Source organism: Bacillus rossius, chromosome 10 (assembly GCF_032445375.1).
Source record: "Bacillus rossius redtenbacheri isolate Brsri chromosome 10, Brsri_v3, whole genome shotgun sequence".
NCBI lineage: Eukaryota > Metazoa > Arthropoda > Insecta > Phasmatodea > Bacillidae > Bacillus > Bacillus rossius.
The window spans coordinates 32,879,026-32,998,730 of NC_086337.1; the positions used below are offsets into that span (position 1 = coordinate 32,879,026).

The 119,705-nt window shown below is 37.5% G+C and overlaps 2 protein-coding genes across 2 annotated transcripts in view; one reads left to right on the forward strand and one right to left on the reverse strand.

The window, feature by feature from the left end:
- Positions 1-9,444: 9,444 nt before the first annotated feature.
- On the reverse strand, positions 9,445-68,678 carry LOC134535931 (oxytocin receptor-like). Its single transcript, XM_063375325.1, has 7 exons — positions 68,040-68,678; positions 49,369-49,960; positions 48,747-48,954; positions 43,072-43,166; positions 37,741-38,018; positions 26,966-27,203; positions 9,445-10,138 (listed from the first exon to the last, which is right to left on the reverse strand). Exons 2-7 carry the CDS (start codon positions 49,725-49,727, stop codon positions 10,048-10,050), a joined length of 1,269 nt encoding a protein of 422 aa, XP_063231395.1. The 5' UTR covers positions 49,728-49,960; positions 68,040-68,678; the 3' UTR covers positions 9,445-10,047.
- A 10,460-nt stretch (positions 68,679-79,138) lies between these two features.
- The window catches only part of LOC134535932 (RNA helicase aquarius), a 143,110-nt gene continuing 102,543 nt past the window's right edge, over positions 79,139-119,705 (forward strand). The window contains exons 1-6 of the mRNA XM_063375326.1: positions 79,139-79,342; positions 79,432-79,532; positions 84,635-84,791; positions 85,313-85,519; positions 87,186-87,354; positions 90,988-91,166. Of these exons, the coding sequence (XP_063231396.1) occupies positions 79,259-79,342; positions 79,432-79,532; positions 84,635-84,791; positions 85,313-85,519; positions 87,186-87,354; positions 90,988-91,166 (897 nt within the window). The 5' untranslated portion in view covers positions 79,139-79,258. The remainder of the gene's footprint in view (positions 79,343-79,431; positions 79,533-84,634; positions 84,792-85,312; positions 85,520-87,185; positions 87,355-90,987; positions 91,167-119,705) is intronic.

Consider the following 119,705-nt stretch of genomic DNA (forward strand, 5'->3'; position numbering starts at 1 on the left):
TAAACTTAATAATTTATATTCATCTAACGTGCGCGATAACTATATACTATCAACTTTTTAATGTATTTTAATAAGGTGGGCAGTATTTTAACAAAATTCCTAGTCAAAAATCAGGTCCAAGGCGGGGTTTAGTATTTTTTTCAAGTCTTTTTTCGTTTTTATCGGAGACGTTTCATTATTTAGTTGAACCTCTCTCTGTGCAAATAGAATTATTCGATAGTCGACGTAGTTGTTCCGGTAGAAAATTCTAGTGGCTGGTGTGGAACTGCGTGTGAGTCGCATTCAGAAATTAATGATTGATATTGAATACTGATTCATATAATTTTAAAAACATTTATTTATTGTGAATATTAGTGATATAAATTTATGTTTATAAACTTTTTCAAGTATTTATATAAATGTATCTTGAGACTATAATAAGAGTAAAACATGCTTAGTTAGATGGTCGATATTCTTGTAATAGGTTATATCTATACGGTAGGTCGGGAAGTTCGGAAACTAATACCTTTTTGCTTGAAATAGGTCATGTCTTGTTTAAAAGGTATGACAAGCATCAATTAAGAAAGCCTCTGGGTTGGGATACACTTGAATTATATACCTGACACTATACGTGACTTGGTTGAATGTTATGTCATGTATCGAAAAAGAAGGCCCGTGGTTCGGAGACGCTTGGTCTATATGCTTGTGTTTGGTGGTCTAGTAGTCATAACGTGCACGGAATACGGGTGCCAAAGTAGGTATCGTGATATTGCGTAACATATTGTTACGATTTATGGGGGTTAGTAAAGGATAGCCCTTTTATATATTTTTATTACACACACAGTTTTATTGATGGCCACTTCTTATGTAACTTACAATTAATCTTATAAAATTGCCAAATAATCAATTGCACTTAAAAATGTTGCTTCACCAGTCACTCGTTTCTTACAATCCACACGCCTCGCTGGGCCGCACCTCTGGCGCAACTCTCACCGCAGCGCCCCTCGTGGATCTCAGCCGCGGGAACTCCGTCGCCGCACTCCGCCGCCGCCGACGCACTTGCCTTCGCCGAGGATCCGTTCGACGCCTCGCTCGGAGCTTCGCTTGGAACTCCGCCGCGCGAAAGCTCCCGACTTCACTCTGAACTGCCCCTCTGAGGCCGACGTCCTCTTTTTATATATCAGCCGTAAGTTCTGGAACTCACGAGCGCGGCTGGGGCCAGTCGCGTCATTTCGCGCCGACCCGACAGCAGAAATATCTCGAAACACGTGTCGGCGGCTGCCAGCTGCGAGGTGTCAGATGTCTAGCTATCAGCGCCGCGCGGTGAGTGGAGGGCTGGAGGGAGGGGAAGCGGCGACCCAGGTGCGCACGGCACATCTCATGTTGCAGCGGCAGCCTGTCAGCCAGCTAGCGCTGCACCTGCGCGTGTCGCGGCTTTGCTCACGTTCGTAACAATATTTTTCCAGCCAGGCAGTTTTATTGCATATAATCATTGTTTTTAGTAATAAATAAACACGGGCTAAGGTAATGGGAAAAATAATTTAAATAGTGATTTTAAGCTTAAATAACTCTTAGCATTGACAAAGGATCGAACGAAGGACGGAATTCGATCGTATTAACCAATATATCCATAGGTAACATTTTAAATAATTTTTTTAAGTAAATAATTACAGATTTTCAAGACGGCTGTTAATATAACATCAGCAGCTTAATGGTGGCTGGTAGATGGGTAATTTGAGCAGCTTTTAGGACTTTTCACCATATTTAATTAAATAAGTAGTTAACTTTTTTTTGCATCAGCCAAAAGCAAGGACAGGTATAGAGAATTTAATTCACATTATTAAAAAGTTCATATTTTAAATATTTATTGAAATTATTTCCAAATTTTCCTGTTAAAAATTACGGGATTTTATTATGGCGTCAAAAATGTCCAACAAGATGGAGGATGCTATGTCAGTCTGGTGATTGACACTACTGCATTCTAGCAGGTATAAATTAAACCAATATGACGGCAGCGCATTCTAGCAGACGACTGTGCAATATGTGACACTAGTGCTCCAGGTAACAAGCATTGAAAACAAAGATTTCTTCAGGGCACTCTAGTAAACAACATATACAATACGCGACACTAGAGCTTCTAATAGCAAGTATCTATAACAAGACTGGCGGCTCGGCATTCAGCAGGTGCTGCTACTATTCTTACATATTAAAAAGGTACAAGTCCATATATTTATATATATACTATACTGAAGTCTTAGTTTGGCTGAGTGAACAAAGGCATATGTTTTCCATACTAAAGGTTCGACCTGACATGGTATGAATCACCTCGCTTACAATGTGTTTCATATAAAAAAATTAAATTGAATATATCTGTAAATGTCATAACAATACTGATAGGTAATGGAACATCGACCTTACGCGCTTCAAACAGAGCGATGCTGGCACACACAATGAATAAACAACAGAAACAAAGATGGTGAACATTACATCATCCATGATGGCGATCTCTAGCATACAAAAACAATACGGCGTTTGTGACATAATAATCCAAGATGGTGGCCTCCAGCAGACGAAAACAAAATGGTTGCCTCCAGCAGATAAACACAATTTGGCGGACTTCGTAAATACACTAGAAATCTTAAGTTATATATATATATATACTCTAGCTAAAAAAAACGTACTTCGCTACAGCAATTTACATGCAGAACACAAAACGAAACAATGCAACAGGCGTTGCCAGGAGACGAAGAGAAAGACTTGCTTTAAATTTGCGCGGCATTACAACACTTAACAAACACAGTAACTAAACAAAGTCGAAATTCAGTAGAAATATTAACTAATCGTCAAAGTGTAGTGTTTGTACATAATGTAAATATATTGTTATTTAATTAAATGTTCTCGTGTAACAACCAGTGAAAGTGTGTAATATACAACAAACAAATACAAAGAGCAAAGGTGCCTAACCAAGACTGGAGGTTTTTAAATTTTTTCCTTCTGTAAATAAATTCAAACATATGCATAATGTAAATGACATGTAAACCTTTAAATAATTTTATAACTAGACAAAAGAGCACAGTGTGCTGGAGTGTCTTCTTCACCATGTACCAAACGATGTAAAGTGCAAATATTGTGACCAATAAAAAGTTTTAAATTGTAAAAAATTGTCGAATCCAAACCTAACTACAAGCAACCGATGCAATGACTTGCCACGGAGACGAAGAAGTTATCAACAACGCTAAAGCCCGTTCCCATACGAACAAAGCCTTTTTTTTTTTCGGAATGAAACGTAGTCTATGCCACCATCCGGCCCATAAACTATCACTGTGCAAAAAAAACATGCCGATATGTTGCTCCGTTACTACGTGAAAGAAGGACAAAACAATCGACACAATTTCACGTTTATAGTATTAGTATGGCTTTGCATCCTATATCTGATTTGACTACGCTTATAACGATTAAAAATATTATAGGTATTTGTTAAACATTTTAGTTTATTATCTGACAATTTATACAGTCATTTACGATGTAACGTATGTTATTTATAGCCCATCAGACTCATTGTAACTGCGATACTGGGATAAGGGTGGGTGATTAATTCGGAAGTTCGCTCTGATCCTTTGGAACCTGCGTCTGTGCGATTACTATCAGCGAGTTATTTGCATTTATATTGATAATTAGACAGTAAATTAGTAATGGAAGAAGGAATTACAGGCCTCTACTATCTTTGTGTATAAATGATGATTGGTTGCTGTAAAATTGGACAGTTTGTTCCAGTCCATAGCATTTGTTTCGATGCTGATTGTTATCGACGGATGAAGCTCGTTCCGCGCATCCTGTGATTACGTTTCAGCGAGAAGTTCCAGTGCACTGAAAAAACTACCTTTGTCATAAACATGTTTCGTGTTAAATCATTATATACGGGATGTTTCAAAACAAAACTGACGAAGCCCGCCAGGTGATTTATAAGAGTAACTGAATAAGACGGAAAATTACCTACAACTTTCAGTCCTAACGTTTACCTTAAAAAATAATATTTTAGAAACTTTTTTTTCTAATATATGAACTATACCTCTTTTAGCAAAATTCAAAAAACCTACAAATAGTGTTCATCATAACAGAAATCATACGCGAGTGAAAAAAATTCGTTAATATTATTCATATTCTAAAAAAAGTGTAATTTTAAAGCACTACGCCTTGCCATCTATTTTTAAAAAAGTTAAATTGTAGTGCCGGTTTTCGCAGGTGTGAGATCTATCTAATTAATAAAACTCTAACACTGACCGACAGACAGCTTAAACCGGCGAGTCTAGAAGCATTAAATTTCTCATAGGGATTCCATGAGTAACGTAGGTGAGCACTAAGAAAGAATTTTTTGAAATCCCATCCTTAAAGGGGTGGTAAAGTTTGTAAGAAAAAACAAATTCTATTTAATTTACGGTGATGATATTTTGTAAATACACTCTTCAAAAGAAATAAAATAACACGTGTTTCATTATTTTTGAAAATTCGTCTTCTAAAGGAGTGCTTCAGGAGCGTTAAAGATCAAAAATTGTCGTTTTCGGTCAAAACCCCCATGGCACGAATGTTGACTTGTTTATGCTTCCTTCGTCTCCATGGCAACGGCTATTGCATTGTTGATGCATTCTTCGTCTCTGTTAAAATTTTGTGGAGGTGTCAAAGATTAAAATTTCCCAATTTTCAAGTAAATGTCATTCAAACTGTAAACTCGGCAGTGTTTGTTTCTCATATTAGAAAGACCTCAACCAAGAGGAAAAGGTTTAACTATGTAGTGAAATGGCTCCGATAAAAGCGAAAAATACTTGAAAAAACCCTTGTTTTGGACCTTATTTTCATCAAGAAATACTATCAAAATATTTACCATTTTGTTAAAACTCATTAAACAGTTAATGCTACAATTTTTCCGTTTGGCTTTGTGAAATTTGGTTCACTCCATCCACCATAGATGACAGCACCGTGGTTACACATTTCCGTTCCATGCGAATTCCGGTCCATTCCCAAAATTACTCCTATTAAATGTCATTTACCGAAAGCTAAGATGTTACACATCAAAAACATACTGTCTGAACCTATACCAGTGTATTTTCCTCTGAATGGGTAATTATTTTATTCTACGCCCCGTTACGAGCTGCTCACAAATGTGGTGGTCTTGTAAGCATACGAATATACAAGATGTGAATAGACGTTGGTGCAATGCAACATGGACTCTGGCCAAGTTGTCCGAAAGCTAACTGCGCAGGGTGTGTGCAAGAACCAGAGAGATCCAGATGCGCACAATCACCAATGCTGACCGTGAGGCCCAAGTGCCTGACCTCAGCATGGTTGAAAACTTTCTGCCCCTACCAACGTTTCTTCTGGATCCTCCTGCTTGTCCTGTTCTGAACCTGCCTCCTTAATGCTTGTGATAATTTACTGCCCCATGAATGAGCCCAGGCTTTTACCAGGGTCCAACTTAACTATTTACAGTCTGGAATTTAATACAGGGGAGTCAGTGATGGCATCAATCGCTGCTGTGGCTAGCCAATCCCCGAACAAAGCACACGATGACAAGACGTAAAGGCTTTGGCATGGGACGTACCTAGAGTCTCCCCTAACACAGACCCCTCCCAAGAGAAAATACACTTCACTTTAGGTTAGGGGAAAATAGCAAGGAAGAGTCAACCTTCGGACGTGTCGAGCTCTGAAGCAAGTATGCCAGTGAACGACGGGTCGCCGTCGTCAGCAAGTGCCGAGGCAGCGGCTACAAAGGCAATGGATTGGCGTCGAGGCCTCGAGCGAGTGCATATCTATTCGCTGCCTCTGACTAGACAGGCCGCCAAAGGACTTGGAGATCCGCGTGTTGACGAGCTATTTAAAAACCATTCAAGATGTGTTTATGGAGTCTGTTTACGAAAATAAATTTAGAGCATTGCACTTACCTATGGTATGGTTTCATTATAAATGTGTATTTTATGGGCAGCGGAAACTGCCAAAACGGGTGTTTTGACGGCATTTATAGGTATGGGTATAGGTATATAGGTATAGGTATATTTTTTTTCACAGTATTGTAAATCTTCAAGGTCGTGTTGAGTGTCTTGGCCTTTTATATCCTGCTATAAAATTACAGGGTCAAATCTTCAAGTCTCACAGACGCGAAGACTTCGTGCCAGGCCCACTGATGCGAAGAGACGAGTCAATCTCACCCTTAGCAGCCCCCCCCCCCCCGGGTCATTCAACAAACTATTAACTTTAAGACCTATCGCGTACATCAACGTAAAATATTATTATTTTTTTTTTACCTTCGCATAGCAGCAGTAACCAAGCCAAGGCAATCCAGGTAAGAGAGAACCCCCGACGGATCCGCTCCCACAAGTTTCGCATGTGTAAAGCATGGCTGACATCGCCATAAGCCGGTTAGTTTCCCCGATGTACGCCCGTTAATCACACCCCTTGCGTTTCGTCGCTTCCCCGCCAGTCTAAAGCTCTAAATTACATTACAATTGTATCGTTTTCAATGGTATGACTGACATGTGAAATCATCTAAAACCTCGTAACTGTTTTGGTATTTAAGGAATTAAGACCTCCATTCACTTAACGATTTTCTTTTCAGGCTTGTTATATGTATTTTTTCTCTCAATAGAATACTCTGTACATTATTTACAATGTCTCAAACGCTTAGCCGGCAGCCAAATGTTTTCCGAAAATGTGAAACTAATATTTTTGAAATTATTTTAATTAATACTCGGTGAGATAAAATTATAATTTAATCGTATGTTGCCAAAAAAAAATTAAAATTCTTTTAAAAAAAATTTTAAGTGCAGTTTTATCCTTAGTAAACAAGAAAAAAGAAAAGAATTCTGAAAGAAAATAACTGTTAAATTAATGTAAACTAGCATGCTTTGAATACTTGCATAGTTTTAATTTAATACAATATGTTTAATGCATTCACTTGTTTCTGGAACTCAGACTGAGCTCTATTTATCGAACTCATTAAATAATTTAATGACGCCTCGTTCAGGTACTTACGAGTTCAGAGACTTCTGTGCACTCACTGGTTCCAATATTCTTACCGTTGCATCGTTGATGGATACTTCTGTCCAAATTTTGCACTCCCGAACTGTACTGTCATTTTTACATCGGTGTAGACAATAATTGTGTAGACTATAATTGTTACTGTCGTAGTTCCCAAAAATGAAAGACAGTGCATACATTCAAGTATGTTACACGTAAGTTCCCATAAATTATAATTAAAATAATTCAATTTATGTTCTGAAGCTATGCATCAAGCCAGTATTTCCCAATGGGGCTTTCTGAATTTTTCCCCCAGACAGTCATGTGGTAATAACAGTACCTGCAAATAAACTGAGGTTTCTCATTTTCAGTCGCGGACACGAGAACTCTGCGCCATTTTGCAAACCGGTTACAGTTTTTCTTCGCCAGTATTTTAGACAATAAAAGAAAGCAATAGCTGGGTCTCGCAAGTTGAATCAAGGCCAACCACATGCGGAATATTTTCAAGGTTCGTGGTAGTAGCTGAAGTTTTTCTGTAACGTCACGTGTTCGGTCGAATTATACCTCCTCTAATCTCTGCGGTAAACTAAAATAATTTGAAACTAATGCAAAACTCAACTGTACGTACGTAAATAATATGCATTTCAGTCTCTTAACTCAGTACCTACTGGATACGTCATTGCTGATATTTCGTGGCCGCAGTGGATCTACGTACGAGGGTGTATCAATAAGCAGCGCACATGTCAATTTTTTAAGTAGGAAAATAATGAGTAAAAAAAATATTTTCTGAAAAGGTAACTAGAGGGCACAATGCAAGACCTCGTGATTCGTCAGTCACCGGTTAAATGGGGCTAGTGATTGTATCGTCAACTGCGGAGGAGCGACGAGCTGTGATAATATTTCGTTGTGCAAAAGGCAAAAAAAAAAAAAAAGTTGGATTGCTCCATTTGGAGATGGTGGAAGTTTACGAGAAATACTGTATTGACCGTTCGCCCAGGTCGTGAAAAAGTGCAGGGTCACAGTTGGGAAGTTTTGTAGCTAGCACCCACCCTACAGTACAGACCTGGCACTCTCCGATTTACATCTCTTTTGGACCACGAAGAAGTTCCTCGGCGGTGAGAAGTGTGACTCTGATGAAGAATTCAAACGGGCCGAGCGAATGTGTCTCTTCTCGCAGCAGACGGAGTTCCATCGTACCGAGGATTTTCAAACTGATCCATCGTCGGGACAAAAGCTTCAACATGCATGGAAGTTAAGCGGTAAAGTAATAAATGGGCAATACTTTAATTCCTGTTTCATATTGTCATTAATCGCTTTATTCTTTTTTTTACATTATGCGCGTTACTTATTAATATGCCCTCGTATTTACCCGGCTGCTTCAACTGGACAGCCACGAATCTTTCTCATTGCGAACTGTGACTATCCTTTGAGGAATTTAGATTTAGAACTGTGGGATTTTAGATCCGATTATTGCATACGAATTGAAATGTACTTTTATTTTGTTTTTACGAGGTGTGTTTTTATTTCACCCCCGAATCAGTTAATATTTTAATCAAAAAATGTATCTTTGAAGCTTTGTGGTCATATTTATTTACATAAATGCGTTTTTTTCAATGTGTAACTTGAAAATTTGGGAGTCTATTTTTACATATTTATACAAACAGACAGATTCTAGGTATCGTATTCCCTTCAGACTATAGTGATCTCTGATTATTAAGAATTATCTAATATTATATTTTTTTTCTCATTTAAATAGGTAGAAATTACTTACTGCATTTCCCACAGTTACCTATTATGATGGGTAATATATTCAGAAAAAAACATTTTCCATGGGCGAAAATCTTCGTTCAGTCCCGCCGGGCATCGAATCCTAACCAACATCGTGTGATGTGAGTGGCTCCAGATTGTTTAATTTAAAAATAAACGTCAGTTAACTGTGTGCATTTATGTGATTAAGTACAACTACTGGTGATCGTGTTAGCAAAATAACAATAACTTACATAGTCAAGTTTATCATAATTATATCAAAATTTGGTAATTCACTCAAATGAAACCATAAACACAAGGAAAAAAAACTTTCTTACGTAAAATCATATCTGACATTAAAAACAAAACAATGTCTCGTTTTAGTAACATAGTTTTGATACATGCGATCAATAACGTTAATTGTTAACCAGAAGCTACCAATGAACTGCGACCTTGTTTGCAATGGTAAATATTCTAAACATTATGTGTAGGTGATCAATATAATCTTACATAAATTTGGCGGATGACTGAAGGATTAATTTTTAAGTAATTTGCCATTTTGTAAGTTTAGTTACAGGAAACTACGATAAATAAACTAAAAACTAGTACAATTTTTACTTTTAAAAATATTAGACAACGTGACAATTTATGCAAAAAAAACACCAATTAAAACACGGCCAAATTAAAAAAAAAAAGTTAAAATCCACTCAATATTATTTGGATATACATTTTATTTTGTTCCTCAAAACAATTCATACATCTAGACATAAAAACAATTACAGTATGTATGTTTCAAGCAAGTTTTATTAATTTTTACAAAATAATTGCCCAATTTTATAAATAAGAGCCGAAGTGTGGTTCACACTTGATAATTTTAATAGGTGGGTGTTGAACACATATTACATTCTAATGTTTTAAAAACTTAAAAGTTAAGCGTATTTCTCAGGCTCTAAGTATACGTGTTGAGTCTGATTTGCACCTGCCGAGGTTCTCCAAAGCGTATGGAAGAAAGACGCAAAATTGCACACACATACACACACAAACAAGCACACACAAACACACTCGCGTATCAAATATGTGTTATCACAGCCTAACTGTACATACTTATTTTTATATAAATAGGAAATAAGGCAGATTGTGTTTTGACTTCGTTTCAGCCACGCCGTCGAGTAAGTACCTATCGCAACCACTCAAGTCTCCTGCAGAAGGAAAGTTCCAGTCTTCAAGAACAGATGAAACATTTTTTCGTACGCAAATATTGTTCTGCTGTTTCTTGTCCTGTTTCACGATTCGTCCCGAACGGCAACTTCAGCGCTACGACGGCTCTTGGGACGTGGACGGCAGGTTCCTCCCCGCCATAAGCGCCGTTGCTATTGGGATCTTAGTAGGCATGGCCATCGCCCATCTGCACACAGCAAAAAAAACATATACATACATAATAATGTAAATTACTCTCAACATTAAAGTATTCAGAAATGTTATTTTTAAGGACATACAATACTTCATTTCCCTCTAAACTGTTTTAATGAAACATATATTATCATTTAACATCTATATATGTGCCGTCATAGTCAAATTTTTTTTTGTTAGGGACGTTAAGTAGACATTACGAAATTTTTTCAAGATAACAGAGTAGCTAATTAGAAACGTCATTAAAAAAAGACACTTTTCATTTAATATAAGGAAAAATTAAATAATTCACTATTATTAATCAAAGATTTACAACAAAATATAATCATATGTACCAATATTCTTTTGGATTATAATGGTCATGAAGTAGCAAGTGGATTTATTTTCAAACTGGGGATTTTCTATTCGGTAAACCATTATTTATGCCTACACTTCAGTCCCCAACGTGTTAAAAATGCGACTTCGAGGGTTAATTAGTAATACATAAATAACACTGATTAATTTAAAAATTTCATGAAAATCACATCACTTGAGAAAGTCTTCAAGTGGAATAAATGTTGACGTAAATATTATATAATGAGGTGATAATAATTACCAAAAACCTTTTAAGAATAAACGGCTCTCTCTTATAGTGCCTAACGAAAGTTTGATTTCAAAGGCTTATTAATATGAATTTACCATAGTTTTAGATTTATTAAAGTTATCATTTCATGAATACTTTGTGAACACTACAGACCATGAGACATCTTTCCCCCAAAAATCATTGGGATACGACATTTAGTTTTCAAGATACAATTATTTTAATAAGATGCTAATTATAAAAAACTACATTTTTAATTATCGAATATTTTGTAAATATTAAATATTTTGGTAAACATAAGTATCAATTTTTTCCTAGTATGGTGAGACGTGTAAAATAATTTTGAAAAATATAAACATTAAAAAAGTTGTTTACTTAAAGAATTACTTTTTACATTTAAAAAAATAGGAGAAAAATAATGAAACGTATTTTCATGTTTAAATAAAAATATAAATATTGTCGAATAAGCTAGCCAGACTGTATAGGCACCTTGAAATAGCCTATTGAAAGAGCTATTGTAGGTAAAACTGTATTAGTTTAAATAAACTGTGGAAATAACCATGATATTATACATTATAAATTTTGCCTCTTTTATATATAACAATTTACTTTTAAGTACCTATATAACACTTGAAATACTAATTTTTTCAACAAAAATATATTATCGATTTTGGAGATGATCGGGTTTGGAAATACAGGTTTTGTTTCCTCTTAATTTAAATTTAGAGTCTAAAGTTTAAATATTGTCAGCAAAAAGATACGTATAATATTGGAAATTGTTCTTTCAAAATTCATTTTATTTATCGGCATTCAATAAAATATTTATTTATAAATTACTGCTTATATTTAATTTCAGTTGAAAGAGAAAACAAATGTTTTATGTTGTTGCTGAGTAAATAAAAGATAAATAAAAGCGGTGCCACGTTAGCATTAAATTACTACAAGACACTTAAGCTGCGATTGAAATGTAGCAAAACTGTATTAAAACATTAACTATTTAATTTTTCACGTGTGTTACATCTGAACTCAACCACTGTTACAACCGACCCTGGGTTAGGAGGTCGGTCGTAACAGAGGCAGAACTTGTTTTTGAACTGCTCCTCTAAGGTAACTACTATTGCGCTTGGAATCAAAAGTGTGCTAACCAATTTGAAGATGAATAAAAAAAACATTTTTGATACGTATTTCCCTTTGAGCTCAGAATAATGCCTACGTGCGATAGAAGCAAAACAAAATTTATTAAAACCGTACCCATTCTACCCTTAACGACGGTAGCAAGAGAGTATACAGGGAAAAAGGGGCACTCCTTCCGGAGTGAAAATAATAATAATAGTTCTTTACTTTGAAATTGTGGACATGGTTAAGAAGCACTATTATTGAAAACTAGTTGTTTTTAACAAGATTGTTTTTTTTTGTTATTGCCGGAGGCAGGTGATTTTCGCGAGAAAAAAAAAAAAACCTCGTCTGAACGCTAATCATATTGTAATTATTATGTAGCCTCGCGCCGACGGTTACTGCATTCTAATTGGCAGCCGTCTGCGAGAGAAGCCACCGGGCCAATCGGGACGCGCGTTTTGCTTCCAGACGATCTTGCCTTGTTTAGCGCATCGACAGTACACACATGTCTGGGAGAAACTCAACTAGTTTAACGAGACCAGTCTCTAAATCATTTCACGAAAAATACGTGCCTCTGGTTATTGTTTGTTAATGCATGGCGACATAAACCCTTCTTCCCCCGAGAATGAGGTTGAATTCCGGGAAATGACCCTTCCTTCAGTTTAGAGGTAGATGCACCCTTTGAAAAAAGGGCAGGGCAAGACTTGATGTAAGTTTTTGGACATACGCCATTGTTAAAAACTTTTTCTGTTGAAGAAAAACTAAAAACTAAAAATAAAGAAATATATAAATAAAACCCAAAAAAAGGCAAAAAACACAAAATTAAGCAAAAAATTGCTGTTGTCAACAAGGATATAAACACCACAAAATATTCCGTGACAGGAATATGGTCAAGAAAACAAAGAAAAACAAAGAAAAATGTACTAAGAGAACGAAAAAAAACCACAAATGATGACGACACAGAAATATTGAACCCAAAAAATTCAGCACAACAGTTGAAACGAAACAAAACACGACAAAACGAAAAACACGAAACGAACACAATAGTTTTACCAAAACAGAAACAAGCGACGTTTCGGGAACTGCAATCTGCTCCCGTCCTTCGTCCGTCATTTTTTGGGTTTTATTTATATATTTCTTTATTTTTATTTTTTAGTTTTTCTTCAACAGAAAAAGTTTTTAGCAATGGCGTATGTCCAAAAACTTACATCAAGTCATGCACTCCCATTGCACAAATCTTTCAAAGATAATAAGGGCAGGGCAAGTTAAGCGAACGTCTAGAGCCACAGAAATAACAGTAAATTTACAGACATTTAAACGAGCAATTGGCCTAAAATAAATGAAGAGTTCTCCGTTAATTTCATATCGCCGGATCTTCATATAATGAAGTCTGTATTTAAGTTTTTGAGCTCATTTTATTTTCCTTGTAAAATACATACACGTGGAAGACATGAGAGTGTTCTTGCAAATAGTCTTTACAAGTTTTTGACGTTTTGCTGATGCATCAAGATATTTCTTGTGGTTTCATACTCTAAGTGAACTTAGCACCCGCAAATTTACGAAGATAACGATAAATTTACGAAGATCCTTGGATAATTTGTAACCAGCTTTCTTCGTAAAGTTAAGGTGGAAATTTTTAACAGTGAAGCTGGGCCCCGCGCCGTCCCTTTTATTGCCAATGAGTAGTATATAATAGGGGCGCCGAGGACTGGCTTCTGGCTGAGGATTGAAGATTGTTTACATTGTGACGTCACGGCGGCCATCTTGGAGGAGTGTAACGGGACATAGCGTAACGGGACATAACGTAACGGGACATAACGTAACGGGACAAGTAGATCACGGCAGCCATTTTGGATCCGCCATCTTGGATCCGCCATTTTGGATGACGTCATTGTGTTCTCGAAAATTCCGGCATTGTGTTATCCGCCATTTTGAATTATGACGTCACCGTTGCAACTTCCGTTACGGCCGCCATCTTTAACTTTTTTATTTATTATCCGATTTTAATGAAATTTTTTTTAAAATTTATTAAAAAATCCATTTAATAAAATTTTAATAAAATACTTATAAAAAATATACTTTTAGGACACGGAGTTTGGAGTCCTCGGTTCGAACCCGACGAGTGCAAAAAAAATAAAAATGGCGACCGATCCTTCCTCAATGGTGGTTGCAGGCAGACTGACTCCCACCACTTTTTCAAAGCATATATATCGTCACCTAGTATGATGTCATGTCCGCCATCTTGAAATTTGGACGCCATCTTGAAAATCTTTATTTACTATCCGATTTTAATGAAAAAAATTCCAAAATTTATCAAAAAATTAACGTATTTGAATTCCGTTTGATTATATCGTTGTACGTCCTCGGTTCGATTCCCGGCGAGAGTAAATTGTCGATCCTTCCTCCATGAAAGCTACCTAGACTGATCTACCACCACCAGTACAAGGTATATATCATCAACTGGTATGACATCATGTCCGCCATCTTGTCTTCATCCGCTGGAGAGCACCATCTTGTTTTCGTCTGCTAGAGTGTGTCGATACCATGTAGTATAATTATCTGGTTACCAAACCTTTGACCTTGACCTTGAACTTTGACTGTGACCTTGAACTTTGACCTTGACCTTGAAATTTGACCTTGACCTTGAAATTTGACCTTGACCTTGAAATTTGACCTTGACCTTGAAATTGGACTTTGTCCTTGAAATTTGACTTTGTCCTTGTCGACCATCATGGATCCGACATTTTATGTTCAGTACATGCTACCAGGAGCGACCACCTGCTGGAGTACACCATCTTGCGCGTGTACTCATATTATAGAGTACATTTCCATCTGGTTAATTTTATTCTAACCCGCTACAGTGCAGTAATCATTTATTACCGAGGTGCCCCCGCCATCTTGAAATTCGGCCGCCATCTTGAAATCATGTAATAATGTAGCTAGAAAAGCGGGAAAAAATCCAAAATTCATAAAAAAAATCACTCATTAACTTACATATCGATTCGATCCGCTCCAGTCCTTGGTTCGATCCGAGATCGATGCAATAATGTTTAATTTTATGTAAAAAAAATAATAATTTCCATAAACCATGTTCAAAATTCATTAAATAAATTTGTAATCCATATAATGATTGATTGGATCGACTTAGGTCCTTGGTTCGATCCCTGGCCGATACAAAACAACTTTAATTTAAAAAAAAATACTAAAAAAGTGCTAGGTGTGAGAAAATAAAAACACCACAAGTTCTTCTAAAAAAATTTTATTACATAAATTCAATACACTACTACAAGTACAAAAAAAAACACTGACAAATTAACAAAGCCTTTTGGATTCCTCGATTCAAACAGTCTTCTTATTGTACGGACTAAGCCGTTTACATGACTTTAAATGTCTATCCGATCCGGTCATCACCGCAGCCAGAGACGGACTGAAGTTCAAATCACTTATATAGTCTCATTAGCCGGTACAACACATGAGTCAAATCAATAACCATGTTCATTATACGTCTCGGAGCATTTTTTATAATGACGATGTAAGCTATCGATACGTGAAATTAGTTTATTGCACTTATTGCACTGAAATTGTATTCTTTGAACATTATTAGAACAACCGCTTCTTTCATGTCTGCGAGCATTTGAGGTGATAGTAAATGATGCACCACAGTATTTGCACTGATGCGAAGTACGCTCTTCATTAATTGAAGTATACAATGTTGATGAAACTTCAGCTGATGGTGGAACAGCACATATCGAAGTCTCCTCCAGTGTTGTCAGAGGCGTTGCCAACGGGATCTGCTCCAACATCGTCGGCGCTGACGTCATGGTTCCCGTAGTCGATGATACATCCTCCATCGAGTACGACGTTAAAGTCGGTAAAGATGCCATCGAAGTCTCAAGAACAGGCAATTACACGACTTATGCACCAGAAGAAACAAACTAGGTGATCCCTACACCACCGTCGTCAGTAACAAACTGAGCGTCCTGCTGTCTAGAACTCGCTTATATACATGCACCGTATGGAATAATACGCTAGTCAAATCAAGAACCATCTACAATAATACTAGAGTCAAAACAACGTTAAAAATAGAAGCACCGACTACGAAAAGGCAGCACATTTGGAAGCACCGACTACGAAAAGGCAGCACATTTGGAAGCACCGACAACGAAAAGGCAGCACATTTGGCAGCACCGACAACGAAAAGGCAGCACATTTGGAAGCACCGACTACGAAAAGGCAGCACATTTGGAAGCACCGACAACGAAAAGGCAGCACATTTGGAAGCACCGACAACGAAAAGGCAGCACATTTGGAAGCACCGACAACGAAAATGGCAGCACATTTGGAAGCACCGACAACGAAAAGGCAGCACATTCTGGAAGCACCGACAACGAAAAGGCAGCACATTCGGAAGCACCGACAACGAAAAGGCAGCACATTCGGAAGCACCGACAACGAAAAGGCAGCACATTCGGAAGCACCGACAACGAAAAGGCAGCACATTCCGAAGCACCGACAACGAAAAGGCAGCACATTCGGAAGCACCGACAACGAAAAGGCAGCACATTTGGAAGCACCGCCAACGAAAAGGCAATGCATTTTGGATGCACCATCATAAAGACAGCGCATTTTGGAAGCACCATCGAATAAGGAAGCACATTTTGGAAGCACCATCGAATAAGGAATCACACTTGGAAGCTCCATCGAATAAGGAAGCACACTTGGAAGCTCCATCAACAAAAAAAAAAGGCAAAAAGGAAGCACAAGTTACGAGATCTAAGTCTTAGTTAGAAATCAGAATACACGAAATAAAAACCTTAAATTTTTATAATTTAAATTATTTATTTCTTTACATTATACAAATGCAAGTAAAACAAGCCATTATTGTATGTAGCCAGCTTTCCTCAGTTCCTTGAGTATGAAGGATATTTCTTTGATGCACAAATAGTTTCCTGCACAAAGCGAACCATGTAGAAGTCTTAGCCGGTCAACCAATATGTTTGGATCTTTCCATGATGTGTAATCATTCTCTTCTACCACCATCTTCCTTGCACCTTTATAATAAATATTATGATCTCTGGTGTCTTCCGTTTTACCACCAACCTCAGGGTAACTTTCATGTTTGAGACGGTGATCATCACAAGCTTGATCAGATTTATTTAATATATCACGACGTTTCCACCGTTTCGGTCTCAGGACACCTCCACATTCTTCGATCTTGGCAGCTTTAGGTGTTTCATCATAGTCTATGTCTTTGTCAACAGCCTCAGAGTCACTGTAACAATCACTGTAGAAGGAATCGTCTTCACCCAATTTACCGTAATAATTCGATGTTGATGATGTCGAAGTGTCTTCATCGTCTTCATGCTTCCTTTTTAGGAGTCCATCATTTTTACAAAGTAGGAAAGATCTACTTGAATTCGGCTGGAATATATTCTCACTTTTCGCGTTAAGGATTCTTCCATTGTCTTCATTCTTCCGTAAATCATCAACCTCCTTCAATTTAAGTTCTTTGTCGAGATCGGAAGAGCCAAGAAGATTATTGTGATAATGCAGATCACTCTTCCTTAGGCTAGTAGATTCATCGTTGTCCTCTTGCTTGTACGCAGGCTTGGCGCTACAAGTTCTGCCATGTCTTTTTAGGCTCTCTCTCCGCGTAAACGACTTGCTACATCGAACACAACTTATCATATTGCGCAGAGGATTTTTAACACAGTCATTCTTCTCGTGTTGTCTTTTATTCTTTCTCAAGATAAACTCTTTACTGCAAAACTTACACCTATGTTCTTTCGATACAGCGTCAGATCCCAAATCGGAATTCATATTAGTTACTGAGACTAATGCCAGATACCAATTGAGTGTTTTAAATTAAATCCAATACTTAAATAGAAATTTTTTCATATTTCATCAGCGAGAATTAATATATCTCATGCAAAAGTACTTTATGCATGTAGTTCTGCTTTTCAACAACAGATGTCGCCACATGTTGCTTGCAGGTAAATAATATTTAGTTCTTTTATGCGGGATGCGGGATGCTCACTAACGATCGCAAAAGAAGGATGGCTTCGCTAGACTCCAAGGAAAAGGAAGTTCGTCTTGCATGTTGGTGCTCCACAGATGTCTCATGGTGTAATATTAATTTGACTGAGTAATGATATTTTTTTTAATTCCACCTGATAAAAATATTGCAAGTTTTGATTTAGTAGCAGAAATTATCGAATTAAATGTAACTCCAAATAAAATGACATGTCTCATTAGACAAAAAAAATCCATGCAGAGATAGATCTCTCACAAATAATCAGGAGCACTCGGTGAAAACCATCAGATGTATAGTCAGGAATAATCAGAAAAACTTGGAGAAAGCCATCAATATAATAACAAGAATAATCAGGAGCACACGGAGAAAACTACCATAATATTGTCAAGAATAATCAGGAGCACACGGATAAATCCACCATAATACTGTCAAGAATAAACGGGAGCACACGGAGAAAACCACCATAATATTGAAAAGAATAATCAGGAGCACACGGAGAAAACCGCCACAAGTTTTCTTTGATATCATAAAATTTCAGAAAAAAATAAATAATAAAAATAAATAAATAAAAAATTTAAAAAAATGAAATAAAAAAATACATAAAATTCTGGCTTGTACTAGAACTATATCTTTGCTCAACAATGAGAAGTTCACAAGCTAGCAGAATCTATTTATGTATTTTTTTATTTCATTTTTTTAAATTTTTTATTTATTTATTTTTATTATTTATTTTTTTCTGAAATTTTATGATATCAAAGAAAACTTGTGGCGGTTTTCTCCGTGTGCTCCTGATTATTCTTGTCAATATTATGGTGGTTTTCTCCGTGTGCTCCCGTTTATTCTTGACAGTATTATGGTGGATTTATCCGTGTGCTCCTGATTATTCTTGACAATATTATGGTAGTTTTCTCCGTGTGCTCCTGATTATTCTTGTTATTATATTGATGGCTTTCTCCAAGTTTTTCTGATTATTCCTGACTATACATCTGATGGTTTTCACCGAGTGCTCCTGATTATTTGTGAGAGATCTATCTCTGCATGGATTTTTTTTGTCTAATGAGACATGTCATTTTATTTGGAGTTACATTTAATTCGATAATTTCTGCTACTAAATCAAAACTTGCAATATTTTTATCAGGTGGAATTAAAAAAAATATCATTACTCAGTCAAATTAATATTACACCATGAGACATCTGTGGAGCACCAACATGCAAGACGAACTTCCTTTTCCTTGGAGTCTAGCGAAGCCATCCTTCTTTTGCGATCGTTAGTGAGCATCCCGCATCCCGCATAAAAGAACTAAATATTATTTACCTGCAAGCAACATGTGGCGACATCTGTTGTTGAAAAGCAGAACTACATGCATAAAGTACTTTTGCATGAGATATATTAATTCTCGCTGATGAAATATGAAAAAATTTCTATTTAAGTATTGGATTTAATTTAAAACACTCAATTGGTATCTGGCATTAGTCTCAGTAACTAATATGAATTCCGATTTGGGATCTGACGCTGTATCGAAAGAACATAGGTGTAAGTTTTGCAGTAAAGAGTTTATCTTGAGAAAGAATAAAAGACAACACGAGAAGAATGACTGTGTTAAAAATCCTCTGCGCAATATGATAAGTTGTGTTCGATGTAGCAAGTCGTTTACGCGGAGAGAGAGCCTAAAAAGACATGGCAGAACTTGTAGCGCCAAGCCTGCGTACAAGCAAGAGGACAACGATGAATCTACTAGCCTAAGGAAGAGTGATCTGCATTATCACAATAATCTTCTTGGCTCTTCCGATCTCGACAAAGAACTTAAATTGAAGGAGGTTGATGATTTACGGAAGAATGAAGACAATGGAAGAATCCTTAACGCGAAAAGTGAGAATATATTCCAGCCGAATTCAAGTAGATCTTTCCTACTTTGTAAAAATGATGGACTCCTAAAAAGGAAGCATGAAGACGATGAAGACACTTCGACATCATCAACATCGAATTATTACGGTAAATTGGGTGAAGACGATTCCTTCTACAGTGATTGTTACAGTGACTCTGAGGCTGTTGACAAAGACATAGACTATGATGAAACACCTAAAGCTGCCAAGATCGAAGAATGTGGAGGTGTCCTGAGACCGAAACGGTGGAAACGTCGTGATATATTAAATAAATCTGATCAAGCTTGTGATGATCACCGTCTCAAACATGAAAGTTACCCTGAGGTTGGTGGTAAAACGGAAGACACCAGAGATCATAATATTTATTATAAAGGTGCAAGGAAGATGGTGGTAGAAGAGAATGATTACACATCATGGAAAGATCCAAACATATTGGTTGACCGGCTAAGACTTCTACATGGTTCGCTTTGTGCAGGAAACTATTTGTGCATCAAAGAAATATCCTTCATACTCAAGGAACTGAGGAAAGCTGGCTACATACAATAATGGCTTGTTTTACTTGCATTTGTATAATGTAAAGAAATAAATAATTTAAATTATAAAAATTTAAGGTTTTTATTTCGTGTATTCTGATTTCTAACTAAGACTTAGATCTCGTAACTTGTGCTTCCTTTTTGCCTTTTTTTTTTGTTGATGGAGCTTCCAAGTGTGCTTCCTTATTCGATGGAGCTTCCAAGTGTGATTCCTTATTCGATGGTGCTTCCAAAATGTGCTTCCTTATTCGATGGTGCTTCCAAAATGCGCTGTCTTTATGATGGTGCATCCAAAATGCATTGCCTTTTCGTTGGCGGTGCTTCCAAATGTGCTGCCTTTTCGTTGTCGGTGCTTCCGAATGTGCTGCCTTTTCGTTGTCGGTGCTTCGGAATGTGCTGCCTTTTCGTTGTCGGTGCTTCCGAATGTGCTGCCTTTTCGTTGTCGGTGCTTCCGAATGTGCTGCCTTTTCGTTGTCGGTGCTTCCGAATGTGCTGCCTTTTCGTTGTCGGTGCTTCCAGAATGTGCTGCCTTTTCGTTGTCGGTGCTTCCAAATGTGCTGCCATTTTCGTTGTCGGTGCTTCCAAATGTGCTGCCTTTTCGTTGTCGGTGCTTCCAAATGTGCTGCCTTTTCGTTGTCGGTGCTTCCAAATGTGCTGCCTTTTCGTAGTCGGTGCTTCCAAATGTGCTGCCTTTTCGTTGTCGGTGCTGCCAAATGTGCTGCCTTTTCGTTGTCGGTGCTTCCAAATGTGCTGCCTTTTCGTAGTCGGTGCTTCCAAATGTGCTGCCTTTTCGTAGTCGGTGCTTCTATTTTTAACGTTGTTTTGACTCTAGTATTATTGTAGATGGTTCTTGATTTGACTAGCGTATTATTCCATACGGTGCATGTATATAAGCGAGTTCTAGACAGCAGGACGCTCAGTTTGTTACTGACGACGGTGGTGTAGGGATCACCTAGTTTGTTTCTTCTGGTGCATAAGTCGTGTAATTGCCTGTTCTTGAGACTTCGATGGCATCTTTACCGACTTTAACGTCGTACTCGATGGAGGATGTATCATCGACTACGGGAACCATGACGTCAGCGCCGACGATGTTGGAGCAGATCCCGTTGGCAACGCCTCTGACAACACTGGAGGAGACTTCGATATGTGCTGTTCCACCATCAGCTGAAGTTTCATCAACATTGTATACTTCAATTAATGAAGAGCGTACTTCGCATCAGTGCAAATACTGTGGTGCATCATTTACTATCACCTCAAATGCTCGCAGACATGAAAGAAGCGGTTGTTCTAATAATGTTCAAAGAATACAATTTCAGTGCAATAAGTGCAATAAACTAATTTCACGTATCGATAGCTTACATCGTCATTATAAAAAATGCTCCGAGACGTATAATGAACATTGTTATTGATTTGACTCATGTGTTGTACCGGCTAATGAGACTATATAAGTGATTTGAACTTCAGTCCGTCTCTGGCTGCGGTGATGACCGGATCGGATAGACATTTAAAGTCATGTAAACGGCTTAGTCCGTACAATAAGAAGACTGTTTGAATCGAGGAATCCAAAAGGCTTTGTTAATTTGTCAGTGTTTTTTTTGTACTTGTAGTAGTGTATTGAATTTATGTAATAAAATTTTTTTAAAAGAACTTGTGGTGTTTTTATTTTCTCACACCTAGCACTTTTTTAGTATTTTTTTTTAAATTAAAGTTGTTTTGTATCGGCCAGGGATCGAACCAAGGACCTAAGTCGATCCAATCAATCATTATATGGATTACAAATTTATTTAATGAATTTTGAACATGGTTTATGGAAATTATTATTTTTTTACATAAAATTAAACATTATTGCATCGATCTCGGATCGAACCAAGGACTGGAGCGGATCGAATCGATATGTAAGTTAATGAGTGATTTTTTTTATGAATTTTGGATTTTTTCCCGCTTTTCTAGCTACATTATTACATGATTTCAAGATGGCGGCCGAATTTCAAGATGGCGGGGGCACCTCGGTAATAAATTATTACTGCACTGTAGCGGGTTAGAATAAAATTAACCAGATGGAAATGTACTCTATAATATGAGTACACGCGCTAGATGGTGTACTCCAGCAGGTGGTCGCTCCTGGTAGCATGTACTGAACATAAAATGTCGGATCCATGATGGTCGACAAGGACAAAGTCAAATTTCAAGGACAAAGTCCAATTTCAAGGTCAAGGTCAAATTTCAAGGTCAAGGTCAAATTTCAAGGTCAAGGTCAAATTTCAAGGTCAATGTCAAATTTCAAGGTCAAGGTCAAATTTCAAGGTCAAGGTCAAATTTCAAGGTCAAGGTCAAAGTTCAAGGTCACAGTCAAAGTTCAAGGTCAAGGTCAAAGGTTTGGTAACCAGATAATTATACTACATGGTATCGACACACTCTAGCAGACGAAAACAAGATGGTGCTCTCCAGCGGATGAAGACAAGATGGCGGACATGATGTCATACCAGTTGATGATATATACCTTGTACTGGTGGTGGTAGATCAGTCTAGGTAGCTTTCATGGAGGAAGGATCGACAATTTACTCTCGCCGGGAATCGAACCGAGGACGTACAACGATATAATCAAACGGAATTCAAATACGTTAATTTTTTGATAAATTTTGGAATTTTTTTCATTAAAATCGGATAGTAAATAAAGATTTTCAAGATGGCGTCCAAATTTCAAGATGGCGGACATGACATCATACTAGGTGACGATATATATGCTTTGAAAAAGTGGTGGGAGTCAGTCTGCCTGCAACCACCATTGAGGAAGGATCGGTCGCCATTTTTATTTTTTTTGCACTCGTCGGGTTCGAACCGAGGACTCCAAACTCCGTGTCCTAAAAGTATATTTTTTATAAGTATTTTATTAAAATTTTATTAAATGGATTTTTTAATAAATTTTAAAAAAAATTTCATTAAAATCGGATAATAAATAAAAAAGTTAAAGATGGCGGCCGTAACGGAAGTTGCAACGGTGACGTCATAATTCAAAATGGCGGATAACACAATGCCGGAATTTTCGAGAACACAATGACGTCATCCAAAATGGCGGATCCAAGATGGCGGATCCAAAATGGCTGCCGTGATCTACCTGTCCCGTTACGTTATGTCCCGTTACGTTATGTCCCGTTACGCTATGTCCCGTTACACTCCTCCAAGATGGCCGCCGTGACGTCACAATGTAAACAATCTTCAATCCTCAGCCAGAAGCCAGTCCTCGGCGCCCCTATTATATACTACTCCAATGGACCTTAATTTCTGGCATTTTAAAGATAAATTAGCAAAACCATCTTTTAAACTGAAGTTCCAAGTCCCCTCTTCAAAATATTAGTTGCCCGAAAGGTCTATAGCGTGTTTCATCTTTGATTTGCAGTGGGCGTTCAACTATCTTTCTCCTATTCTCGATTTCTGCCACTTGCGCTGTTCTTTTTTCTGTGTGCTCTATTGCCAGGTATAGACTATAGATCACAAAATTTTTTTAGACACAACATTGTAACGATCCAGACAAATTACGTTTCTTCAAGGTCATAAAACATTTTTCGGGGGGAAATATCTGAATTATTGTGTGCTGTAAAGGAAAATTTTAAATGATAAATTGAAAAAAAAACGCATCTTCATGTTGTATATCAATATTTTGGGTCTTTTCGAGCTTAGGAAGCCTGAAGTTAATAGTGACAGACTGCTACAAATAGTTTTTCCGAGTATTAAATTAGTGTTTTCAGAATGACTACTACTGCAATGATACTACCAGTTGTTATTTCATAGTCTAAAAAATATCGAAGAAAAAATAATAATTTGAAAATACTTAACCTTTATATAATTTACCATGGCGTACAAACTAATTTTTTTAAGTGTAAATAAGCTCACGATTAATTAGTGGAATCTATGTCGCGGAGTATTATCCCTCTGGCAATAGTGTGCATAATTCACTCTGTTGCAAACTGAGCATGATACGCTCTGCAGGTCGAGTCTGCTTAAGTCTCTACTACAAAATAAGTTGAAAACATATAATACGACTTATGGTCTCAAGTGTTTGCCCGAGGCTGGTTTACGTCTTTAAAGTTGGTGCTAAACATTTTTAATGTAAATAATACAGAAATTATTTAAGATACTGCGTATAGGGATTATGTTCCACTGAATTAAGTTCTGAAACCACCATGAATTTATTGACCGTAGAAGAATTATTTCATTGAAATATTTCGGGGTGGTGCCACGTCACAAACATATGTGGAATAAAAAGCCTTTCTACCAATTAAGTCAATGAAATAAATTTGCCAGAGCCTCGAAATTCGCTGTGGTTGTAGAAATATGTTAAAACATAATCCAGTTTATCATTGCATCATCTTAAATGTGCATGTGTGTATGTTTGTTTCCACTCAGCTCCTTAACGGCTGAACGAATTTTCATGAAATTTGATATATAGTTACTTTAGGTCCTGGAATAGGACACATGGTACTTTTAATCCCGGAAAAAGTGTAAAATTCCTGCGGGAAAGTAACAAAACCTAACTCTGCAATTGCTGATTTCCGTTTTCTGTTGTCGAAAATCTCAATAACGACGGCTGTTGCATTGCTGAAGCATTCTTCGCCTCTGTTAAAATTTCGCAGGAGCATCAGAGATCAAAATTTCCCGCTTTTCAAGTACCTATGTGTCCTACAGACTTGAAACTCGGCAGTGATGTTATTTAATATTAAGATGTGTTCAGCCAGGACACGGCCGGGTACTTAAGCTAGTTCACGAATAAAATGTCGTTTGGCTGCCTGCGCAGCTGGGCTGGGCTGATGAGTGAAGTCGCCCGCCCCTGGGGGCGCATGTGCCCCTGGCTAATTATAACCCAGGAGTGCCCAACAATTAAATGCGGGCCGCAAGGCCCAAGCACCCAACTCCTGCATGGTTGATTTTTCAGCCCCGCCCAACTCTTCTTACCTGGACCCTCTTCCCTCTTGTCCAGTAGTTACCTGCTTGCTTAATGCATGTTATTTGATCCCCGCATGACCCGGCCCGTGGTTTTCCCTTTGTCTATGCAGGTTTTACCTGGGTCACATTAGTTAGCTTTTAAGCTAAACGTTCAATGGGGCGTCAGCCATGGCGCCAATCGCTACCATGGCTGGCCAGTAAACCCCAATTAGCACATGATGCACGCGCCCTTGTCCTGCATGGTTAAAAACCCGCATGGTAGGCTTCGGCCTGAGACACACTTAGGTCCTCCCCTAACCTGGACCCTCCCCTTACACACTTAGAATAATTTAGGCTAGGAAAAAAAATGTCGTTCAGCCGCAACTTCAAATGCCTTGGGAAGCACTTGAGACCGTAGGCGATAGATAGGTTTTCTACTGGTTTTGTGGTGAAGAAACCTACAGCCGAATGCTCGGACAGGACAGAAGGCAGGAGAGACTTCAAGACCGCGCAGGGCCCCACGGCGGCCATTTTTTTTATGATCCGTGTTTGTCTAATTTTTTTTGTTAAAAAATAACGGCATTTATTGGAAACAGGAGAAATTTAAATTGTATTAGAACTTAATTTAATGTGTTGCTTAGCACGTCCTTTAGATTTCAATCTGAGTTTACTTGATTTCATTTAGCAAAAACTGTTCAAAGATTTTATTGCCTCACATAAAGACGTGATTTCACCGGAACTTTATCGTTAGAATTAATAAAAATAACCCTAGTATGTATATATATAAATAACTTGTATATATATGTATATATAAAAGAAAGAACATCAAAATATCTTGAGATAAATAACAAAAATATTGGTCGAATTTTAAATTCCAGGTTGCATTAAAAACATTGTTTTCGAGAGTTTGTTTTAATAACTCCCCTCCCTTCTGTATCCTTAGGCCTCCATGTCCATAAAAGAATGTCCCAGTTATAAAACTTAATATTATCAACTCCAAGCGTTGTAGATGATTGGTTCAAGATCACAATTAAAGAGTAAGTAAAAACGTTTCATACAGGCGACGCGCGCGAGTACTGCTTTGTTGTTTTCTCGCTTGCAGCGCCACCCATCAAAAATGATTGGTAGAAGGGGAACATGTAAATTTTATTTGGCAAAAGGATGGAGCCCCTCCCCAATTTGAATCTCCTTGCACGAGAGATTGGTTTGAACGTTTAAGTCCCTGGACCGTCGGATTGGTCGCAATGATCGAGACGAGAAGCCTAAGATGTACATCAAGATCTGTCCCTGCCCGAACACGCCCGAATATTCACCTTCGGCCAACCTAGGTATTTGTTTCGTTTTTGCGCAGGAAAAATGAATTCAAATATTAAAAGTGGTCGGTTAGGTTAGCTACATTAAAACACTTTAAAACACTATGTACGGTTAGTTAGGTTAGTATAGCTACATTAAAATAAACAGAGAAATATAAAGGTGAATATTCGGGCGTGTTCGGGCAGGGACAGAACTTGATGTACATCTTAGGCTTCCCGATTGAGACGACCTAGTTCTTTTTTTTTCCTTTGGGGGCTTTACGAAAGATCGCGTCTACGTTCCACCGCTACTTAATGATTTGCCAGGGTTGAGACACGAGAGTTGAAGAGGCTGTTGCTTCCATTGCTCCGGACTTGCTGAGCCAAGTGTGCACGTATTGAGCTAGGTTAGATTGCCTTCAGTAAGCAGTCTGAACGGGAACTGAGACGTGGTTTGACGCACCTCCGCTCGCGCGACGACTCCCGGTGGCGGAAGGCGGAGCCGCTGACGAGGCGGTAGACGCGCGAGTTGCGCCAGCTGGTGGACGACGAGCCGCTGCCGCCCATGAGGTCGGCGTGCGTCCTGGGGTCGCCGCAGGACACCAGCAGCCTCGCCAGCTCCTTGTTGAAGGCCAGGTAGATCCACGGGTTGGCGCAGCTGTTCAGGCTCGACAGCAGCACCAGGATCGTGAACGCCGCTCCTGCAACCAAGAGGTCGGTCGAGCCCTCGGCTAGCACCCCGCGTGGTTTTTGAAGTTACACTTCTTCCAATGCGACTTCCAACAAGGTTGCGTTAAACGTTTAAACGTTTAAACGTACGTGGTGGGGGAACCGGCAGAGCAGGAGACGGCAGGGGAGACTTAGAAATGACACAGCATACTTGCATACTTGCATACTCGCACATTTGCACACTTGCACACTTGCATACTTGTACACTTGCATACCTGGGGAGGGGGAATAGAAAGAGAGAGAGAGCGAGAGTGAATGCTATTGTAAGGAACTAAGTAGAGAGTAAGAAAAAAAATAAAGATCCTGACAGTTTGTAGTGTCACCATATTTGTTTCAAATTTCAATACCCTTTTTGTATATTACAATTTCAATTGCAGAAGAAAAAAAATCATGTTTCATAGACACATAAATAGTGAGTGTGTGTGTCATTTCTCTATGTCCACGAGGTCTCGCCGCGTCAATTTTCTCCTTGGAGCGAACCCGTCCGATTAATTAAATAAACAGCTTTTATCGTTGAATGATTTCATGATTTATTTCATGAAAATCTGCTCTCATTAAAAAGGTAGTTTTATAGACATTCAATAGGTGTCTCTCTATCTCTCTCTCTCTCTCTCTCTCTCTGAAAATAAATCTATGAATCGTTACAGATTTATTTCCTTTATTTTTTTTTAGTTTGATTTGATACAATATGATTTCACTAAAAATCAATTTCTACCCCTTCCTATTTTCCATTTCCACATTTCGAAGTTTCACTTCTTCCGCGCGGAGGGACTCCACGCACTATTTTTGCATGCAATTAAAAACTATTTTTTAATGATGCCAAAGAAGTATAACTTCTCACACGCGTACCAAGTACACGCACACATTTTTTTTACAATGTTTTTAAAATGTTTAATGAATTTCAACAAATTCCTTGTCGAAAATTCTTGGTTGGTCAAGTAGTTTTCGCTTACATCGGAGTCGTTTCGGACTGCAAATATAATGATTCGACATCTGGGCGTTCCGTGGGAAAATGGATGAGAGTGAATTTTTACCTTGTGCGCGCACGTACGCAACGAAATATTCACAGAATTACAAAAAATGCTACATAAAATTAACAATTATAAATGTGCTTTAAATATTATATTTTAGTCATAACATATAATAAAAAAAATATTTATTTATTGTAAATATTAGAGATATGTTTATAAACTTTTTCAAGTGTATTTACATAAGTGGGGTTATGTTTCCGCATGTATAATATAAAATTATAAAATATTTAATAAATTATTAAAAACATTATAATTAGTATAAACATGCAGCATATTTATGGATTTTCGTTCTTTATTAAAATTGAGCTCAATTATTTAACTAAATATTAATAAATTTTTACACAAGTTTTTATATTAATAACGAATACTCATTATTTAATTTATTTTTTATTTTTTAAATTTATACTTTACCAAAGCGTTATTAAAAAAAATCACTCCAGTCTATTTCAAAATTACGTGAAAACAAAACAACTGTATCACTACAAAATACGTGCTTACAGTAATACTGGGATCGGATTCCTACCAGGGCATTTTTGCATTGTGTTGTCCCAGTACCTATAGTATTTAAAGCTATTTGTAAACCGTTCCCTGAATAGCTTACAATCATTAACTGCGCGCATAAATATATATATAGTGGGTGAACTGAATTCCCACATTTCCGAAATCCTGGCTACGGAGAAAGGTCTCAAAGGGCCCCGCCTACCTGGACACACAGTAGGTGTGCAGAGCTTCTGAAGAAACGAAGCGATTTGAAAACTGCTCCTGATATCAGAGTGGCGACTACGGAAAGCACTTAAGAATACGCTGAGTACGGGTGGGTAGTTCCGTCTCCGTGTTTTGTTTTTAAAATTGCTTTATTGAATAGCAGGTAAAATGGCTGAAATGCGTCTTTTCGGAGTAATTTCCAGGCATGAATGATCCGGTAGGGATTCTTGAAAGCGCACAAGGGAATTGCATTACACCTTTATCTTCATTTCTCCGCCGTGTAACCAAGCGCGGCTCCAGAAGGGGGGCGGTGGGGGGCGACAGCCCCTCCCGAGACCAAGTTTATTGATTAGTGTACATTTATGTTTACTTAAATACTTAATTTCATATGTTAAACTTTTATCTCATCAAAAGTTGCATGGAGCTACTAAGGTTCTGCATTAGAAACCTGTAATTTGTAAATAATATTCCAAGGCCAATATCTGACCACTTTCATTTTTTTGCAACTATGACCTTTTCTTTGTGCGATAGCCCCTCCCGAAAAGTCATCCTGTAGCCGCCGTGTGACGTTGCGGTTAACGCTCGGGTCTCACAGTTGCGCCCATGGGCGTCGCAACCGGAGGGGGGGGGGGGGGGGACACGTCCCCCCCAATAATAAAAGTCTTCAATTTCGTCCCCTCCAATAATATATTTAGTTTCGTAGTTATATTAAAAATATGATTTCTGTGATATAACCCCCCATATGTTGTGCATGGTGCATTTAGTCCAATCGTGGTAATGTGAGCACTTTTTTAATTCGATCTTCGTGTAAAATCAAAATCAGGTCCGATACCGAATACAGTTGTTAACTGTATTTTTACAAATTTGTTCTCTGAAAATATTTTTTTAGAAAAAAAAATCATATATTGCAACGAACAATAATTAGAGTATTTATGAAAGAAAAATGCTTAAAAACCACCTTTTTGCACCATCAAAACCCCAAATTTTCCCGCGGGGAGGACCCCCGGACCCCCCGCTTTTTTTTCTTCCAGGGGATGTATATTCCTCAACAACTAAATCAATTGAATTCCCCCCCCCCCAAAAAAAAATATATCCTTGCGACGCCCATGGATGCGCCAATGCTCGACGAGAAGACTGCGCGCCAGTCCAGAGGAGACACCGCGCTAGAAGCAACCGTCAGCCCGCCTCGCCGACACAGAAGACGCACCTCCGACCAGGCGGGTCCTGTGGTTCGGCACGTTATGCAACCTGGCTCCGGTCGGGCCGCTGGCCTTCAGTTGACCTTGGCCGCAAGGTAGTGTTCCTGCGCAGTCCGAGTCTCTTAGTTCGCTCAGGAGTTTATTGCTATTATCGGTTTTCATTTGTTTAGCGTTTCCTGTTTTTCTAGAGGGATTCATTTCATATTTCACGGTTACATTTCCATAATGAGTTTTTTGAGGTCAAGACAAGCGCTTATCTGTATTCTTTCTTTTTACAGAGCAGCTCATCTATATAAATAAAAATGTAAATGATCGTTCGTTCAAAATCTTATATCTCCGAAAGTTCTTCACCGATTGCTTTCAAATTTTGACACAACGGTGCATTCGAATACGCGCGTGTTTTTATATACCTAAGAAACAACTGTGACAAGTAAAAAAATATATATAGATAGGAAAAAAAAAGGAATGTTTGTATGTTCGTCTTCTGTTCTGTAAAGCAAAAGATATAGATATGAAGGTAAAGACATAGAGATATAGAGAGAGGTATAGAGAGTATGGAGAGATAGAGAGTATGGAGAAATAGAGAGCAGGGCCGGTGCAAGGTAAATTGGCGCCCTAGGCGAAAAAACCTTAATGCCCCCCTCCCCCCGGGTCGGACACCCCAAAAAATTTTCCCTTGCCTCAAAATACATCACGTAAGCCTAATATTTTGTCAACAATCAAATGTAAGCAGGCTTGTGTTTTTTTTTTTTTACTTTTTACTTATTATAAATCATAAGCAGGTCACCGTGAACTTTAAATAATTACTTATATCAATATAAACATTCCAAACTGTCACAAAAATCCATTTTCATCTAGTTTCAATAATCGTTAAAGGGGGGGGGGGGGGTATCCCAAATCAACTTACCAACATTTGAAAATGGCTCCAGCTTCACCCTCTTAGATTTTGTTTAAACTTTGACAAAAGTGTCTGAGATGTCGCAGAAGAAACTGCGCAAAATTTTAACGGCCCAACTCTAACGGTTACGGCACCAGAGTCCAGTGTTTTGGACGGCTGTTGAGTTAGGCCATTAGTATTTTTTTTACAGCTTTCTTTAAGACATCTGGAAGCGTTCTGTCGAAGTTTAAACAAAATTTGAGAGAGTTAAACTGGAGCCACTTAGTAAACTGACGTGGAATCACCCGTGGATTCTTGTCCTGCGCGTGATTTGTGTGTCCACCTCTTTTAGCTCGTGACTGAACCAGATCCAACGCCACCCGGTGTCGTAATGCATATCTTCTACAACGGTAAAAATATTTTTCAACTTTTCACAAGGAAAATCCTTGGGAATCCTGTTGCCAACGATATAACTTGTAATACTACAAGGCAGAGCTTTGTAAAATTTTATATCTTACAAAACCATGCTTTTCAGTTTTACAAGTGATATCGTTGCGAACAGGATTTCCAAGGTCTATCTTTTTTTTTTTAATTGAAAACAAAAATTTTAGGGTGTGTATGAGGTGATTTTATACATTTTTTATTTTTTATTTTTTCCGGGAACGTTGATTCTCTCATCGGCACAACAAGCTAACAAGTTGAACCAGTTTTTTTTTTTTTGTACGGTGCTGAAGTCGAGTAGTTCTGACGGCTGCGTGACTTCGGGCGAGAAGTCGACTGAAACCGTCAACGCTGCGGTTTCCAGATCGAATCCTCTTGACTCTACCTCGCTTTCTCGAGAGGACATTCTCCGTTTCAGTCACTCCGGAGTATTCTCGATCACTACTGACCAAAAACGGACGTAGTTCCTTTCCAGCACTATAACTCTAGTGCTCGACTTATAATGTTTTTTAAATTTTTAATTCACGCATGATATCGACAGCGATTTATACGGTGGCCATCACAAATTCACGGAAGTGTTCGTAAATTTACGAATTCCGAAGTTTATTGCTATAAGCTATAATTTACAACAAAAACAAAAATGTGTGTGTGTGTGTGAGCGAGTACTGGCCAGAGATTTGTAACATATAACCAAGATAACGAGCAGATTAAATGTGTTCTCTTGTTGCAAATTTGGACACGAAATTTAACGTAGAATTATTTAAAATAACGTCGAGTGTGATAAATAAATGCAAATTATATCTTCAACTACACTTCTGGTCGCGAATAACGCGTAGTTTCCGCACCCGCAGCTAGAATTCGCTTTGGATTCAATTTGAAAACAGACATTTATAACTATATAATTGAAACGATTCCGATAGAAGCGAGAAAGTCTTGGAAAAAAAAAAAAACTAAACCCCTGCTTTGGAAATGATAATCAACAAGAAATTTTATTTAAATACTGCCCATTTTTGTTTTAAATTACATTAAACAGTTAATACTATAAACATTCCCTTTGGCTTTATGAACTTTGGTTCGCGCCATCCGCCACAGATGGCAACACCTTGGTTACACATTTCCGTTACAAGCGACTTCCGTGCCATCCACGAAATTTCTCCTACCAAATTCCGTTTACCGGGAGCTAAGATGTTACACATTAAAAAAAAACATAACAGCACATTATGTATAATATATGATAAAATTTGCAACAAAACTTCGGACGAACGATGCTAGCGTAGTGATTCATTCTTGAATATGCCTTTAAATGAAATCTGTCTCGCCACCGTCTTCACTGTCAGCTCCTTCCTGTATCTGGAGAAAAAAATGGCAACCCGGTGTTGGCATTGTCTTCAGGTGCGTATAAGACCTCACCTCTGAAATGGGCCATCTCGAAAGTGATCGCCGGATAGTTCAATCACAATTACCTTCAGTTCCTCTGCAGATGTCGCAGCTACTCGCGAGTCGGTTACGGAACCTTAAAACTTCTACTTAGGGGAATATTTTCAGGCGATATAAATTGAATAAATATCATAAAAAATATAGTCGATAGTAACTGGTTTTATCTTTTCAATAAGTGGTTATTTAATGTTTCTGACTACCCTAAATACAAATTTATATTTCAATCCTGGCATGAATCGCGGCAACGAAATTATGGAACTGTAGGTAGTCTTTTCGCAAAAATCTTTATTTTTAATAATAAAAAATCTGTAAAACCTCCGGTTTATATGCGTTTAAAATAATATATTATTTGATTTACGAAGGATGTTCTTAAAATATTTGTTGCGACAAATGCCGCAAACAAATTTTTGATCAAAAACTGTGTACTACATGATTATGTGCTCTAATTTCATGAAAGTATTGAAATATAAACATAAATGTATATAATCATAATAATTTAAATAATTATCCCTTAATCAGGCAGTTACTATCAACCTGATGGAAAGTGCATGGATATTTCTAACTCGACCTTGAAACTAAAGAAGCTAGTGAGTTTCTTGAAGTTTATGAAAACCACGCACATTTCTAAAAAAATAGGACAGTTTTCAATAGTGGATTTAAAATCCCCGAGTGAGGTGTATTGTAGCAGTTCAGGTGTGGATTGATTTCGCTTATCTAATCCTTTCGATACTTGGCAAAATAGTCTTTCGCAATCGTGACAGCACATCTCGTAGCAAAGTTCGTTGTGTTCGCCGCTATCCTTTCGTCGCCCTCACCAATCACATATCACCAACGTCATTGTTTCGCATGATATAACACAATTATTTTATCGGATATCAGGATGCACGAAGCTAGGGGAGTATGGAAAAAAATCTCATTCATCAGCTAATAATGCAGTTCTTTTTTTACCTCTGTAAATTCATCTACATTAATGCGATTCATTGAATTCTCGAATACATCTGAGTGACACTTCATCAGGTTTTTATCTTATCAGCAATACCCCACTCTAAATTATTTTCAATAACAGAATCGTCACCAAAGCTTGAATAAATAACATATTTTTTAATATTATATAACACTTCCTGAAACAACTACTGTTTGCAAATTAAGGCCACTTTTCATATTGATAATCACTTATTTTTACCCGTTACAACGAAATTTCCATCCTGCATGGCATGTTCTCTGATGCATTTCTTTACGGTTAATTTTTTTAGCGAATTAATTTTTTTACTTTAAATTATTCCAAATATAAAAGTAACTTGTAACTGTGTTAGCTTTCACTAACAACTCTTCTTTTTTTTTAATTTGGATAATGATAACGTCTTGTAAATTTATAATAATCTAGAAATGTTAAGAGCATAGAAAAATAAAAGCGTAAGACTAAACATAGTTTCAAATTAATGCAAGTTAAGGGAGATTTTGCTGATGCTAGTTGTTCAAAAAAAGTACTAATACTAAAGAAGTAAACGTCTATAGCATTGATAACTAGAGCAGTATCCATTTTTCAACTATGGTTCACACAGGCTGTTCACAACTTTGAAAAAAAAAAAACACATTGATGAATAACCCTGAATAGTGTCCTGCATTTAGTTGTGTGACTACTTAATTCGTTACTTACTGATGCATCCGTGCTTCGCTACGGAAGCCCGCAGACATAACACTCTCGCATGCTCATTACACACAAAGAGTACGAAATAATTATTTTATCGCTGCTCTATAACCTACGATAAACACATGTACCTATGCTAGCTATACATCTTTTTTTGTGTTTAGATTACAAACTTTCTTTAAACGGAATAGTGAGAATCGAAAATGGCCAATTAATTAAATTTAAAAGAAAACTGAAGCGAATTTGAAAAATAATTTGTTTCGAAGTGCATTCGGACCTCGCCTGGGGAACTGACGTATCAGAATCCACGGCTCTATGCCTCAACGTCTGCATGCGAACTAATAGACAGAAATATAAACTCTCTTTTATTAATTTAGATGAACTGGCTAATGCCCGGCATGCGTTGCAATGCCTCAGAAACCTTGGAGGGCATGCGCGTAACAACTCACCAACTTTTCATCGCAATCGGATGAATGGTATAGGAACGCACATGGGACAAACAAACAATCATTCCTTGTTATATATATATATATATATATATATATATATATATATATATTATACAGCCACGATTTGTTTTGCTATCAAGTTGCTAACCAGTTGACTTCAATTTCAGAACAGACACCCACTCTATAGACTAATACTTCCATGGATACGACTCGCACGCCACCTTTATTTTTAAGTTCTTTGAAAGAATATTTACTGGTAAATTTCCGATACGACTCGCGCGCCATCTGTTGTACGTTATCACACGTGGATAGTAATCTTCCTCGCGTTTCAAAGGTCAAGTGTGCAAAATATCATAAGAGTTCGGATGAACGATGCGTTAACAATGAAGTGGCGAAACATCATCAAGAATAATTAAATTCTGCTTAAAGGGTTGGCTTTATCGAAATCTCACCTAGAAAGTGATCTTCCGCGTGTTTAATTTTCATATATATATATATATATATCTTAATATATATAAATCTCGTGTCACAATGTTTGTCCTCAATGGACTCCTAAACCACTTAACCGATTTCGATGAAAATTTGGCATTTAGGTGTAATATTTTCCAACTTGAGAGATAGGATAGTTTTTATTTCGATTAATGGTCTTAATCTTATAATTTTAGAGTTTTCTAATGTGATGTATGTATGAGTTGGCAGAAAATCTCCACGGCAACGGCTGTAGCATTGTTGATGCTTCATTCGTCTCCATGGCAACGACTATTTCATTGTTAGTGTAGTCCTCATCACTCATTAAATACAGACCACCAATTTTTAGATACATACAGGTAAATAACTATACACTGGTAGAACAAAGTCGGTCGGGATTTGAAAGTGATATAAATTATTCAAATTAAGAAGACAATTACTAACTACATCTGATTTCTAAAAAGGTCCCCTTCACCAAGTCAACTGATTTCGATGAAAATGGGCATTTATGTGTAATTTTTTCCAACTTGAGAGATAGGGTAGTTTTTATTTCGATCAATGGTCTTAAAAATTTATTATTAATAATAAACTGATCATCAATGTTGATTGGTGTTTAAGCCCGGGAAACAGTGGGCACTTCGTCTCCATGACAACGTTGCGTGCTCGAGAGTCGGGAAACCATCGGTGCTATTCGTTTTTTCTTCGGTACATTACAAAGCATTGTATTAAATTTTTGTCAAAATTAATTAATTTTCATTTTATTTCATTTATTATAACTGTAAATAAGAGATTTTGTCTCATTTCCCCCCCCCCCCCCCCAATTAATACAACCGTGCGAAGCCGGATCGGGCAGCTAGTATATATATATATAATTGGTCAACATTGAGGAGAGGGGGAAGGCTATATATATAGCCTTCCCCCTCTCCTCAATGTTGATCAATGCATTTCTAGTTAAGCTTTGGATGACACCATCGCCTTGACTTAAGCCGGGTGTACAATTTAAAAAAAAAAAAAACAAAAAAAAAACAGTAACAGTAGATCGTTCGCACCAGATTTGACCGCCATGTTTTCAAACCTACTGATTCACAATAGCGCATAGGACATTCGTGTGGATAGAAGGGAAATTAATCTATTTTATTTCTGTTACGGACACATGGCGCAACAACCAATGAGAGTAGAGTAGGACAGCCTTTTTTGTGGGACTAGGGAACTGTTTATATTTATCAATCACACTGTGGCAATAAACTGTTCGTGATATTATAATGATCAGGTGTAAATCCTGCTTTAAAAATTAATTAATGGTATTACTTAGAAGTCACTAGCAAACAATTTAAATAGATATAAAAATATATCGGGGTTAGAATGGTTAAATAAATTTTTTTATATAACTATTATTTATATTTGGAAAAACTGTGCTCACAAATTGCTGGTCAGATGTCACGGGATAATCATTTGGTAGTTAATATAGTTACTTACATGATGGATACATCGCGAAATTTCTTTGGCTGAAATCAACAGTAGGTACGATTTCGAATATAAACCGACTTCGCACAGGTCGTGTGCATGGCCTGCTGCTGTGCGCTCGCTTGTGTTTTTGAAGTGAAACTTTTGCTGAGGGGGCTACGAAAATTCCGATCGCACGAGGGGGAACAGTTGGGTACGTGGTGGGGTGAAACCCGGTAGAGCAGGAGAGTGCGTCAGCGGCGACGAAACTCCCAACGCATGCGCTAGCGGTCGAATGGGAAGACGGCAAGGGGGCTTAGCGTGGAATGCTGTAGGGAAGCCTTCTTTTCACAGACGAGAGAGCCAAACGCCCGATGGTGCATCTTCGGTTTTTTTTTTGTTCATTGTAAATAAATATGGCGGTGTTGATAAAAGGATAATAATGGTCAATTAGGTTAGGTTAGCTAAATTATAACTACTTTAAAACATTGTGGACGGTTGATTTGGTTAGGATATCTACATTAAAGACACGGAAAAAAAAAAAGCATGAACTTCGGGGAACTTCGGGTTTTGGCTCTCTCGTGTGCTGTATGCTAGTTGTAACGGCCGGAATGGGGAGACGGCAGAAGAGAGGTAGAAATGACGCAGCAGCGATGCTACGGAATTCTCGTATCGCTGCTTGTGTTTGTCTACACCTCAGTTTTTTTCCCTTTAATATGCCCGCATCAATTGTTATCTCTTGTTCAGTAAAATGAAATAAAAGTACTATGTAACTAATAAACAAGGAGTTTCACTTCTGTCCGCGACTCACCCTTGAAGAAGTCGTTCTCGTTGGCCTGCGGGTCCCACGCGTACCACAGCTGCGCGCCGATGAAGGGCAGCGAGCAGGCGATGTAGAGCAGGATGACGGCCACCGTCTGCTTGACGGTGTTGATCTTGGCGCGCGACACGCTGGGGTTCATCTTGAGCGGCGAGGAGCGCGCCGCGTGCGCCGCCCGGAACCCGGACCGCTCCCAGATCTCGCGGCAGATGCACGAGTACGTGTACACCAGCACGCACAGCGGCACGATGAACACCGACACGCTGTACCTGCTCGCCGCCACAGACAGACAACCCCAAACTGCTGCACCTCCGGCTCCTTTTCTTTTGCGTATCGTATCGGGAAATTACCAGTAAATGTTCTATGACAGTTCCCAGTTTCTATGAACTTAATAATAAAGGTGACGCGCGAGTCGTATCCATGGAAGTTATTAGTCTATGAAGTGGGTGTCTGTTCTGAAGTTGAAGTCATCTGGTTAGCAACTGGATAGCAAAAAAAAAAAAAAAAAATCGTGGCTGTATATAGGTGTATATATATATATATATATATATATATATATATATATATATATATATATATATATATATATATATATATATATATGCTTTTCTGAGGGGGCTACAATTTTCGAGCCGTTAACGGAAACTCAGATCGCACGAGGGGAATAGTCAGGTACGAGGTGAGGTGGGGGAACCGGCAGAGCAGGAGACGGCAGGGGAGAGGTAGAAATGACGCAGCATACTCGCACACTCGCACACTTGCATACTCGCACACTTGCATACTCGCACACTTGCATACTCGCTCACTTGCATACTCGCACGCTTGCATACTCGCACACTTGCATACTTGCATACTTGCACACTCTCACACTTGCATACTTGCATACTTGCACACTCTCACACTTGCATATTTGCACATTTGCATACTGCACAATAGGATAATTTATCGCTCACATACTACCCTATATATATTTTTTAATCTGCGATCTCAGCCAAAGATAATTATGTTTCCTATACCTAATAATATAACAAGCAAGAAGTTTCACTTTTGTCGTGAGTGCACTCCACGCACACTTTTTTTTTTTTTTTAATATATACTCTTTGTTTATTTACAGCCATGCTTTCTAGCAAAAAAAAAGCTAAAGAATGAATAAAACATGTTAAAACTTTATACATACGAGATGTGTTCAAAAAGGAACGGGAATTTTGTAATTTCGCGGATTTTACTGGTCACATTCCCGCAATTATTTCGTTGTTGTGTTGGTAAACATGTCTGGAAAGTATCTGCTACATTTTGTTTTAGCTATGTTGGATGTCAGAAAGGTCGAAAAGGTTAAATGTGTTTTAGTACAATCGATGATTTGTTATTATCATCATTTGTTTGAGAAAATTGATCAAAGAATTTGCTTTAAATGTTGTTACAAGAATGGAGTAAAGTGTAGCAAAGTTTTCGAAGTGTTAAATATGGTTTTTGTGACAGGAACACACAGCTTCAGACGAGGGATTGTGTAGTCCGAGAAGCAAACGCAGGTCACGTGAAAGCAAGTGTGGCTACCTGCATAATGCCAGCGTGCGGCGAGAAGTCACCAACCAGCAGTCTGGTCTCAGATTTAAAAAATATTATATTAATTTTTTAATTTTTAAATAAAAATAAGTAGTATTTTATACGACGAGTTTAAGCTACTGGATTCAACCCTGGAAAGGTTAATTTTTTGAACTAATTGTGAATTTTTTTCTTTTTATCTGGATTGTCGATAAAAAAAATGGCAGCCGTGACATCACAAATCAAAGATGGTGGTCGGTCATTGACGCGCAACATAGCACCCCAACCTGAACCATCTACCAACCTTCCCATATATACGCTACTTCCTTTCTCATGTAATAACTCTCAGATGAGCCCGAAGTCATTGAGACGTTAAGCCTTAATTAATTAATAATATCCACGCTACGTGTTTGTGCACAAAGGCGAGGCGAAGGGACCTGCAAAATTGTGAAGATTACGAAGATTTCGGTGCTCATGAATTTGTGTCCTATCTGTCACGGTATTCTAGGAACCTAATTTCAAATAGTGTGATTGCTTAGTGGATCACTTTATCATAACGACAGTATACTCTCTAATCTTATTTTGTTAATGTTCCTATACGTTTGAATGAAGTCATCGATTGCATGAAAGATTTACCATGTAAATTGGATAAATTTCATATGAATTTAATTTTAACTTAAACAGATGGAGGAGAAATACAATGGATCAATGGGATCCTTTATATTAGTAAATTTATGTTACGACAATATAGGTATAGTGTGATAAACCTTCGAACACATTCTTACGGTTTAGTACTCATATTTGTAGTCTATCTTAATAACATGTAGGCTGATTAAAAATTAATTTATATTTTGAAGTACCAGAGTGACTACAGCAATTGAACGGCGAGTGAACAGCGTCAAGTAAGGGCCACGATTTCAGTGTCGAGCTAAAAACGCAAGCGAAGGTGATCATTTTTAAAGGAGAACGTTTCGTGAGCAGTCCATCTGAGCAATTTGATCGCAACCATGGTGAGTAGCGTTCATAAGGACGCAATTTTTTTTACTAAATGCGCAGCTAGTGACTGAATGGTAATTTAGAGAGAGAAGAATCAAGTCACAATTGTAAGCCCGGTGACTCGATGGATCCTTTATCCCGGAAGCACATTTAAAGCGTGTTCATGTGTTTGTTTACGAACTGTTTAGAAACTGTGTAGCACAGGGGAACGAGTCGTCAGTTATAACTAACAATCATTCAACTGCGTTCTTTAAATGATTAATGAAATGGGGAATTTCAATTTAATACAATATTTTTACCTGCGCCATTTCAGTTTTGCACTGTTTGTCATAGAAAAAAATAACCCCTCAAGAATGCAAAACAAGAAATTAAAATGAAAACGTAAAGCCATTGACAACTAGTTGTGGCTATTAGTTCGCATTGGTCTTTATCCTGTCAAATTTCCGTTTCATGGTGCGCGCACATTTCCTTGCATATTAAAATTTTACTCTCAACGCACCTGAAGAGGCATAACTAGAACAAATAGTTCTAAACTTGCTAAGTTATAGCTATTATAAAATTGTTTTTGAAGTTATTGAAATTATATTTCTTTAAGCGCGTAATAAAAATAAGATAATATTTGTACGATGCGCGTGCACCATGTAACGAAATTTACAGCAGAATGAAAACAAGGCTACATAAAAAAAGGGCTAAACACAAATGAAAATAAGACATGTGCTTTTAAGTCTTATACTTTAGTGATTGATATTGAATACTGGTCCATATCATTAAGAACATTTTTTTTTGTGAATATTAGTGATTTGAATTGTGTTTATAAACTTTTTGAAGTGTACTTTCAAGTGTACTTATATCAGTGAGGTTATTTTAGCGCATGTATAATTTATTTGCATGATAAATTATACATTATTATTAAATAAATAATTAAAATTAATAAATAAGATTAAACATTGAGCATATATATTAATTTTCATTACTAAATAAAATTAACCTCGATTATTTTACTAAATTAAATAATTTACCTTATAAAAGTTCTTATATAAATATTGAATATTGAGTACTTATTTAAATGTTGATTGGATTGAATCTATATTTTACCAACTGTATTTATAATATCACTCCTGTCCTTTCATTATTTTATTTATATAAAAAAATTTAATGCAAAATTAAAGCAATTTTTTTTTCGTCAAGTAAGTATAACTTCTAATGGCCGTATTTAGTACACGCACCCATTATTTTGGCTCTTAAAAAATGAATTTAAAATTAGTTGAACGGTTACTTTACAAGATTGGCAACATGAGCTCATATGAAGTATATGTAACGAAACTTTCTGTGCTACGCATTGCAACCCTAGAAAATGTGATTTCAAAACTCTATTGAAGATACAATCGCACTGCGAAACGTTTTGTGACTAGCATTTCATAATAGGAGATTAAAACTGCTGCAAAGATGCAGTCACTTTGTTTAAATCCGTGGTAAACTATGTCATCGGCTGTTCCTCTTCAAGAGCTAACCGCAGGGAAAAAAGTTGTTAAATTATTTTAAAAGTGTTATTAGTCACTTGTAAGCAATTTGTCGCTCTTGCTGTTGTTTTTTTTTTCTGGAAGACGTTATCTTTCGAATAGCAGTTCGTAGGCTTAGCGTAATTATTTCTGGATGAATTTTATTATTACCTTTCTCTGTGCACCTTATATAAGTCTCGAGTACCTATATACTTATCAACCGAAGACCTTTAATCAGTATGTTGAAACATAATCAACAGAACACTCTACGACTTTGTTTTCTTTATTTATTAATAATTATTAACAGTTATAACTGTTACGTCTTTTCGCGTTGTTAGTAACATCAACCACAAGTCCATTAACAATTTTTTTCATCGTGCTTATTAAGCTATTTTCATATTATTTGGGCTTCACTCTGCCTCTCTTCATCACACACAACAATATTTTCTTAACAGGAATCGATAAGGGTTACGACACTATAAATACAGTTGTATCGCAAAATCTGTTTTTAGAATCTTTTTTATACATCCAATGGAAACCTCATAATACATAACATAACATTACATTTTAAATTCTGTATTATATGACAATTTAAACTGTAAAAATAAATTCATAGAGGGGGTGGGGGAATGAAATTGTGATCTGTTATAGGACGTTCCGAAAGTAAGTTTCGTAGCATTTTTTTTCACACGGAAACTTTATTGCCAAAACAAAACATGGCTCACCTTGCTCTATTTTTCGACATAGTCGCCACTGACATTGAGACATTTGTCGTAGCGTACAATCAGTTTGAAGAAACCACTCTGATATAACTAGGTGCCCTGCGATGCAAGGAATTTTGGCACAGCCTTCTCCACCTCAATATTGTTTTGGAAGTGACGTCTCGAGAATAGGGCTTTCAATTGCAGGGATGGCAGCACGCGATTACAATGACAACCACGTTGTCAGTACATGTATTTCTGCCATCGTGATTTGTACTCAAATAACCTCGGGAACGCTATCTGTTGCTAATCTTTCTTCTACGGCGCTTTGCGCATTCGTCATTCCTCCTCCGCTGACGCTACTACCGTCGTTGGACAGCAAAGGGTGTGGAGTCTTATGGCGGTTGTTTGTTTCACCTGGTGTACAATCTGCTCTTTCAAAAAAAAAATGTACGAAACTTACTTTAGGGAACGTCTCTCGCATTAACGAATATTGTAAACAACTATAATTTGCTTTATAATCCTCAAATAGACGTGCTACCCATCAGCAACGTGTGCTGTTAAGGGGAAGGCAGACAACTCACCAGGTGACATAAGCCCGCTCGCCCCAGCCTTCAGCAAAGGTGCCCCAGCAGTCGTATACTCCCGGTGAAACTTCCTGGTACGAGAATATTATTACCTGTTGGCAGAAAAGTTAGGCCTTCATCACTCCGGGCGAGCTAATTGAGATAAACCACATGTATCCAACTGGACACAGTGTTATATCTTCGAAAATACTCTAAAATACAGACAGAAATAAATACAAGAGCTAATACTACAAAAAAACCATGCTCATCAAAATAAATCCACACAAAGTTGAATGAAAAATATAAAATACAGTAAAAGTATATTCAATTAAAGGGATGAGTGGAGTGCATGAATGCAACTATTTTAAGAATTTCACATGTCATCAGGATAGCAATACTGAGAAGTGAGTACTAGCTTTTTGGCCTCCTCGAGTAGCTTCGTAATTTAGTACAATGTCCCGCTGATGTTTATATCATTAAAAACTTCACAGGTTCTCACGAAAATTTTGTTCAAAATTTCGTCGACAACGGAATTAAAGGACCTCGTACATGTTTACAATTCGCGCTTTATCTTATCAATAACGGGATGATATGAGTACAATTGTTCTGATTTTCTCTTATCGATATTAAAATGATAAAACGAACCGAGATAGCCGGGTTTAAATACTAAAACCCATTAAGGGGCCCACCTATTCGGGAGGAGAGGAGAGTTTTTGCGTTTTTGAGGCGGGATGGTAAGTGTGATGCTCATTGGTGCTGCTAGCGCTTTATGGCCTCTAAGAGCAGTGCTGTGAAATTGCGCGCAGTCTTCTCGAATTGCATAGGGAAATTATGAGATTTGAGTGGTGACCATCATATTATACGGAGGAGAAAAAAAAGTAAAGGTGTAATGCAAGTCCCTCGAATGATTAAAAGAATCTTTACTGGGTGTTTAATTTTTATAAATTATTCTGAGCACACACTTGCTAGCCATTTTCACACTTATAAGCATACAGTTAAAAGAAATACGGGGACAGAACTGCTCATCCGCCTCCAGAAACCACTCTGATGTCTTGAGAAATTAGTTTTCAAATCTGAATCTCTTCACACAATGTGTGTGTTCAGGTAGGCGGGGGCCTTAAATAATCTACCCGAGGATCATATTCTAGTCGTGCTGCTGTATGTGTAGAATCATATAGTCGACTAATACGTATGCGAGCTACTCCGTAAGAAGTAGCGAAGTTTGTGTATGACACATGTTTCTCGTGCGACTTGCTGCATGCATGTCTTCAGCAGCGCTCTTGAAGTTGGTATTTTTGGAAATGCGCGCCAGCAATTACTGTCCGCATTGCTAATTATTCTGCAGTTTATGTAGCGTCAGTACGTTAACGGCTTACCTAGATTTCCGAATCTACCGTTTAATTATAAAAATAAAATAAAATAAAACACTGCTGACTTTGGTATCGTCAGATACCTATCTGTCTATGTGTTCACTGTTCCTCTCCGGCATTTCCTAGGCCGTTCATCACTAGAGCTGGATGTTTCTCGGAGCTTCTCAGTGTCATACACAAGATGGACGCCGGTATGGGAAGGATTTCTTCCTTGTAGTCATTAGATATTTGGCATGTTGTATAAAGGTGTTTATTTCAGCCGAGCTAAATACGCAGCACGAAGTGGCATTTGCAGCGTGTAATAGTTGGTTGCGTACGAGTCTCGTCGTGTTGCTTGACTGGATCTGCTGGATTCAGGGGGGAAGGGAGTGGGGGTAACTCGTTCTTGACAGCCTTCTCGTCCAACCCACAACCACACACACAAGCACACATGAGCTGGCCGTTTCGCCTGCGGAACCGAGACACGGGTCATGTCGAGTTACGCCTTGTCACTCTCGATACGTGCTCTCAAGGCGAATAATAATAATAATAATAATAATAATAATATATTTTAAACAAATCTCTAGAACCTGAATTATTTATTTATTTCCATACTTTCCTTATTCGTCTGTACCGTCGTCGTTGTGGTGTCTAGATTATCTTTGGGTTCGTATGTTTGTCGCTGTTTTTTTTTTGTTCTGTTGCTGTTACAAATTTTTTCGTCGTTGTCAGCTCTCTGTGCTGTCTATTCATTAACAATCAGACGCTGTTGGTTTGTTTTTTTTTCTCTTCTTATTTCATGATTCTTGTTCATTTTTGTTGTTTCTCTATGACATACAGTGAAACCAAGCAATGGCGCATGTCCATAAAAACAATATTTTAAATCAATATTCCCCATTGCAAGACCATTTTAAAGAACGCAAAATAACATTTATAAATTATAGAAATATCACAAAAGCAGAGACGGACGTAATGGGAGTTATAAAAAGTTATGAAAAGTTATAAAAAATATGCGAGACATTGTTGAAGGCCGCGCGCTATTTTGGGCGACGCAAGGTGATCTGTTAAAACACCTGGAACCACAAACATCACAGGACGTAATGCATGTTGAGAATACTAAAGTAATTGTCAAGCTCCCTTTTTTTTTGTTGAAGACTGAAGTGTTTTGAATACACAAATTCATACTTAATTCTTACTTCTTCTGTGTTTTTTTTTTTTTTTAAGAAACTCGTAACTAAAGCTGGAGTAGCAGTGCCACGACGAACACGACACGACAAGCCCGACAAACCGGCACGACAGATTCAATATCACATACGATCACAAAACCACGACAATATTAACCCGACGATTTCAGATTTGGCTATCGGCAAAACGTTCCAAGCCAAATACTTCCAAAAAAATGCAGTACATTATACGCTATAATCAGTGTAGAAGAGAAAAAAATAAACATACTATCTCAGCCCATGCTTTTTCGTTATTTTGTGGCTGATTTCTGTAGTCCATGAGTGAACCCAATGTCATATAGAATACCATTAATTAAAGTTCTTAGCTGAACTCGTACATTCTTAAATTAAATCTCCACCAGTAACATTGACCATAAACACGATTACATTAACAGATAAAGGCGGGCTACACATATTATAGTGTACCCACACGTAAAACTAAGTTTCATTTTTCAGCATAAATATTTAAAAAGTAGGTAATTTTTGACTTGAATACGTCTTTAAAATTGCTTCCATAGTGGGAGGCAATTCAAAAAACGAATGTAAACAAAATCGGGGGATACACTTTGGTGTTGCAGCTACATATCTATAATCTCCATCCAAAATTTAATTACGCCACTGGATAGCTAAAGGATCAAAGAATTCGTTACGCTAAGTGAGGACTGTGACGCATCGCGCGTGGTGGAGGGGGAAGCAACGCCATTTTGAGGTCATTTTGCTGCATTTCGATATTTCCTTTTAGTAGGTAAAACTTTTGACTCGGATAAGCTACGACATTCGTTTGAGTTTCAATCATCATCTCTCGTCAAAATCTATCGATTTCATGTATAAAACATTAGTGTAAAATAGTTACAGTGATTATATATGGTGTTAAAATAAACATAGCGTATTTTATACTTTTGTATAGAAAATATCACCTGTTACGTACACGTATTCACGTTCTACTGCCGTGTCCATGACGCAGCCACACCCCATTATTTTTTTTCAAATTTAGTTCTGTAAGGTTTCCTTTCCGTTTACGTTTTTGTTTCTATCGTGCGGCACGACACGACAGAATTAGAAAATAGAATCTATTCCTTGCGGGCCGTCGCGTCGGGGCGCGTATTTTGTCTGGGTGACGTCACGGCTACTGGGCGTGTCGTACCCGTCCTGGCGTGGTGACGTCAGCTTAATGGTTCCCGAATCAACTCCACTGGGGTGTGCGCTATTTACACGAACCTGTGAGTACTACCTTGAATCAGAAGAATTTTTACTGTAAAACTGTTGAAATGTTCAATTTTTTTTTTATTCAGCAGTTTCAAATAAGTTTCTTTTTTCAATGAAATTCCACAGATTTGCAGAACTTTTAAAAGTTTAAGGCCCCCGTCTACCCGGGCACACACACACACACACACACACACCAACACACACACACACACCAACACACACACCAACACACACACACACACACACACACACGGAGCAGAGCTTCATAAAGAAAACACACGATTTAAAAACTGCTCATGTTATCAGACTGGCTTCTGTTACCGAAAAACATTCAATAATACAACGAGGTTTTATGAGAGTAGCCTATTTATATTTCCGTACTTCGTTTTTGAAATGCATTTTTCATAAGAGAGAAAATGGCTGAAATGTATGTTTTCAGAGTAATTTTCATGCATGAAACACCCAGTACAGATTCTTGAAAGCACTCGCCGTGACTTGCATTACATCTTTTTTCTTCATTTCTCCGCCATATAATGTTATGGCTACCACTCAAATCTCACAGTCGTCCTGTGCATGAACTGTTCGTCCGTTCAAAGCCTTGCGCTTAGAGGTGATACCACGCTATTTTTTATATTCTATATATTCTCAAAACAAATCTATAATAAATGCCAATTACTTCGCAAGGGAAACTATTTATTTCAGTTAGTTACTTGTATAGGCTATGCTAGAACAAAACCAAATTTTGAAAATCAAACAATAGAAAAACATTTATGGCCTAAAATCTGTTGATACCAAGATAGTGTCTTTCATTTTATGTATTTTCCGTTAAGCTTTGCACGGATAACATAATTTGAACTACAAGAAAAAGGTCGAGCTTTAAAGATATTTGGCAACCTCCTTGATCGCACCCCACTGATGTGTACGTAGGTATTCCCTTCTCCTGTTTGAGGTCACGTCTGTATAATTGTTGGTATACATAGTTATGATGCTAGCGCCCGTCCCTCCATCACCGATACACACCTAATTCGATTAGCAGTGGTGTCTCTCTACCTCTATCTCGAGTATTCGGCATAGTTCCAGAGCTCCGTCTGCGTGAAGTGGCGTAAGTAGGACGCCATTATTCTCGTAGCTTCAAGCGTTGAGTCGGGGATTCTGATGACGCGACACTTCGAAGGGCTTCGAGACCTTTCCAGAGCTGGGGCTGAGAGGTATATATATACGAGGAGGATGACCTGCGAGGGCAGCGAACTGAAGAGGGCGAGTGGCCCCTTGGTGAGCGATGGTGGGCGACGAGAGACAGGCCTCGCGGGCAAAGACTGGTACATCGGGTGTAAGGTGTCGCGGCGCAGCGAGTACTGCGAAGCAGTGTGTTGGGACCTAGGACCACGATATGAGACAAAAAGTAAAGAGAGACACTATCGAGCCGATTTCCGGTAGGAGTTGAAAGTGGACTTGCAAAGGTCCTGATCAAACATTTTAATAGTTATAAATTATATAATTATGTAAATATTAGCTATAAAATTTTTTTTGTATAATAAATTGGACTATCCTTTCCAGCCCATGCATTTCCCCAATCGTAACAATATAATGGTTTACCCGACGCCTAGACGTGGCTTATCGCAACCATTTTGAAAGACGACGACTGACAACTGTAATGGCAGAGCACTACAAAAAAGACATCATTTCAGAAGCCAGTCAATAAAATGAATATCTTTTTAGGCAACGTGAAAGACCAAAAAAAAAAAATGACTAAGAACCTTGACATGGTTCCGCAAAAAGACACTTGTAGGACAAAGTTGCAGCAACTACTGCTTGGTGTGTGACTCAGGCCACGAGGTTGTTGCTGGTGGTTCGCTCGACGCCCGAGCGTGGCGCCTGTAAACCAGAAGCCAGGAAGCGGTCCGCTGGTCATCACCTGCGGTATGCAGAAGAGGAGGGCGGCGCACCAGGCCGCCGCCACCATGAAGCGCGACCTCCTCGAGTCGGACGAGCAGTAGCTCATGGGCTGGCAGATGGCGCGGTAGCGGTCCAGCGCCGTGGCCAGCAGGATGTAGGAGCTGAGGTAGGTGCCCAGCGGCTGCAGGAACTTGACGAGCTTGCAGAGCACCTGCCCACCCTTGAACCTGCGCACCGGGCAACCCCTTGTAGGTGGCCACGACCATCCCACTCCCCACACGCAGAAGATAAACACAACTATTCCACTACTTCAAAAATAAACTTCACAAATCAATGCCACGTGAGAAGAGAACACACCAAATTTCATCAGTACCTGCGAATAATTTTCATGAAATTGCCGTATTCGGATAGGATGAGATGGTCTCTCTATTGGAACTTGGGTGAGCGTAAACACATGCGAGGGAGGACGACGATTTAGACGTCGGGTGCTCATGAATGACGCTCCGTGTAGGTCTAGATCGATGCAAATGTCATACCTGTAAGTGATGTCCCAGACGAGCTGCGGCATCACGTTTTCCATAAAAAAACGCCATAAATGTAGGTGATGTGACATGCAATTTGGGGCATCATGTTGTCCATACCTGTAGGTGATGTCCCAGGCGAGCTGCGGCATCACGTTCAACATCGCCACGATGAGGTCGGCGATGCTGAGGTGCAGGATGAAGAAGTACATGCGCGTGAACTTCTTGACCCTCCTGCGCGCGCACAGCGCGTACAGCAAGCACGCGTTGCCGACCACCGCGACGACGAACATGACGGCCAAGGTGGCGAACTCGCCGCGGGCCAGGGCCTCGTCCCGGTCGTAGCCGGCGGTGGAGTTGCCCGTGGAGTTGGTGAGGTTGGCGGGACCGGGCGCCAGCATGACGTCCAGCGGAGGGCGAAGGCGCCAGCTGGCGAGGTCGAAGGCGTCGGGCGAGTAGTCCGTCCCGACGACACCCATGACCCGGCGGCTGCGGCGTCGCTCGCGCTTCTCTACCTTCTGCTGCTGCTGCCGTTGGCCAGGAGACGCCCTTGCGGTCCGTTCCGCGTTCCTTCCTCAGCCGCACAGCCGCCGGCGAGCACACCACGGAACTGGACTTCCAGCACCTGCATGGTGCCCTTCTGCGGCCCAGTTGCAACTCTCGTATCTTCACGGTGTGCGCACTCAGACCTTCTATTGTAATTCTGACGAATCTGGAACAAAATTACCACGACGTTGCTCAAACGTATGTTTTCACAGCTTAAGAGGCCAATCCAGTGTTTCAGGGGCACTACGCAACCGCGTTAACCTCATAAGATTCAATGCTATTTTCATTTTGCTTATAACTTATTAACTGATATATATTTCGAAATGATGCTTGCTTGATATGTAAGACAACGATGCTCTTATCAAAGCCCCTTTCTTCAAAAACGTGCATAAATTATTGTTCAAACCTAGACAATACACTTATGCATATTAGTAAAGATAAGTATAAAACCATAATTTAATGTGTAAACTTCTAAACTTTGGTAACGAGCAAATGCATGAGCACTCACGTCGCAAATAAATCTTATCATTTTGAAACTCTGGACAAGAAATTCAACGGAGAATTCTATAAATTATGCCGAGCGTGGTTAATGTTAGAAAAAAATATTAATTATAGTGAAAAAATGGTAAATATCAGTTCTGTTTACACTAGATAGTTATATTGATTTCTCAGGGCTATCAGAACAACATGAGTACCAAAAACTCCGCATGTAAATGCCTCAACGCTGAACCTGTGACATTTCCCCCTAGACCGGAGTTATCATCGCCTGTGTTTTTGAGGTTATACTTCTTTAGGGGATTCAGGGTGAAATTTTAGAGTGCTCAAAAAATGAAATGAAATAAGCTCGCATTGTCCCACGGAAATTTAACAGTTTGAAAGTTTTTTTCTGTATATGACTATAAATTATAACATAACTTATTAAAAGGTAATTGTACTATTATAAAGTTTGGTTTGCCACGCCAGTACCCTTAGTACATCCCCGATGTTTGAGAAAGTTAATATATACGGATGAATGAGGCGTGTCTCCAATCTTCTTGATATTTCTGAGACTTCCACACATGGCAGCACCGTGTTTGCACATTTCCGTTCCAATAGACTTCCGTTTCATTCACAAAATACCTCCTACCAAATACCGTAAACCAAGATCTAAGATGTTTACACATAAAAAATATAACAAGCAATATCCTACTTTACACTATTGTAACAGCTGTATTGTAAATACGATCTTTGAAAATGTTAACGTTTTATTTAAAACATACTTTGCTAAAAATACGTGATAGCAAAGATTGTTGGGTATGCATTCAGGTGGTCATGAGTCCACTTTTATCGTGGAGGAACCATCGTCTAGGGCATTTTTGTTCGTTAAATGCATTTAACATACTCTTGTGCTATTCGAGTTTATTACAGTTTACCATTTAAAAATAATCAAACTTTTTGAATTTCCACCGTATTTTGGACGAAGAAGCAACTCTCTCATTTGACCGGAATTTTTTTTTCTGATATCGTAATTACAACGATGTGTACTCAATGATATGTTCTGTCTTAGTACTTCTCATGATATTAACTGATCTAGAGATTGTGGCGTATTTGTGATAAAGATGCCCGCAAATTCTTTGAGCAAATGCTAATCGAAAATAGTAGTGTAACAAAATTATCTATCTTCTTTCACAACGTTGCACTAAAATTGGACATACAAATACTTTTCATATAACTAATAACATCATATGCATTGAAAATGTCTGCTAATAGGAATTTAATTTTATATATATATATATATATATATATATATATATATGCACAAACACATACTCATATCACTAAGGGAAAAAAGCCACTGATACAAACTCTACGAATCCAGAACTTAAACTGGATAATTTTCAGCTATTTCTCTAATTTAGAGTGTTCGTCATGACATCATTAAAAAAAGAAACCAATTCTGGCAGTTTACCTTCTGACGTCACGCGGCCGTCCAGCGAGTAAGTTTCCCCCTGCAAGTGCTACTACCCGCGGTACTCATCGCTCCGACTGGTAGACTGACTTTCCGGTAACACCGCAACCTACACCCATGTATCGCGTCCGGAGGGTGAATTGATGCAGATATGAAATTAAGTCAATATTATGCGCTCCGTGCCAACATGTATATCTCTGAATATGTGAAATTCCCTCCCCCTCCCCTCCAGCTGGTGATGGTAATAAACGAGCACACACACATAAATATCAAGGTATTTTCCAGGTTTGCAAGAATTGTTATGTTGATGTTGGATATTCACATACATAGTTCGTAGCGAAAAAATGAGAATAAAATTATTAAAAATTGAATTTCAAATCAGTTTCCTTTTTGGAAGGTATTTTTTTTTATGCTAATTGGTCAAGCGAGCCTGCCACGTGATTGTAGGCATGGGAGATGTTGGCCACGAAAAAATTCGCTACTGCGCTCTACCGCTATAGTTACGGAAAAAATATATATTCGGTAAAGCAACTAAAAAAATGTAACCCCATGAAAGAATTTTGTGTTGCATAATAAAGTAAATGTTATTCCTTAAGCATTTAATTTTTTCAAGCCTTTTTATATATTGCATAATTTTATATTCCGTTGTTTATAAAAATTGCTATTGTCTCAGTCTATAGTTGTATTTAGTGAGAAACAACTACATTTACACTTGCTAACGATACACGCGTCAAAGTTTCTTCTTGTCACCTGACAAATTTTGTGACATTTATTTTCACCAGACTAGCTTTTACGTACTTTCGTTCTACTGTAGTTTACATAAAGTGTTTTATCTACTACTTATCAACAACGCTTAAAGCAATTATCTTTACTTATAAACATTTTCATATTATTATAAAAATGTTTATTACTTTAGCCGAACTCCCAATTCATACCTTAGGTTACAATTTTATGTTAATTATTTCTTTACCCATACTTACTTAATTTTGGCACGATATTTTTCGTATACTCTTTTAAACAGCAAGTATTAAAAATATTTATGGTTTTATCGCAACTGATACAGCAACTTATTTTGGTCTTGACAAATGAATGCACCCCAAAATATCAGAATTTGAACGAATATTTTGGTAGAAGGAAACTGGCATAATGATGTATTAGTAAGCACTATTGCCCTAAAAATTTTGCAAGAGTATCTTGCCTAGGAAACACAATATTTTTTTTTTAACCTTACTTAAACTAAATGTATTTTTATGGGAGAAATCCGGGTTGGTAAAGACGTTAAGTGCAAGAATCGCTCGCACAACGGGCGCTATTTGTTCTGTACTGCAGTCTACAGGTGGCAGGGACTCGGTAAAAATAAAAACAGTCGGTATGGAGGCTCGCAGGTAAACGCCGCAAGAAGCTGACAGCCTTGTGCCGGCAACATTAAACGAGGAATGTCGTCCAACCACGACCGACAAGTGCCGCGGGAATGAAGCTAAGGAGCTGCGACCAGACCACGCTTCGAGTTGCCGTCCGAGGCCCTCGCTAAAAGAAGAGCCATATTATGTGCCTGCCCCCCGGCCGGGGCGAAAACATCGAGGCCCCGCGTCAATCAACAATTTAACGTTCTTTTAAATCATTCATCCGATCCGGGGATTTTGATCCAATACAATTTTCTCGGACACGCGCCGTTGCAGTTCGGCACTGATTTCCACTGTCTGTCTGTCTGTCTGTGCCCGATGACGGTAACATGTGCCCAGTTCCCGAGAAGTCGCAACCGTTCTGTCACAGGAAACCTATGTACTGTGTTCATCAGTTTTGTAGTCGTTGTCTTGGTCCTTGATATCTGCCTATCTCCATCGTCGTGTTCGTATATTTGCTGTGTCGTCCATGTTCTGATGTCTGCATTCATTCACGGTCATTGTTGAAACTGTTTACTAAAACAATACTTGACTGCCAGTGCAATCAAAGTTCTGAAAGTTGGCGTCAGTTATACTCACCAATACATGCGTAGGCAATGGTCACAGAAAGAACTTACTGCGTTATTTCTTAATTCTTCCAAAAGACATTGTCTTGACCAAATTACTTAGCCATATCATGTAGAAACGACCATCCAGTCTTGTGCGACGGATGTATTAAAATTCCTAAATAGTATATTGATTATTATTTGCACCAAATTCTGCATGCTTGCGTTATGATGGCGTCACTCGAGAATTCTTAATTTAAGCCGGTACCAATTTACATTGTTGTGATAAAAAAAACACATTACTCCTAGAGAGGTCTAAACAAATGTACTGTAAAAGAACTGCGCGTGGGCATAGAGTCAGTCGGGTCATAGACACATATACTACCTAGAACATACGAAAACAATAAAGAAATAATAGTTATCTGTCAATATTGATATGAATATAACAGTTTGTACTATGTAAACAGCTGTGTCGTTTCGGCACAGTGCCTGTGTAGAAGTTGCTGATTACAGATTCACTGAGAGTGTAATTTACTACTCCGGCGTTCATGCCTGGAAACAGCTTTCGTACTGTCTTATACATTAAACTAAGTCTAACCAGTTCGAAAGCCTGTTTCGCGAGAATTCCCTGCAGCCGCGAAGGGGATTGAACCCACGTATGTGTCGCCTCCGGTTTCGCATCGCTGCGCAGGTTGGCAAACCTGGGCGGTGTCTCAGCCTGCTGTGCTACTGAGCGGGGCTCTTCAGAAAATATCGATTCTTACATTTAAAACCATTTCTTGGACATACGCCATTGCTGGTTTATACTAAACGTTATAGAAAAATCTCGAAAATTGACAAGAAAGATGAATACATGAACACAAGTGGAACAAGCAAAAAAAAAAAAAAAAAAAAACAGCTGGAAGGAGTTGGCCAGAAAAAAATATCTTAACACAGGCGAACACAGTGAGGCGACAACGACGAGATAGCTGCAAGAACAACAATAAATACGAAGAAAAATTCTTGGACAACACATTGACGTGTAGGCAAAACCAGCCATGATATTAAACAGATATTCTCGTCAACACAATGCGGACGGCACAGGCGAACGCAGTAGGCTTGTTCAGATAAAACAGTCGCGATGTTTCGGGAACTGACATCCGTTCTCGTCGTCAGGCATAACAGACAGATAGCGGACACTCGCATGATTGGCCGCGCACCTAAGAACTCATGTTATTGGCTATTTTCTTGCAGCAAGGGTTTTTGGTTTGAAAATTTTTTGTAGTAAATTAGATTTTCTTTTAATTAAATGTACCAATGAGGTTTTTCTACGATATCCAATTAAATTAGCAGTGACTTATGTCCAAAAAAATTGTTTTAAATCAATAATTCCTATTGTAAGAATTAGTGATGAAACGTATAGCTGTTTGGCCGGACACCGGATACCCGGCCAACCTTGGAGCCGGATAGCCGGATGTCCGGCCGAACATTGCTGATTGGCGCATCGTAACGAGCGAGCTCGCGTAGGTGGCGCACGAACGATCGGGTGGACTCGGGTGAATTCGGGTCTTTTCGTTCATGAGCGAAGTTAGGGAAGTTAAACAGTGCTGACTGGCGGCGGAGTGAGTGGTCAGTGCAACCACTCACCACCAGGGGCGCTTGCGTCCCTGGTCACTAAATCCAGTCCTGGATAAAAAGCAAAGCGGACTACGAGTCCAAGTTCCCAACCCCCGCATGGTAGACTCTTTTCTACTCTGTCCAACACTTCATCCAGACCATCCACTGTCTCCTGTAAACTCCTACACGTAATGCATGCCAATTTGCATCCCGCATGAATGTGCCCAGGGTTTTCCCTGTGTCTATGCAGGTTTTACCGGGGCCCAACCTATCTCTAGTTATAGTCTAGATTTAAGAGTGAGGGGAGTTAGTCATGGCGCCAATCGCTGCCATGGCTGGCCAATCCCCTCCTAGCACATGATGCATGCGACCCTCTCCTTGCATGGCTAATCCCAGCATGACTAGGCGTATAGGCTTCGGCCTGAGACGCACCTAGGTCCCTCCCTAACCCGGACCCCTCCAAAATACACTTAGTTTTAGTTAGGTTAGAAAAAAAAATCGGAAGTTAAACAGGCTATCAGGCGTATGAAACCACGTAAGGCACCGGGAAACGATGGCATTCAGGCAGTAGTCCTTAAGAAACTGCCCGACGAAATTTTGGAATACCTAGCTCAATTAATAAATGGAATACTTAAACTACAGTATTTTCCATTGCAGTGGAAAGAAGCGAATGTGATAGTTTTTCATAAATCCAGAAAAGATAAGACACTGCCCCAAAATTATAGGCCCATTAGTCTGCTGAGTACATTGTCAAAAGTAGCCGTATGCATAATTCTGCAGCGACTAAATGCTCACATTAAAGAAAATAACGTACTGCCGGACGAACAATTTGGTTTTCGCAGCGCGCATTCAACAACGCATCAACTGGTCCGTTTGACAGAACAAATAATAACTGCGTTCAATCAGAATAGCTATAATCTCGCAGCGTTTTTGGACATAGAAAAAGCCTTTGATAGAGTACTTCATGAAGGCTTAATTTATAAATTATATAAAACTGGCTTCCCCGATTGTTATATTAAATTACTGGTCTCGTATTTAGAAAATCGATCGTTTAGAGTCACGACAGAAGGAGCACAGTCCGATTTAAAAATAATTAAAGCAGGAGTCCCACAAGGCAGCATTTTGGGGCCGGTTTTATTCAATATTTATATCCATGATATGCCTAAGCCCGCACACCGATCAGTTCAGTTTGGCTGCTACGCGGACGATACGGTATTGTTTAGCAGATCTAGTATTCTAGAACTCGCAGCAGACAGATTGCAAACCGCGTTAAATTCAATAGAACAGTGGTGCACAAAATGGCGAATTAAGGTAAACCCTACTAAATCAGAAGCTATAGTTTTTACGCGTAAACATCTCCCGCCACTCGAAGATAGACCACGACTAACACTTTTCAATGAGCAAATTCCTCACAAAAATGATGTTAAATATTTAGGCGTGCACATGGATAGGAAACTACTATGGCGCGATCACATAGAGGCGAAAAGAAAAACAGCTTTCACTAGGCTCATGGCCCTCTACCCCGTCATGAGCAGACGTTTAGGTAGCTCTGTTAAAAACGGAATAATAACTTATAACGCACTAATAAAACCAATAATCACGTATGCAGCGCCGGTGTGGGCAACAGCAGCGGAATCTCACTTAATCAAGCTACAGAGAATTCAGAATAAGAGTATTCGTATTGCGACAGATGCGCCTGTGTATTGCCCCGTAAGGGCTATGCACAGAGAGCTCAAACTCGAACTTTTAAAACATTATTATTTCCGAACTGCGCAAAAATTCTATGATAAATGTGCCATAAGCAGAAACCCATATATTTCATCACTGGGCGAACAAGATCCAGAGTTGCATGGAAAATATAAAATGCCAAATTCAATCTTGGCTCACAGACCTCCGTAGTGTGCTGTGGCTGGCTGAGCGATCGGCCAATCAGTCTCCCGCGAGTTGAAACTTAAATTATAGACATTAATGAAATAATTTGCTAATTCAAAATGGTCCGAAGCACGCAGGTGTAGGTTTGACTCCCGGGAGTTCCACTGCCTGTGCTGTTAGGGCTGACTCCCTATGCACGATGGGCATGGCCCGCCTGGCAGGCTTCACCTCCAGTGCCGGTTGTGTTTCTGAAATACATGAGATTTTGAATTACAAGCTTGCAACAAATGCCAGAATGCGAATAGGTCTTGACTTAATTCACCTGTAACTTTATACACCGACAGTTCCTCTATATTTAACTAGTAGTATAGTAGTAGATATTAGAGATTTGTAAATTAGTAATAAGTCCTAGATACTTAGTAATAGTCATCAAAAATATATATTTCTAAAATAATAATAAAAAATCTAAAAAAAAATTAAAAAAAAAAAATATATATATTTTTAGTTCTTATTTTAGTTTTATCTTAAGCACTGCACGTCCATCCCTGAGTTGGGTGTTTGCATATTTCGTAACGAAATGCCTAGTTTGTAAGTCATTTATCTTTTTTCTGTTTTAGTTTCTTAGTTTTTTAGGTGCTGACTGGCGGCGGAGTGAGTGGTCAGTGCAACCACTCACTACCAGGGGCGCTTGCGTCCCTGGTCACTAAATCCAGTACTGGACAACTGGAAAAGCGGACCACGAGTCCAAGTGCCCAACCCCCGCATGGTAGACTCTTTTCTACTCTGTCCAACACTTCATCCAGACCATCCTCTGTCTCCTGTAAATTCCTACACGTAATGCATGCCAATTTGCATCCCGCATGAATGTGCCCAGGGTTTTCCCTGTGTCTATGCAGGTTTTACCTGGGCCCAACCTATCTCTAGTTATAGTCTAGATTTAAGAGTGAGGGGAGTTAGTCATGGCGCCAATCGCTGCCATGGCTGGCCAATCCCCTCCTAGCACATGATGCATGTGACCCTCTCCTTGCATGGCTAATCCCAGCATGACTAGGCGTATAGGCTTCGGCCTGAGACGCACCTAGGTCCCTCCCTAACCCGGACCCCTCCAAAATACACTTAGTTTTAGTTAGGTTAGGAAAAAAAAAAAAAGAAGTGTTTCATGGACTTGTTGAATTGATTGCAAACACGATCATTTAAGGTTATTAAAAACGTGCTTTTGTAGTTAGAGATTATTATAAAAGTATTTTTGAATATAATTCTGAACAGATTTAGCGACGAAAGATAACATCGGTAAAGAAAAAGTCGTTTTTATGGGAATATTTTGATATAAACAGTGACTATCAAAAGTTTGCTGTTTGTTTGTTTTGCAATGTTAAAATTTCTCGTGGCGGTGTAGGAAAAGAAAAAGATATGTACCAAACAAAACGAGCTAATTGTTTTTAATTTGATTTTAATTACTTCAAAGTAGGTACCTACACAATATGAAAAAAATATGATTCAAATATATTTTCTTAACGTTATTGGTGTACATTTTATGTGTTTTTTTTTTTGGTCAAATGTGCTTCCAAATATTCTTCCTTTTTTATGTTCTTTGTTTTTTCGAATGTGCTTTCAAATTAGCATCCTTTTTTCATGTGTTTCCAAATGTGCTTCTTTGTAAGAATGTGCTCCAAAATGTGCTTTCTTTTCATGAATGTGCTTCAAAATGTGCTCCCTTTTTGTGAAATGTGCTTCCGTTTAGTCGAACGTTCTTCCGAATGTGCTTACGTTTAGTGAATGTACTTTCTTTTTATCGAATGTGCTTTTAAATGTGCTTCTCTTGTGAATAATTATTTTTTACTTGGGTATTAATGTAAATAGTTCTTGTTTTGACTCGAATATTATTCCAGTGGCCGCAAGTAAATAAGCGAGCCCCAAACGAGATGATCCCCAACCATCATCTGGCAGTGTGGATAGACTAGTTTGACTTATCCTACCTATTAGTCCAGTATCTGGGAATTCTTGAGACTCGATGGCATCATTACATTCATTCATATCGACCTGAATGGACGATATACGATCGATGGTGAAGACCTTCAGGGCAGTGACAACAACGACGATGCAAATACAATTGGCACTGTCGACGAAATCTGTGCAGACCTTGATGGAAGTTGTACCATCGACAATGGAGATCTCGTCAGTGACGAAGATTGGCGACGCAGATACTGTTGGCATTGTCTCGACGAAAACTACGCAGAACTCGATGGAATGTGTACCATCATCACCGACATCAGTAGAGGAGACTTCAACAGACGTGGTTCCAGCAGCAGAAGAGACTTACATTCCTGCAGTACCAATAGCAACCATGATGTCCACTGAAGGTGCATCGGCATCTTTCCAGCATCGATGTTGTTACTGTGACAAGATTTTTTTCGAACAGTAATTCTCGTCGACACAATAAGATATAATGCTCTAATAATATTCCTAGCAAAATATTTAGCTGTAAACATTGCCGCAAGAAATTTACAAGAAATGATAAGTGGAAAAAACTTGGAGATATGAAAAGGCCCTGCTGCTCGGCAGAAAGTAACGGTTTCGCTGCAACAGCAATGTATCGACGCGCAACGGGAACTGGTACTACGGCAGTTACATCAGCATGCAGTTCGAGCCTGAAATGTTAAACTTCATCAACTAGACATCCTTGCAGCTACTGTGATATGTAATTTTCATTTGCCCATGATGAACATAAATATGAAGCATCCTCATATGAAGCTACGCTGCAAAAACCGTCAATTTTGGTTTACATGTATTGATAATTTGAGACGACACGCGTAAAACTTTAAAGGTGAAGTTCGTGTGCCTACTGTGGAACTACCAGCAGCCATTTAGACTCTTGTATAGGTACAAAAGTATACAAGCAGATGTGCAGCAACCGATTGCAATGACGCCTGGGCATGAAACTAAACACAAGACTGTGCTCGGTGCATTACAGGTAAATTGTAATGGATTCCACTTGGCGAAATCTGCATTTCGTGGAATTTTGAAAGATTACTATTTTTTAAATATATGTCGAAAGTCAAGATACATTTGTACTTTTCTTGACGATATAGAGCAGAACATTATCTATCAGCTTACTGATGAAGTAGCAACGAACGAACCTTTAAATATAACTTGTGGCTGGACTGTGGATATGGTAAAACATATCCATTCGAGGACCAAGAGAAGAAGTGCACTTTTGAGACTATGAATACTCTCATTTACAGTTATGACGATGTAAAGCAGTCTGTTAAACATGGTATCGAGATACTCTGTCAGGAAGAGGAAGACTATATCAGTAAAGGATCTGGCTAGTCTCTGGCTTCAGTAAACCGATTATAGCTGAGAATTAGACAGTTCAAGCCAAGCAGAACTAAATATTTATTAGATTGTTAACGTTCACATGTGTTCCTGTAGTATAGTAGAAATTATAAAATATTTTATTTTAAATTTTGTGTTTTATTTCTTGAACCTGTCCTTTCTTATGTATTTTTAATTAAATTATATTTTTTATTGATCGAAGATCGAACCGAGGATAGGAATCGATATAATCAATCATTATTTTAACAAGTGATTTTTTGATAATTTTTGGAATATTTTCCGAATTTATAGCTTAAAAATTATAGATTTTCAAAATGAAAGACAAATTTCAAAATGGCGGTTATATCGACAGTTGACTGTCTGTTAATAAATAATTATTTCACTCTAAAACCTGTCACTTTTTTGGTAATTTTTTGTGTCACTCTAGGATCAAACCGAGGTCAGGAATAGATCGAATCAATCATTATTTTAATAAGCAATTTTTGATGATTTTTGAAAATCTTCTCAACATACTAGCTTAATAATTACAGAATTTCAAGATGGCGGACGCTCTGGCAATAAATAATACTGCATCTAGCAGGTAAAAATAAAAATAAAATATGAGGGCAGCGCCCTCTAGTAGACGAAAACAGTATGGCAGCAGCATCCTCCAGCAGATGAAAAAAAAATGAATGCCATGATGCCATACTGGCTGATGTAATATCTGGCTTGGCATTAATCAGGGAGTCGTCTGCCAGTGCCTTCTGTGGGGGAACGATCCATCGCCATTTTTAATTGAATGACCTCCACAGGTTTGAACCCAGTAACATTTTTATAAATTGTGTTGTCAAAATTTTAATTGAATTTATTTCTTAATGAATTTTAAAATGTTTCCTGAATTTATAGCTTAATAATTACAGTTTTTCAAGATGGCGGACAATTTCAAACCATCCAACAGTTATTTTGTTTATAATTTTATTAATTATTTTTGTATTAATTTTAAAAGGTGTTTCGTTGGAATCGGACGATAAATACGGATTTTCAAGATGGCCTACTAACGATACGTGAAATGGTGGCAGTTGAGGTCAAGATCAAGGTCAAATCTCCCCACCAGAGACTTATTGGTGGCTTGTAAATGGGGAATTTTAGTCTCAATTGGGACAGTTCAAGCCTCTGGCATTTTTGAGGAATAAAATGGGAAATTTTCCCTCAAACTGAAAATTTTTTCTTCAATACATACTGGGAATGTTTTTAGGAATTTTGAATAATTTTGCGTCATTTTAGAGGCATTTTGAAGAAATTTGACACCAAAAATTGACCGCCGTGACGTCACAATCCAAGATGGCCGTCCCCGACATGGAATCGCACCCTGCGTTCTGTAGCAGGACCTACCAATAAATATTACTTATGTATAATTTATTTGCATTATAAATTATTACTTAATAAATAATTAATATTAAACATTAAGAATAAAAATTCAGCATAATAATTTATTTTCATTTGAATTTAAATTTAACTCTATTGTTTTACTAAATTAACTGATTAATTTTATGCATGTGTTTATATTAATACTAGATGAACCGGTGAACTTCGTACCACCTAAAATTAATTTTATTGTAACTCTTCATAAGAATATTATCAATCCGAATCAACCTTCCAACTCTAATCCATTGAGATCGATAATTTTAGCCGCATCGTGTACGGTTTGGGTTTTGTTTGGTTATTAAATGAAACTCGTTTGTTATTAAAATGAATTCTATGTATTTTATTTACATAAAAGATAAATGCAGTTAACATTCATTGCAAAGCTTTCTGGTAAACTACATTTTTTTTTGTTTTGTTTTCCGGCGCATAAATAAACAAAGATGATGGCTTTCCGACACGCGAACACGCTACTACAGTTGTCCATGCGCGAAACACGGGAACTCCAAGTTAATTCCACAAACTTCAGTGGTCATCAGTGTGGTTCGCACGTAAAGTAGCTCGAGAAGCCTAAAATGTACATCAAGTTCGGTCCCTGCCGAACACGCCCGAATATTCACCTTCGGCCAACCTCGGGATTTGTTTTATTTTTGCGCAGGAAAATGAATTAAAATATTAAAAGTGGTCGGTTAGGTTAGCTACATTAAAACACTTTAAACCATATGGACGGTTAGTTAGGTTAGTATAGCTACATTAAAATAAACAGAGAAATATATATATATAAACCCGAGGTTGGCCGAAGGTGAATATTTGGGCGTGTTCGGGCAGGGACAGAACTTGATGTACATCTTAGGCTTCCCAAGTAGCTCACCGCGCATTTAAATGACTTCAACGATCTATGCCAGTTCGTTATCTTTTTGGCATTGTAATGAACACTGTAAAACAACACGGAATTGTTTTCATAATCACTGAAATCTGTCGAAATTACCTTGAGAACTTTACAACTTATTATTAACATAAAACTTATTCCTCGAGTTTTGCTAAAACACATTTGAATTAATTTGTGGTTATGTCTAAGCCTGCAAAGTCAATTTGCCTTAAATAGAATGGCTGATGAAAATGAATGTTCGCAAAATGTAATTAAATTCGCCTGAACCTAATCATTTCTCAAAATCCACTACCTTTCTTTAACGAAATGGAATGGATTTCACACAACTGCACGGAATGAAAAAATACATAGAGGAAAAACAGTTATGCATGGCGCAGCTGTCAAATTAAAGGTCCGCCACATACGCCATCTATTGAATGTAATCAGAAGTGGCAATTCCCATACAAAATTACCTAATTCGATTTTTTCATTATTTCGGCTGTTTCTTTGGGTTTTTCCTAATGTTCTTTTATCCTAAACCACGCCAGTATTGAGGCGAACAAAAAAATATATTATTCAAACTGGTTGAGCCATTTTCGAGTTTTTGCAAGACTAACACACTGCAATTGATTTTTATATATAGAGACTAACTAATGCCAGGCATGCGTTGCAATGTCCCTTTATTTATCTTTTCCAAATTTTTAAAAGTAGGTGTACATAAACACAGTGTGTGTGAGTGTGTCTCTATCCCGCTCTATCTCTAGACCTCTCTGTAACTCTCTATATCTCTCTATTCCTATCTGTATAGCTCTCTCTATACCTAACTCTATCTGTATATCCCTCTACTTTCCTCTCCCCCACTCCCACCCTCTGCACCTTTCTCACTCTCTCCCTCCATCTTCTTCTGTCCCACTTTCCCTCCCACCATTATTATTCGGACTATAGCAAAGAGAAAATACTATAACATACTTACATGTAACTATCCATACGACTGGAGCGCCACCTTAAATTCTGCTTTAAGGTTTAGTGTCATCATAATATCACCTATACAGTGACCTTCCTGGTGTTTCGAAGGTCAAGTGTGCAAAATTTCATCGAGATCGGATCAGTGGTTTAGGAACGCATGGAGGACAAACATTCAAAAGTAATTCCTATACAAAATTATCAAATTCAATTTTTTCAATTTTTCGGCTGTTCCTTTTGGTTTTTCCTAACGTTTTTTCCCCCTAAACCATCCCTGTAATAAGGCGAACAAAACAAAAAAAAATCATTCAAATAGGTCGAGCCGTTTTCTAGTTTTAGCTAGACTAACGCACGGCAATTAATTTTTTTATAGAGATAAAATACTGAGTATTTATTTAATTTTTTGTATAACTGAATTTTTACTTTACCAAACGTATTTATAGTATCACTCCAGTACTTTTATTATTTTATTTTTATTAATTATTTACATGCAACATTAAAGTTATTACTTTATCACGCCAAGTTAGAATAACTTCTAACACGCGTACATTATTAATTATGTATTTATTATGTATTTTTATTTATTGCCAATTGCTTAATCCTACGCTGGTGGAAATGAGAAACTGACAGAAGATATACGAGATCATTACATATTATTTATCAAGGCTCAAAACACGTTGACAACGACGTATCGAGAAAAAAATAACCACATCGGCTGAAAGGAGGAAAATTTGCAATGTAAATAAGTGAGTGGTTATCGCAAGAGAACTAAACAAGTTCCATTTATTGGATCAACTGACTAGACTCGTTAAGAAAAATAAAAACGAAATTTTATGAGGATAAATAATTAAATAAATAAATAAATAAATAAATAAAGGACACATTTTGAAAAAAAAAATGTCTTCTATGTATTAATGGTTAAATTAAGTTAATAAGTTAAATACTAAATCATACAGAGGTGGGATGCTATGTTTAACGCAGTATCTACATATTTACAATGTTCAGTTTTTTTACTGAAATTGAAATTTTTGGTTAGTTATAATTATCATGAAATAAAGTATTTTGGAGAAAAAAAATGTATATTTCGGTTTTCCTAAATGTTATTTTGTGCACAGCTAGAGTACATTGATATTTTTGCAAAAAATTATTGATCGCCAGCTTAGAGCATAACTTAAAATCTAAGGTAGGTACACTGTATTACAATAAGTGGCAAGGAAGCAGTTGTAGAAGTGTAGTTTGAGTTTAGACTACATTTTTCCTGCTAATTTATTGCAGGTGTTAGACGTGCCACAAAATTCTTGTTGGACTGATATTTTGACAGAATAGTTTACGTCCAAAGTACAGTATGTCCATAAAATAATGTCCCAGTTATAAATTTTAATAGTATCAACTGTAAGCGTTGTAGAGTTTTGATTCAAAGTCACAATTAAATAGCAACTCAAAAGTTTTAGATAAGCGCATGCGCGAGTACTGCTTTGATTTTTTCTCGCTCGCAGCGCCACCTACGAAAAATTGTGATTCCTGAGCGTCATTTCCATAATTATTAGAGGGTGAATCTGTAAACTTTATTTGATAACAGTATGGACCCCATCCTCGTGGTAATCTCTTTGTACGAGAGTGGTTGAATGTCCAAGTCCCTGACCGTTGGATTGGTCGTAAAGGTCGAGACGTCAGAGCTCTTTTTCGCTGGCCTCCAAGTTCACCTGATATAACGCCATGCGATTTTTTTTCCCTTTGGGGCTTTATAAAAGATCACGTCTACGTTCCGCCGCTACCTAATGACTTGCCAGAGTTGAGACACAGAATTGAAGAGGCCATTGCTTCCATTACTCCGGACGTGTTAACCAAAGTGTGAGAAGAACTGGTCTTAGGTTGGATGTGTGCCGTATAACTAACGGTGAACACTTTGAACATTTATAATTCAATTTGATGTACGGTTGGTTTTATATAGTATAAATAAAACTGTTATAATAGAACATAAAATCTGTTTGAACGTATTATAACTCGTAGGAGTAAAACCCAAAACTTTTGTCTAAATACATTTTTGATACGACCAACCATAACTGCAAGGGGGTGGAAAAATACAAGGGTTGGAGGGGAAAAAATTCATAACTCCCTTAGTAAGCACACTATCGAATCCGTTTGGATTATTTGTAAATGGTATAGTTTTTATCTAACACCTTTAGCTAAAAAAAAGTATTGATGAAACTAATTAATTACCGTAAAAACAGGCATTGAAATATTTAAAAAATTAAAAATTCCTTAGTATTAAATCCGTTTTAAATTAATTTAAACCATATAATTACTATCTTAAACCTTGATGCAAAATAAATTTTTATACGCCACGTTATTAGTGCAAGGGATAAAAATTAATTTTGGAAGGTCAAAAAAAATTAATAATTACTTTAATTGACATAATATGTAATTCGTTTTAAGTATTCAATGCTGGATGCATTGAGGTAAAAACATTCATAGTATTTTCACTGCATGGAAAATGAGAAAACATTTAATCGATCATTTTATCATATTGGAGAACATAAATATCTTATGTAGATTAAGTTCTTGAAATGTTACAGAATTTTATAGAAGTTTCCAAAATATTTACATAAGAAATAAGTAGGTAATTCTAAATCTACGCCACTGAAGTATACAAGCCCAGAAGTAATTTTTTTATAAAGTTCCAATATCTAGCGAATAAAAAAACGATATGGTAAGCCATATTTATGATAAAATAAAAAATATTTAATTTTTAATGGTGTAATGCAGTTTTAGCATGTTCCATTATTAAATTACATTATAGGAGATGACTTCAGACAAGTAATTCTACCGATTCCTTAAGATACACTTTTCAATAATTATTTTTATGATTTTGTCTTGCTAGCATGACTCAATGTAATTTAACCTTTTTTTCTTCCTTTTGACAGTTCACGTTTTTAGTTTGACTATAAATGTGAAATTAAGGATTACATTTATTACAAAAGTGTACAGTACTCAACGAAAAGGTTGTACTTTTACAAGGAATATCCTTGGAAACTCAGATGCCAAAGATAAAACTTTAGATCTGCAAGGCAGAGCTTTGTACTATTTAATTTGGGGCAGTTCCACAGGTGAATTCGTTAGCAACTGAGTTTCCAAGGATTTTCCTTGCAAAAATATTTCAAAAGTTTATTCAGTGAATAGTAATAATTATGAATTCCTGCTGATGAGATATCAGGATAAAACTGTATTTTTCTTTTTATCCGCACGTCAAGTCTATTACAAGTTGGTGCTCTGCCCAGGTCAGAAGCAAAATGACAATCATCAGTACTTACACGATATCACTTAAACAAGAGCCAACCAGAAAATCACCTCAAAAATTAAAACAACTAAAGTTTCCTTGAACAATTAGAAAGGAAACTAAACTTCATTTTTTTTTGGATGCCTTCTGTGACTTGAAAGTCTGAATCTCCGACGCACACAACTACTAGCACACAGTTTGGTGTCAACTACTTCACTGGAGTACGCAGCGCACTGATAACACAACTGAGTGATTACACTGAATTTGGACCAAGATTAGATCATTAAAATATACGGTCGATGCGGTACTTATGAATAACATTTCACGTATTCTAAATAGCGTTTGTTACATTCGGTTGTTCCTATCTTACACCAGGCGCTGGGAGAAAAATCTTTAAATGTGATGTTAAATACGTTTAAAACGTCGTAACACTGAGATAGATTCGATATCCCCATAAATCCGCTTGACGTAGTCCATCTAGCATATGGAAGGACTTTGGGTCCAGCGGCACACGTTCCTATATTTTCCCTAGCCCTCGCCTGTACGCTTTAAAACAAAACCTTATTCACCACCAGTATTTTAGTATCTGAAAATATATTTACTCATTTTTGATTTTGTAACAACGCCGTTTGCGCTTGTGCCCCAGGGGTTTATCGTTCATTTAATCGAGTTATTTTCAACTCGAAAGAAGTTTGAAATTCAAGATGGCGAAAGAAAAAAAATAATTAATTGAGCTGGAACTTGCATTGCTGATCACTGCGCACAAAGGTAGGATAATTTTGATGAGTGGTCAGTCAAAAACGAACATTATTGTACTGGAATTTATCTAGTGGCTGAGAAGGTGGGGGATGTATGGTAGTCGAGTGTTGTGAGTGCGGGCACAGACATGATTTCAGAAACGCCTTTACTGGTTGGCTTGTGGCTCACCGCCCGCGCCGCCCCGCGAACACACAACGCGCTGCAACTCACGACATCTCACCAACCACGCTCACGCTCTTACGAGCTCCCGACCTCGGCGGAGCGGACCACCACTCACCAGCAGCGGAGAACCTCCAGGAGTCCTCCGGTGGTCTGAAAGGCTTCTTCTGTAAGGACAGCGGCCGCGCTTCGGCCGCACGTCTCTGGCGCCTCTTCGCTTCCCGACTGGTCTGGTTTCTCGTTCACGCGAAGGAAGGAAAAAAAAAAAAAAAAAACACACGCACACACACGCACACACTCTGCACACGTTAAACTTGGGATCTTAAGTATATTCCGTTTTGAGAAAATATTTTGTTTCGTTCGGAACCGACTTAAATCAACAACGCACGCACGAGATCACTGGTTTCCGTGTCACCGAATCGAACACAGGCTTGGACCACACGTCTTCCGTTTGACGGAGAAATAATAATAATAAAACACCTTCGGAAGCACTTGAGTCGGTGAAATTATCCGTCACAAAATTATTATTTTTCAGCCAGGTGATGAAATTGGCGGATCAGTCTTCTTTTTTTTTTGTCGCCTAGTTTCAATACTACAGCTTGCGCAACGCTACGTCCGAACCGGTCGGAAGGGACTCGGCGGCCCTCCACGACCCTCTCCCATGTCGTCGGGGGGTGGGAGGCAGGGCAGACGCGCCGAACGCACTATGACGACGTCGAAGGCGGGTCGGTTATCGGCGCGCGACTGGACCATGAACACTGGACGTGTGCCGGTCCCGCCCCCCCCCCCCCCCCCCCCCTCCGCCAAGAGTACGGATCACCGCGACCTGACCCGAACCTGTATCTCCCAGGCGCGCGAGACGGTCTCTCTCCCCCCCACCCCCTTTTTTATCCCCTCCCCTTATCAACCCCTCCTTCTCCACCTTTACGCACCTCTAGCGTGATAGCGATCTGCGCTCCGCGGCGAAGGCGCCAGATAACTCTAGAGACCGGAAAAATTCGCGCTTTCGATGGCCTATAGGATAGAATCCACAATCACCTACACACTCAGGCAAATGCCGCCTGCACATTGGCTACTGACTCGTGACACCTGTCAACTGGGACGCTTGCGATTCGATACTTTTTTTTTTTTGGTTGAAGGGTTTTTCATTGGCTCAAAGTCCTTCAGATAAACAGTAAGCCAATCGCAGAAGCAATATAAAGGTACAGTTGTTTGGAGTCTAGCATATCGTGAAATGAATACGCGAAAATTTTCCGGTCTCTACAGATAACGAACTGCATGACATGGTATCTGTAAGTCTTTTGTTGAACGTTTCGTTTGTTCCTTTTCCAACCACAGAGCCGTTTTGTCGCTAGTTTATAACTCCTGAGTTTCTTTGTAAAATGGCCATTTTTGAGTGCGAGTATTTTTCAAACAATGTATTCCATTTTTAATATTCCTAACATCTCACAAGCTTTCGAAAATATCATTTTTAAAATGTGTGTCGTCTTGTGTTTGTTATTGTGAGAAGAATATTGGGTGCGATATAATGTCTCATTTAAAGAGTCTTGTGTTAATTTAAAAGGTAGATAAATTTTCAAGATGCAAGCAGATTATATTTATCGCAAAATTAATTCAACCACTACACTTAACTCATTATTCGGGGTGGTTATATATTAGGTTATTATCGGACGTCACGAATTTTTAGAACGGAAAGAAAAAAAATCAGAACATAATTATGGTTATCACACACTACACATGTCCCTAAAATTACGTAATTCCTACTAGTTTGTGAAAAAAAAAATTATATCTTAAATTACAATACCTGTGCATTTACGCTGCCGCCGACAGTCACTATTTAACTGCGATAAATAGGAATATATGTTTTCCAGATACTAGAGACGTTCCTGAATTAACCCTGCAAAGAAGGTTTCTTAATTCCTACTGGTTGAACATTCATTGTTTATGTTTACGAGTGTGAGTTTCTTAAAAAAATTTTTATTGGAGAACTAAAGTCAATGTAGGAGTTGTAATAATGAAATTCGTTTAAATAACAACTTTATTGCAGTTTTAAGGAATTTTTAATGTTTTTATTTATGTCTGTTGTTTTACTAGAATAAGTAATTGTATTACGAAATGTTTGTTTTGTTACGTTGCATTTAAAGTACGTACTATTTTGAGTCACGTTGTAATTGGAGCCTAAAATTTGAATTGAATTGTTAATATCGTTCATTTTCTGTAAAAAAAAAAAAAAATAGCCTACGTGCTGTGCACTGAAGTAGATGACACATTGAATTTTGCAGTAATTCCAGGGAATTCTTTAATTACAGACGTCGTATGTACTGTGTTCGTGTATGCAAATTTATCCCTGGATCCTGAAGGCTTGATCCTATGGTATATGATGCTTGCTGTTTAAATTCAGTACGTCGAAAGATCCTGATGGCATGATCCTCTTGGCTTGATCCTGTGGCACACGAAGCTTGCTGTTTTAGTTCAGTACGTCGGAAGATCCTACACATAAGAGAAATTGCGAAATAAGAAAGAAGTATGGTTGTAGTTTGAAAAAAAAAAATCCTTTTTAATTGACTTACGATCATAATTTATTATTATATGTCAATATTTTTTTTATGTACAGGATCGCTGGAAAAACGTCATTTATCGAGGTTTCCTCTGCAGTCAGCATTGCAGGAATTAAAAAGTCTCTTCTGCTGGTGGAACCTCGCCTGTTGAAGTCTCCTCTAGTGTTGTCGAGTTCTGAATCGCCATCGGCGTCACTACCATCTAGGTTCCCGCTACCATCAAGGTCTCCTCTTCCATAGGCAGCGCTACCACCGGGTTCCGACTGCTGATGGTAAACCGTCCATCAAGGTCTGCGTCGCCATCGTCGTCGCTGCCATAAAGATCTCCGACATCGATGGTACAACGTCTATTGAGTTTGGCGTCAATGATGCCATCAAATTCTCAAGAATATCAAGATACCTGTCTAATATGACATATGTGTCAAACTAGCTGATCTGCAATGTACCGCAACCAGAGATAGATTGAAAGTCCTGTCAAATTTTGTAGTAGAACAATATAGGAAACTTAAGTCTTTTCACATGGCTAATGTTGGTGCCACCTGACTGCAGCGATCCTTGTGACTTAACCTAAAGAACGCCCGCGAAATTCAAATTTCCATGTATTACCTATAATGGACGATCTCGGCACAGATTTTCTCTCGTCTCTTGAAAACTTGATGTCATCACAAAATAAATTTACTGTCCATTTATTTGTATTAAAACAGTGTATTCAAATCGAAAAAGTTTTTACAGTCTACAAAAATATATTGACTTAAAGATCAATGAACATACTTACCTTAAAACCTGAATTTTTGTAAAAACATAGTTTATTTCGTAAATACTTCTGTGAGTGGTGCTAAAAGAGTTAATTTCTTAAAATAGGTGCTCATATAAAAAAAATAGAAAACTCTAAAAATTGTATTTTTGAATACTTGTGCCCGAAAACACTTTAAGGTATTTTTAATGTCACTAACTTAAACTAACACACTATTTACAAGATTTTACAACATTTTTAATGTAGCTAATCTAACTGTATAAACTTTTAAAACAACGAACTACGTATTGGTAAACTTCTTGAAATATCGCAATGCTCTTTAGCAGTATCAAACAGAATGAGAGGAACTCATAAAGTACAAGTTTCAGAATTTTATATAATTTTTATTATAGCACTTACTATAGAAAATTACCTTTTTATATTTACAAAAATGCTTTTAAAACATTATTACATATATGTATATAAATAATAAACTTTAAAAGCATAAAATGTTACATACGCATTGAGATTTATTTCCATAAAGATTGTAGACACATTTTTTTTTTCACAGTTAGATGAAGACAGTAATATTCCTCTTATTTTAAACGGCAGTTGTACAAAATTTCAACAAGAAGTATCAAAATTACACTTTAAGGGGTGGGAAAGGGTAATGGGAGTGGTTTTTAGTAATATTATGTAGGCTGTGACATTTCATCAAGCTCGAAATAATATGTACAAAAAACACATAAACTTTGTTTATATTTATGTATATACACATATTTACGAACCCCAATAAAACATTTCGATTACGTTTATAAGATTTATTTTTATTGTAACTAAAATATTAATTATATATGCATATCTAGTGTAAAATAACCAAACCAAAGAACTGGGCTGTGTATAAAAAGTTATTATTATAACATTTACTTAAACAATAACAAGTCATAATATAATTTTCTTTAACAATTTGTAGTTAAAATACAATAATTAGTCATATAAGAAAATGTAAAAATTTATATAGAAATGGACGGGTTTCAATACATGTTGTATCGATCAACCACGCATAATACTACATTAGTAAACACATCCTCTGAAACTCATTGTAAAATATTGTGTTATTAACGCAGTAATACTATAATTATAACGCATTTTCACAGTTATTATTTCTATGTGCGACTATTAAATTTTATAAAATGTATTCCAGAACATCTTTTCTATCACAGAGATTTATTTGGCCCACAGATAAGCTTTATATGACCCCCGGTGTTCATGTAAGTGAATATGTATAGCTAGGTTAATGCCGCCACATGCAGACGACTTTGGCACCAACGGGCCTAAAGGATTTTAACCAATTTTGAACTTCAAAAACGACTTCGTGCAGTTAGCAACATCGTGATTGGTGCAACCAAACATTGAACGTACTTTTCCACCCATAATAAACAACTATAACTAGAGAAAACTTGGAAATAATATAAATTTAAAAAAAAATAACATTTTCTCAAATGCGCTTACGCTGTAGAATCAGGCCATGCCGCTAGAAAGCGCTGCACAACGTGTCTCCCGTTTTTTACGACTTTCCTACGTTGTTCAACTACAATATTTGGTCCTGATTTTTTTCCCCAACCTAACAAATAACTAAGTGTGTTTGGGAGGGGTCTGGGTTAGGGAGGGACCTAAGTGCGTCTCAGGCCGAAGCCTATACGCTCTAGTCTTGCAGGGTGTTAGCCACGCAGGAGAGGTAGCATGCATCATGTGCTAGGAGGGGATTGGCCAGCCATGACTAACTCCCCTCACTTTTTAACTCTATATTAAAAGTAGATAAGTTGGGCCCAGGTAAAACCTGCATAGACACAGGCCCTGTCGTCTGGGACTCGGTTTTGTACCCGCGACCGCTGAAATAATATGCATGTCAAAACAAGAACCATTTACATTAATACACGAGTCAAAACAACGTTTAAAAAAAGAAGCACATTTTGAAACACACTTCAAAAAAGGAAGCACATTTGGCAGCACATTCGACAAAGAGTAAGTACATTTGGAAGCACATTCGACAAAAAGGAAACACTATTGGAAAAACATTCGATAAAAAGGAAGCACATTTGGAAGCACACTCGATAAAAGAAAGCACATTTGGAGGCACATTCACAAGCAAATAACAAGTAGGCATACTGGTAGGTACTGGTATGCAGAAAGTGGATCATCTGAAGTTTACTTCAGTTTTTTTTACTATCGTTTATTCAAAGCTGTCATAATTGATTGTAAGTAATAATGGTCTAATATTTTAATAAGTAAAACTAACAAAATTTAGATTTTTTAATGACAATAAATTAAAATATGTATTAAATGAGGCTGTTTAGGGCAAAATAAAATATGGTGTTATGTTTCATTAGCTTGTGCGACAGAATTGTAAATTTTAAAGAGAGGGAAAAATAACCCATCTTTGGTGGTAATTTCAAACTTAAAATGTTTAATTTATGTATAATTCACACAACACAATATAAATGTGTAATAAAAATGCAGAAGTCCAGATTGTATACAAACCACAATTTGAGAATATATATACGCACACGTAAAACTTAACCCAAATTATATGATTGCAAAAAAAAGTCATAATTTTTTGGCACTGAAGAAAATGTTGGTTTGGGATTGTAAATTTTCTTGTGACATACATTTTGCTGCAACTGTAAACACAATCAATTCAAGTTGCAAGGAAATTATGAATGTTCTGGATTTTGTTTATATATCCACGTTTTTCTAGCAACTAGATGATAGTTCGTTGCTAAGAATGTGACGTCACGAGTATCCGGTCGCCATATTAAATTTAGTAGGCCTACATTTTTTTTCCAAGCACCGTAAGCGATGCGTTCGCTGTCAACACTTTCTTTATGGGAGATTCCGATCTTAATAAATTTTATCTATGACTAACTGCCTTGGTGCGGGGCTCTTAAGGGGGTAGTATTTTAAATTATTTTACTTCCTTGATTATTGTTTTAGATCATTATTTTTAATTAATTCATAATGTAACTATACTTTATTGTTTAAAATGTTTTAAAATTCAATACTTATTTATGAAACTTAAAAGTCCAATTTATGTCAACTCTAGTATGAACTAAAGGCATCTAATCGTGCCTTATACAGTTTAAATTTAATCGTTAGTGTGTAGACTTTTACATGTATTTCTTAATTTTTGAATATCATTCAAAAATAGATAAAATTTTGGATTACCTCAAACCCTGAAAAACTTAGGTTTTGAATTATTGTGGGAAAAAAACATTATTTTTTATTTATTTTCAAATGATGCGCAAAAAATTAAGTGATAAATGTCAAAAGCTACACAAAAACCATTAATTTAAAACTGTATACAATACGATTACAAGCTCTCAATTCATGCTAGGGTTGACATAAAAAATGCCTTTCAGTTTGTAAAAACTATAAAATAAATACATATTATATTTTGAAAACAATTTATAGGTAATTAACAAACATTTTATTATTAATTTATTTAAAATGATGAGAAAATACGAAATTATGGTAGGAAAATAATTTATGACACTTTACCCTTTTAAAATTAGGTCTCACACGCCATGTTATTTTTTTAGATTGCTTAATAGTTAAAATAATAACTTTTATTATTTTGGAAATGGAAATAGCACTTTTCTAACGGACACTCCTAAAATATTTATTTTGCTTTATCTTACATTACCTTAAATACCCGATTTGTTTTAGGTAGATTTCGATTTTAGCTTTTATCGTGGTTCGTCTCCCGAAAAAATTTATATAGTTTTTCGTTTCATGGTCCATAGACCTCAAAACCATCGCCAACTTATAAGTTTATATATATATATATATATATATATATATATATATATATAGACACACACACACACACACACAACGTTTTTAGGAACACGATAACTGCCATCATGTTTCATAAATCATTTCCAAATTGGTACATAAATTTTAAATAGTAAATAAATAAAAATACATAAATTATAAATAGCTAATCTTGGTCGAGTTCGTTATTAATGGGCAATATCCGATGAAAGGGGTATAAAAGGGGAAGTTGTTTTGAAAAACAGAAAAATATCTGTAACGCCCATAATATGATAAATATCACATCCGTTTGGAAGTATCATAACTCGTAGGGATTAATATCAACAATTATTAACTAAATACATTTTTGATACAACCAACCATAACTGCAATGGGTGTAAAAGAAGGGTTGAAGGACAAATAATTAACTCTCTTAGTAGGCACACTAATCCGTTCGAATTATTTGTAAATGGTTTAATTTTTTTTATCCAAAACATGTTACTAAAACAATTTTTGATAAAACGAACTATTGCAGAAACGGGATTTAAAAACCATGGGTGGAATAAAAAATATCATAATTTCCGTACCATGTACACAATCAAAACACAAGCAAAACCATGAATTATTACCAAAAACGTTTTACTGAAACAATTTCTGATAATACAAACAATTATTACAGGATGTAAGAAAAACCCGCGGTTGGAATAAGAAAATAAATAAAACTTTACCACCATATACGCTATCGAATCCATTATTATTTTTGTTTAACTTTCTAAATATCGTCTAAAACTTTTGTTAAAATAAATTTTTATCCAACCAAACATTACTGCAAGGAGTAGAAATAACAAGGTTTGAAAGCATACTTAAAAAATCCGTTACAATTATTGTATGAATCCGAAACTTTATCTAAAACCTTAGCTGAAACAATTATTGATGAAACTAATTATTACCGTAAAAACCGGGTTAAATTAAAAAAATATCATTACTTTATTAAAATTAAATCCGTTAGAATTTATTTTATACCATTTTATTATTATTATCTTAAACCTTGGTGCAAAACAAATTTTTATGCGACCACATTATTAAGGCAAGGGATGAAAAATAGTTTTGAAGGTCAAAAAACTTGAATAAATACCTTATTTGACATAATATATAATTCGTTCTAAGCTATCAATGCTGGATGCATTGAGTTAAAAACGTTCATAATATTTTCTTCTTGTGCTCCTGATGATTAATTTCAATATTTTGTTGGTTTCCTTCATGTTCCAATATTTGTTGGTTTCTCCAAGTTCTTCTGGTCATTCATGACGGCACTACTGTTGGTTTTCTCCGTGTGCTCCAGATTATTCCTGGCGAGACTTCTGCTGATGTTCTCCGAGGGCTTCTGGTTATTTCTGAGAAATCAATCTCTACATTAATATTTTTTAAAATTAATGATTCATGCAATTTTATTCACATTTACATTTAATTAGTGAATTTATGTTACTAAATCAGCACTTTCAATAATTTTATTAGGTTGAATAAAATAAAATATAATTACTCAGTCAAATAATGTCTTAAGACAGCTGAGAATCACGATCATGCAAGACGAACTTATTTAACCTTGGTGTCTAGCGAAGCCCTCCTCTTGCCATCATGAGTGAGCATCCCGCATTTAACATGAAAGAGCGAGTGTCTGTTCAACATGTCAAACGAAGAGATTCAATACTTAAACGATTACTATTACACGAGACAGCTGAGAAACATTGACATCTGGACCAATTTCCTTCTCTTTGATGTCTAACGAAACCTTCCTTCTCTTGGGATCGTGAGTGAGTATCCAGCATCCCACGTAAAGAGCGACTGCCTGTACAACACAGTATGTAGTGCCAACTGTTGCAAGAATCGGGACTACAAGTTATTTGCATGAGATAAATTAACTCCCGCTGCTGAATATAGCAATAGTAGCCAGTGGAAGCCTTGTAGTGTCGTAACCTTGAAACCTTGTAGGCAGTTGGAACTTTGTGCGCTTGTAGCCTTGCAGCCTAATAGTCTTTTAGTTTTGTAGTCCTGTAGCTTCGTAGTCTCATAGCTAGTTGGATACTCGTAGACTTGAAGTCTCATAGTCCTGTTGCGTCGTAGTCTTGTAAGTCATGTAGCCTTGCAGACTAGTAGTCTCATAGACTTGTAGTTCGTAGCCAAGAATCCTGTAGCCCTGTAGTCTTGTACCCAATTGTCATGTAGCCTCATAGTATCGTAGCTTCGTAGCCTCGTAGTTCGTAGTCTCGTAGCTTCATAACCTCGTAGCCTCGTAGCTAGTTGGAGCCTCGTAGACTCGTAGTCTCATAGTCCTGTTGCCAAATAGTCTTGTAGTCCTGTAGACGTGCAGTCTCATAGTCTTGTATCATGTCTTTTGTATCATGTGTGGGTTTTGTAGGGGCACTTCTTAGTGCTCTTTGCTATAATAAATTGCCAGTTAACTGTAGGTATTCCTTTACACCTGCCTCCAATTTTGCCTTGTAGTACACATATGTGTGCGGAAGGCATGCTTATGGGCATGTTCATGGCCCCCAACATGTAGACTAACTAGTAGTCCACGAAGTTTTCGCTGCAGAGTAAGTGTGTGAGGATACTTTTGTTTCCTTCAGTTAATCTTTGCACCATATTGGTTGAAGTGTAGCATGTGCAGTATAGAAACAGTTTTAAATTACTTTTTTGAAAGTGTGACGCCGACCGCCAATGCTCCTCTATGTCGCATAGACCGCTATGCCTCATCAAAGTCTCACAAAGGCGTGTGGACCGAACGCGCTCGTGCGCGCACCAGAGTGTAGGAAGTGCAACGGGGCGAACGCCAGGTAACAAGTGCTACGTCGATGGAAGGATCCGGCCGGGTGTGGCATATCCCTCCGCCGAACTACAACAAATGTAATGTATGCTTTTTTTTCCACAGAAGATTATTAGACATTATTTTCATTATTTAATATTTCATTTCTTTCAAAATTATGTTTCACTGTGCGCCTTGTCCCGAACCTGGTCGGTTCAGTTTCCCGCGAAAATCACACGTTTCCGCGGGAGGGCTGGCGGGGGAGGGGGGTGAGAGCGGGAGTATCCTTCCGGAGCTCACAGAGGCCGGCAGCCTCCGCGCAACACAGGACCAGCAATTTTTACTTTCACTGATATGTAGTTTCAATAGTTCTAATTTTTCGCAAACCTTTTTCTGTCTGTTCCGTGGTCGGCCTCAACTTATCGAGTGGTATTTAACTTAATTATTCAGTGCTCCAAGACGAGCATTCGTTGTGCTACGTAAGTACCTACTGTGTGTGAACTAAGAGATGTTACTTCGGCGCTTCACGCGATAATCTAGCCAACTGGCTAACTAGTTTCAGCCCGCACGGGGCAGCCAGCAGGCAACACGTACATTCAAACATACTAACGAGTCAATTTCTGGGACAGTCGTAAGATTCAGGTAGCGTCGCCGTAGTAACGGGCCTACGTGTTCATAGCCCAGTGTATTACGTAATTTGTAGTTGTGCAGTGTAATTTTTAATCAGGATTATAGTATGTCATGTTAGGGTTTGTTTTGTAATCACCGCATCGTGTCCAAGTGTATGACCTTACCGGGGAATAAAATCGTGAGCCGCCACTGAGAAAGTGGTCGCGCATGTGACAATTCAATTCGGGACAACCGTTACGGCCAGGACGGGCAGCACTATGTATAGGGATGTGCCGTAATAAATTAACCAGACATCAATTGGTCTTTTCTTGTTATTTTCAGGCGTCCCGAGTGGCCTAAACAGCTCGGGGGGGCCCTACTGTGTCTACCTACTACCTCTAGCCACAAGGCCGAACCTACCCTGAGATTTCGAACAATACTAAAATCATGTAACTTTTAATGGAGGTAGCGGGGACGGCGTCAAGTGATTGTTTTTAACGACGGAGCTTCTGATTCATACTTACTTACCATCATCAAACGTGGTCAAGTACCATTTCCGTAACGTATAGGGTGGACCATTACGGCCATGTTAAGGTTAAAAACTGACTTCAATAATGTCACAGCACGCAGTCTCCTGACAATTCCTAACTCTATGGTTTAGTTCTGGTACCTTCAGCTTGTATGTATCCTGTTTTCTACGATATTTACTTTTGCGGGATTCTTTGGGTCTAACCTTTATCTATGGGTTCGCGAATTCGCGTGTTGTAGGTTATGTTCGTAAAGCTGTTTATTTATCAAGTGAAATGATACAATTGTAGAAGATGGAATTAGCAGCGACTGATACTCCGAAATCTAAAGGACCAGCACCTACTGTTGAGCAGATCAATGCTGATAGAATCACGCAGGTATTTGAATCTTTTGTGCATTTTTTTCTTGTTCCAATCAACTTGTGTGATAGTTGTACTAAACTTACTAGTTGTTTATGTTATTACAGTTGGCAAACCAGTATTGGGCGCCGTATACGATTGACAAGCACCTACCGTATGATGAAAGAATTGTGGAAGATATTTATGCAACCGAAATATATGGCTCAAAGTAAGTAACAATTTAGTTGTAAGTTGACCTTAAGTTTAGAACTAACCAATACAACGCAAGGAAATTCCTAAAAGTTACAATTAGTAGGTAGTAATTTTGCGGAGGGCAGCTTCTAGGAAATACGGCCAATAATAACTCAAGTTTAGGTCATCTTAATTACTTAGTTCTGTAGGTAGCTTTTAGATTTTGGTTTGGATGTAATAAGGCAATTCTAAAGGACAGCCTCTTTTTCTGGGGAAAAAAAATTCTAAAATATTTTTTCACTTCCAAAATGTTTTCAAATTTTGTTTAATTATCTTGCGTCGCGGCTTTTCCGTAATAATTAAATTAAATTCGTTAGACTTTTTTCGAAGGTAAATATGTAGAGTAACGGTATATGCGAAAAAAAATTCTAAAAATCCGAAAATTCTTTTATTATATGCTCTTTCACTTCCTCTTTTCAAAACAACCGGCGGAGATAAGAAATTCCAAATACTTTAGGAGATATCAAATTTTTTAATTTTGCAATACAAGACCTGTGCAACCATTCGACCGTCGCTAATTTTTTTTATTTTGCCCTGTGTTCATGAATGCGTAATTAATAAAATGGTCGATTAGGTCAGGTCAGTTACATTATTAATACTTTCAAACTAAACCGACATTAAAATAATGTGAATTAATTTTAATGGCTGTTTAGTTTTAAAATATTTATAATGTAACTGACCTGACCAAACAAACCGGTGACAAAGGATGAACAGTAGGAACTAAAATGGTCGATTATGTCAGGTCAGTTACATTAAAAATACTTTCAAACTTAGCGGACATTAAAAATAATGTGAATTCATTTCAATGGTTGTTTAGTTTTGAAGTATTTATAATGTAACTGACCTGACCAAACAAACCGGGACAAAGGATGAACAGTAGGAACTCACGTATTTTTTTTTTTACTTATTACTTGCGCAACAAATCCAAATAACAAAAATAAAACATTAAAATTTGAACTCACCTAAGTTAGAGGCGGGTACAATTCCTTTGCCATTAGTAGAAAATGATGTAGTCGTTCACCTACGTCACGAAAAAAAAAAAATCGTAAACAAGAAACAATGGTGGCCGCATGAATGCACAGGTATTGTGATGAAAATTTAAAAATTCGATATCTCCTAAAGTATTTGGAATTTCTTATCTCCGCCGGGTTTAATGAAAAGAGGAAGTTAAAAAGCATAGAATAAAAGAATTTTCGGAATTTTTAAATTTTTTTAACAAATATTGCCGAACTATGAAAATTAAAAAAATTCAATATCTTCTAAAGTATTTGGAGTTTCTTATCTCCACCGATTGTTTTGAAAAGAGGAAGTGAAAGAGCATATAATAAAAGTATTTTCGGATTTTTAGCATTTTTTTTTCACATATACCGCTACTCTACATATTTACCTTTTTGAATTCTAGACGTTCCTTTATTTACCATGTAAACAGCATTCCATCATTACTACTGGTTTCTGATAAATTACTGTTTGTAGTTCACATATAATCCCCAATGCAGTGAAATTGCCGCTGCCATGTTGTGTGTTGATTGCATTGCCAATCCTGTGGTTTTCCATACATTAGAAAGTGTATATTTTTGATGTGGATATTGTAAAACAATGTAATGTAAATAATAACTTTAAAAAATTACGTGTATTCCTACTGTGCATCCAAACACAAGCATCAACCCTTTACAGGGATATTTTTTTTAGCAGTATGGTTGCACAAATCACCAACTTGTTACATGCGATAGCATGTAACCTGACGTATAAAGGAAATTATTATGATTGTTACACGCAATGACAATTCCTTTTATCCTACCTTTACATATCAGAGGCATGTCACAAGCGGTGAAGAAATTTACATTGTTTGCAAAAAGATATACATGCATGTGGTTTTCCAAGAAAGTTAAAAATGTTGATTTTTATGATGCTGCAAAATTATTTGCATATTTTTTTGAGCTGAAGATACTTCAGGTATTTTTCATTTCCTTGTGTTCCTATTTCGTAAATTATGAATACTTTTCATGTGAATTGAAATAATTTCCTATTATTTTTCTATGAATGCTAAAGATCTCTTCAGCGAAAGTTGTTTTTGTTGACCTAGATGATCATAACTAAATACATAGGGTATATAGTTTTGGTTAAATCAGGTCAATTATATTGTCAAAATATTAACATTTTTCAAAGTCTCCACTGTATTATCAAGGCTGGTTGGATGTTTCTGTACAATTCAAGAGTTATATTCCTTATACACTTGAAACCTATTGTTACCTATTAAGCTCATATATTTGGAAGTACGTAGAGATTTCTTCGAAAGAGAAAACAAATCCAAAAATGATATTTTTAAGTAACTAAGCTTATTCCACAATGACACAGGTTCGCACACATGGACACGAATAATAGAAGTGCATTATATTTACATTGTTTTCATATACCAGTTCCAAAATGCAGATTAACTAAAAAATGACAACCAATGATACTGTTTAAATATTTTGTGACCAGTACAAACATGCCTGAATGTGTTAAAATTAAAGTTAACTTAGGTACTTTCTTTTGTAAGGCCAGGTTTATAAACTACGCAAGAAATACAAGATAAAAAAGTTCAATAACATTTTCAAATACTTGTTTATACCTAAGCTACTTAACATGCAGAAAAGGGCAATGTAAGTATCACACAATTTTCTAAACCTTGCGTTTCAGCTTGCATTTCCGCACCCTTGTTTGTTGTTCTAAAAACATTTAAAGACACAGTCTTTATGTGTGTAGAGGCCACAATTTTATTTTTATGATATACATGACATTTTCACTGGTTAAACTTCCACACAGTGAGAGAAAATAACACTTTTATGAAAAATTATTTACAATTTCATATATTTTCATGATAAACATGAATTAACAAAAGAAGCAGGTGTAGAAATTTGTTTTCTACTGTTTTACAATTTCAAGTAATAGTGTTGGTGATGTCTTGCGACTTGCGTTGGTTTCATGTTGCATTATTGCATCGTAGCGTTCCTTGCACTGTTTATAAAACTGGCCTAATAAAAATGTGTGGACCTCTAAAGTTTAATGGCCAGAGGATTCCAGCCTTTGGTGCCATGTCGATTTACTATGCTGCAGGTATTTTAAGTTTGCTTAGAGCTTATCGCTACTGACAGTTTTAATTTCAGTGCAGTGCTCCCTGTTTTATAGCTGGTTACATTTCACATTATATGTATATTTCCATAAATAAAACTGGATTCAATGTGACATTAGAGACTTTTTCGAACAGTAATGCTAGTTTTTATTTTTTTCCTTTCTAGAGGACCACTTATTAAAACTTGTTTTACACACCAATGCACTGAATATTAATTTTTTTCTGTACTCCTGTTCAAACTTTACTTGTTTAAACTATACTGACATTTCAAAATCCTGTAAAGTCATAAAGTCAATAATCCGACAAAGCAGCGATCCTCCTGAGTGTGTGAGATTTAAGAACTTTTACTGCAAATGGCTCCTAGTGGGAGGAGAATTTTGGGTGAAAAGGGGGTTGGCGAGGGAAAACGGATGACCTTAGAGTTTTGGGTGGCAGGCATGGAATACTTCCCAGTTAAATGGGAAGTCAGAGATTTTGGAAAATAATAGCTTCTTAGGCTATTTTAAAGCATTTCTGGCATCTTAAAATTGCTTTTTCTTTATATCTACAGTAATTTTTATTTTGGGGAGGGGAAAGGACCCCATTGCCCCTCTCATTAGGATTGTCACTTGGGGGGGGCGGGGGGGGGACTTTTGACCATGTCCAAAACTTTTGGAAAAACTAACTTATGTTAGTACCAAAGGAACCTATGTGCCAGTGTTTTGATGTGTTGTCTAAGTTCCTTTGACACTGAATGCATTATTATTTAGCAAAATAGTTTTAAAATTTATACAGGAATACATAAAATGTTTGCAAATAATGAAAGCCAAAAGAAAGACAGTGGATACTTTAAAAGACCCAGCCAATAATGTAAAAGAATATTATTTGAATCTCCGAATACCTTACTAGCAGCTAACCAATTCTAAGAATGTACATCTTGGTATTTTTTTTCATCACAAGACTTGAATGACAATAATGTCAAATCCAGATGTGGAATATAAGTATGGAGAATGCATACTTTTTAAATAGGGAAGTACGTCCAAAATATAAAAGATCACAGGTAGATTACGTGCAATATCAAGCTGCTCCATAGGATAATAACAAGGTATAAAATTATGATGCAGAAAAATAATTATTTTGTTTGTTAATTTACATAACACACAACAATTCACGTAGCAGTTGCGTGTGATCCAGTGACATATTACAAATCAAAGCATCTACTAGTTGATAAAAAAAAGCCTTAATCTTTGTTTAGATGATCAACTGGCTACAGAAACATGATTACTAATTGACTTTATGTGTGCCGTATGCTGTTTTCCAGTGTTTGTGTGTGTGTGTGTGCTGTGCTTCCAAATATTTTGTAGTTTTCCACTATGAAAAAAATGTACTATCCACAATGTTATTAGCTAATTATTTCAGTGCTGACAAGCTCTGATGATTGCAGGCAGTCTTGTTATGTCAGCTGATGAACATTTCTTTCTGAGGCCAACTGTTTCGCTAGGAACGTAGAACTTACTGGAGCTGCAGACATAGATAATTTTGTTCCTTCCCCCCCCCCCCCCCCCCCCCCCCCCATCATCCCTTTACTGTTATTTAATGTATAACTTTAAAATCCAAACAGTTAAAAAAAAATCTGAAGTCTGTAAATGTTACAGTGACCATCACAGTAAACGTAACCTTAGCATATTGTGTAACTTGAGCATATTGTGTAACTTGTAAGGGTTCCTGTGAATTATATTAGCAATAGGTTTCTAATTCTTATGCTCCTAACAGGGCAAACCGAAGCATTAAAAAAAATCGTAACTCAACAGAGTTCCCCTGGTGCCTAGGACCTGGGGAATTTTCCCCCTCTGCTCCTCCCTCTCAATAGCAGTGGCTGAAAATTCTTGTACATAATGTGATAAAAATCCTCTTTAGTATTTATTGATTATTATGAGGAGCCATTGTGTTACACTGTTTGTTGTTTCTCATCTGAATCGTTCTTGCAGTTTCGCTATTCGACGCATCATGATGCTGGAGTTCAGCCAGTACTTGGAGAACTACTTGTGGCCGAACTACGTGACGTCCCAGTCGTCGCATGCCCACATGATGTCCATCGTCATCATGATCAACGAGAAGTTTCGGGAAAGGGTGCCGGCGTGGCAGGTAGGGGCGTACGCTTACCACATGAAGTGCTCATGTATTCAGTGTATTATTCTCTGCTCAGATGAACATGCTCTCAGAACCTAGTTAATGATAATTTACACTGGTAGACATATCATTACAGTCTTGTTAGTCTCACGACAAATCCTTATGTGTTTATCTTGTATAACTTCATTCAGGCTGCAAATGGCTTTCTGGGGTTAATTGTTTGATCGCCAGCCAACTTAACAAGATTAAGTGAAGGGATGAATGTAGTAGTGTCTCGATTGACTGAGCTTCGATTAACCATGGTTCCATATCAGAGCCGACCTGAATCGCCAGTACCGGTAAAGACTGTTGAAGAATTTGCTTGAGGACTTCGAAAATTATCTAAATCATTGTCAAAAGCCTAAAGAAAATTACCTCAAATATTACATTTTCTTGTTGGGTGAATAATGTAGTGATGTAAAAGATTATATAGGCCCTACTGAAGATTATTGGTAAGTGGCAGGTTAGCGTGCTGACCGGAATGGGTTGTGTTGCAGCCATTCAAGAAGCTACCAGAGCACTTCCCAGGCTTCTTCCAGCAGATGCTGGAGGCTTGCCTCCAGGACGATCCCCGAGTGTCTCTGAGGGAGCAGACAGCCCTGCTGGTGTTCTTGAACCACAGCTTCAACAGCATGGAGGTGGAGCTGATACGGGACCAGGTTAAAAGGCTCGTGTCCTTGTCCATGTGGATATCCCTCCAGCCGGTGAGTTTGTGCCAATCTCAACATTCCTTCCCTCTTCCCTCTTCCCTCTTCCCACCCCACCCATAACTCTCTCTCTCTTTGCCCTTGTTCCCCTCATTCTCCGTCTTTCTTTAGACCATCTTTACTCCACCATGCCTTTTCTCTCTCTCCCCCTGCCATTTCTTCATTTTCGCCTTCTCTCTTTTCCGTTGCCATCTCTCCTTTTTTCTTCCCTCTATCTTCCCCCTTGCCTTTTCTCCCTTCCTTTTTATTCCTGCCCTCTCTTCATCTTCCCCTTCTCTCTCTCCCTTCACCATCTGTCCTCTTTCTTCCCCCTCTCTTCCTTCTTTGCCTTTTCTCCATACACTACTCCCTCTCTCCTCCCACCCACCATTTCTCTGTCGCAGGGCTGCAAACTGGTGTCACCATTGTGGACAGAAAAGGTTTATTGTATGACGTTTTTGTTAGAAAACATTTTTTGTGTGGGTGAGTTCGACTCGGGGGAATCTTTTGGCTGCTAGGTGCGCTGCTGCCTGTGTTAAGCATAGATAATCATTGATTGCCTGTCCAGAAATGTACTGTCTTCCTGCCAATCTCACAGCTGTTGGAACATATTGTTGAAAAATAATTTCTTATCAATAGTTGTATGATTTAACTTGCTTGCGTGGTATTCACAGACATTTTAGTTGCTTGTTAAAATATAACAGTTGAGTATGAGTTAACTTGGTGACTATCTTAATGTGTTAATTTTTTTCTTTGGAAAACATCAGTTACAGAAGCAGTCACAAACTGTTTGCTGTTCCAGTGCTGCAGAGTTTACGTTTGAAGGTCATCCCGTGTCAGTAGTAGTGACGTGCAGGAACTGAGGACTAATTATTTTGGCAGGAGCGCCGGCGATTTTCTTGTGAAATGTGGCTGTTAAGCCTATTAAAAACTATCTTGCTTCGTGTGCCACTGTCAAAAAAGCCTAAAGTCAGATTTGAACTAGTTCTCAAAATATTTCTGGAGGTTAAAGGGCAGGGTGTGGGCTGTCTCGACACTCCACACAACAGTCTAATTTCGAGCCAATCATTCCTTGCTGCCTTGTGGCTTGGCACTCGCAGACCATGAATACACACACTTCTCGCTACAGAGTGCCGGGGAACAAGTCCCGCTGGCATGTCCTTCTGCACCGTGTGCTCAAGTTGACTCCAGTTGACCATTGCCCAAAACACACACACCCAAAGAGCGTTGTGACAAGATACTCCTCATTCCTTCATAATGCTTGGCAAAATCGTCACAAAAATTTGTTTCTAAATCAGCTCATTCACAACAAAACAAAATAAAAATAGCAGTTATTAATTAAATGAATAGTACGGACCCAGAAATAATTAAACAGAACATGTTATAAAATACTAATTAGGACCAAAAAAAATAATGAGGTGCAGGATCACCTCAAGATGACTAACACGCAGCATTATACCTAATAATCTTTCTTTGTTAAAAGATTCTTTAGGCAGGCCATGCCAACTGATGCCAATGACCGGATTTGGCCTAGGGGCTGCCTGTTGGCCATCACTGGTCTAATGTGTAACGAATATCACATGATGGCTGTTATTCTGACGGAAGGCAGCGTCACTACGACTGCCGTGTTCCAAGAGCCCGTGTGATGTCTGGTCTCTGGCATGTGGTGTTGTGATTCCTGCAGGGTCGCAGAGAGCAGGAACTCCACGCGGTGCCGAAGTGGCGGAAGTACTGGCGCCTGATCCAGAAGAAAGATAACCCTGAGATGAGGGAGAAACTGTATTGGGAGCGGAGGTTCCTTCAAAGGCTCATGATAAAGTTCATGAAGCTGCTGGAGAGGATCCCACTTGAAGGTAAGTTGTCCTGTTATACACAGGTCATAATGACCAGATGCACTAGCCTCGGTTGTTTCTATTGGTCAAGTGATACAACAACGTGCGTGCTGATGATAAAGCACTCTTACTTTTGTAACATAGCCTTTTTTATTTCATGCTCACTCACTGTGTGCGGATACCAAGTCGTATACTATAGTCTAGAATTATTGTGGAAAAGAATCTTCTTAAAAGTAAAAACCTTTTTTAGTTTTAAATAGGTTCTATTGAAATTCAAACTAAAAACAGCACCATTTTAAATGTGGAAGTTGGCTATTTACAGTAAATTCCTGTTAAGAAGTTTCTCAAGTAAATTTGAAATTTAAACCCTTTAACAGGGAAAATTGTATTTAAAGAGTAAAATTGTTTGTTGGAAAAGTTCTAGTGCTAAATTTTTTAATCTTATTCAGGAAATTTTCTTATGAGGGTGTTACTGTACTATTTGCTGATACGCGTCATTATCATAATGACTATTTTCAGGGATCCTACTGATTGTCAGTGTTGGTTGAAATAAAAAAAGAAGTGAATTCACATTCCAGTTTTAATGCTCATACTGTGATTGGAATATTTTTATTTATCATCCATAAAGAGTAAAGTTTCATTTCAAATAGTGTTATGTTAATTAAAAGTTTTAACTGTATGCTTTCATAGTACGTATTTCTTTTCCTTGCTAAATTAACAACAGGTTTTTTTCTTTGGTCCGTAATATTTTTATCTGTATCTTAGTAACCAATTAATAGTCTCATTCAAATAAGTAATAAATTTATATTTTTCATCTTTTTTTAGGTTATTAAGATTACATGAAAGTTGAGAACTACTCACAAAAACATAATTTTTATTACACTAATATATAAATAAGTTTACAGGTATATGTGTAAGTTAGTATTTATTTGTAATAACATGTGATATAAATCATAAACATGGTTTGTAAGGACACATCTAATTGGTGAATGTAGCTATCAGCTTGGTGATTATACCTTCATTCAGTTGGTAGGAACTATTGTAGGTCTTGAACGTTTTCATTGGCAAGTGTTTCATCGAGTGTGATGGAACTAAACTACATGTTGAGCAACATAATAACTATAATTAGTGGTTTTGAACAACATTTGATAATTTGCATACATGTAGAATAAATTGTCAGCACACAGTCTTCATTATGTTACAAATATTGAAATAATTTTATTTATATATTTTTTGGTAATGTATATTGTTTCTCAGAATTCTTTGTACATGAAATTTTGAAAAAAAATTTTAGTAAATACTTTAGGAGTATTATTTTTTGTTGCATCGCCACATGCCACATATTGCATATGTTGTTTATCCTACACAATAATACCTACTAAGTAGAGTCCGTCTGGTAGTTTTCCAGTGTATCAACCAACCTGATTATTGATTTCATTATTTACAAGTAATTAAAAACTATAATACCTAATTTTATTTTTTTACAGTGCTGATAGAATGACTGGGGTAAGCTGGTAGTGTGTGAGAATGACAGATGGTTGGGAATATACTTGGAAAGGGCGCAGGCTAAAGTATTAAAAATGAGGAACCACGCACTTGCCCGTGGTGAGCACAAGATGGTGATGATCCTCAGGGTCGCTACGTCAGGGACAGTGGCGGAGGCAGAGGATATTCCCTGTGTGTAGGCCCCCAGGACGCCACTAACTACACGCTACACAAATGGACCTCGCACCAAGGTTATGAACCTTGTGGTTGGCTGCATGCAGCCATCCTGGTTGAAACCCGGGAGCACACTGTCCCTTCGGCTGAGGGGGGGGGGGGGGGGGGGTTTGCAGCAGGACGACCGTCAACTTTGCAGCCCCACGACCCATTGTCACAGCGGTGCGCCATAGTGGCCTTAGTAATCAGAGATGACACCGAGGGTTGGGGTCAAAGGAAGGGTACCATATTTTCAGTTAGGTACCTGCTCGTAATTTATTAAAATATTTTTTGATTGCCATAAATAAAAGTAAAATATGTTGCATACATTTTCTGTATGCCTATTTATGCTTAAAAAAAAAATTTTTTTAATTTTTAAACAGGGAAATCTGTAATGCATTTGAAATAATAGAATTTTATTGTTATTTTTACACTTCTAGTGAAAAATTGTTGTTTTAATCATTCTTTTGCTACAAAATGTTTCTGTAAAGTATGAAAAATGTAGTGTTTTTTTATTTTGGTATTTTATTTTTCACTCAACTTTTATGTGGATGAAATGTAATACATGTAATTCAACTGTTTTCATGCATTCCTGTTTTCAAATGAGAAATAATGTTTCAGGAAAAAGATTGCCTTGATGTCTGTCACTTATTGAACAGAATTCTTACACTCTAAACTCTGATTTAGTGAACAAACCCTCACTAACCATCCAAAATCACAAAACCAATTTGTTAACTGAACAAAACTTGTATTAAATTAAACAAGATTCCAATTATACTAGCCCAATCTCTAATAAAACAGCAAAAACCCCAATAAAAAAAAACTGATCTACGAAAACATTTAGATTATTTGGTCAGCAACCCTAATATTATTAACTATTATTGAATTGACTTTGATAACCCTAATGAAATTACATGATACTCAACATTTTGAAGCTTATTACAGAGAAAAATTTGCCTAGCATTGATTCTAAAACCATTAGATTTGTACTCCTTGCATAACATTATAATTGATGGTTGACTCTACACTACTGTTTAAAATCTATAAAAAATGAAACGTCTTTGCTGAGGAGGCTACAATTTTTGAGCATTATAAAAATTCCGATCACATAAGGGAAATAGTTAGGTACGTAGTGGGGAAACTGGTAGAGGAGGAGAGTGTGTTAGCGCCGAGGTCACTCCAACTAATGCACTAGCTGTCAAATGGGAATATGTGCGTAGCATTCAATATGCTAGTTGAAACGGCCGGAAGAGGATACGGCAGTGGAGAGGTAGAAATGACGCCAGCAGTGATGCTACGGAATTCTCGTGACGCTGCTTTGTGTTTTTTGTCTATGCCTCAGTTTTTTTTTAAATTTGAGATGATACCCGCATCCTTACTATTCTCAATTATCATCTCATGTTCAAAAAAAAATTAATATCTATCGATACTTAGTAAGCAAGAAGTTTCACTTCTGTCGCACATGGACTCAAAAAATACACACACTTTTTTTTAAAGTTACTTTACTGTCCAAAGAGATGTAGAAATAACCCCTGCGAACATCTGTCTGCCAAGCGCACACGAGCTTATGGTTGTCGCCGGTACAAGCTCATGGATAGAGACCCGGAAAATTTGCGGGTTCAATGACCTCCAGGATAGACTTCAATATCCTCTACACACTCGGGCAAATGCCAACTGTTCATTGGCTGCTGACTTGTGAGTCGTCTCGACTGGGTGGCCTGTGATTCGACACTTCTACGAGTGATGGGTCTCTCATTGGCCCTCAGTCCTCCAGATTAACAGTGGACCAATGGCAGAAGCAGCACTAAGGTATGATTATTTGAATTTCAGCATAACACGAAATGAACCCGCAAATTTTCCGGGTCTCTACTCATGGATGTGGGCAGCGGTTTGATGGCGTGTTCGGCCCCGGTGGGGAGAGAGTGTGAGGCGTGGACGGAACCCCTGGTCCCCCAGGCGAGGTGAGCGAGGACGTGATCCGCTACTGCGAGCGCTTCCTCGAGCTGGTGATCGACCTGGAGGCGCTGCTGCCGACGCGCCGGTTCTTCAACACGGTGCTGGACGACTGCCACCTGGTGGTGCGCTGCCACCTGGCGAGCCTGGCGCAGCGCGAAGACGGCAACCTCTTCTCCCAGGTAGGGGATCCTGCCGTCCAGCCTACAGCCCGACCCTGTTGTGACGTTTTCCAAGAGGGGGGGGGGGGCCGAAGAGAAAAATAATACTTTATAACCACTTGTCAGTGTTTTAACTTTCCACAAAATCTAGCACTTGTCAGATGGACTTCATCAAGCTATGTTAAAAAAATTTAACGTAAAACCACTGGTGGGTTACGCTGATGCTCGAATTTGCTTTAACAAACCCCTGCAATGTTTTTTAAAACTTCATTCTGCTTCCAGGTTCTATTTTCATTTGGTCTTTATAAAGACACGCTGCCACATTTCGGTACAACTGTGTATCTCGTGATTCTTTATGAAGACATTTGGTGTGGAGATTCCCACGTCCGATTCCTTCCGCCACTTGAACATTTGATTTTTATGGGTTTTTCTAGCTACTAAAAGAGATGAATTCATCTTTTCAGCAATAAAAAAAAAATTTTTTTTTGTCGTCACAGTTTGGTTGGCAAATTGAAAACAACACCAGAATGGCAAGGAAAGAAAAGGATTTAGTTTTTTTTCCAAGACAAGGTTGCCAACACACACATTTGTGAATGTTACGTACCTTCGATATTGTTACGATTTACCGCGGGTTCGTAAGGGATAGCCCAATTAAAGATTTTTATCGCACACAGTTTTATTTATTTCCACTACTTATGTCACTTACAATTAATCTTCTAAGATGGCAAACAATTAACTACACTAGAAATGTCTATTCCCCCAGTCACTCGTTCCGCACACCTCGCTGGGCCGCACCTCTGGCACAACTCTCGCCGCAGCACCCCTCGTGGGTCTCCGCCGCGGGACTCAGTCGCCGCACTCTACCGCCGCCGTCACACCATTCGCCGAGATCCCACACGACGACTCGCTCGCAACTTCACTCGGGACTCCACCGCGCCCGCGACTCTATCGCCCGGAAACTCCCGACTCCACTGAACTCACTCACTCCCTGCCCTGGAACCTTCGTCCAAGGACTTCGCCACTCTGCCGCACCCGCGGCACTATCGCCCGGAAACTCCGCTGCGGGAGAACTCCCCACTGAACTCCTCTCGAAGGTCGGCCCAACCTCCTTATATAGCCCTTGGGTTCCCGTCCAGAACAATCGGGCATGTCTCCGAGATATCGCGTGACCTTCGCCGTCGAAATGCCCAGAAACGTGTCGTGAGTCCTCGAAGGACGCGGCGGCTGCTCAAAGAACGCCGATAAACGCAACAAGCATCGGGTTCCCACAAAACGCGCCGATAAACATGTCTAAGTCCTTTTATTTCGCAGTGCGGCCTCTTTTAAGTAACTCGATCTGAGGCAGTTGCGCGCTGCGACGGTCAGGATGTTGCGAGACAGTATGGCATGAGATACCAGGGAGAGGATGCGTGTGGAAGGGGGCGCAGACAGGCCGAACGAGTGCGGCGATGCCAAGCACTGCAGCCAAGCGCGATCGTAACATTATATTGAATGCAAGACGTTAGCCACCATTAATGTGTTGGGCTAGTGTTCTGACACTCTTACATTTGGTTTTTTCATACAATCCTATTGCACAATCTACATGTACGGTATAGCAGTTTAGCAGTGATGTAAACAGTAACTTTTGCAAATTGCAAATTAAATGGTTTAACATGTTAATGCTTTACAGATGGGATAAGTATCGGAATATTAAGGTTTTTTTTTTGTGCATTGATTGAGTTTAAGAAAGCAACAATTACAAGCAGGAAATGCATTATTCATGAAACATTATACACAGAAAATAAATACATTCATTTTATGGAGAAAATGTTGGGACTTAAAAAATGTGATTTTGTAAGCAGGAAAATTATAACAGGGTTCTACTGCAGTTAGAGAAGAAAATTGATAATGTTAAAGAAAAATGAAGCCTTGTATCTAGTGTGTAATTGTGACCCAAAATACGTATTGCAGTGAACAGTATTTAATGTAGCATGTTGGAACCATTGCTATTGCTATGTCAATTTAGCGAAGGTTATTAGTGATGGCTCAAATCCCAATTTTCTCAAATCCAAATCGAGTTCAAATTCCAAATAGTATTTCGAATATACCTACTCCTCAAATCCGAATCTAAATTTCAAGGGTACAAAATACAGTTAAGTTCAAGAAATGAAAAATATTAATCATGTTGAAATATTTAACCCTTAAAATGTTTGTTTCACAAACTAAGTTACTAGAATCAACACATATTGTTATTTTATTTTTACAATTTAAAAATACAATATACATATTGGGGAATTGTAACAGGATAGGCATGATTGAAAAAAATTGTCAGTGTTGAAATTTTAATTTACTTTATAGTTCCTCAAATATTTTTCTTCAAAATATTTTCCTAGAATGTAGAATCCTTCGAGTAGGAAGGATTTGTTTGGCCCATCCGTAATTAGTATACTTTTACAGTAATACCAAATTTAAATTATCACTTGGTACATTGGTAGAGCCAAGATTATATGGTTTTATGCGAAATCGCGAATTTTCACGCGAAATTCATCCCAAACCGCGAAAAATGCGAAATGTTTTCTAACCACAAATAAACACCTCAATGTTGATTTAAATCGTTAACTACCGACTATTGGTTGATTGACAAAAATTCCGTATCTGTTTGTAGAAGAAATGGTCGTCATCCAACTGCAGTGTGGTGGTTATTTAATACGTTAATTATTCATCTTAAAAAATTACAATATATCACAAAAATTGACGATTTCACGAACAAAAAAAAGATCGTTATCGGAGTTAGGTTAGGGTTTTTAAAACTCATCTAGCCACTAGAGATCACGCAATTAGAGCTGTAGCAAACCGTATGTATTCGTTACTGAGTAACGGGTGCGGCATCTAGTAACGAGTAACGAAACGTTACACACGAATGCATTTCGTTACTCGCATCTTTCGTATGTTTCACGCATGCGCGCGCGTATTCGTTACAAAGAACGATGTTTGTTTATTAATAAAAGTATAATTTGGAAATTCGTCGTCCAAGTTTTTTACTGTTTATTAAAGGTACTGTGTGTGTAGACAAAGTTTTAGATTCGAACAGAAACAACGTATGAAAGTATTTTTTACAAATTATAAATATGTATGTTTTTGTTTTTTATAATCGCGTATTTTCACGTTTTATGTTCTTATCTTAAAATATATATTATAATAAAGCCGCTCTAATGAGAGTTAATTGTTTCTTGGTTAACAAAAGCTGTTAATTATCAAATATTTTTAATTGTTTATATTCGATTTATTTCTATTTACGCGACGTCATACTGTACGCGTACGAAATACAACTCGATTAGATGCTGTTACATAACATAGCATGTGCCATGTCATGCGGTATCAGAAGTAACGAGTAACGATACGAAAGTAACGAGTACTAATTGTTATAGTAACGAATACATACTGGTACACATTTTTTCGTTACTTTTACACCTCTACACGCAATATTAACAACTGACGATCGTAAACTAAAATTAACAAGTTAACAAACACAACAACGTGAAAAATCTGAGCGCCTTGTTTGCTGTATCCTTTGAAAAATACATGCATTCATTAAATAAATACGTATGAAAATAAAATGAAAGCGAATATTGATATTTAATGATCACTTGATATTTAATGAAATTTCACTGTAACGCAATTTTGTGTGCTTGTTGAATAAGCAGTTTACCGTCAAGCCTTGATTTTCATTTCACACTTCACAGGCGAGAGAGCCAAAATCGTTAACATAATCGAAGTTTTCAGATCGCTAATGAAAAAGCACCATATTGCAAGGATTTATTTATTTTACGATCATTAAATATTTTAAATAACGCTTACCTACCCAACCCTTCCGGAAAATAAATAAAAACATTTATTTCACTGACCTGACATAACCTAACCTTTTACTTCGGGTATAAGGCTCTCTCGCCTGTAAAAAGTAGGCTTCCCGCGGTTTATTTTTTCGCTACAACTTCAGTAAATACTAGTTTTTGGTACCTCCGGGCTTTGTTTACAAATGACGTGCATAAATGAAAGCTAAATTTCTTAATCATGCCGAAAAATAAAGCTACTGCGGCATCACGTGCTGACGAGTTTAAGAATGAGGGATTATATGTCAGTGACGGAAAAATACTTTTCTGTAAATATTGTAATTGCCGTTTGGAGCATGAACGTAAGGACACGGTAAACAAGCACATAATTAGCGACAAACATGTAAAAGCTAAACGATCCCCATGCACTTTGAAACGACAGCTTTCTATCCCAGAAGCAGGAGTGGCGCAAATATGCGCAAAAAAACAAAAGGAAGATTTTGTTCTCGAAACTGTTGAAGCCTTTGTAGCTGCAGGTATTCCTCTTGAGAAACTTGACAACAGCAAGTTGACTGCATGGATGCAGAAGCATGTAAGTGGTGCTGGTGATCTTCCAACAGCGGATTGGATGAGGAAAAAGTACATTCCCCTACTTAGAGAGAAAAAAGAAGTGGAAATCAAGCAGCAGCTCTTGGGGCAAGATGTGGTCATACTCGCAGATGAAACCACTCACAAGAGTAATAATTGTGTTTTCAACATCTTGTTTAAAATTCTGAAACCAGGTGCTGAACAAGACGTTATCTTAGGGGCTTCTTGTGTCCTTGATGCAGCAAATGCTGTTTGTTGTTCTCGGGCAGTGATTGATGTATGCTCCAAATATGAAGTCAAGGAAGAAAACATAATTGCGTATGTTACAGATAGTGCCAGGTACATGACAAAATCTGCTGGCACCCTTGAAGGTGTATTTGGTGACCACATGTACCACATACAATGTTGGGCCCATAAAGTAAACATTGTTGGGCAGATCTGGCAAAACAACTTGGAAGAACTGAACCTCTTCGTTTGTAAGGTAAAGATGGCCTTTCTTAACACCAGAAAGAGGAGGCATGCATACCTTCAATTTCTTCTCCAGGAACATGGAGAAAACAAGGCTCTGGTCAAGTTATTCCCCATGCCAGTTGTTACACGTTGGAACACATGGTTTGAATCTGTATCATACCTCGCACTCCATCTGCACGACATTGTGGAATTCTTTGAGCAGCTTAGCGAAGATAACTCTGGTGTTAAATATATCAAGGGACTCCAGAAGGAAGAGTTACAATGTCTTGAGGCCACTCTTACATTTGTGGCTCAAAACTGTAACACCTTTGTAGAGCTAATTAATTTTCTTGAAGGAACAAAGTATCCTACTGCTCATCAGTTGTGCACAAAATTGAGTAAACTGCAAACTACTCTTGATGTCTTGGCTAAGGGAATATTTCCTGAAAATGTTGAAGACATTTTGGCTGAAATGAAAACTGTCAACTCTGCAGCCCTTAAAGAGCAGTTCAAGAACACAGCTAAACTCAGTCTTATAAAACTGATTGATCTGGTGAACACTGATCCATCTCGTCAACTATTTCTGGGAATCAGCGCTCTAATGAATCCTCAAAATGTAGGAAACATTCGTGTGGAGGAAAAAGAATTCCAGAAACATATTGGGAACCTACCTTTCCTTTGCAAGGTGCAGAAGACCTCTGTAGCAACAGGCTACATAACACTCCAAAACCTGGTTTCCCAAGAGCAGAAGAAACCGCATGTGAACTACATAGACATGGTGGACATACTATGTAAAATGAAAGCGGATTATCCTGAATTTGCAGCTGCTGCTTTAAAGTTAATATGGATACCTGCAACGAATGTGGACTCAGAAAGATCTTTTTCTAAGTATTCTGTAGTTGTAAGTGACAGAAGAAGATCTCTAAAACCAGAGAATGCTGAACTGCTGACAATGGTGGCTTTTTCCTGAGCTTAATTATATTGCATTTATAGAACAAAAGTTTAACTGTAGTTTATATTTTAATTAATTTAGACTCTCTCCTGAACTCAGGAACAGTACTTACCTGCATAAGAATACTGAATATTTTAGTTGTTAATTTTTTATGTACTCTCAACATAGTATTGTTTAATATGCATATTTTAAGTCTCTAACCACGAATTATTGAAGCATTTAATCAAGGCAGCTCTGCTAGGTGTGTACATGTTATTACATGTGTTTTAATTTTTTATGACGATAAAGACGAAATCCACAATTCTTAATGACGAAAAGTCCTTTTTCATAACACCATAAAATCTTGGCTCTATACATTGGTATTTATAACAAGTTATAGTAAACTACTTTATAGAAAGAAAGAAAAATGCAGATTTGCATTGGTCTTCTTCAAAACATCATTATGGAAATGTACCTGTGAAATGTAATCTGCCAGAAAACAGGAAAGACTGGATTGGAATGAAAACTGACAGTAACTATAAACTTTGAGCAAACTAAAAATGCAGGCGGCACAGTGATGCCACCTGGCATCCAATGTCAAGACCCAGAAGAAATCTGAACGCGAGCCATTCAATTGGTGCCAGATTACAGTTGCGACGTTTCTGGAACTGAGCTCTGTTCCCTACCTCGGGCACAAACAGACTGATAGAGAACACGTGAAAACAACCTTGGACCCTCTTTCCTGGCACGGCCAATGACAAACAAGCGGTCCTCTGATTGGCCATGCACCTGAGAGCTGTTTTTATTGGTTGGTGTCTTGTGAGGATAGTTGGTGTGATTTTTTTTTTGTAAATTATTTTTAATTAAAGGAATCTGTAATTTTTTTAATTCAATAACTTTATGACTGATAAAATTGTTATAGCTGACTGATTGGAGTAGCTTTGCCCCACAGTATTTTGACTGTTGTCTCAGGCATGTTTGGCAAGTCTAGATTTTTAAGTTTCACTCTTTATATAGTTTTTATGGTTTTTTAATGTGTGTTGAAAAGGTGTATGTGCATCCACATTCACATGGTATCAGTTAAACACAGCTCTGACATTGAAACTTTTCTGTGGGTAAATTTACTCTGGAGATCATGCTTTTAATTGTGGAATTTGACTTGAAAACTGTTCTTAGTTCCTGTTTGTTTCCCCATCGTCATTTTCTTTTCTTACAAAAAACCACGGAGATAAAGAATAACCAGTGTACCATTTGGTTTTTCTGCAGTTTTTCGTTGCATCATGGCCGTTTGAATATAGCACTTTCTACAAAAGAAACTATGTCTAATGAGGAGCGATGCTGAAACTAAGCCTTGTTTCTTAAACTAATTTTTTTGCTGGATGCTCTTATGTCTGTATTTTGTGAAGTCGTTTTCGAATGTGCTTTTTGTTCTGTTGAATCAAGATCTGTGAGTACCACCCAACTGTTTAGTATAGTGTATAGCTAGCAGGTGTGTGACACTGTGACGCTTTTGCCTCCTTTTTTTAGCAGTTCTTTGCAGTGTATATAAATTTCCAGGAATCCGCGTTATTTTGTAGTGTAATTGAGAAAGTTATTTTGTCAGTAGTCAGCTCCTAACATCTTTAATTAGAGACAAGATTATCATGTTTTTATTTTTAGGTAGTCCAATTTTGTTTTTAAAGGGAGGATTTTAGTGTTATTGTTTTTATATTTATAAAAGCGGTTTTTAATACTTTCTCCACAAAAATAGTGGTAAACTTTATATGCTGCTTTTTTACGATAAGATAATTTGTAATAAATTGGTCTAAAACAGATACATTCTGAACCTTAAAAATATTTAGTGAGCGTTTGCGGTTTGAAAGTGATTCAATAAGAGAATAACAATAAAACAAAATAAATTAATTGTTCTGATCCATGCAAATTGGTACAATTTTTTGTATGGAAATAACATTCCTCGAATTTCAACCATTAAAAGAAAACTTTTTTTATGGTTTTAATGTAGTTTTGGTTAATTGCTACTTAATTCCATGCTATAACTTGCATTTTGTTGCTATATGGTTTATTAATGTGCATTTTGGTGTTATTCTGTGTTTTGACTTACTTTGTTTTATTTTTTTTTTTTTTTTTTAATTCACTATTTTATCTTGTCCCTATCCATAATATATGTTAAAAGCTGAAAACCCAGAACTCTGGGTCGTTGCATGCCCAATTTTAATGGTGATACTAGCACAACACAAGCTCAATCCGTCTGCAAGATGGGTGAAATTATGTCACTTCTCTGTCTGCATAGCAAGAGAACGGATTGTCGTAGGAAGCTGCGGTTTTCGCTGTTGCGTTCTTCTCTATGAATAGCCTCTGTCTTTCTTGACTTGGGCTTGATTTTAAGTTCACAGGGCCATTGATGTTTTCTTACATTAGTTTTTAATTTAGATTTGCAAATACATATTATATTCTATTTAAAATAGCACAGGTAGTATTAAAACTTAATTGATTTTATTCTGAACCTGAATTTAAACTGCAATGATATCAGCCACTCACGGCTGCAGTCAAGTAAGGAATAAAATTTATTGTGAAGTATGCTGAAAATTAAATTTCATAATTATAGTAATAAACATAGTGACAATGACTTGCAAAGAAATTAAAAATGTCTCTATATTTTATTTGTAAATTGTTATGTATGTTATTTGCACTAGATAGTGAGGGACAAAAATCAATAAAGATTTTTACAAAAAAAAATTTTGAAAAAAAAAAAAAATAGTTTTGAGGTGCACTCTGGCCCCACTTGGAGAATCTGTGTAAGAAATTCCACTGCCCTAGGACTTTTCTATTTCTGCGCTACGCAAAGGATGGACAGACAAAATCTTTATATTATTATTATAGATTCTAAATAATATTTATTTTTGTATCATCTTCCACCCATTCTTTTTATTCGCTTTAACATTTCTATGTTTTATTAGCTATCACTCATAGCAGGTAGAAATAATTGTTTCATGAATCTGATTCAGATATTTACTTGGGCAAAAAAAAAGGCTACACTGTAACTGAACTGAAGTAAGAAATATTTGTGCATGACTAGAAAAATTTGCATCATTGAAGATGCTTTCTTATTTCTGAAGATAGGACGGAGAGTAAAGGAGAAGGCGTATTCAATGTTGGTGAGGCCAATGCTTTAATGTGCAGTGGCAATTTGGGACCTATACCTAGGGATATAAATTAAGGAACTGGAAAGGGTGCAACGTAGAGCGACTATATGGGCGATGGGAATGTGGAGGAGGAGGGAAGGGGCGAAGGGTGAGACGCATAGACCATTGGTGATGATGAAGGAGCTGGGGGGGGGGGGGTCACACTACACAGAGGAGGAAAGTAGAGAGATTGGTGAAGTTTTTGGAGTGACAAGGGGCGAGGGGGGCTGGGGGACGCTGGGAGACAGGTCGAACAAAGGGGTGTGTAGAGGGAGGAGGGGTCATGGGTGGAAGATTCAGAGAGAGTGGAGAAGAAAGGAAAGAGGAAGGCAAGTATTCCTGGTGAGAACGGGGAGGGAGTGGTATTGGATTGCGGGAAAGATACTGGATGTGAGAAGAGGAAAGGACTTAAGGAAGACACTTCAGAAATTGGCTGAGTAGGAGGAGGGGGGGGGTGGGGGTGGGTGAGACTCCTTGGCACTGGGCAGAAGCCCAATTGCAAGTGTAACACTCAATCAATCAATTTTTCAATAAAAAAAAATTATTATGAGTAATTATAACAAACTATTTTATGTTTACGTATATTCAGTGAGGAATGTCTAGAAAGCATACATTGAACTAAAAAAATTATATTTCTTAAAAATTAATATTTATAAAATTTATAAATACCTAATTAAATAGGACCGTTTTAATAAGCATACTCGCATATAATTAAAATAGTTTGTTTTTTTTACTGTATTTCTCTTTTCATTAGAGCTGCGATGTTTCCTTACTCTAGGACATAACCAATTACTTTCCCAATTGTCTTGTATTATGGTCTCTAATGACCTTGCTGTTGACAAAACATAAAGTGTAACTTAAAAAAAAAATACTCACTGTAACATCACCAAAAATGGTCTTATGTAAAAGTGGGTCAATCCACAAACATTTATAATTGAGTAAATTGAGCTCAAAGTTGAACACACATTGGCTTGTATTGTGGCAATGGATTTAATGTTAGGCTACTAGATGGCACAGTAACATGGAATGTCAGTTAAATTATTTTTGCTAAATGTAGTGTGTCATTAACTTAATTTTTTTTAACTTTTGTTTGTTAACTCATTTTTCCATAAAACCGTCCAAATGTCAAACCATGGGTTGGAAGCTTATATAAACAATACTTACTTAGAACTTAAATTAACTGTTTTAAATAGGGATTAATTATCATGATCCGTTATGTGCAAGAATCCGGATAAGTTCTTCATAAACGATAAATCACATGAAGAATATTTTACTGTTACAATAGTTTTACAACTTAATACAATCATTTTATCATGTTCAAATTTTTGTAAAGAACAAAAAAAGTGTACAATGCATATACCTGCATTTATATGTAAAGTGTACACAGCATGAAAGATTTTTTTTTTCGGTTTTGAAAGATAAGTAAACTTTTACTAGTATGGATATAAACATATACTCATCCTTGAAAAAAAAATTAATCATATTGACAATTCTGTTCAATTTCATGATCCATTTTTCTTTTACAGCGGTTTAGTTGCTCTACTATTAAATCTCCAAACTGTTATGCTTGATTCTATTGAAAAAAAATTTCAGTGTAGCAAAGAATTAGATTAAAAAGAAACACATTTTTCAAGTTGATACCAATAATGTTTTTAATATTTTCCAGGTAATTTTGTAAGTAATTGTAAAGAAATGGTATTGTAAGTTTAGTTCCATTTATTAGCAGTGTAAATCAAGACCATTGGAAAAAAAACTTTTATTATACTATTATAATTTTAATCAAATCATTTATGAACTTGGCCCTACCTTTTTTCTCATAAAGATATTTTTTTTTAAAATCATGACAGTTTTTCACTCATCTTGAAATAAAATGTTCCTATATCAACTCCTGTCTCAAAGATTAGTTAAAACATAAAATTGCATAGTTTTAGTCACAAAATTTATATATTTATATATAAAATTATTGTTTCTGTTCCAAGGTTTTTAAAATTTTATGTTAAAACCTTATGCTTTGTCTCAGGACCACGGACTCAACAAATTAATTTTTTAGTTAATTTTTTTAGTAGTACATAAGGCCACATCTGTTATAGTCCATCCACGGTAACCTCCTACTAATTGAAAAATAAGGTTGAAAATATTGAATTATTGAATGGTCCGGCCTAAAATCTAAGTAAATTATGTAGGCATTAAAAAGTAAATAATTTTTGTTATAAATTGTCTGCCACGTGTATAGATTTGTAGCTTCATTTTTAATTTTTTTTTATTTTGAAGTTCTATAAAATTTATGCAGTAATTTGGTTTCTTGCATGTTGTTATTTTCCCTTATGTTCAAACACATTTTTTCCCCCCTTAGTCAAATAAAATTATGTATACTGATGAGGATGTTTAACTTTTGTTATGTTATTCAATGAAACGAACGTAATCTTATGTTTTTAATGTATTACAGTACAAAAATTATATAATTCACAAACATATTTTTGAGACTCTCTTTGTACATTGTGTGTTTTTAACAGCTTATAACTCACTTGCACAGAGTTTGAAGTTTTAATTACTACAGTGTTATTTTTTTTTTTCAAAAAAAAAAAAAATACGTGTTAGGAATTCATATAGGAGTATTTTTCTCAGTAGCTGCCGAATGCAGCTGCAAAGACTCGCATAAAAGTATCTGTTCTCATTTGTGCCGGAAAGCCGAGCGCAGTAATGTTGTTTGCTCGGTTATTTTCCATCAAACAGTCAAATTTGCTTTGTCGGCACACGTTCCCCCGGCTTGTTGCGAGGGTGTGGAAAGTCTCGGGGAGACCTAGCATCGGAAGCGGCCGAGGCGGGCCCTCAGTTGTTTGCGTGGTTGCTGTCGAGCTGCACCTCTTCGGCAAGCATGGTCTCCGACTCCTGGTCGACGCCGGCCGCCCACCTCTTGGGCCAGGGCAGGCCGAGCGGCCGGCTGTTCGCGAGCGCTTGCAGCACTCTCTTGCGCAGGATCATCACCGCGAAGATGAATATCCCTTGCAGGCAGTTCACCACGTCCAACACCACCCTGCACACGCGCGCACGGTTAAACGCTAACTAGCTAGTCTACAGGCAGGAAAAAAAAAGTCGGAACCAAGACAAACTGGAAGAAACATGAACCAAAGATGCCATCATCTTGGGCTTCAGCAGGTTTTGAAAACTTTCAAATTCGCATTTATTTAAACAGCACCGTATCAATATGATGGCAAAAAGATGATGACTACAAGATAACGAATTAAGACGTGAACGGGGCATCGAAATTACACTGTAGCAGTTGCCGTGGAGATGAAGAGAGAGCAATAACAGTGCGATAGCTGTTGCCATTGGAGACGTAGCATGAACTATGTGACAAGCGTTGCCATGAAGATTATCTGGTAAATTGTGGTCAAAAATTGTTATAGAAATTAAAAAAAGAACTAAAGCAAATTTTGAAGAATTTTCGTCCAGTTTGCATTCAGATCCGTCCTGGAGATTCCACTTGCTAAATTTCACAGCTCACTGCTTTGCTGTTTTCGCGCTACACGAACGACACACAAACACACTACTTTATTAATTAATATTAATATTTGTACGGTTTTACTAATTTCATGCATTTTTGAAGGAATTTAAAATTTTTTTTGGAAAGTTTAATTTTTCTTTCATTATATCTTAATATCAAAAAAATATGATAATTAAAAGTAACTTGATATGTTTTGTTATAGGTGTTTCAGCGTAGTAGAAAATAACTATATTATCACAAATAAAAATACAAGTACATATTTGTGTTTGCAGTGGTGACTACACTTATCATAATTTGGTATTAGGATGGCCAAATGCCGGCATATCAGAGTGTTATCGCTCCTGAACAACACTGATAGCTCTCCAAAAAAATCAATATATTGTTTGGTTAAATATTTTAATATTAAGCAAGCGTTACTCCAGATTTCTTTCCAGTGTAGCTGACCAGACCAAATACACCATAGACTAATAATACCAGACAGCTCCAAAATGTTTATGTGAAAACCTGGTGTAGTTATCACGTCAGCCCGGTAGAAAGGAGACTGTATGTTTAATATGCATGGTACCAACATTATTACAACAAAAATAACTATCTTTGTTCGTGAATAAACTTTTTTTCTTTCATCATTATGCAGATATATTATCCAGTTCAATTTTTTTTTAAAGAAGTTAGTAATTTTTTACACCATATTATATAACTTATAATTTAACAATTTGTTCATAAAATATTTTCACTTCTTGCCGCTAGGTTATATTTCACACATGCGCTTGTGTTAGTACAGAGCTGTCCGGTATTAAACTCTAATGTATCTGACTAGATGTGACAACCGTAACCTATCATTCTCGCATGGGTTTAGTATGCCTTTGTAAATTGTATAAATGTTTTTAGAGGTTGGAAGCTATGTAATTGTCAAGGTGTGAACACAAACATTCACGTGCAACGTCAAACCAGCCGAGTTGGGGTCACTGCCCAGAGAGCTCACCAGAAACCAGTGTTTCCATTGAACATGATGGACAGTAGCTCACATATCCACGGTATTCCCATGATGATAAATAGTTTCAAGTAGAGGAGACACCTGCAACAAATGAACTGAGTTCGTTACCAGTGTGTGTTAATTATTGTGTTGTAAGTACATACATATATGGCTTAACTTACAAGCAGGGTTGGAAAAAAAACAGGGTTTATTTAAAAAAACTCCAAATAACCTGATTTTATTGGTTTGAACTAGGTTTTTTTTTTGTTTGCATCAGGTTTTTTTTAAAATTAAATTAGTTATTTTGGTTCTCAGCATGTTCAAATGAAAGCCATACAACATCCCGCCTTTTGCCACTTATGCTGAACCAGAAAAGTTATAACATCTAAGAACTGAAGTCCAGTAAATCTGCACATCGAGCTGGGACTTCGCCACTCAAGAAATAGGTGTAAAGATTAATCACAGCATTAATAATTTGGACTGTTTTTTTTTTGTATAATTCTAAATAAGTGAATCCCAAAACCATTTCACATAAAACTTTTACACTTTACAGTAATAAATAATATCAGACTTGGATAATGTTGACATTTCCTTACATATTGAAGAAATACATCTAGAAGTACCCACCCGATTGGTCTGAGCATGTCATAATAGACAAATAAAGAGGAATATGTTTGGGATCTAAATCTTGGTTCAGAGCTCCAGTTGTTAACATGTCATTTACAAACTTGCATGTTTTCACGTTAAACTTTAAGTGTGTTAATTGTCATTTATGTTTGTGTGTGAGTTTCAAAAAGATATTGTCGTAGCGATGGTGATACATCATAATTATGTGCGTGTTAATCGAAGCTCGGTTTATCGAGACACTACTGTAATATGTTTACAAAAGTTAATTTTTTTAAAAATGATTTTTTGAATAGATTCCTGTTGTTTTTAGATGTTGGAATGATCTTTGCAAATTTTAAGGATAAAATTTAGACGGTTCTAATCACGATGATATGACTTTTCCAATTACAGTGTGGTAGGCCAGCTGGAAATGGCTTTATATTTCTTAATTGCGTGTTAACTGTCTTGCTCAAATTTAATACGTTGCTTATATTTTCCATAAATGATAATGTGTTACGTGTTGAAATGTTATTTTTGCAATAATTTTTCGCAGTAAATTTAAAAACTACATACTTGAATCTCATGGCTCGTAGTCTAGTCGTGGATGTGTTCCTGTAGTCTTTCCATAACCTCCATGATGTCCACATGAAGAAGATTATGTTGCAGGTTATAAGTACAGCCATAGGACCGTTGAAGTAGGTCCATGTTTCCAGTGAACCTGCAACATTTAGACCAAATTCGTTTTAGTTTGTCAGTTATTGTGCATATGGTATTGAGGTAGGTTTTTTTTCCCATAAATTTTTTTCATAATTTTTTTTTTGTAATGGATTACATATTACATGCCTAAGCATGCAAATAGTTAAAATTTTGCTTCCACTTCAAGTATTATCTTAGGTTTATTACACAAAAAACCAAATACATTTATTTCTTTGGCCCTCTGCATCAGGTATGTTTCATTCTGCCGATTCAAACATCTTGGCTTCTGTCTTTCACATTTCAGTTTTTTTTTTTGTGGCTGCTAGATTTGCTACTCTACGAATCATAAGCAACCAATTGGAAGAAGTAGTAGCTGGTAGAGCTGTGCCAAACTATGCATTTCAAATAGTTATCTGTTAATGTTATTGCTACCGATCCTTACCTGTGAAATACACCTGTTAATTTTCACGTGATGTTCCTTTTTCAAAATGCGGCGGGACAGTACTTAATACATATACAGTAAACTCCCGGTATATCGCGCCCCGATTGATCGCGGAATCGGGTATATCGCGGGTCAAACCATGTCCCCCAGTCAGAAATGAATAATAATAATGGAATAAATGGTTGACAGCCGATTAGGATAATTTTGCGTTGTAACTAACAAACTAAGCATCGGGCAGAAAAAAGCCTAGGCGTAGAAAATGTCCGCAGTAAAATTCTAAACAAGATATCTCCGTACATTATTCCTCTATCTTGTAGGGTTTTCAAATTATGGTCCAATCCAGCCCAGTGATATTTTCTGAAACACTAGTTCTTAACGTCGCTTTATCTCACAAATGAAGCATCGGACAGGGGACCTGATAAAGCCCACCTTCCAGCGACATTGTCCAGCGTGACTCGGCTGGGGATTGATGTTGGATAGGCTTGGTTGTCGGCAAGCGCTGGGTAGGGAGAGGCGAGCCGAGAATATGGAGAGAGGTAGAGATTAGAGCGGGCAGAAACTTGTCGAGGGGGAGTGGGGGAGGGAATGTGTTCACGCAGCACACAGGCAGAGCATGAGTCACTTGACTGAGCAGCGTCCCTGCGTACAAGGCAAAATCAGGTAGTCCGGTGTTTAAAATTCCACTCCAGAATCTTAATTGGTACTTTACTGGACATCTGTATATAAATGTTTTGTTACAACTTAAACCTACAGACGTAATATTATTGGGTAATTCATTGTATTATACAAGTTCATCTTTTTACTTTGGTATAATGTTTTAACATTAAATAGTAAAGTAAATCGGCTAGCGTATTTTTAATCTTTGCCCAGGAATTCCCAGTGGTCCAATATTTACTTGAACCATACTGTACCACTTTTGCCGTGAGGTAGTAAACAAGTCCCGGAAATGTTTATGTGTAGCGGTCTCCCGACCTTTAAACAGAGGCTGGGGAATATAACACTTGCCGATCCGAGCCACACACACTCAGCAACTCGACACAGCTTTTGGTGAAATAAGTAAAGACAAAGTTTAACACGGTTTTTAATACGGTGTCACTGATTGCGCTAAAATTAAATTGGCGCAATTTTTGTTTCCCACATGTGACCATTTATAATTTACTGTAAGCATGGGTAATAAAGTTTAACCACTTGACACGAAAGACGATTCTTTATTTTTTATTGTACGAATGCTAGAATCGTTTTTTTCCTGTATCTGCGGCCTGCTTCTACAAAAGACAAGCTATCTGTAAGTAAATCTAGAATTTTTATTTTGTCAATCAAACTCGGTACTTTGCGATTCATATTCGGTTTGAAGTATCACTACGGCCTTTCTTTTTAGAAGACTTTGACCACAGAATCGTGTGTAACCGCACACACTGCGCTTACTTTGTTACGGACACTGACGAAGCAGATACTGTGGCTAACACCACGAGACTGGCAGCAGCAGCTTGTGTGCCGCACATGTGTATGGCGGCGTGTGGCGCGCTCGTAGGCCGTGCGACAAACTGTGCGCGGCACGCGGAAAAATAAAAACAATTCAACATTTAATATTTATCTTTAAAATTTATTATTTTTATTTTTTCACCCGTGTTTAGTGGAAACTGCGGATGCAAAGTCCGCACAAAGGCGGGCCGTCTATACTGTGCGTGCTTGCCGACCTATTAGAACACAGGCGGTGTTTTATGCCTTTTGACCTTGGTCACATCGAAACATCGCGGTTATGCAACAACGCGGGTAAAAGTTATGTCCCCCGACAACCGCGTTAAATAGGGAGTGTACTGTATATAAATAATTATCAGTACAAAATATTAACTGCTGAACTGAGTTCAAGACATACTAAGGAGAAGTTATGCTCATACTATAGCTTAAATTATTCATTAATAGAGAACATCTAAATCACCTACTAATTTACAAATTAATTAATAGTGCTCAAATCATCATGACTTGCAGAAATTATAACTTATACGCTAATTTATGAATTCAAACTTTTTTAAACTTGTGTTATTAAAGAATAAGTAATAAGTGCTGGCAGTCAGCATAATAATCTTAGCATGATCATTCATAAAAATCAGTAAATATTTTTGTAATTTTAATTAATTAAAGTACAACCAAGATAAATTTCAAAATCCATTTAAATAAAACAGTATAAATATAATATATTTACGTTAAAATTTTATAATATAACTACTTCACGTGTGTATATCACACGTTCTTACACAACTTTATGCAAAAATTTGTGAAGTGAAAAATTATAATTTTTATAGATAACTAACACAAATTGTTGATATTCAGTATTGCTGAAACCTTCAATTCTGTGAACTGAGGAGTTAACTTTTATGTTGCTGTGAAAAGTGACTACTATGAGTAAGTACAGTACTTGAAACTTCCCATTTTACAATTAATATAGTGAAGTAGAAAACAAGTTAACAGCAACAACACGGAACTGTTCTATTTATTATAACTGTTACTTTCAATATTTTTTCATAGGTTGTGATTGCTTCTTTTTACATATTTGTTATAATTTAACAGGTTGCTATTTAACAGCCCTACTCCAGTAGCTAGTCCTAACAGTAAAATGCTGAGACAATGCATTTATGCAAAGATGTCTTGATTTTTTTTTCTGAGTGTGTCTATTTCTAAAAGTTCCAGCTAGTGAGCACATTGAAAGGTTTTTTTTTTTAATTCAGCATTCTATGGTTCAGTATGTTCTGTAATAGGTCACCATTAGAGCTGCTTGCGTTCTTATTTTTTCGGACGGATTTCAGCTGTTGACCTAAGCTCCAGGTCGCGTTACTGCGCTTTTTTGTTCACTCAGAGTTTATCTTTACCATCGGTTTTCATTTTAGTAGTGTTTCCTGTTTTCTAGTGGTTTTCATTTCCCATTTTGTTTTCATATTAATACAATATTGACATTTTCTGTACTGCAAAATTTCACTCTATTTGTGCTACTGTTAAATTTACTTTAAGTAAAAAATACATTTTTGCTGAACTGCTGTATGAATTAATTTTGTAAACATTTTTTTTCTTTTGGATTTGAAAAAAACAACGTGGAATTTTAAAAAAATGTCTTGGAATATACTATCTTAATAATGTGCGTGGGTAAATTAGTTCTGGTTTGAATCAGTTTGTTTTAATATTTTACATGTTATTCCTTAGTTATTTTTTTAATTTATGAAGCATACAGTATTCTCCAAATTACTGTCGCACTTATCTGACAAAGGGTTTGGCAAAACTTCGGATAAAGAAAAATGATATGCGGTTGGGAGGTTTCAAGAAAAAGCCTGTTAAATGTCAACGAACATTTCGGTATATAGTTTACATCATGTCTCTTATGTACTTATTTTTGTTCTATGTATTTGCATAGAGCACTCATCCATTATATCTGAAATGCAGTTTTTATATACAAAGGACTGTAAAATAATTAATTTCACAAAAACGTTAAAATAATTATATTGAACTATTATCTTGAAAATATTACTTTTGTCTAAAGAAGAAGTTAAAAAATATGTTAAAAATTTATAAAGTAATTCCTGCTACTCTTAAAAAATATTGTAAAATAATTGAAAACTTGCTCTTGTGAGAAGTTACAATTTTGTGACAAAGTGCGCTATACCTCCGGGATATAGATCTGTTACAATTACACATTATGAAACTAATATTCATATTTTACAACAAAAAATGTTACTGTACAGCGGGGGTAACTTATTATCTGGGGTATAGTAGGAAGCAACAAAATTAGAGGTTGCTCATACTTACAACTTGAAGGTCTTGTCGATTGATGCATTTTTTTTTCTGTGGTGAGGCGTCAGAATTTATGTATGTGTGCATGTTATAACTGAACTAACTTTTATGTACAGTTTTCATGTATGACCCTCAAAATTTTAATTGATTTTTTTCCCTGGATGTCACAACCTAAGGGGGAAAGTGTTTTTTTTTTTTTTTTCAACAGTAGTGGGTGATATTGTGATAAACACAGTTTTCCTCTCCCCTCGCGACAGTTACCTCCAAACCAGCAGCTCTTGCTGGCAAAGTTGGGATGGATGTGATCCCCTGGGACATGATGTGTTATGAGCGTTGCCACTAAGAACACCACTGGAGCTCCCCAGCCGTAGACACTGTAGTATGTGAACAACCTGCTTTCGTTCACGCGTGCATTTGAAAACCTGCAATCACCACCATTTTCACGTTACGTTAAATTTCGCCCCTTAATCTAATGATGGATACAACAGAAAATTTTTAGGCTCAATTGAAAATTCTTTATTTCAATAGAAATTTCAAAATTTGAGGATAAATGCAGCTGGTGTGTTGTTGAGGTTATAAAAATCTCCAATTACTTGTGCCTTTGAGTTTAAATGCAATAAGTGTTTTAATGTTTCATTTTGAGTGCATGTTTACAAAAGTGTCATCTGTAAACAAACACACTTGTCAACGTTAAAACCAGCTGATTTCAACAGTAAGCAAATGAGGACATCGTGGGCAGAAGACGAAAATGGTTAAATTGCAATGCGTTAGTCTAAGCTCCCACCTTCTTCTGTAAATAATGAACAGTAAATTCAGCATAAGGCCTACTTAATGTTTGAATTAAAAAATTTAAATAAAGTGTTACCTTTTTTTTTTGGCACTGGAGTACTTCATTTAATGTATCTAGATCAGTAGCAGTGTTTCTCTCTGTAATTTTTAATGTTGTGAAACACAGTAATAATATTAAAAGAAATTTGAAAAAAGATATATTTTGTATATTTTGGATTAATGCTTTAATACTTACACAACAGTGCGCCACATATTGAAGGCTATGACACTCATCCAGAAGAATGCTGACATCATCCAAAAATATATCAAGAAAGCTGTAAAAAAAATATCTTTCTTAACAATACTGTAGATGACATGATACAGTTATACCAATGCACTGAAAATTATTCCAATTTTAATAAAGATAAAATACTTTTTGGTTCACATTTTCACAGAGAAAAAAATATTCGTATTGAAACAATACTTTAAATAGTGCCTTAAAATTTAAGACTCTTTATGTTCATAATTAGTGTTTAATGAAGTGCACAAAAACTACTAAATCTCTATGCATTTTCTAGAGTCTTCAAATGATAAATACATAAGATAGTTAAAGATCATGCTCCAATTTGCAGAGATTTGTTCATAACTATTCTGCTTGGGATTCGGTCATATTTTAGATCATGACATTATATATCAAAAATTAGTTTTTTTTTAAGATGTATATTTTATTATCTTAACTAGTTTTTTTCTAAAAACCTGAAAAACTCAAGTTAATTTTGGTTTTGGGGGGGAACAAAAAAAAATATTTATTGATGTAATGAATGATTATTAAAAAAAAAGTATTTTAAGACTTAGGCTACATACGAACAATTTAACCCAAAATTGTATACAACTGTATATGATTTAATATTTTCAGTGGATGCTAAGAGTAACATAAAAAATTGCTTTTAAATTCTAAAAAACAATTAAATTGTTTAAAAGAAAAAAAATGTTTTGTTAACATTGTATGTGGCATTATCATTAATTTATTTAAAATTATGTCAAAACACAAAATGTAAAAGCAAATTAATTTAGGATACTACCCTTGTAATACAGAAGGATGTACCTATTAGAGTCTACATAATTTTGAGGGTTAGACATACCTATTAGAAGCTAAATAATTTACGATACTACCATCTTTATACAGCTGGACATTTATATTTAAAACAAATTAAATTAGGATACTACAGTCTCTAAGAGAGCTAGAAATACCTATTAGGAGCAGATTTATATAGGTTACTACCCCTTAATACAGAAGGACATGCCTATTAGATGCACATTAATTCAGGATGCTATAGCCTTAAAGAGAGCCTGATGCACGTACATATTAAAAGCTAAATGATTAAAGATACTACCTTCTTTGTCCAGCCAGATGCTCCTATTAGAAGCAGTTTAATTTAAGATACTACCCCTTTAAGACTGCTGGACAGGATACTACCCCCTTAAGACTGCTGGACAGGATACTACCCCCTTAAGACTGCTGGACAGGATACTACCCCCTTAAGACTGCTGGACAGGATACTACTGCTTAAGAGGCCACTCCAGTGTTTCAGGGGTACTATGCAACCCGCGTTAACCTCATAAGATTCAATGCTATTTTCATTTTGCTTATAACTTATTAACTAATATAGATTTCGAAATGATGCTTGCTTGATATGTAAGACAACGATGCTCTTATCAAAGCACCTTTCTTCAAAAACGTGCATAAATTATGGTTCAAACCTAGACAATACACTTATGCATATCAGTAAAGATTAGTATAAAACCATAATTTATGCACGTTTTTGAAGAAAGGGGCTTTGATAAGAGCATCCTTGTCTTACATATAAAGCAAGCATCATTTCGAAATCTATATTAGTTAATTAGTTATAAGCAAAATGAAAATAGCATTGAATCTTATGAGGTTAACGCGGGTTGCGTAGTGCCCCTGAAACACCGGAGTGGCCTCTCAAGAAAGCCAGACGGCAGACGCACCCATGGCGACGCACGCGCCGATGTCGCTGATGCCCTTGTCGTGCAGCTGCACGACGCCCAGGCACGCCTCGCCCACACACAGGCTGGCCACGGCGCACATGAGCGACCTGCCCTGCAGGTCCCACAGCTGCGGCAGCAGCAGGTACACGAGGAGCGCGGCCAGCAGGAAGGCGGCCGACACGCACAGGCAGCAGCCGTACACGAACAGCCAAGTTTTTGACGGGTCGACTTGCTCGACCACCTCGTCGAAGCACACCAGCGCTGCCGGCTCGGGCGACACCACTCCGTCGTCTCTCTTCAGCAGCCGCGTCACGCAGAACCTGCACGTCCCGTCACTCCCTTCGTCAGTTCTCGCAGATGAACCCTAGACCTCTTGGGTTTTTTCGCCAATGAATACCACACACTTCAGAAGGAAGAATGTGTGCAAGTATGTGAGTGTGCATACACAGAATTTCATTTCGGGGCGAGGGGGCATAGAACTACCTTGCCTCCTGCTTGCTTCAAATGCTTTCGTTTTTTTAATGGAAATGAGAGATTTTTTTTTTTTTTAGAAATTTGAGGGATGACATATCCTCCACATTTCCCCCCTGCCCATGCCCCTGGTCTTCATATGTGCAATTATACATTTGTACAATTATACATTTGTACAAGTTTGCATGTGCATAGGAAGTATGTAAGGGTTCTATAATCCTGTCGCCATACTACTTGCTGTAAATAATAAATAGCTCGGATGGGCGCCAATATGCGATTTTGAGAAGCTATACGTAGATTCACAGTTTGTAGAGCATGAGGCAGAGGGGAGGAGTCGGGCCATGTGGCAGGACAGCTAGGTTATGGAGTTGGTTGTTCGACCAAGAATGATGTACATGAACACTGTTTCTTATATAGGCCGGTAAATCGTCCAGTTGTCATAGACACTGCAAACAGAGACTATGCATTTGGGTAGCTGCTGCATGGATTGCGCGTTCGTCGTCTTTAACTTTCCTAAGAACGAAATGTAAACTAATCACTGCATGCAAGCGCGGTCTCGGAGAGTGAGAAGTACGAGCGTGGTCACAAGGAGCTAGAAACTACATGATTGTCCTAGACAGGCTCTCGAGATAGACTGCTCCTTCTGCCGGATTTTCTCGAGGCACTTTGACTCCGAACCTCGGGAGAATCCCCGTGCTGGCGACTGAAATTCTATTGCTCCTAGAGCACTGGGAAGAGATGTGTGCATGTTACCCCACCTCCCCGGTGATGAAGACTAGTAATGAAGTTGGGTGATCAGTCAATGAGACTGTGAAAGGCTGTGTGCTATAATTCCTCAAGTAAAGTATTCCCTGCCATGGCGAAGCAGCTGACTGGTTCGGACGCACGTGTTGCAGGGCTTACCCCTGCAGTGAATCTCAAGGAAGAGAAATGGATGACAAACCTGAGCGTGGGACCTTCCTCAGCCCCAAGAAATGGCCGCGATGCCATAAAGACCACAGATTGTCCATGGGGACTGGTGCGCCTGATTCTGGGCGAGTGCCCCCTCAGAAGGCGATTGAGGAACTGAAGTTGTTTCGTGAGAGGACTTTTGAGTGAGTGGCAACATTTGCTGGGATACATTGAAGAAAATGACATACCTAAATGGTGTTTCCATCTGTCCAGGCCCGAAGGGATATGCTTATTGTGTTACGAACCATTCCCTTTCTGGGTAACCAATGGGTACACTTGCAGTTCAGCTGTTGAAATTTTCCCCGTGCTATCTTTCTATGTGTGCACACTCGACCAGATCGCATGATGGACTGACGACCGTGTGAACTGACGGTCCGAACTGTAGGTGTGGTAGGGAAAAGCCAGGACAGTCCGATCTGAAGGCAGAAACTGCGTGTGGTGTGAGGCACTCACCCGCTGTGCGGGGCGATTATCTTCAGCTCGATGTTCAGTAGGTGGCCCTCCGCGGAGATGTTGAAGGCGTCGGCGGGCTCGGCCACCGGGTCCAAGAGGAAGCTGCCGCCATGATGCGAGCAGTTGAGCAGAGTCTCGTTGTCGCCGAGATGGCATGCACTGGTGTCCACAGAGTACACGTTGTCGCCGGGACAGCAGGGGCCCTGCGCGCAGCAGCCCGCCGACCACAGCAGCAGCAGGAGCAGCGGCAGCAACCGTGGCGGCGGCATTTCTGCGACACCCACACACTCAAGCCTCAGCCTCACGTGCAGTGTTGATTTTTTTTTTTTTTTTTTTCATATTCTGATCAGTACTATTATTTAAGGGCTATTTCTGAAGTCCTAACCAGATTTGTCTCCTACGTTTGTTGCCTTGTCACTAATATTTTCAACAAATATTTACTAAGTGTCATGTAATAGGTTAAAAAAGTCACGGAGTTACAAACTCTCACATGACGTTTTACGTCTATTATTAAATTCCACTTAGTGAATATTTGTAACAGAACAAAAATGCAAGGGAAGTATCGTGTTGAAATTTCAGAAATAGTCCTTAAATTATTGTAATGACGAATATGACGGACAGAAAAAGTGAGCTAGATTTTCAGTACTCGCCAGTAATGTGTAACATAAACTCGGTAATGAGCAAATTCATGTGTTCTCATATTGCTAATCAATATGTATAAAAATTCAGCCTCCGTGTGTTTGTGCTCGCAAAACTTGAAAAGTGGTCAATAGATTGACTTGAAATTTTGGCACAATGTTGCATTTCAATATGTTTTTTTTATATCTGTGGAATGTCTAGCGAGAAAAGAGATTAGACTCTTCATGAAATGAATGTATTCTTCTTGGAATGCACATACAAAATAAATTATTTTTACTGCCGTCTTTGGTTTTTGCTTGCCATAGTACGTGTTTTACGAGTTGACTCACGGGAAGTCATTGGAAGCATTAGATGATACGTTGAAAGACTTGAGAAATAATCATGTTCAATTTGGTGGAGCATTGATTGGTGTTAATATTTGGTGACTTCAGGCAAACTCTTCCAGTTATAGCTCGCTCAAAACCAGTTGATAAATTGAATGCCAGTTTGCAATATTCAACTTTTTTGAGCACAGTCAAAAAATGCATTTAACAACAAATACGAGAGTTCAGCTTGAAACCTATCCAACAGCTGACATATTTTCAAGACAATTACTCGAGGTAAGTAATGGCAGTACCAACAAATCCAGAAACAGGAAAAATTGCCTTATCATCTAATTTTTGCAATATCAAAAATTGAAAAGAAGAATAGTAGGCAAGGTGCATCGAGCGAAAGAGCCATTCTAGCGTCAAAAAATGTCGTATACGATTTGAACAACATTTTTTCTAAATAGAATCTCTGGTTAAACAGTGACATACAAATCCATGGACTCTGTGATAAAACAAAGCGAAGTAGTAAATTTTCCAAAGAAATTTCTTAATTCACTCGATGTGACTGGATTTCTGAATTTGTAAATTGGAGTGCCAATTATATTCTTCGAAACATCAGTCAGCCAAAGTTATACAATGGCACACGATTAATAATTTAACAAATGATGAGCAATTTAATCGAAGCAACAATTCTGATTGGGTCTCATAAAGGCGAAGACGTACTACTTCCACGAATACCACTCATTCCAACCGACATAGCATTCGAGTTCAAACAGCTTAAATTTCCAATACGGCTTGCATTCGCTATGACTATCAATAAAGCGCAAGGGCAATCTTTGCAAGTATGTGGTTCAAATTTAGAAAACCAATGCTTCTCTCATAGGCATATATACAGCGCATGCTCAAGAGTTCATAAACCATCTGATATTTATGTTTATGCAGGAAATGTATTCTATCCACTAGCTTTAAAATAAAAATATTTTATGTGAAAAAAAAACTTTTCTTCCTTTCCTTTTAACGTGTTGCGTGTGATTTTTAAAAACAATCCTATCCTACGCACAGTTCGTTTGCATATTTAAAAGTTTTCAGGGCACTTCACTTCAAATATAGAAGGCGAAAACGCAAGAAGCTGGAAGTAGGAAGTTGTCGGACGCTTTTATACGTTTTTGTGTCTTGCATAATTTATGAACGGTTATTTGGAAACGTCGATATTGAAACTTTTAAATCTTGACTTTTTTTGCGTCCTTGCGTTTATAAACCCGGCCTCACCATCTCGTTGGTGACGATATGTAAAGGGGAGGCCTTATGGATGAGAGCCACACCCGAACTGCAAGGATTTATTTATTTTACGGTCATTGAGTTTTTTTTTTAATAAGGCCAACATAAACTTAACCAGACTTTCATTTTAGATACGATAACATACTCTAACCTAACCTACCCTCCCGGAAAATTATTTATTACACTGACCTAACCTAACTTTTCCTTCGGTAAACTTCGGAACTGTTAGGGTTTTGGTTGTGGCTTTCATCCCTGTGAACTCTAGGCTATCCTACGTAAAGCCCCAATAAAAAAAAAAAAAGTGTGCGCGTGGAGTCTACGCGCAACTAGTGAAACTTGTTGCTTATTAGGTATAGAGATAAATGAATAGTTATTTTTTTTATTGATCAAGAGATAATAACTGAGAATAGTAAGGATGCGGGTATGATCTCAAAAGAAAAAGAAACAACTAAGGATTAGACATTCACAAGCAGCATTACGAGAATTCTGCAGCATCACTGCTGTGTCATTTCTAACTCTCCCCTGCCGTTTACCCTCCCGGCCTTAACAACTAGCTATAAATATAGGATGCTACGTTACGTACCTGTTCCCCCCCTCCTTTTCCTCCCCTTTTTTCTGACTTCATCCCATTCGACCGCTAGCGCATGCGTTGGGAGTGGCGTCGCCGCTGACGCACTCTCTTCCTCTACCGGGTCCCCCCTCCCTTATCACGTACCTAACTGTTCCCCTCGTGCGATCGGATTATTCGTAACGTTCGAAAATTGTATAGCTCTCCCCCCCCTCAGCACAGAAGTTCGCTTGAAAAAACGAAGGTATTAAGCTCTCAGCGTATTATGCGCTACTGTGTGAAGAGAGTTCGTGCGTAGGGAAGCCTTCTTTTCACAGACGAGAGAGCCAAACGCCCGATCGTGCATCTTCGGTTGTTTTTGTTCATTGTAAATCAATATGGCGGTGTTGATAAAAGGATACTAATGGTATAGGTAAGGTTAGCTACATTATAAATACTTTAAAACATTGTATACGGTTGATTTGGTTAGGATAGCTACATTTAAGATACGGAAAAAAGCATGAACTTCGGGGAACTTCGGGTTTTGGCTCTCTCGTCTGTGAAAAGAAGGCTTCCCTTCGTGCGTAGTCCTACCGCAGCATGGCCGTGGTGGTATGCGCGCGCATCGTTCGCGAATATACATACAAACGACCTGCGCTCGTTTGCTCGGCGCCGCGGATGCTATTCCACTGCACGACGGAGCATGAATAATGAATGCAGCGGCGGTGACCTTGATGGCCTCGCGACTGAGAATCTTGGCGGCCGTCCGCTGCCGAAGGTTACGGCATTTGCCTGCGTTTAAGTCTCGTGTCTGAGACGCGCCCCGCGTTATTTCCGCATTCCCTGGGGCGGGGAGTGCGAGTCCTGGCGTCCTGATGTCAGTTTGTGTCGTTACTTATCGACTAGCTTTGTTCTCGACAGTTTCGTTCGTTTTCTCAGAATTCTTTTTATCGTTTCTGAATGAGAGATGATGAAACTTAAAAAAAAAAAATTAAATAATATTGTAATATTTTATGTTAGCAGGGTATAAATTGTATTTCTTCCACTGTGACGTCTTCCAGTCAACACTAAAAAAAAGGGGGGGGGGGGGAAATACCACAGGCTTATTTTAAGCTCCGCATGTTTAAGATATAAACTGCAATTTAAAAATAAAATATCGTTAAATTTGGCTCTGAGGTAAAGAACTAAGGGTCATAGTTTTGGTGGTCGCGCCAGGCTAATAATGAGAAGTTCGTTGGTGCGTTGCCAACTCCCAGGCATGACTCAATTTTATGAGCAGAGATTTAAAAAAAAAAAATTCCCGATGGCAGGATTTAACCCTTACCGACTGCTAGTATATAAGCTACGCCTGAAACTTAGAGATTTTTTTTTTCGGAATTGGCTGGCTAAAGAGCTTTACTATGTTTTATGGAGGGGCACATCTGTAGGGTCTACCAATGATATACTAAGTCCCACCCGGATTTGAATTTCCCTAGTGCGACCCTCCCGTTGTGTGACGTATACTCAGTTGGTTTGAAGGCCATTATAATATATTTTTTTTCCAGATTTGTCTTGGATCTGATAAGAAATATTTGTTTTTTAGGATTTAAGTTAAATTATTATATTACTAGTTTGACAGTTAAATAAATAGTGTAATAAGTTAACATTTGTGTTTGATAAAGAAAATTGTGTGTGGTCGTTGTTGGAAAATTTGCGTGCAACTAGAACTGTAAACTAGGGAGCGGGGTGACCCCCGCTGACTCGTTTTATAATTATTATTTTATTTTCATGGTTTGACTAAGAAATTGATGGAGAAGGAACATTTAGATGGTAACTATCATGTGATTATAGGTGCTGGTCAATACCTTTAGATTTTTATGACTTCGTATCAGAAATAACTTTCATAGATTTTATTGCCTCATGTAATGGCGCGATTTCAACAAAGCTTGGTCTTGAGCGTTTTTTTTTTTTTTTTTAAACTGACCCGAGTATAATTTATCAGGACGGAATGTTTAAAATTGTTAAGCCAGATTAGCAAAACTATAATCGAAATTTAAGTTATAGGTTGGCTGAAAAGTGTTGTTTAAAAGAGTTTCATTTTAAAAATTTTTCCAGGGTAGATCTCCCATTTTGGCCATTCCCCCCCCCTCCCCCCCAACTCCTTTTCCCAAGGTCACCAGTAAGTCCCCTC

Bases quoted from the DNA above. Each gene is read 5' to 3' on its own strand.
- LOC134535931 (XM_063375325.1), bottom strand. From the start codon at position 49,727: ATGGGTGTCGTCGGGACGGACTACTCGCCCGACGCCTTCGACCTCGCC. The intron at 48,955-49,368 runs GTATGGACAACA...CCCGGTGCGCAG, and splicing joins GCCTGGGACATCACCTACAG to GTTCAAGGGTGGGCAGGTGC. The intron at 10,139-26,965 runs GTGCGTCAAACC...TGCTGTGTGCAG, and splicing joins GAGTCGTCGCGCGAGCGGAG to ATGGGCGATGGCCATGCCTA.